This window comes from Bufo gargarizans, chromosome 2, assembly GCF_014858855.1.
Source record: "Bufo gargarizans isolate SCDJY-AF-19 chromosome 2, ASM1485885v1, whole genome shotgun sequence".
In the NCBI taxonomy this organism is placed as follows: domain Eukaryota; kingdom Metazoa; phylum Chordata; class Amphibia; order Anura; family Bufonidae; genus Bufo; species Bufo gargarizans.
This window is the reverse complement of record NC_058081.1, coordinates 113,125,757-113,269,935: the sequence shown is the minus strand read 5'-3', so window position 1 is coordinate 113,269,935 and position 144,179 is coordinate 113,125,757. Positions and strand designations below refer to the sequence as shown.

The window sequence follows — 144,179 nt, the reverse complement described above, 5'->3', positions numbered from 1 at the left end:
CATCAATATTAAAAGCCCTGAGAACTCTGTTAATTAAGACCTATTGCAAAGTAGCTTCATTTTCAATTTTAAATACTTGTAAATTAGGAAATAAGAAACAGTAGATTGGGAAGCGTATATAACATTTGTGTTCTAACCATTCTACTTCTTCATTGTGTGGAAAAGAACAGTGAACGTCTCATGGGCCTTGGTGCAAAAGTTCACCTGGGCTCCACAATGCTCCATCTTACACACCTGTAGATTCTCGACACCAGTCACATAAATCCCCTCATTCCTCTTCTTTCCCCAATCAGAGATAAAATAAAATAACTTATCTCTACTGCTCCACCGCCACTCTGCAGGTCCAGAAGTCACCCCTCCACTCACCACTCCCTGGCCTTCTCAATGCTTGCTGGTCTTTGGGGGGAAGGGGTGTCTTATAAAGCAGAAAATGCAGTAAGTAGTTGGCACCGAGTGACACCGGCTTTAGTGATGCGGCTGGAGGCCTGTGGGCAAAAGACTACTGCAACCCCTATAGATAAGTTGCTATTTTTTTGAGTTTACGTCAAATTAAAAGCCACTTTCCTCCCATCTTTTTTCAACATGTAAGTAAAGTCAGTGAGATTACTTTGACATGATCTAACCTCAGTAAATCAGCCATGCTCCTAAATGATCAGTAATCCTCTTTTTTCAGAAGGGATTAAATTCATTTTACTACTACAAATATAAAAGTCACTGGCCTGTACTTGCCAAATTCTTGTCTACTACCATTCTTGTGAAGTCAGGAACATCTCCAGTTAGATCAGTTATCAGGGCAGCAATCACACACTGGATTTCTCTTCGGGTGTATTTACACAGGGTGGCAGTGCTAAGCAGAATAAAATAGCAAATTACCATGGTTTGGCGATACATTTTGTTGCCACTTGCTTAATATTTTTCAACAGTAAAAAAAAACAATTATGAATCACAACACTATGGCAATCTATGGCAAGTGAACCTGCAGTAATACACCTCAAAGACTCTGGGATGAACACCACCTGGGCCCATTGCTTTATTTGCTCGAAGTTTAAAGTCTAAATCTAAAGACAGGCAGCAAAAATGGCAAAGGTTTCAGACATCAATGAAACCTTCAAAATGATCACTGTTAAAGAGGTCTACTATCCATATACTCTATTAGAGAATTTAGAAGTCAGGGGGAAGGTGTAGTGGAACGCTGATAAAAAAAAAAGCACCTCTTGCTCTGGCAGACTTGATGGCATCTATCCTGAGCTTAATCGAGTGTGTGCATATGTTCTCAATAGAGAGTGTACGGTAAGCAGCTACCAGACTTCTCTGGCAGCGGCTTATCTCCCTTGAGGGGATTGGGCATGTTGAAATCCAACAGATCAATCCTACTGTTGGGAGAGTGTCAGGAGATCCAATACACATCAGATGGTCAGCTGGGCCGGCAAAATAAACAGGCTCTCATGCAATACATAATGTGCATGGTCAGCTGAAGGCCGATAGCCTGATGTGTATCTTCATGGATAATGATTTAAACGAATAAAGAGTGAAACCATCAACCCACATGGGGGTAGACAGGATGACCGTCTTTCCGGCCATCACTATTTATGTTCCTATTATTGGTCTGTGTATTGGCAGACATGATTGCTATAATTAATCAGGTCATCTGAAATGTAAGAAACAGTATAACATGGATCTATCCATCCTAAATTGTTCTCACTCACCCATTTATGGTCTCCCTAAGTGCTCTAATGCCTGTGATTAAAAGGATCAGAATAAGAGATGGGTAAGACATTCTCCAGAGGCAATTTTGTGGCTTGTACCATCACATGTTCACTAATGTTTATCTACACAAACTGTATAGAAGAGCTCACGACTTAAAGCGGTTATCCAAGACTATAACACACCTCCCAGAGTGGCCATGTAGATCATACGTACCTGGTTCCTGCCACAGATGAGGCAAGGGGAGCAGGGCACCACTGAGGCCAGAGATTGGCTGCACCAGTCATATGCCACCCCTGGCAGCAGAAGATGAAGAGATGGAAGCTGAACCCAGTGGCGGGGACTAGGTAAGTATGATCAACATTGTGGTCCAGCCACTCTGAAAAGTCTGTTATAGTCTTGGATAACCCCTTTAACACCTGGACACAATGGAAAATTATTATTCTAAATTGTACAGCAATAAATAATGTGCTGCTATATCAGGTTGGCATTACATTTGCGCTGTCATTTTCAGTCTTCTGTTCAGTGCAAAGGAAAAAAAAGGATGAAGAGCTGAATCTATGATGCTAAAGGGAATCTATCAACTATAAAACTGATTTCATAGTAAGCATGCCACTAAGATACGTTCCTCCAACAAAAAAAACATACCTTCTTGAGAAAATTTGGTCCTCCAATCCTAAGAATTATGGGGGTCATTTACTTTGACCAGCGTTTTAGACACCAGTCTTAACAACCCTATATCTGGCTATGGATCTGCCGAAGTTATGAAGAGGCGCAGAGCTCTTCTGGCGTACCTAGCCAGCTTCCTTGCTGTCTTACATTTAGACCATTTTCTACACCTAAAATGAATGCGATGGGCCTACCGGCCCGTCCCCTTCCCCGCCACTATTTTTAGACCTGGCGTGAATGGGGAAACGTTGCAGATTACCCTTGCGTCGCAATCTCAAACAGAAATACGCCTAATATTGGTGTATTTCTGGATAATAAATGACCCCCATATCTTTTTATTTTTATGCAAACAAGGTTTTCAGTGCACCATGGGCAGGGCTGCTGCTCCATTAGGTGAACCATCGCTGTATCACTAGCGCTGCCCATCTCCCCATCTTGCTTGATTGATAGTCCTTGACATTTCAGAGCTGGTTTTGTTGACACAGGGGAAGCCAGGATTACCAAACAGAGTGTACACACCCACAGTGCACGAAAAACTTCATTTCATACAAAATGAAGCATTCCTCAGTATTAGCGTAAGAATACCATAAGAATGGTATGGTTATGTTTCAGGGCACCTACCCTACATGGCTGGATCTTTTTGGCCATGAGTGGTATGCATTACTTCCCACTCATACCACCTTGTTTAAGTTATAACTGTGTCCACCTGACTCCTTCCACCATCCGAAACAAGGTGACTTTTACTTGAGTATTGTTGTGGTATCTTGCTTCACAACACTGCGCACACTCTTGTCCGTCATGGCCTTGCAACACACAATATTGCACACAGTCTCTCACACACTACTACTTTAGTCTCTAATACCGGCCTGTCTCTTTTACAGAACTAGCTGCTTCCAGCACAGACTTGACTGCTTCTCAATACCTCTCAGCTCAAGCTTCAAACCCTCTGTGCCATTCATTCCCTTTCTGGGATCTCTCAGCGCTTACAAGGATTGTAAGGCTACTTTCACATCTCCGTTGTGAATTCTGGCAGACTGTTCCGGCAGAGAACAGCCTGCTGGAATCTTCCAGATCAGACAATCCGTACACTGCGGCCGGACACAAACCTCTGCGTTTTGTGTCCAGATGATTCTCCGTTTGTCTGCCAGAACAGTGTGTCGGAGTTTCACACTGGAGGTGTGAAACTATACTTACATGAAGACAGCTTAGTCTTAGACAAGTTTCTGATCGGCGGGGGTCCAACCATTGGGTCCCCTGCTGGTCCTGAGACAAGGTGTCCACACTCCACTGTATGAATGGAGTTGCAGTAATGCATGCACGCAGCCACTCCATTCAGCTCTATGGGGGCTTCGTTTCTTGTGATTGACAGATGCCATAGTGGTCAGACCCCCAACGATCAGCAAAGTTATCTTTATTGGTCAACCCCTTTAAAGGTACAATACATGGTAAATCACATATCAATCATAACATGGCATATCACCATGGGTGCAAGTAATGCATGCATAAACACAACATTATAGCAATGCTTTCCATATCCGTATGTCCTTTCTGCAAAAAGACAGAACATGTCTGCAAAATGTGGACCACGGCCCTTTGAAGTCATTGGGCCAGGAAAAAAAAATATGTGGACGGCACATGGACCGAACCAATATTTTTCGGATCAGTGGTTTGCGAACCGCAAAACATACACGGTCATGTGTATGAGGCCTAATCCAAAGCTTCTCTTTTGAAGAAGTGCCTGGTAGTTTTAGAAAATGGTCATATGCTTACAGCTGGTGACCCCTAGTGGTAATCATATGAAAAAAGAGATTTCTCCAAATTCGCAGTATTACACCACCTAAAGTAGAACACAGAGGTAAGAATTGCATGAAATTCTATAGCATATGGTCGTGATTTTACATGACACCACAAGGGGCTGGTCTTAACAGAAAACTGTCAATTTACTGAAAATAAAGTACGACAATACTAAATTGTGGATAGCGTGATCAGAGTCAATAATACTATAGAAAACACTCTGGAATTAACACTGCCTTGAGTCTGTATGTATAGCCAACAAAAGTAACCAAGATGTAACTTCTGTAACATATCCTTAGGAAAATCATTAAAGAGATGCAACTAATGAAAAACACAAATACTCAAGAGAAATTAAAAATACACCGTCTTAGTAACACGTATCTCTTGGGCTGATGAATTTCAAACCAACATTGGCACACCATACAGCAGGGTCAAGGAGGGACACTCATGGATCACTGTGCAATAGATGAACTTGTTCATGCAGGTCCATCCTTTACAGTAGTCTTCCATTTGCAAATTATAAAATATTAGATGAATTCAGAACTATTGTTATAAAATAACAGTAAATCGTGAAATAATGGAGAGGGTGCCAGCTAATGTGCAGTTACCAGATTGAAAGGACATCATTCTGATACAACCTAGAAAGGCTGACTGTATGATATCGTTTTGTGGGAGGAGGCAATCAAAGGATTATGATGACCGTTGGACGCAGTTTATAATGTAAACTGTTTGTGTTTCCATTGAGGTTTCCATTGGGAGTGTGATCAGAGCCTTAGATTACTGCTCTCCCTTCAAACGAATAATTATAACTACATGCATATATGTACACACTCACTGACAACAAAAATAACGCAGCCAGATAGAAATGTCAGTCTACTGCAAAACTTGGCATTCAGTTATTTCTCTGGCAGATATGTAAAAAAACACAAGTGTGGTCTGATTAGACATTGCATCTTGCCACAAGGGGGTATAAGCCCTCCCACGCTGCCCTATAAAAAGGTTCTCAGAGGCTACTTTTGGGTAGTGTACCTCTTGGTGACAGATCATTGACACTAGACATGCTTCTACAATGCATTCAAAGCCATATTCCCCAGTTGACCGACTTTGAGAGGAGGTGCATCAATGGATTGAGAGAAGCAGGATGGTCGTTTCAACAAATTGCCTACCATCCAGGCTGTTCTGACCTAGCTGTTAGGAGGTGTTGGGAGCAGCGGTTACATGAGAGCATGCACACATGGTGAACATGCTCTGGATGGCTCAGACAGATCACCAGAAGAGAGGATCAATTGATCTAACGACAAACAAAAGCAGCTCCCACAGTTTGTTGCCCACCACCCAGACATAGGTGCACGGGGGTAAATATAATTCATAGGGCCCCATAGAAAAATAAGATGGGGCCCCACCACCTAGTTTAAGAAAATTAAAACAGCAGCATAAGTAGCAATAATTAATTAAATAAATAGCACAATATATCAGAAAACCCACATAATAGCAAAAATACGCCATATTGTTACTCCCCACAAAAAAGTACAATGTTCTTGCAACTGACTGCATCCCCCCCAATCTCTGGGCCCCACGTTATGGCTGCTATGGCTATAGTCACGACCCTGCATAGGTGGCACCTTCATCATAAACCCCTGTTTCTGTCCAGACCATTTCCAGTCGCTTAGCAGAAGCAAATTTGGTGTTTTGGCAGATGTTACGTGTCCTGCCATTGACAGGCAGTCACTGTCACCTTTGTTAGGTGTTGTGGTAAATGAGAAACCTGGACTGCTATGGACTGGAACAGTACTGTCTTTACCGAAGAATCCAAATTTTGTTTGGGATACCACAATGGTTGTGCTCGAGTACGAAGGCCTCATGGTCAACACTTCACTCCTGTCTTTGCTGTGGAGAGACACACTGACCCAACTGCTGGTGTGATGATGTGGGGAGCCATCACATGTGACAGTCGGTGACTCCTAGTAGTGTCCTGTGTTGCCCTCATGGCAGGGCCTCCAACTGGCATCTTCCAGCAGGATAATTCTCAGCCACAAACAGCAAGTGTTTCACTGGAACGTCTCCACCAGACTGCAATATTTCCTTGGCCTGCCCGGTCACCAGATTTATCACCAGTCAAGCATTTATGGGACCAGCTGGGACACCAGCTTCAGCAACCTACAAGTGTGCAGGATCTACAGGCCCAGCAGCAACATCTGTGGGCAAATGTGCTGCGGTATACCATATGGAACCTGTATGCCCAACCATATCATATCTTGTATTCAGGCTAGAGGGGTTCCAACAGGTATTAGAGCCTCCTATCAACTGTACCGGTTTCCCCAATAAATGTATCCTTTCACTCTAATATTGTAATCCTCATTACATACACATATTGTAGGAAAGCGCAAGGGGCCGTCATTGACGGAAGATATGTGTCACCGAAGTTCCTGGACTCGGTGAGGTAAGAATCGGTAATTTTAAGTGTCAGCGGCAGCTAGTGCTGTCTGACACTATTGATTATTTAGTGTGGCTGTAAAGGCGATCCGGGCCGGCTCTTATTGGGAGCAGCCAAAGTGCAGGGTGAGTGGCTGTTCCCCACGTTCCAGGCCAGGTTTTGGTTAGGGAAAAAACCCAGCCAGCAGTCTCAGCTGTGTGGATTATCCTCAATCTGATAGTGGAGTTTTGCCAGTCTCAGTGTTGGAGCCTGAGGGTTTGGGCCGGGATTAAGGCCTGCTATATTGTTTGGGAAAAAGCACGTGGACTTCTGCTTCACCCAAGGACTTATGTGCTGCTGCCTGGTGTGAACAAACACCAGACTCAAGGTGACAGTTTTTCCTTGAAACTGCCTTTTTTTTGTCACTTTACTTATGTGTGAATAAAACACTGCACTGTTTAGTTAAAGACGTTGTCATTGCCTCTGTACTGTGTCCGCAAGCCTGTCTACCAGAACAAATCCCCACAATTGGTGTTGGATGCAGGCAAACGCAGTGAGGCAGGCCTGAAGGACGAAATGTTTTTGTTATGACCAGTGTCCCCTGACAAAATGGAGGCAGTCGTGAAGGCCCTTGTGGAGGCTAACTTGCAGCAGCGGGAGGCTAACAAGCAACAACAAGAAACTAACCAGCTGCTATTGCAACATGTATTGGCGTTGCAGGCGGCAGGAGCAACCCAGAATGTCCACGATGCCCGGAAAGCTGTCCGTGCAGCGATGCCGAAGATGACCCCCTCGGATGACGTTGAGACCTATCTGGCGGTCTTTCGAAAAGGCGGCCGTGAGGGAAAAATTACCCCGAGACCAGTGGGCTGAGGTTGTCGCTCTGTTCCTGGCGTCTGGTCCCCAGCAAGTTTGATCTCCCCGACTAGCCGACAGTGAAAGGTGAGATCCTGGCGAGACTTGGGGTGAATGTACTTGTCCGGGCCCAGCGGGTGCATCAGTGGGAATTTGACCCAGCTGAACCCGCCAGACCACAATATTATGATCTGCTGCACCGATTGCAAACATGGCTGCAGCCTGACATATTGACTCCCACTGCTATGTTGGATCGGCTGTTGGCGGATGTGTTTTGGAGGGCTAAGCCGTACCCTCTCCAGCACTAGATCGGCCAGGTGTCTCCGAATAATGCCTTGGAGATGGTCGACCTGGTGGAGCGCTATGAGGCCACCAGAAATTTGCAAGGGGGTTCTTTTGGGAGGGGGACAGCTAAACCTCGGAAATATCCACTCCAAACCCGCCTGGGACGTACCCCCTGCAGACACAGCCCAGGTGGTCTGCTGGCGGTTTCACGAACCTGGACATATAAGAGCCGACTTTCCCCATCAGGAAGAACCCATGGATACCAACTATGGCTACCACCACTCATTGTATGCCAGGAAGCTATGTGCCACAGGTACCTCCAAGACTGTAGACAATAGTCACCTGTGCCAGGTAGAAGTGGGGGACACTCTAGCAGTGGCACTGCTGGATTCAGGGAGCCTGGTGTCCCTGGTAAGAGCTGCCCTGGTGCGGCCCACCGAGTATACTGGATGAAAAGTCTGCATTGTCTGCATTCATGGGGACTTAAAGGACTATCCCACTGCCCTGGTCTCTCTGTCAACAGTGGCCGGCAAATGGATGCATGAGGTGACCGTCGCCACAAAGTTACTGTATGAGTTGATAACTGGTAGAGACTTCCCCAGGTTTCCCGGCAATATGGTTGGATACGAAAGTTACCGATACCCGGGAGACAGATGTAACCCTAGCAGAGTGGTCTGGCTCAGGGGGAGGCCAGAACTTTGGGAACCTGAGTCAGAAGAGCCAGCAGTAGGGGTGACCGCCACTTCGTGGAAGAGGGGGAAACAACCCCGCTAAGTGTGATGGTGGGAGACGTGGAGGACTTGCCGCCGGGTCCTAAGCTGGCAGACCTCAATGTCTCTGGGGATAAAAGATGGTGCTTCATCCACAGCTCCCCTCGGATGTCTTAATCTATTAGGGTGGCCATTCCTATCTGTTGGTGCAGTGGGATGTGAAGCAGAGGACGTGATTCTCTGATAGTTGGGTGTTCACAGACACCAATGTTGAGATAACGAGGGGTCCTGTGAGATGAAGGTCAGCCCAATCCCTTTCTCTACTCTTGGGTCAAAGGTATTGGTGCTGGTATTAGACAACTAATTGCACCGTGAGGGGAGAATTCCCCCAGGAGCGTATTGTACTGTCTTTTGTCCTAGGTATGGATCCAATGGAGCGGGAGAAAAGAACCCCAACTACGCCCAGCTAAGGTGGATATCTGACCAGATACCCTTTAGAGCAGTGAGAAAGAGCAGAGAGAAGCTGAGTCTCTGAGATGCCATGGAAAAAGACTCTGCTGTGTCCTGGCTGCTTTGGATACGATCTCAAAGGGACTTTGCTCTTCAACCTGCCTGTCCACCCACTGATCGTCCTTAGTACCCGGGTGGTCATACCTTGGACTGTCATTGAACTGTCATCAACAATGGGACGAGAGGACTGGCCAAGTAAATACAACAAGGCCAGTCAGAAAGTTCTATACTGATGAAGCCAGGAGTCAAGGACTTGACTCTGATTTCGTCCTGTGACCCCGAAAGTGTTACTTTTTATTTGTATGTCTGTCGATTGTATACCCATAGACACTCTAGGTGCAAATGTGTGACAGCCTATACTCAGGAAAACTCACCCAACGTATAGCGGTGAGTTACAATATGGGTGTGCACAGATTTGCATCCTATAGTTGTTTACCATTGACACGTGGGTCTGTGACCTACCTGTGTCTTTGGAGGTGTAGAGAGATATGCCTTGTGGCATGAGTCTCTATGGGTACACACTCTACCTGTATTTTGTGTGAATGGGGAAGAGAGTAGATCCCCTAGGGACAGGGCCCCTCCTCTACTAAGTTATTTGCCAATTTAACCCCAAGAACGGTGAAGTTCGAAAGGGAGGGACTGAATGTCAGTTAGTGCGGTGTTCTTTCCCGCCGTTAGAATTTGGGTACTAGGACATCACCTCTTATTCCAGAAATTCTGACCTGCCTTGTAAAGACCTACATATCTGTCCAGGGGAGAACCTCCTCAACGAGAGATGTTTCAATCAAGATGGAAGAAGCAGTGTCGGATGAACAGTCGTGCCGTTGCTAACAGGAGGCCATTCCACAGTTAACCGTACTCCAGAAAGAAGGTGCTACGTGAATCGACCTGGAGACCGCGAGGGTGAAGCTATCCCAGAGTCTGAATAATAAAAGAACAGTGGGAGCGGCGGGTACCTGAAGATCGACACTGACAGCAGAAATTAAAGGAGGCCAGTCCACGGTTGCTACGTGGATCGACCTAGAGACTGTGAGGGTGAAGCCATTCCAGAGTCAGGAAAATACTACATTGGGAGTGTCTGGTACCTGAAGATCGACACTGACAGACTGTAGACCAAGAAAGTTCCAGACCAAAATCAAAAGAGAAGAAGACGGTGTATTCTGTGGATGGAGACGTTTGGTTACGGTGAAGGACAGGGAAGAGGTCATAGCCACGACTGATTATACTTCAGTCCTTCCTGAAGTGTACTTCAGTCCTTCCACAGATGCCCCCATAACAGTGCCTCCCACAGACCCCCATAACGGTGTGTCATCCACAGACCCACATAACAGTGTGTCATCCACAGGTCCCCCATAATAGTGTCATCCACAGACCACCATGAGTTCAAAACCCAGCAAAAGCACACCATTTGGTTAAAAAAAAAATTGTTCTTATTTTCCTCCTTAAAAACCTAGGTGCGTCTTATGGGAAGGTGCGTCTTATAGGGCGAAAAATACGGTATATGTATATATATGCAGAGGGAAGTATATTAAATATTCCCTATCAACTCTTATACAGGCCCACATTTAGCCTGTAGGCCATGGCTTACATTGTTAGGTTTATAACAGCTGTTATAAGGCCAGCAGCCATGTTGAGGGTAATTGATTTAAGGCTGCATAGAGAGTCGAGCTGTCTGCCTAGTACCTGGCAGGTAGTTAGCAGAGAGATGCTAACGAGGATGGGCCTGTTTGCTGGTCACCTCAGGACAGGAGATTACAGACTATCTGGTACCTTTTGTCAGCAGGGGGCTTCCTAACCAGAGATCTAGTCAAACCCCAAACAAGACATGCTAAACCTGTTTTGTAGCATGGGTTATCCACACCTCTGCTCCATGGCCAAACACCTTCCCCCTACTTATGATAGATAAATAGTCCAGCATTTGGGACTAGAGGAGGAGGGCTTTCATGATCACAAACAGAGACACAGATGGAAGAGGAAGAGTGGACCTGAGATGAGCTGAGCAGCCCCTCCTGAAACAAAGACTATGAACATTGGGTGAGTATCATTAACCCCTGTACCTCTGCAATAGCCCACAGTTAACTATAATTAAACCATTAACCCCTACATTCATCAACCCTTTTACCCCTGCCACAGCCCACAGTATTAGTGCTATTTAGATAGTTTGTGGGGTGGAATTGTAATTGTGTAGGACATTGTGTATTGTATGTACTATAGTTAGGTTTGTATTGTAGTGTTGTTGGAGTATTACCGTGTGCGACTATAGGTATATATATTTATATGTTGTAGGAAGGCACAAGGGGCAGTTATTGATGGAAGGTATGTGTCACCAAGATTCCTGGCCTTGGTGAGGTAAGAGCCGGTAGTTTTAAGTGTCAGCGGCAGCTAGTGCTGACTGGCACTGTTTGTTGTTAGTATGGCTGTAAAGCCGATCCGGGCCAGCTCTTACTGGGAGAAGCCAAAGTACTGGGTGGGTGGGTGGCTTCTCCCCACGCTCCAGGCCGGGTCTTTTTTAGCCTATATAAAACCCAGCCAGCAGTCTCAGCTGTGTGCGAATTATCCTCCATCTGACAGAGAAGCTGGGGAGTCTCTGTGTTTTGGGACCTATGAATCTGTGCTGAGCTAAAAGGCTGAGAGCTGCATGCCGGGAAACAGGCCCCTAAAGCCTGATGTGGACTGCGGGTGGAAAACTGCTAACCAGGTGAAGATTTTGTTCTATGGACATTGCATGGTGTGAACAAACACCAAGACTGTGAACGGTCATTTTTGTTTTTCCTTATGTGTGAATAAACACCGAACTGTTTAAGGTAAAGACTTTGAGATTGCCTCTATACTGTGTCCGCTAGCCTGTCTACCAGAGGAAAACCCCACAATTGGTGTCAGATGCGGGCAAACGCAGTGAGGCAGGCCTGAAGGCCGAAAAGATTTTCTGTTCTTTACGGGCACAAGTGCATGCCTATATTAAGCCAGCAAGGTTACGACCCGTGTCCCCGGATAAAATGGAGGCGGTCGTGAAAGTCCTTGTGGAGGCTAACTTGCAGCAGGAGGCTAACAAGCAGCAGCAGGAAACTAACCAGCTGCTATTACAACATGTAATGGCGTTGCAAGCGGCCGGAGTGTCCCAGAATGTCCACAATGCCCGGAAAGCTGTCTGTGTGGCGTTCCCTAAGATGTCCCCCTCGGATGACGTAGAGACTTATCTGGCGATGTTCGAAAAGGTGGCCGTGAGGGAGAAACTACCCCGAGACCAGTGGGCTGAGGTCCTCGCTCCGTTCTTGGCATCTGGACCCCAGCAAGTGTTTTTTGATCTCCCCGATGATCAAGCGGCCAACTACCGACCGTAAAAGGTGAGATCCTGGCGAGACTGGGGGTGAATGTATTGGTCTGGGCTCAGCACCAGTGGCAATTTAACTCGGCTGAACCCACCAGACCACAATATTATGACCTGCTACACTGGTTGCAGAAATGGCTGCAGCCTGACATATTGACTCCCACTGCTATGCTGGACTGTCTGTTGGTGGATGTGTTTTTGAGGACTTGGCCGTACCCTTTCCAGCACTGGATCGGCCAAGTGTCTCCTGGTAATGCCTTAAAGATGGTTAACCTGGTGGAGCGCTACAAGGCCACCAGAAATCAGCAGGGTGGTTCTTTTGGGAGGGGGCCAGTCAAACCCTGGAAATCTCCACCCCAGACCTGGCGGTCGGTGCCAGCCAAACCCGCCCGGGACATATCCCCTGCAGACCCAGCCCCGGTGGTTCGCTGGTGGTGTCACAAGCCTGGACACATAAGGGCCGACTGTCCCCATTGGGGTGAACCCATGGATACCAACTATGGCTACCGCCACTCATTGTATGCCAGGAAGCTGTGTGCCACAGGTACCTCCGAGACTGTAGACAATAGCCACCTGTGCCAGGTGGAAGTGGGGGACACTCTGGCGGTGGCACTGCTGGATTCAGGGAGCCTGGTGTCCGTGGTAAGAGCTGCCGTGGTGTGGCCCGTCGAGTATACTAGCTGAAAGGTCGGTGTTGTCTGCATTCATGGGGACTTAAAGGACTATCCCTCTGCCCTAGTCTCTATATCAACGGTGGTCGGCAGGTGGACTCATGAGGCTGCCGTCGCCACAAAATTACCGTATGAACTAATAATTGAGAGAGACTACCCCGGTTTCACGGCACTATGGCTGGACACGAAAGTAACCGATACCCGTGAGACAGATGTGACCCTAGCAGAGTGGCCCGGGTCAGGGGGGGAGACCAGAACCCTGGGAACCTGAGTTCGAAGGGCCAGCGATAGGGGTGACCGCCACTTCGGTGGAAGAGGGGGAGACAACCCCGCTAAGTGTGATGGTGGGAGACATGGAGGACTTGCCGCCAGGTCCGGAGCTAGCCGACCTCAATGTCTCCGGGGATAATTTTGGTACTGCACAACATCGGGACCCAACCCTATCCCGAGCCTGGGAAAATGTATTAATAAAAGATGGGGAACCATAACAACCGGGGGCAGAGTCGGTGTTTCCCCATTTTGTGGTTCATCAAGAGATGTTGTATTGAGTAAACCAGTTGCGAGGTGAATCCATTGAACAGTTGGTGGTGCCCCAGGCTTATCACAAACTCGTGTTAGAGTTGGCCAACCAGCATGTTCTCGGGGGTCATCTGGGAATGCAAAAAATGCAGGAACGGATTCTACAGCGGTTTTACTGGCCCAGTGTGTTCAGAGAAGTAGATGAAAATTGTAAGTCTTGCCCAACCAGCCAGATAACGAGCCCCCAGTCACATTTCTGTAGTCCCCTGGTACCCCTTCCAATTATCGAGCTCCCGTTCGAGCAAATCGCTATGGATCTCGTAGGCCCGGTACCGAAGTCTGCTAGAGGACACCAACACATCTTGGTTGTCCTCGACTATGCCACTCGGTACCTGGAGGCGGTGCCACTGCGGCATACATCAGCCAAACTCATAGCTAAGGAGTTAATGGAGACATTTTCTCGCATGGGTCTGCTTAAGGAGGTTCTGACTGACCAAGGGACCCTGTTTATGTCCAAGGTTATGAGGGAACTCTGTAAGTTGCTCCACATAAAACAGCTACGGACGACCGTGTATCATCCACAACGGATGGCCTGGTAGAGAGGTTTAATCAAACATAAAAAAATATGCTAAAAAGAGTGATCTCTAAGGTTAGCAGGGACTGAGACCTTCTTCTGTCCTATCTCATGTTCGCAGTGCAAGAGGTGCCCCAGGCCTCTACTGGGTTCTCGCCCTTTGAACTGCTATACAGCAGACTCACTCGTGGTCTGTTGGACGTGGCCAAAGAGACATGGGAACAACAACCCACATCGCACAGAAGTGTTGTTGAGTACGTCACCCAGATGCAAGGACGGATGGAAACTGTTTTACCTCTGGTTACGGAGCATATGGAGGCAGTGCAGCGAGCCCAGAGTAGGATCAATAATCAGCAGGCTCGAGTCCAGACCTTTAACCCGTGTGATCGGGTATTGGTTCTGGGACCAACCATAGACAGTGAGTTCCTAGCTAGGTGGCAGGGGCCCTACAAGGTGCTAGATTACAAGGTACATCAGCCAGGGAGGCGAAAGCCAGAGCAGGTGTACCATGTGAATCTGCTCAAACCCTGGAAAGATAGGGAAACTTGTACGGAAGACAGCCCACGACCAGGGTTCCTAGGGAAAGCGGTTTTGGCCCCTCTGCCTGAAGCAAGTGAAGCGGCTGCCACAGTGAAAATTGCTGACAGCCTCTCCTCTAAACAGGCTCAGAAAGCCAGGGAGTTCATTAGTTGGAACACGGATGTGTTCTCGGACCTCCCTGGATGCACTTCCATAGTCCATTATCACTGAGCCTCAGGCAAAAGTCCGGTGAAAACTGTACCGGGTACCCGAAGCTTGGCGACAAGCTATCGCGGAGGAAGTGCAGCTAATGCAACAGCTAGGTTTCATCGAGGAGTAAAAAAGTGAATGGGCCAGTCCGATAGTCTTAATACCAAAGCCGGACGGGACATTGTGGTTCTGTAATGACTTCCGCAAACTCAATGAGGTGTCCAAGTTTGATTCATATCCTATGCCCCGAGTGGATGAGCTTATTGAGAAGTTGGGCCAAACCCGGTATTTTTCTGTGGTGGACCTCATCAGTACTGGCAGGTACCCTTGACAGAAGCTGCCAAAGAAAATACGGGTTTCATCACTCCAGAGGGGCTGTATCAGTACAAGGTATTACCCTTTGGTCTACATGGCGCTCCAGCCACGTTTCAAAAGCTAATGGACATTGTACTCCATCCACATCGTCGGTACGCTTCGGCGTACCTGGACGATATCGTTATCCACAGCACCGACTGGGAAAGTCACCTACGTAAAGTACAGGCTGTAGTGGACTCCCTTAGGAAGGCTGGCTTAACCGCTAACCCCAAAAAGTGCGCAATAGGGTTAGAAGAGACCAAGTGGGGTATGTAATTGGGCGCGGAATTATCAAACCTCAGGTTAACAAAATTAAGGCAATTGGTCACCAGGTGGTTCTTGTCATTACAAAACTTTAAATTTTCCGTGGCACATAGGGCAGGCAGGTTACAGGGAAACGCAGATGCCCTGTCCGGGTACACTGTCTGATGGGTGTTCACCCACTCAGGGTTGAATAAAGGGGGGAGTTATGTAGGAAGGCGCAAGGGGCCGTCATTGATGGAAGGTATGTGTTACCGAGATTCCTGGTCTCGGTGAGGTAAGAGCCAATAGTTTTAAGTGTCAGTGGCAGCTAGTGCTGACTGACACTGTTTATTGTTAGCATGGCAGTAAAGCCGATCCGGGCCGGCTCTTACTGGGAGTAGCCAAAGTGCTGGGTGGTTTGCGGCTTCCCACGGTCCAGGCTGGGTCTTTTTTAGCCTATATAAAACCCAGCCAGCAGTCTCAGCTGTGTGTGGTTTATCCTCCATCTCACAGAGAAGCTGGGGAGTCTCTGTGTTTTAGGACCTGTGAAATTTTGCTGTGCTAAAGAGCTGAGAGCCGCATGCCGGGAAACAGGCCCCTAAAGCCTGCTGTGGATTGTCGGCCATTTTTGTTTTTCCTTATGTGTGAATAAACACCAAACTGTTTAAGTTAAAGAGTTTTTGATTGCCTCTATACCGCGTCCGCTAGCCTGTCTACCAGAGTAAAACCCCACAATGTCCATTGATATAAATATATATAATTATAGCAATAATAGACTGTAGACGTGTAATTGTTTTAATAAATTCCTTTTATTATTCAAAGTACAGCGAGTAGTCATTTATTGTAGTAGTCCCTGCAGTAGTTGTATAATGCACGTAGTTCAGGGAAAAAGTGTAAGGCCCCTTTCACACGGGCAAGTATTCTGAGTAAGTGCAATGCTTGAGGTGAATACATTGCACCCGCATTGAATCCTAATCCATTCATTTCAATGGGGCTGTGTACATGAGCAATGTTTTTCACACATCACTTGTGCGCTGCGTAAAAATCGCAGCATGTTCTATATTCTGCGTTTTTCACGCAGCGCAGGCCCCATAGAAATGAATGGGGCTGCGTGAAAATCGCATCCACAAGCAAGTGTGGATGCAGTGCGATTTTCACGCATTGTTACTTAGGAGACGGGGGATGTATGACCCAGGACCCCATTTACTTTATTTTTTTCCCATTAAAACATGGGTATAATGGAAAATAATAGCATTCTGTAATACAGAATGCTAAGTGTAATGTCAATTGAGGGTTAAAAAATAATAAAAACATAACTCACCTCATCCACTTGATCGCGCAGCCGGGATCCTCTTCTTTGTTCTTCTTGAAAGGCCTGCAAAAGGACCTTCGCTGACATCATCGCGCTCACCACGTGGTGAGCGCGGTGACGTCAGTGCAGGTTTTGCTGAATGAAGATAGAAGATCCTAGGACCTGCGCTACTTTTTAGTGGAACGGAAATATGGAAATGGAATGCACACGTAGTCCCTTCCGTTGCTTTTGCGGACCCATTGAAGTGAATCGTTCCGCATATGGTCCACAAATAAAACGGAACAGAAGCGGAAGAAAATAAGTTCGTGTGCATGAGACCTTAGTATTTATACTATAAATAGGCGGTGTCATCAATAGACGATTCATGTCTATTTATGAATATTAATTATCGATATTAACCAAAATATTAATAATTAACATTGCCTTTAACACTGTCCACAAGAAACATTAAGTTGAAGGTACCTTCTTGGAAGTTGGGTCCAAGGTTTATTGGTCCATATAAGATCTCTGCCATTATTAACCCGGTAGCCTTTCGTCTTGAACTTCTGCAGGCTTTAAAAATTCATAATGTTTTCCACAAATCATTGCTGAAGAGATATGTCGAACCTGCTGAACCATCCTCCTTGCCTCCTGCTCCTGTCATGGTGGACGGTAATCTTGAATTTCAGATCGCAAGGACAGTGGACTCACAAATTCTCCGTAGATCCCTTCAGTATCTCATTCACTGGAACGGTTACAGTCCAGAGGAGAGAATGTGGGTTCCAGTGACTGATGTTAATGCTAGTCGCCTTGTGAAAGCCTTTCACAGGGCTCAGCCAGATTAGGTCGGTCCTGGGTGTCCGGAAGTCACCAGTAGAAGGGAGATACTGTCACAGTCCCTCCCATGACAGAGGTTAGAAGATCTGAGAGACTAGCTGCACGTGAGGTTATCTGACAGTCTCTGTTTTCACTTGTTGCAGTGTTGTTGTTGGTAATGACCACACCTCTTGTCTCAGGTGCAGTTTGTAGTCGTTACTGCTACTCTATTTAGTCTGGACTCACACTTCATACCATGCGGTTGATATTCTCTGCCTGGAGTTGAAAGAGCTGGTGTGTGGTCCTCATCTGAGTTCCTGCTCATCCATTTTCTATTGAAGATAAGTGTTCTTCTCTTTGTATTTTGTTGTTCCCATGTGCTCGTTGTTTACTAGGCTTTAGGGTGGTGCTGGTTTGTTCATCTGAGAAAGAACCAGTAGTCTCAGACCCTGTCACTACTCCTAGGGATATTCAGGGTTACTAGGGCCTAGGTTTCCAGTGTATGAATATTCCCACCTTCAGGGTGTATTCATACTGACAGGAGTCAGGGCTAGGTCTAGCGTTTTCATAGGTGGTCACTGTTTCCCTTTCCCTAGCCTTGAGGCCTAGTTCCAGGTAATTTTCCTCCTGTTATCATTCTGGTGTTCCTCCCCTCCCTTTACACCATGACAGCGCCAAACAGGTATGATTTTTTCATTAGGTACTACAGGCTACTAGGGCTAGATAAAAATGCTCATAAGGCTGCACACGTTGTGCATGCTCATGAATATGAATGATACATGAAAAATTTAACCTGACTCAATGGGACAGTAAAGCCTAAAAAACAAAAAAAAAGTTTAACCTGCTAAGGAAAGCTTGTCTTTACCCCGTTCTGCTAAAACTGCTATAGAAAGCAATTTTAGAAGATTTTCTGCAGTAAGACAAGTCCCTAATTCCTCCCTGCCTCGCCTCTCCATCTTTGGCTGGAGACCGGTTGTTATCAGTTTACTGTGAAAGCAATGAGAACTATTACATTTTGCAGTTTCTTACAAAACCTCCTCCTGTGTGTGTGGCACGCACAGCACTATGAAGTGCCTTTTTTTGCGCTGTGGCATTAGAAGAATTCTGATATCTCTGACTTTTAGTCTAACCAGACTGTCTGTTACTCTGTAATTCGTCTAGCGCCATTCTATGGAAACAGTAGGTTTAAAGAGCACACCAAATGCTTGAAATAACTTCTTTATTAACGTCCACTTCAACTTTTCTTCATATAACACTGCCGCCTCCGCAGCAGATAGTCCATGTACAAAACACGTGTTGCATAAAGATTCATAAAATGGAGTTATGCATAAGATGGTGGTTCAACTGTTCAATCTTGTCATTCAACATAAAATGGGTGATACATTTCTCTCTTGAGTGTCTATACTCTCACTTTAAGTTATTTAAGCACTTTATGATCTCTCTGAGAGGTATATCTGAGGTCTAACTAATAGTTCTACTTGCTGAATTTGGTCGCAATTTGCAGTATGCAGTTAGCAGTAACTATTGGTTGAGTATGATCTGGTATGGTTGTATGCAATTTGGATTGCAATATAGAATTTGAATTTGTATGAATTTGTACTTTGCAATTGGTGGAACTGTAGGCAAACACACATATAACTGGTTCAGTATACAGTTCTAATCACTATATTAACAGTAGGAACATTATATAACTGTTTTAAATACCTATTTTGGCCTCTCTGCTTCCATAAAATACAGCTATTAGTGGAGTGAATGTCTGTTCAGCTTCTCTCCTCTGGTGTAATGATTCTAGCAGCTCCTGCTAGGGGAATTTCCCACACAGGCTGTGTGTGAGGCTGGCTGTGATTGGCCAAGACTCCTGCCCAGCAACAACAGTTTAACACTATGCTTTCTGTTGTTTCTGCTGTGTCATTGAGCTTACCTTACATTATATAATGAATCTTAAAGGCATATTATCTTTTCTGCTTCTGTGAACACAATATATAACAGTTTTGCGACATCCAAACATGAAGTCACTTTAAATAACTCGGTGTTTGTCTTTAACACACAAACATAGGAACTGTATTAAGGTTATTGGCAGGTTTAGCTGTATAAAGACACAAGCTATATTAGCAACCTAGCACAGGTCTTAGCTGGCCAGCTACAGTGTGTGCAGAGACACTAGACAGTACACTAGTGCCCTAACACTACAGAAAGTGCTACCAAGTTTTCCTAGGTGCCTGAATGTCAAGTTTGCCTATATAGGAAGGAAGGATTTCTGAATGCCAGAAATCTGACATCCATCAGTGTGGAAGAGAGGATTACTAGGCTTATGGATCTGTACACACTATTTAGATATTACCTTTACATTACACAAATAACCTATCTTTCCAAGGACCCCGCAATGCAAATCTGCCAAGCTATGGCACTATTTAGAAGCGCCATTTGTCTTGGTGGATTTAGTATTCTGTTGTCTATTACAGTTGCACATAGTGGTAACCCAGCTTTCCCAGGACCCTGAAAAAGCAAATTTGCCTAGCTATGGCACTAATTAGGAATGGGAAGCAGGATCTGGTAGATTTGATACTCCATAGTCTAGTACAGTTCTACAAGGTGGTAACTTAGATTTCCCGAGACCCTGAAAAGCATATCTTCCTAGCTATAGCACTACATAGGAGTCAGGAGGGGGATTTATTTAGATAGATTTAGTATTTAGCAGTCGTTATTACAGCTTCATATGTTAACCAGGAGAAGTATTTTAAAATTTGAATAGTTCAGACATTTTCAGATGTGACTATATCTATTATGCTTATTTTTTATTAATTTTATATGTAAAATTGGCAAATGGGGTGATTTTTTTTTTTTTGTCCCATTATGTTACTGTATTTATTTTACTGAATTTAGAGTCCCTGAGTACTTTCTATGTTCCAAGCGTTGACTGCAGAGGGCTTTCCCAGCCTCTGATCAGATCGCTGGGACCCTATCAGAAGAGAAATTCCCCTTTGATTGCCACAGTCTGTGACCACAGCATGATCAAACGGTTAATATTTGGGACTGGAGCTACCTCTAATCCTGGCTGTAGAGCAAAAGGCTGCTCATGTACAAAATTGCACACTGTAAAATGGTCTTTATGGCATTATACACATCATGTCCTTAGCCAGGAGGGACCTATAACTGATGGACTGTACTGACATATACATGACTATAGGAAGAATATACCTTTTATGTCAAATTTACAAAAATTTTGCACACTGAATGCAAATCAAATAAGTCACAAATCTAATTTGGCTATTTTTCATTTCCTAATCTTTTTTGTTGTTTTTAAATTGTTTGCTGTCATTTATTTAATCGACTACAATAGACTTATTACCCATATACAATTTTATCGTCTAGTCCTTTCAATAGACATTACATAATATACAGTATTTGTGACATGCACCTGCTAGTAAACAGACTGTTCTTTTCTAGCAGTAACTACAACTTGACATCTTCATTTTTTATCATGAGCTCAGTTAATTTGCTTGTACTATGCACCCAGACGGGGCCAAGGCATCCTCCTGAAATGTAACATACAGACTGGCCATGCACTATGAACTCTGAAATCGCTGCTTGCCTTCATTAAATGGATGAGGACAGTAAAGCTCTAAGCTAATGAATAAAAGACAGGATAATAAAATAACAATAAAGACAGTACCTGGAGGTGGTGAAGAAAGATCAATGGGCGACTTTTGCTGTAGGGGCACTTTCTGAAGCTGATGGCATAAACAGTAAAGTGGAATTTGGAATGTAATTGCTTCCCCTTCAAACACATAAAATTGTTCATTTTCCATGACTACCAAGGTTCTGCAACATTTTGTTAAATCAGAAATATTGTACAACTTAATTAACTATTCATGCTATAAACTTCATATTGAAGGGATCAGCCAAAATATCCAACATGGGGAATTGGATGTTGCAATAAGCTGACACTGTCAGAAACAATAAATACTTTAAGGGTATGTTTCCATGGCTGACTTGGCTTTTTGGTCTACTGCAGACAGGGCAGAAAGGGAAGTCTTCTGTTCCATATGCAGGAGAGACGAGGGGGGGGGGACATGGAACACATAGAGATTACTTTATATATTACTCATTTTTAATCACAATATGAGATAAAATATAATCAAAGGAAAAGATAAACCTGTTCTGGACCGACTATAGGCAGTCCACATTCAGGAATATCCTTACTGAGATGGCCGCTGCAGGAGCGGGGGGTCCACTGTCAGTCAAGCTCCCAGAAGAGAAGTAGAGACATTTTTTACAGTGCCTGCTATCTCCATCCCTGTGTACACAGTGCTCAATGAGTGCTGTGTATACAGATCAGGCAGCATAAATGCCACGTCTTACTGATGATTGCTGGGTCCTGGGTAACTGCACATTCTGTTTTGTGTTAACAGATCCAGAACAGTTCTGTAGTGCATGTCAGGAGGCTGTATATAATATGTCAGCCTTAGTTGAAAAAAAGCTATGTGCTCCCTGCACCTTCTCCTATGATGGGCCACTGCACTCCCTCACTGTAAACATCCGGATTGAAGCCACCTGTAGCAATCACTGGCCACGGTAGTGACCGCCGGCTCTCCTTATAAGTCAAGACAAATAGTCACTTGATGCAAGGGGACCCGGAAATACAAAAATACCGCCTAATGAACAAAAACAACATTAGCAAAAAAAAATTTGTGTGTGCTGCATTTCATATTTTCCATAGACCTTCAGCTAACATCTGGAGTTGGCATTTTTACAGTAAAAACGGCAGTGTAAAAAACACAACACAAAGAAAACAAAAAAAAAACAGCAAAAGTGTAGAGGAACACCAAAAAAAAACTGTATGTGAAAGCATCCTAATACAATATAGTGATGAAGCGTGCTACATATCCTATAGAGAAAACCTCAGAAACATACTGTAGTAGTATGGTCCAGTAGCAGGCTATCCGCACCATATTACAGATTGTGCAAAGCCAGCTGGAGGTGCGTCAGTGCTAATAACATTGAAGCACTGATTCCTACTAAGAATGATGCCAGGCAGCAAACCGAATCTAACTGAACACTAACAGAAAAAAAATCATTAGACAGAACACTACCTAAGGAATAAATTATCCACATGTTAAATTTTTTACATTTTTCCTTTCATCCAGACTTTCGTCACCCAGCCAATCAGCTGTTTAAAGAGAAAGCAGGGCTCATAAGAGCGCTGCCTTCTCTTCACTGGTTAACCTGCTCGCCATTGCAACTGCAACAGTGAGCAGGTGTAATTAAAATTGCTCTGTCCCCATTCCCTTCTATGGGACAGCTCCCTCTTATTCACTTGAACATGAAGGAGCTGTCCCATTGCAGTGAATGGGATGGCTTAGTTGTAATTACACCTGTTCACCACTGCAGTTGCAACGCTGAACTTGAAGAGAAGGCAGAGCTTGTACGAGCGCTGCTTTCTCTTCAAACAGCTGATCGGCAGAGGTGCCAGGCGTCGGACCCCGGCCGATCTGACACTGATTACCTATCCTGGGAATAGGTCATCAATATAAAAAAGAGGACAACCCCTTTAAGCCAGAATTCTGGTGTATTTAGCTTAGCAAATTTCCTCCAATACATATTCAAACCCTTTCTTACTAGCTCGAAAGAAGTTTTACTACATTATTAGATAGAGTTTACAGTACAGACCAAAAGTTTGGACACACCTTCTCATTCAAAGAGTTTTCTTTATTTTCATGACTATAAAAATTGTAGATTCACACTGAAGGCATCAAAACTATGAATTAACACATGTGGAATTATATACATAACAAAAAAGTGTGAAACAACTGAAAATATGTCATATTCTAGGTTCTTCAAAGTAGCCACCTTTTGCTTTGATTACTGCTTTGCACACTCTTGGCATTCTCTTGATGAGCTTCAAGAGGTAGTCACCTGAAATGGTCTTCCAACAGTCTTGAAGGAGTTTCCAGAGATGTTTAGCACTTGTTGGCCCTTTTGCCTTCACTCTGCAGTCCAGCTCACCCCAAACCATCTCGATTGGGTTCAGGTCCGGTGACTGTGGAGGCCAGGTCATCTGGTGCAGCACCCCATCACTCTCCTTCATGGTCAAATAGCCCTTACACAGCCTGGAGGTGTGTTTGGGGTCATTGTCCTGTTGAAAAATAAATTATGGTCCAACTAAACGCAAACCGGATGGAATAGCATACCGCTGCAAGATGCTGTGGTAGCCATGCTGGTTCAGTATGCTTTCAATTTAGAATAAATCCCCAACAGTGTCACCAGCAAAGCACCCCCACACCATCACGCCTCCTCCTCCATGCTTCACGGTGGGAACCAGGCATGTAGAGTCCATCCGTTCACCTTTTCTGCGTCGCACAACGACACGGTGGTTGGAACCAAAGATATCAAATTTGGACTCATCAGACCAAAGCACAGATTTCCACTGGTCTAATGTCCATTCCTTGTGTTCTTTAGCCCAAGCAAGCCTCTTATGCTTGTTGCCTGTCCTTAGCAGTGGTTTCCTAGCAGATATTCTACCATGAAGGCCTGATTCACACAGCCAGTTTCTTTGTAGCGCTTGATGGTTTTTGTGACTGCACTTGGGGACACTTTCAAAGTTTTCCCAATTTTTCGGACTGACTGACCTTCATTTCTTAAAGTAATGATGGCCACTCGTTTTTCTTTACTTAGCTGTTTTTTTCTTGCCATAATACAAATTCTAACAGTCTATTCAGTAGGACTATCAGCTGTGTATCCACCTGACTTCTCCACAACGCAACTGATGGTCCCAACCCCATTTATAAGGCAAGAAATCCCACTTATTAAACCTGACAGGGCACACCTGGGAAGTGAAAACCATTTCAGGTGACTACCTCTTGAAGCTCATCAAGAGAATGCCAAGAGTGTGCAAAGCAGTAATCAAAGCAAAAGGTGGCTACTTTGAAGAACCTAGAATATGACATATTTTCAATTGTTTCACACTTTTTTGTTATGTATATAATTCCATATGTGTTAATTCATAGTTTTGATGCCTTCAGTGTGAATCTCCAATTTTCATAGTCATGAAAATAAAGAAAACTCTTTGAATGAGAAGGTGTGTCCAAACTTTTGGTCTGTACTGTATGTCCATTGTCTAGACTCAAAAGGTGATCCGTCGACACACAATGGCCTCAGGATACAATATTTTCAACATACAATGGTCTTGACTGGACTTGGACTATTGTGAGTTAAAACTAGACTCAAAACACAATGCCTCAGACTCAGATCCAACCAGTTGACATGGCCATTTCTCTGATAAAACACCTGTATCAGTTGTCTAGTACTGGTACTAGATGTCCTGAGCTGCCCTCAGACTGTGCCAAGATGAACTACTCAATTTGAGGGACCACTTGTATCTATAGCAGGGTTGCAATTTCATTAACCAGTTAATGAAAAATGGCAGCATTTTAATTCTGCACACAACAGTGCCAACTTAATATGTTGTAGGATACAGTTGCCTGGGAACATCACTCCCTGAGCAACTGGGCAAAAACCCCTTGATACATGTGACACGTTCAGCTCTATTAATGCGTTTTCCCTTTGGAGGATCCAGAATGTGGAAAAACAACTCTTCCTGGAAAAATGCTAAGGGCAATGTCATGCAGACACGGGGTTTATATTCCCAGTGGCAGAACACCCATGTGACATGGTTCTCAATGAGACATGGCAGTTATAACAATTTATTAAAGCATACAGCTAAGTGTTTCTCTGTTGACTTTACATTAGGAAGTCTGTTCAAGTATCAACATAAGGTCTTTCATGAAAAAAATAAAAATACCTTGCAAAGAACTGGAGAGAAGTAAGAGTGTGTTTTCTCACCTCTTGATCTCTGCTGTTCCCGGGGACTCACACATTTCCACCTTTCATCTAGGAGGCCTGCAAAAGAAAAGGAGGTAGCAATAAAATGATTTTCACATGAACATCACATTGCAACAAGGATGGTGTCAAGCATCACACACGTATGACCGCTCAGGAGCTGTCTCTCATTGCTAAAGAAAAGAAATAAAAAAAATATATATTGGTAACTTACTGTAAATGTCAAAGATCAAAAGATGATGCGCTGTGCGGAGAAAGGTTTAACTGAAGGGTTCTTCTTTTATAAAAACGATTATGGGTGCTCGTACACACCGCAGCCGAGCCGCTGTAACTGCATGTGGTCTTGTTGGACATACAGGTAAAATGCATAAAAACCATGTGCTTCACCTCCACTGGTAGTGAAAACAGGGGCGGACGTAGACACCTCAGGGCCCCTGTAAAGAACAATACGTGGTTCCCTTGCACTTTAGTGATAAAACATCCTCCTGATCACAGAGCACCCCCTTACGTCTCTCCAACAATTCACCAGTTATTGTGGGCTATAAAATCGCAATTAGCGGTGATCCACAAAGCAACACAGTGGCTCAGCCACAACGCGTCCATGCACCTTAAGGCTGGTTTCACACATTAGGCTACTTTCACTCTTCTATTTCTGATTTCATTGTTTATGGGGCTGTCTTATCAGTGAATGATAGCTATCTATGTATACACACTTACACAGAGAATGCTATCAATCACTGATAACACCTCCCCTGTGAACAAATATCAGTGACTGACAGCTATCTGTAATGGTCACGTACACACACAGGGGGGGAGTATAGTGACCACTGCGCTCCACCCTCACCCCTGGCCCTGCCTACTTGCCTCATGAGTCCTGATGACAGGGGACAACTGGATGGCAGTCCATAACTTAGGATACGTGCGGGAAGGATAGACAAGACAAATAACGGATAGTGAAAGGACCGGGTCAAAACCAAGAGGGCAACGCAGTACAGAGGGATAAGCAAAGAATGGTTAGGAGAAGCCGGGGTCATAAATACCAGGAGGGATGCACAGTACAGGAGGAGCAGGCAAAGGATCGTCAGGGAACAGGATCAGGTAAGTATACAGGTATCCAAAAAACGCCAGGAACCTAAATTAACAGGCAACCTGTGGCCAGCAGGCTGCCTGTATTTATAGTGGAGAGTGAGGGTCATGTGAAGTGGCCAGCGTCACATGACCAACAGACCGACCAGTCGAGCGCCGAGTGTTCAGCTCGGCGCTCAAGGAAGACCTAGGAGCAGGGAGCCTCCCAGCTAGCAAAGCCACCCTGGGAACGAGTTCAAACACAGATCCTCGCTCCCAAAGCTAAGCAGCAGGTCTGTGGCTTACACTATCTATGTATACACAGTTACACAGAGAATGCTATCAATCATTGATAACAACTCCCCATATAGAGCTATCAGTGACTGACAGTTATCTATGTATAAACACTTACACAGAAAATACTATCAATCACTGATAACACCTCCCCCCCTCTGTGTACAGCTGTCAGTGACTGTGACTGGCCTCTATCTCTGTATACACACTTACACAAAGAATGCTATCAATCACTGATAACCCCTCCCCCATGCATATCTATCAGTGAATGACATCTTTCTATGTATACATAGTTACACAGAGAATGCTATCAATCACTGATAACACCTCCCCTGTGTACAGCTATTAGTGACTGACACAGGGGAGTGACTTTCTATGTATACACACTTACAGAGAGAATTCTATCGATCACTGATAACACCTCCCCTGTGTACAGCTATCGGTGACTGACAGCTATGTATGTATACACGCTTACACAGAGAATGCTATCAATCACTGATAACACCACCTGTGTGTACAGGTATCAGTGACTGACAGTTATCTATGTATACACACTTACACAGAGAATGCTATCAATCACTGATAACACCTCCCCTGTGTACAGGTATCAATGACTGACAGTTATCTATGTATACACACTTACACAGAGAATGCTATCAATCACTGATAACACCTCCCCTGTGTACAGGTATCAATGACTGACAGCTATCTATGTATACACACTTATGCAGAGAATGCTATCAACCACTGATAACACCTCCCCTGTGTACAACTACCATTGACTGACAGCTATATATGTATACACACGTATGCAGAGAATGCTATCAATCACTGATAACACCTAGCTGTGTACAACTACCAGTGACTGACAGCTATATATGTATACACACACAAAGAATGCAGACATGCGGTTTATATTCCCAGTGGCAGAACACCCATGTGACATGGTTCTCAATGAGACATGGCAGTTATAACAATTTATTAAAGCATACAGCTAAGTGTTTCTCTGTTGACTTTACATTAGGAAGTCTGTTCAAGTATCAACATAAGGTCTTTCATGAAAAAAAAAAAATTAACACCTTGCAAGGAACTGGAGAGAAGTAAGAGTGTGTTTTCTCACCTCCTGATCTCTGCTGTTCCCGGGGACTCACACATTTCCACCTATCATCTAGGAGGCCTGCAAAAGAAAAGGAGGTAGCAATAAAATTATTTTCACAGGAACATCACAAGGATGGTGTCAAGCATCACACACATATGACCGCTCAGGAGCTGTCTCTCATTGCTAAAGAAAATAAATTAAAAATATATATATATTGGTAACTTACTGTAAATGTCAAAGAGCAAAAGATGGTGCGCTGTGCAGATACAGGTTTAACTGAAGGGTTCTTCTTTTATAAAAACGATTATAGGTGCTCGTACACACCACAGCCGAGCCGCTGTAACCGCATGTGGCCTTGTTGGACATACAGGTAAAATGCATAAAAACCATGTGCTTCACCTCCACTGGTAGTGAAAACAGGGGCGGACGTAGACACCTCAGGGCCCCTGTAAAGAACAATACGTGGTTCCCTTGCACTTCAATGATAAAACATCCTCCTGATCACAGAGCACCCCTTTACGTCTCTCCAACAATTCACCAGTTATTGTGGGCTATGAAATCCATTAATCCAGTCCATTATATTTCATCTAATAGATAGACAGTGGGATGTTACCTGCTGGGCCCCTGTGCAGCTGCACAGATTGCACATACGGTATATCTACCTCTGACCAAAGCAATTAGCGGTGATCCACAAAGCAACACAGTGGCTCAGCCACAACGCATCCATGCACCCTAAGGCTGGTTTCACACATTAGGCCACTTTCACATCAACATTTTTTATTCAGGTCTTGAGATCTGGCAAAGGATCATTTCAATTAATATACAGTTGCAAGAAAAAGTATGTGAACCCTTTGGAATGATCTGGATTTCTGCACAAATTGGTCATAAAATGTGATCTGAGCTTCATCTAAGTCACAACAATAGACAATCACAGTCTGCTTAAACTAATAACACACAAAGAATTCAATGTTACTATGTTTTTATTGAACCCACCATGTAAACATTCACAGTGCAGGTGGAAAAAGTATGTGAAGCCCTAGACTAATGACATCTTCAAGAGCTAATTGGAGTGAGGTTTCAGCCAACTGGAGTCCAATCAATGAGATGAGATTGGATGTGTTGGTTACAGCTGCCCTTCCCTACAAAAAAACACACACCAATTCTGGGTTTGCTTTTCACAAGAAGCATTGCCTGATGTGAATGATGCCTCACACAAAAGAGCTCTCAGAAGACCTACGATTAAGAATTGTTGACTTGCATAAAGCTGGAAAGGGTTATAAAAGTATCTCCAAAAGCCTTGCTGTTCATCAGTCCACGGTAAGACAAATTGTCTATAAGTGGAGAAAGTTCAGCACTGCTGCTACTCTCCCTAGGAGTGGCCGTCCTGTAAAGATGACTGCAAGAGCACAGCGCAGACTGCTCAATGAGGTGAAGAAGAATCCTAGCGTGTCAGCTAAAGACTTACAAAAGTCTCTGGCATATGCTAACATCCCTGTTAGCGAACCTACAATACGTAAAACACTAAACAAGAATGGATTTCATGGGAGGATACCACAGAGGAATTCACTGCTGTCCGAAAAAAACACTGCTGCATGTTTACAGTTTGCACAAGAGCACCTGGATGTTCCACAGCAGTACTGGCAAAATATTCTCTGGACAGATGAGGCCAAAGTTGAGTTGTTTGGAAGAAACACACAACACTATGTGTGGAGAAAAAGAGGCACTGCACACCAACATCAAAACCTCATCCCAACTGTGAAGTATGGTGGTGGGGCATCATGATTTGGGGCTGCTTTGCTGCGTCAGGGCCTGGACTGATTGCTATCATCGAAGGAAAAATGAATTCTCACGTTTATCAAGAAATTTGGCAGGAGAACTTAAGGCCATCTGTCCACCAGCGGAAGCTCAACAGAAGATGGGTGTTGCAACAGGACAACAACCGAAAGCATAGAAGTAAATCAACAACAGAATGGCTTAAACAGAAGAAAATACACATTCTGGAGTGGCCCAGTCAGAGTCCTGACCTCAACCCGATTGAGATGCTGTGGCATGACTTCAAGAAAGCGATTCACACCAGACATCCCAATAATATTTCTGAACTGAAACAGTTCTATAAAGAGGAATGGTCAAGAATTACTCCTGACCGTTGTGCACATCTGATCTGCAACTACAGGAAACGTTTAGTTGACGTTATTGCTGCCAAATAAGATTCAACCAGTTATTAAATCCAAGGGTTCACATACTTTTTCCACCTGCACTGTGGATGTTTACATGGTGTATTCAATAAAAACATGGTAACATTTAATTCTTTGTGTGTTATTAGTTTAAATAGACTGTGATTGTCTATTGTTGTGAATTAGATGAAGATCAGATCACATTTTATGACCCATTTGTGAAGAAATCCATATCATTCCAAAGGGTTCACATACTTTTTCTTGCAACTGTATCCGGATGTTTAGTCCGGATCCGACACCATTGACTTACATTGATTCTCATGCCGGATCCGGTTTGTTCAGCTTTGCCGACCGGACACAAAACCGCAGCTTGCATCAGATCACTTCAGTGGGGCTGAGCTGTGCCTAGGCCATGAGACCAATGAACATGAAGGGAAAACCTTTTAAACGGGAACCTGTCACCACAAAGTGCAGTACAATCTAAAAGCATATAACAGAGCAGGAGGTGCTGAGCAGATTAATAAATAGTTTAAGGAAAATGATTGTAAGTTATACGTTTATCTCTGCTATTTCTGATTTCATTGTTCACGGGGCTGTCTTATCAGTTAATGATAGCTATCTATGTATACACACTTACACAGAGAATGCTATCAATCACTGATAACTCCTTCCCCCTGTCCATCTATCAGTGACTGACAGCTATCTTTGTATACACACTTATACAGAGAATGCTATCAATAACTGATAACACCACCCTGTGTACAAATATCAGTGACCGTCCTCTATCTCTGTATACACATATACACAGAGAATGCTATCAATCACTGATAACTCCTTCCCCGTGTTCATCTATCAGTGACTGACAGCTATCTCTGTATACATACTTATACAGAGAATGCTATAAATAACTGGTAACACCACCCTGTGTACAGCTATAAGTGACCGTCCTCTATCTCTGTATATATACTTACACAGAGAATGCTATCAATCACTGATAACACCTCCCCTGTGTACAGGTATCAATGACTGTCATGGAACCATGAACCAGACGTACAACAAGAGATAAGTGGAAATAAGAAGGCTTTATTGAAAGTCAAGCTGTAAGCAAAAGTCCAAACGGATGGCTAAACCGAAGCAGGGTCTTGCGTAGACAGAGGTCAGGAACCAGAAGGGTAGTCAGACGAAGCCTGGATCAGGAACCAGCAGGGTAGTCAGACGAAGCCAGGATCAGGAACCAACGGGGTAGTCAGACGAGGCCAGGATCAGGAACCAGAAGCAGCAGCAGTCTTAGAAGCATGTGAACACAGGAGGACCAAGCAAGGAACTGAAGCCACAGACCTCCTATATATATGAGCTAGGCATCCAGCTCCTCCCAGTGGGAAGGAGAAGCCGCAGGGTGGGAGGCTACAAGAAACCCAGAAACCAAGATGGCCGCCAGCACATGTCAAACGAAGGAGAACAATAAGAAGGTAAGACCATGACAGTACCTCCCCCTCAAGGGCCCCTCCTCCGCGGAGTAAGGAACGGTTTCTGAGGGAAGCGTGCGTGGAAGGCTCGGAGCAAAGCAGGAGCATGGACATCTGCGGAGGGAACCCAGGAACGCTCCTCTGGACCATAACCACGCCAATGGACCAAAAACTGCAACCGACCGCGGACCAGGCGTGAGTCCAGGATATTGCTCACCTCATATTCCTCACGATTGCCCACTTGGACCGGACGGGGCCGAGGAACCGAGGAAGTGAAACGATTACACACCAATGGCTTCAACAGGGAGACATGAAACACGTTGGAGATCCGCATGCCAGGAGGAAGCGCAAGGGCATAGGCTACCGGGTTTACCCTGCGAAGCACTCGGAAGGGACCAACAAAGCGAGGCGCCAGCTTGGGAGTGGGCACTCGAAGGTTGAGGTTGCGGGTGGACAACCATACACGGTCTCCGACCTGGTAGGAAGGAGCGGGCGCTCGTCTGCGATCAGCCTGAAGTCTCTGGCGCTGCGCAGAGACCTCAAGGGACCTCTGGATCTGTACCCAAGAAGCACGTAGGATGGAAAGGTGATCCTCCACAGCCGGAATATCCTGGGGAGAGAATACCTCCGGTAACACGGCAGGTTGGAACCCATAATTGGCCATGAAGGGAGACGTCCCAGAGGAAGAGTTCACCGCCGTGTTCCTGGCAAACTCAGCCCAAGGCAGGAGGTCAACCCAATTGTCTTGGTGATCGGAGACATAGCAACGAAGGAATTGCTCCAAGGCCTGATTGGATCGTTCTGCGGCCCCATTGGACTGAGGGTGGTAGGCCGAGGAGAAAGAGAGATGAATCCCCAACTGGGAGCAAAAGGCGCGCCAGAACCTGGACACAAACTGACTCCCCCGATCCGACACAATCTCCTTGGGCAAACCGTGCAACCGAAAGACCTCCCTGGCGAAAATCGTGGCCAACTCTTGTGCAGAGGGTAACTTCTTGAGAGGAACACAGTGGCACATTTTGGAAAACCGATCCACAATCATGAGAATGACCGTATGGCCTCGGGATGCAGGGAGGTCCACAATGAAATCCATCCCCAGGTGTGACCATGGGCGCTCCCCGGTGGCTATGGGTTGCAAAAGACCCAACGGAAGGTGCCGAGGGGACTTACTCTGGGCACAAACGGAGCATGCCGCTACATATGCGGCGATGTCGGAACGTAGAGAAGGCCACCAGAACAGACGTGAAACAGCCCAGGACAGCTGATTCTTTCCAGGATGCCCCGCGGCCTTGGAGTTATGGTAGGTTCGCAACAACCGAGTGCGCAACTCCTCAGGCACAAAACACCTGCCGTTGGGTCTCCCAGAGGGAGCACCAGATTGAGCCGCCAAAATCTGCTCACCCAGGGGAGAGGTCAGGCTGGTGCGAATGGCGGCCAGGATCTGATTCGGAGGTATGACCGAAGTCGGAATCGACTCCTCCCCGGACAGCTCGGAGTACTGCCGTGATAAGGCATCCGCTCTGATGTTCTTGGAACCGGGTAGGTAGGAGACCACGTAATTAAAACGTGACAAGAACAGAGCCCATCTGGCCTGACGTGGTGTCAATCTCTTGGCCTCAGAAAGGTAGGTCAGATTCTTGTGGTCCGCCAGGATGAGAACCGGAACCACCGAACCCTCGAGCAAGTGCCTCCATTCTTTAAGGGCCTGCACGATGGCCAATAACTCCCTGTCACCAATCTGATAGTTGCACTCCGCGGAAGACAGTTTCCGGGAGTAAAACCCACAAGGAAGCAGAGGACCCTCTGGTGTTCTACGCTGAGACAGAAGGGCGCCTACTCCCGTCTCAGACGCGTCCACCTCGAGGACAAAGGGCAACCCAGGGTTGGGATGCGACAGAATCGGAGCCGACACAAAGGCGGACTTTAGAGCCTCAAAAGCTCGGATGGCCTCGAGCGGCCAGACCTGGAAATTACTACCCTTCCTGGTCAGATCCGTGAGAGGCTTGGCTAGCATAGAAAAGTCCCTGATGAACTTCCGATAATAATTGGCGAAGCCCAAAAAGCGCTGCAGGGCACGGAGACCACTGGGCTGGGGCCACTGTAAGACAGCCGAAACCTTCTCAGGATCCATGGAGAACCCCTCAGCGGAAATGATGTAACCTAAGAAGGTTACCTGGGATCGGTGAAATTCGCATTTCTCAAGCTTACCGAACAGCCTGTTCTCTCGTAACCGTTGCAACACTCGTCTGACATCCATAATGTGGGCCTCCATGGATTCAGAATATACCAAGATGTCATCCAAATAGACCACCACACACTGCTGCAACAGGTCACGGAAAACATCGTTGATGAATTCCTGGAAGACTGCGGGCGCATTGCACAACCCAAAGGGCATAACCAAGGATTCATAATGACCGGTCCTGGTGTTAAACGCGGTCTTCCACTCATCGCCCGCCTTGATCCTTACCAGGTTATATGCCGCCCTCAGGTCGAGTTTGGTAAAGACCGTGGCCCCTTTGAGGCGATCGAACAGCTCGGAAATCAAGGGTATCGGGTAAGCGTTCTTGATCGTGATGCGATTGAGACCCCTGTAATCGATGCAAGGCCTCAACTCACCGCCCTTCTTTTTCACAAAGAAAAATCCAGCCCCTGCCGGGGACGAGGATTTGCGAATGTGTCCGCGTGAAAGCGCCTCCCTCACGTACTCCTCCATGGCCTCATTCTCCGCTACCGACAGTGGATAGACTTTGCCACGAGGAGGAACGGCACCAGATTGTAACTCTATGGCACAATCGTGTGGGCGGTGCGGAGGTAGGGCAACCGCGCGCACCTTATCGAATACATCCCGGTACTCTTCGTATTCAGGAGGCAACAGAGAGTCCGAGGAAGTACACAGCAACTTGACAGGCCCATGGATGCAACTAGCCCCACACTGCGGTGACCACGAGAGGATCTCGGCCGCTCTCCAATCGAAAGTCGGATTATGCTTCTGGAGCCAGGGGTACCCCAAGACCACCGAGTAGTGTGGAGACGAAATCACCTGGAGACCGACTCTCTGTGAACGGCACCAATGGCTATCCCCACTGGAAGGGTCTCATGAGTCACGTGTGGCGGCAGAAGGGGTCTGCCGTCTATCGCCTCAAGAGCCAGTGGGGAACCTCGAGGCTGCAGAGGAATGGAATTGGCGGCAGCGAACACACTATCAATGAACAAACCACCAGCACCAGAGTCCACCAACGCCTGGGTCGTCACCGAGCCCCCGACCCAGGAGAGGACAACAGTGATCAGTGGTTTGTCAACACGGGAAACCGGGGACGAGGAGACTCCACCCAAGATCTGCCCCCGACAGGATCTCAGGTGCGAGCGTTTCCCGGACGGTTCGGACATGCCAACCGAAAATGCCCACCGAGACCACAGTACATGCATCGGCCCTCGCGTCTCCGGAGTACCCTCTCCCCCTCGGACAGGCGAGCAAACCCCAGCTGCATGGGTTCACCCCCAGACGAGTCATCCCCAGGAGGCGTGGGAGGAGAGGGAGGCACGGGTGGGACAGCAAACGTAGGCGCCAATCTGTTAGAAGACCTCCGCAGGCTCTCCTTAAAGGAAGGTCTCTCCCTGAGTCTGGTGTCAATAAAAATCAGGAAAGAAATAAGAGACTCGAGCTCCACTGGTAGGTCCTTAGCTGCAACCTCATCCTTCAAGGCATCCGAGAGACCATGAGAGAAAGCAGCGACCAGAGCCTCATTATTCCAGCCCACCTCTGCTGCCAGGGTACGAAACTCAATGGCGTATTCAGCTACGGATCGTGAACCCTGTCTGATGGACATAAGGAGCTTCGCAGCAGAGGCAGCACGAGCCGGCACATCGAATACCTTCCGAAGAGAAGCAACAAAACCGGAAAACTCGGCAACCACCGGATTGTTGTTCTCCCATAAAGGGCTGGCCCAGGCCAAGGCCTTGTCCGAGAGCAGCGAGATCAAGAAGCCCACCTTTGATCTCTCAGTAGGAAAGGCATGTGGCAGCAACTCGAAATAAATGCCCACCTGGTTAAGGAAACCTCGGCACTGAGTTGGCTCTCCCCCAAAGCGCTGTGGAAGGGGGGCAGAACCGGCCTTCCCCCGAGACACCGCAGGCGCAGCAACAGGTGTCGGGGTAGACTCTGGCGCAACGACCGGAGCGGCAGTAGGAGCGGGCCCAGGAGCGACAACCGACCCATCGGCAACGGAAGCGAAATGAGCCGTGCGTTCAAGCAGGGTTTGCAACGCCACAGCGAACCGACCCAACAGGTGATCCTGCTGATCAAGTCTGGCAACCAGCGTAGGTAGCGAGGATGGCCCTGTACCGTCAAAATTCATGGCTTGGTCCTAATGTCATGGAACCATGAACCAGACGTACAACAAGAGATAAGTGGAAATAAGAAGGCTTTATTGAAAGTCAAGCTGTAAGCAAAAGTCCAAATGGATGGCTAAACCGAAGCAGGGTCTTGCGTAGACAGAGGTCAGGAACCAGAAGGGTAGTCAGACGAAGCCTGGATCAGGAACCAGCAGGGTAGTCAGACGAAGCCAGGATCAGGAACCAACGGGGTAGTCAGACGAGGCCAGGATCAGGAACCAGAAGCAGCAGCAGTCTTAGAAGCATGTGAACACAGGAGGACCAAGCAAGGAACTGAAGCCACAGACCTCCTATATATATGAGCTAGGCATCCAGCTCCTCCCAGTGGGAAGGAGAAGCCGCAGGGTGGGAGGCTACAAGAAACCCAGAAACCAAGATGGCCGCCAGCACATGTCAAACGAAGGAGAACAATAAGAAGGTAAGACCATGACAATGACTATGTATACACACTTATACAGAGAATGCTATAAATAACTGGTAACACCACGTCGTGTACAGCTATCAGTGACCGTCCTCTATCTCTGTATACATACTTACACAGAGAATGCTATCAATCACTGATAACAACTCACCGTGTACAGCTGTCAGTGACTGACAGTTATCTATATATACACACTTACAGAGAGAATGCTATCAATCATTGATAACTCCTCCCCTGTATACAACTATCAGTGACTGACAGCTATCTATGTATACACACTTACACAGAGAATGCTATCAATCATTGATAACTCCTCCCCTGTATACAACTATCAGTGACTGACAGCTATCTATGTATACACACTTACACAGAGAATGCTATCAATCACTGATAACACCTCCCCTGTGTACAACTATCAGTGATTGGTAGCTATCTATGGCTACATTCACATCTGTGTTGTGCTGTCCAGTTTTGAGATCCGGCACAGGGTCGTAAAACTGCAGCACTACGCTTCAGTTTTGTCCCCATTCATTGTCAATGGAGACAAAACTGAACAAACTGGAACCGAGTGAACCAGAATGCATTCTGTTCCGGTTTGTTGTGTTCCCATGCTGGACACAAAAATGCTGCAAGCAACGTTTTTGTGTGTAGCAAGGGAAACCAAAGAAGCCCGATACAGCACCAAAAAACATGTAAGGCTACTTTCACACTTGCATTCAGGGTTCCGCTTGTGAGTTCCGTTTAAAGGCTCTCACAAGCGGCCCCGAACGGATCCGTACATCCCCAATGCATTGAGTGGATAAGGATCCGCTCAGAATGCATCAGTATGGCTCCGTTTCGCCTCCGTTCCGCTCAGGAGGCGGACACCTAAACGCTTATTGCAGACTTACAATCCGTCCAGACTTACAATGTAAGTCAATGGGGACGGATCCGTTTGACGTTGACACAATATGGTGCAATTTCAAACGGATCCGTCCCCCATTGACTTTCAAAGCAAAGTCAGGACGGATCCGTCTGACTAACAATTAGACTTAGATTTTTTTCAGAAATATAATGCAGACGGATCCATTCTGAACGGATACCATCGTTTGCATTATAGGTGCGGATCCGTCTGTGCAGACACCAGACGGATCCGCTCCGAACGCAAGTGTGAAAGTAGCCTAAGTCAGTGGGGATTGATCAGTTTTTTTTACGGATATGAAAAAAACGGCGCCCATTGACAATTCACAGAGAATGCTATCAATCATTGATAACACCTCCCCATGTACAATTATCAGTGACTGACAGCTATCTATATATACACACTTACAAACAGAATGCTAGCAATCAATGATAACACCACCCCTGTATACAACTATCAGTGACTGACAGCTATCTATGTATACACACTTAGGGCACATGCACATGACAGTATTTTGCGTTCAGTATACTGGCCCTTTTTTTTGTTCAATATGCGGTACATATACTGAACCATTCATTTCAATGGTTCAGCAAAAAAAACTGAAGTGTCTCCATGTGCATTCCGTTTCAGTATTTCCGTACCGTGAAAAGATAGAACTTGTCCTATTCTTGTCCGCAAATCACGGTGCTTGGCTCAGTTCAAGTCAATAGGTCTGCAAAAAAAACTGAACACATATGGAAATGCATCCGTATGCCTTCCGTATCCGTTCCGTTTTTGCTGAACCATCTATTGAAAATGTTATGCCCAGCCAATTTTTTCTATGTAATTACTGTATACTGTATATATGGCATACGGAAAAAACGGAAAGGAAACGGGAAAAAAAAAAACGGTACAATGGATCCGTACAAAACGGACCGCAAAACACTGAAAAAGCCATACGGTTGTGTGCATGAGCCCTTACACAGAGAATGCTATCAATCCCTGATAACACCTCTCCTGTGTACAGCTATCTATGTATACACACACAGAGAATGCTATCAATCCCTGATAACACCTCCCCTGTGTACAGCTATCTATGTATACACACACAGAGAATGCTATCAATCACTGATAACACCTCTCCTGTGTACAGCTATCTATGTATACACACACAGAGAATGCTATCAATCACTGATAACACCTCCCCTGTGTACAGCTATCAGTGACTGACAGTTATCTATGTATACACACTTACACAGAGAATACTATTAATCACTGATCTCTAAGCATGGTGACAGTCATAGAAAGTGATGTCATGTCACTATAATAGTCACCCATAAACCAAACACCTGTGTATTACTTCATGGCGTTGTAGTTCACTAGGCTCTCGAACTCATATCCATATAGTTCATATAAAATGCAAGAGGGCGCTTCTAAATACTGCCTCACCAATCTCACTGGGACTAACCGCCAGCTTACGGTGGTCGGGCTTACAGACACAGGCATGTCGGCCGACTTTCGATGTTTCTGTAACTCCCATTGTAGTGAATTGGAGCTACAAAAAAAAATATAGCAGAACAAGCTGCACTGCTTCTGTTACTGCATAATATTCCACAGCAACCTCTACAAGGATTACATATAACTGCTTACTCGGGGTAAACTTATTCTATCCTTACCCCTTCCAAAATACACTAAACATACCACACATACAGTACAGACCAAAAGTTTGGACACACCTTCTCATTCAAAGAGTTTTCTTTATTTTCATGACTATGAAAATTGTAGATGCACACTGAAGGCATCAAAACTATGAATTAACACATGTGGAATTATATACATAACAAAAAAGTGTGGAAACAACTGAAAATATGTCATATTCTAGGTTCTTCAAAGTAGCCACCTTTTGCTTTGATTACTGCTTTGCACACTCTTGGCATTCTCTTGATGGGCTTCAAGAGAGTCACCTGAAATGGTTTTCACTTTACAGGTGTGCCCTGTCAGGTTTAATAAGTGGGATTTCTTGCCTTATAAATGGGGTTGGGACCATCAGTTGCGTTGTGGAGAAGTCAGGTGGATACACAGCTGATCGTCCTACTGAATAGACTGTTAGAATTTGTATTATGGCAAGAAAAAAGCAGCTAAGTAAAAAAAACGAGTGGCCATCATTACTTTAAGAAATGAAGGTCAGTCAGTCCGAAAAATTGGAAAACTTTGAAAGTGTCCCCAAGTGCAGTCACAAAAACCATCGAGCGCTACAAAGAAACTGGCTCACATGCGGACCGCCCCAGGAAAGGAAGACCAAGAGTCACCTCTGCTGCGGAGGATAAGTTCATCCGAGTCACCAGCCTCAGAAATCGCAGGTTAACAGCAGCTCAGATTAGAGACCAGGTCAATGCCACACAGAGTTCTAGCAGCAGACACATCTCTAGAACAACTGTTAAGAGGAGACTGTGTGAATCAGGCCTTCATGGTAGAATATCTGCTAGGAAACCACTGCTAAGGTCAGGCAACAAGCAGAAGAGACTTGTTTGGGCTAAAGAACACAAGGAATGGACATTAGACCAGTGGAAATCTGTGCTTTGGTCTGATGAGTCCAAATTTGAGATCTTTGGTTCCAACCACCGTGTCTTTGTGCGACGCAGAAAAGGTGAACGGATGGACTCTACATGCCTGGTTCCCACCGTGAAGCATGGAGGAGGAGGTGTGATGGTGTGGGGGTGCTTTGCTGGTGACACTGTTGGGGATTTATTCTAAATTGAAGGCATACTGAACCAGCATGGCTACCACAGCATCTTGCAGCGGCATGCTATTCCATCCGGTTTGCGTTTAGTTGGACCATCGTTTATTTTTCAACAGGACAATGACCCCAAACACACCTCCAGGCTGTGTAAGGGCTATTTGACCATGAAGGAGAGTGATGGGGTGCTGCACCAGATGACCTGGCCTCCACAGTCACCGGACCTGAACCCAATCGAGATGGTTTGGGGTGAGCTGGACCGCAGAGTGAAGGCAAAAGGGCCAACAAGTGCTAAGCATCTCTGGGAACTCCTTCAAGACTGTTGGAAGACCATTTCAGGTGACTACCTCTTGAAGCTCAACAAGAGAATGCCAAGAGTGTGCAAAGCAGTAATCAAAGCAAAAGGTGGCTACTTTGAAGAACCTAGAATATGACATATTTTCAGTTGTTTCACACTTTTTTGTTATGTATATAATTCCACATGTGTTAATTCATAGTTTTGATGCCTTCAGTGTGAATCTACAATTTTCATAGTCATGAAAATAAAGAAAACTCTTTAAATGAGAAGATGTGTCCAAACTTTTGGTCTGTACTGTATATTATACATGCAAAAGAAAAGCAAATGTCTATAAATAATGAGGAATACTAATAATTGCAGTTTCCTGTCCTACAACACTTTACCCATGGCTGTTGTGCAGCGCCACCTACTGGTGGCATTTGGCTTCTCTGAGAGACTGGAAATGATTTTGGCATTAGGATTTGGCAGTAGTTATGGAAGAGGCAAGATTAACTGGGACCCCAAAACCTGTGTCTAATAGGTCATCCAACCCATAAGGCCCAAACCATAGGCAAACACAATATCCTTCTTTCAGAAGAGTATGAAGGTTTATTATCAATAGCTCATCAATATCCGATCAGTGGGGTTCCGAAAACCAGGACCCCCGCTTATCAGCTGTATAAGGAGACAGTGCGCGCAGTGCACAAGTGCCATCCCCCGTCTCTACCTGTTCACCGCCGCTGGCTATGGCAAAAACCATAGACAGCAGCAGCTGACAGGAAGAGAGAAGGGAAACAGCACATGCACACTGCGTGCGCCGTCTCCTCATGCAGCTGATCGGCGGGGGGGCCGGGTGTTGGACCTCTGCCGATCTGATATTGATTACCTATTCTGGGGATAGGTCAACAATATTAATAGCCCAGAGAACCCCTTTAATACCAGTACGCCATCTGAGCAGTGCGCCAGTCTAATGCACAAATGTAGTGTACCCATATTCTTTTACCCCTTAGGCCCCATTCACATGACCGTATTTTTGGTTGGTATTTTTTGCGGATAGGATGTGGACCCATTCATCTCAATTGGTCCGCATCCGTATGTCCGTTCGGTAGCCCCGCAAAAAATATAAAACATGCAAAATGGACAATAGGCATTTTTACGCGGACATCATACGGATGTCATCATCCTTATTTTTTCCAGACTGCAAATTACACAAGGTCGTGTGAATGCACCCTTAAGAGGGTTTCCTGGAATACTGATGTCTAGTCCTCCGGATAGGTCATCAATATCTGATTGATGGAGGTCCGATACCTGACACCCCCTGCTGCAGTACCAAGCACAGCCACTCGCACTCACAGGAGCACCGCGGCCTCCTCAAACAGCTGACTGGTGCCAGTCCCCCACAATCAGATATTTTACTCTTGGAGAGCACGAAGAGTCAAAAAACCAGGCACAGTACCGGTGGGGCCAGCTCAGCATACCTTTTGTTTAGCATTTGCTTTTAATTTATATGCAAATGAGCAGTTAAGTGCAACAAGGGTGGGCCCAAGCTAAGGGTGCACCCTAGATCTGCGTCTTCCTCTGCCATCCTCTCTCTATACTTCTTTACTGACAGAACCAGGCCCCGAAATCTGGTGCCTATGCCTTCCATCACAACATCGGGGCAGGCTCAAAGTGTTTTACTGCATATGCGTTGATGTGCTAACGGGCGGCACATGCTAAAAAGAAGAAGAAAAAAAAACTTCAGAAAAAAACAATAACATAAAACATCATTCCTGGTCTATGTTAACAAGCAGCCAGCACATGACCACTGCAGCCAATCAGTGGCCTCAGCAGCCACGTGCTGAATTACTGCCATCACCAACAGGCTTATAGGGGGAGCGGAGCCCCTAATCTGTACAACAGGCTTATAGGGGGAGCGGAGCCCCCTAATCTGTACAACAGGCTTATAGGGGGAGCGGAGCCCCCTAATCTGTACAACAGGCTTATAGGGGGAGCGGAGCTCCCTAATCTGTACAACCACTCTGATGCTGTGGATGCTATTGCCCTGTATAATGGCAGCAGGAGTGGAGCTCTATATAATGATGTAGGGTGTCCAGACAAAAACACATTGCCCAGAGCCAGCCAGGCATTGCCTTACAGCTGCCACTTACTGCAAACAGGGCACAGGTAGTATATATGGTGCCAATTTACTGCTATACATTTATCACCTAATGCCCACATAATGCCTATATGCGGCATATGTGCCAATGTATTGTTCCCTCTCAGAATAGTGCATTCAGTGCCCGGAGGGTCTACGCTGCCCACCTAGTGCCAACAGTTTCTGTCACAGAACGGCGCTCTCCCTCCTCCCTTCACTGCGCCGCAGAGCTGTGCTGCCCCCTAGTGGTGGATGACGTCACATACGCCTTCCGGATGGATCGTTGTTTTCTGAATTTCTCCATGATCTCTTTGCTAACAAACCTCATCACAAAAGGGGAACTGGGACTGATCCGCCGGCGCCCACCCCTTCAAAAGATAGTTTAACCCGCTTAATGGCCGTATCGGATCATACCATTCGCCTGCAGGGACAGCAAGACCCGCAAATCTCCTCATAAAATAGGACAGCGTCACTCCACGTACTGCAACCAGCTGAGAAAGAAAAAGAAATTGCGACTCCTCAAAAGACAGACTGGTACATTCCTAGTATTAAATAACAAAAGCAGCGTTCTGCTCGCAGCTGTGTTTCCGTAGTGTAGTGGTTATCACGTTCGCCTCACACGCGAAAGGTCCCCGGTTCGATCCCGGGCGGAAACACTTGTTTTTAATCTTTATTTTCCATCACGTTTGTCAGGTATTTTATATCAGTATTAGCAGGAGTATTTTCATTTTTATTTTATCCAACATGAAGTAAAAATGTCAAACATTAGGCTAAAGCTGCAGCTCCTATTGTTGTACAGTAGATGGCGCCCTCCAGGGGGCGGGTTTGCCTCCTATTTTTCATTTGTGCACCGAAAATCTGCAGCACAATCTAGTATTAGGCAAATGGATGACATTTTAGATGGGGCAAAAATTTTCCTGCAAAGAAATCGACCCATGGGGCTGTCTTTTAACCCTTTACCTTGAGATTTTACTTCTTTTTTTTTCCGCGGTCTTCCTGGAGCTATAACGTTTTTTAGTTTTCTGTTCACAAACCTGAATAAGGGCTGTTTTTTTGTGGGAAATGTTGTACTTTTTAATAGCACCATTAAAGGGGTTGTCTGGGTTCAGAGCTGAACCCGGACATTTGCCCATTTTCACCCCGGCAGCCCCCCTGACAGGAGCAAAGGCATTTTCAGGCGATCCAGTGGCGTACCGGGGCTCTCCTTAGGGCTGCCAAGCGGAGGCTTCCGCCCAGCAGTGAGCCCTGTGACGTCACTGGCACTGATGAGCGGGCTTTAGCGCTTCCCTAGCCTGTCCATCAGAGCCGGTGACGTCACCGAACACACTGCTGGGCAAGGGAGAGCATCGGAGCTAACATCAGGGGGGCTGCCTGGGTGAAAATATGGGTATGTCCGAGGTCAGCTCTGAACCCGGACAACCCCTTTAACTATTGCATACAGTGTAGTGGGAAGCTGGAAAAAAATTAAAATGAGGTAGAATTGGAAACAGATTCAATTCTGCCACAGTTTTATGTGTTTTGTTTTTATGGCGTTCCCTATGTGGTAAATCAGACTCGTGCCCTTCATTCTACGGCTCAGTATAATTATATTATTTTTCTACTGAAAAAAAAATAATTTTGAAAAAATTCTAGGGAAAGGGGGTGATTTGAACTTTTATATATATTTTTTATATTTTTAACCCCTTTAGGACACAGCCTTATTTCACCTTAAAGGGGTTGTCCCACTTCATTAAATAGGGTTACATTAAATCATTGCCCCCCACTGAACATTTCTTCTAATACATGTAATTAAAAAAAACATAGCATTCAGCCTAAAAACGCTCCTTTCACTCCCCTTTGTTTGTGCTGGTATCCCATGGATACGGCCGCATCTCGCCGGCCGCATCCATGCCGCACCTGCGCACTGGTAACTATTGCGATCCTACAGTCGGCCTCTCACTCACACTGTGAGCGCGCACGTCGCATAGTTTTGCGCATGCGCCGGCGCCCGATCATATCAATGTATTACTGTTTTCTTGTAGCAGGAGGGAGCGCACGGCGTCATAGCAACCGAGGACGCCGTGCTCTCTGGTGCCCAGAAGGAGTCCAGGCGGCAACACATACACGCTCGGCCAAAGCAAATGTGTGTGGTGGAGTCAGTAGTGATCGGTGTCGGACAATAGCTATCAAAGTTGTGTGTGCTATCCTGGCGATTACATCATCAGTCACATGACCAGTGGGACCAATACAGGCAGCGGACCTGTATATATGAAAACAGAGAAGACAGAAGCAGTGAAAGCATCTTCTGTTTTCTCTCCAGGGTCCTGACTCGGTTACTGATCGCTGGTAAATCCCGTATACCTCTGTGCGTCTATAATACATCTCCTCTCTCTCCCATTCCTCTCAGATATCCTTCTGTATTTTGTTACTGTTATGTTTGAAACTGTTTTGCTTTGGTGCGTTTCTGTTCTCACCCGTTTTGTATGGTGTGTTGAAAAGTGCTATGCCCCAGCAGGGGGATGGGCTTTACATACTCTGCAGGCTCCATGTGGATGACTCATCCACATGAACGAGCGCGCAAGGACTGAGCTCTCAGGGTGAGTCATGAGGAGGCGTGGCCGGCCTTCACTCAACTGGAGCCAAACCAGGAAGTTATCAGGACATCTACTGCTGGTAAGATTGAAAAAGCAAAGTGGGACAACCCCTTTAAGGACCAGGCCATTTTTTGCAAATCTGACCAGTGTCACTTTAAGTGGTGATAACTTTAAAACGCTTTGACTTATCCAGGCCATTCTGAGATTGTTTTTTCGTCACATATTGTACTTCATGACACTGGTAAAATTAAGTAAAAAAAATGAATTTTTATTTATAAAAAAATACCAAATTTACCCAAAATTTGTAAAATTCTCTACGTCTATAATACATAGTCATACCTCCAAAAATAGTTATTACTTTACATTCCTCATATGTCTACTTCATGTTTGGATCATTTTGGGAATGATATTTTATTTTTGGGGGATGTTACAAGGCTTAGAAGTTTAGAAGCAAAAACCCAATTTTTAGGGACCAGTTCAGGTCTGAAGTCCCTTTGCGAGGCTTACATAATAGAAACCACCCAAAAATGACCCCATTCTAGAAACTACACCCCTCAAGGTATTCAAAACTGATTTTACAAACGTTGTTAACCCTTTAGGTGTTCCACAAGAATTAATGGAAAATAGAGATACAATTTCACTTTTTTGGCAGATTTTCCATTTTAATAATTTTTTTTCCAGTTAAAAAGCAAGGGTTAACAGCCAAACCAAACTCAATATTTATGGCTCTGATTCTGTAGTTTACAGAAACACCCCATATCTGGTCGTAAACCGCTGTACGGGCACACGGCAGGGTGCAGAAGGAAAGGAATGCCATACGGTTTTTGGAAGGCAGGTTTTGCTGGACAGTTTTTTTTTACACCATGTCCCAATTGAAGGCCCCCTGATGCACCCCTAGAGTAGAAACTCCATAAATGTGACCCCATCTAAGAAACTACACCCCTCAAGGTATTCAAAACTGATTTTACAAACTTTGTTAACCCTTTAGGTGTTCCACAAAAATTAATGGAAAAGAGATACAATTTCAATTTTTTTTATTTTTTTTTACTGTATTTAATCTGAGGGGTTAGGTCATGTGATATTTTTATAGAGCAAGTTATTACGGACCCGGCGATACCTAATATGTATACTTTTTTATTTATTTATGTAAGTTTTACACAATGATTTCATTTTTGAAGAAAAAAAAATCATGTTTTAGTGTTTCCATAGTCTGAGAGCCATAATTTTTTCAGTTTTTGAGCGATTTCCTTGGGTAGGGTATGATTTTTGCGGGATAAGATGACGGTTTTATTGGCACTATTTTGCCTTGTGGATTACGCCAAATGCAAACCAAGCATAATTGAAGCACAAATGACATTCAAATGCAATAATCCAAATACAAATCAATAATGGTCTTAAAATCTCATATATAAGTGTGATGTATACAGTCTATATCGCTAAGAACACAAAATTATAAACAAGGGGAGTGGATCATGCAGTGGTACATAGGATATCGAAATAACAAAATAGTGAATGAATAAATGAAATGAAAACAATTTTTCTTGGATATAACCCATGTGTAGATGAATAGTGGTATTATATGCTTCTAAGTGAAGGACAGGGAATGGATGTGAAAATGCATGTGAGATATAAAAAGGTGACTATAGATAGCATACACCGCATATCGATGTATGCGTGTATATAGACTGGGAAGGGGATAGTGAGTGGCTATCGGGCGGGAAGGGGAGATCAAGGTGCTTGATACACAACCTGACACTCGATGTCCCATTGCCGCCCGACATACACTCCAAACAATTAAAGAAAGCCGAATAATTCAAATTCGGCGTTTAAACCGAATGGGTTAATGGTGTTGAATTCAAAGATCCTCCTTGATTCAGTTCGAGACATTTTAGCGATATGGTGGCCACCTCTCCATGGTTTCTTGACCCTCTCAAAGGCCACAAACTTTAACAATGATGGATCACGGTTATGGAAATCTTTGAAATGTAGTGATACTTTTTTAATATTAGCTATGTGCTCTATTTTTTTCCGGAGCTGCGGATGCGGAGACCACATAGTGTGCTCTGCGCATCCATTCCTGCCCCATTGAGAATGAATGGGTCCACACCCATTCCGGATATTGCGGAACGGATGCGGACCCATTCCACGGAGGTGTAAATGGACTCTCATAGAAGAGAATGGAGCATGCTGGGAGTTGTAGTTTCACAGCAGTTGGAGTGCCAGAGGTTGCTGAACCCTGCTTATAGAATACATGATATTTTCCAATACAGTACTGCCACCTGCTTTGGAATATACTAGTAATTGGCCTGGAAGCCTTGTGCAGGCTCAGGCCTATTATTATTAGGGCTCATGCCCACGGCCGTTGCCCAGCCGTTTGCCATATTGAGGCCCGCATACAGCGGGTCCGCGATACACGGACACCGGCTGTGTGCACCCCGCATCACAGATGTGGACCCATTCACTTGAATGGGTTCGCAATCTGGGAGATGCGGTGTGGAACGGAGGCACGGATCAGAAGCACTACGGAGTGCTTTGGTGGGTTTTCTGTCCGTGCATCCGCACCGCAAAAAAGTTGTGCATGCACTACTTTTTTGCGGTGCGGATCGCAGACCCCATTCAAGTGAATGGGTCCGCGATTCTCATGCGGCGGTCCCACTGTCAGTGCCTGTGCATTGCGGACCGCGATTTGCGGTCCGCAGCACGGGCCTGGCAAGCACACGGCCGTGTACATGAGCCCTAACTCTCACCCTTGGGAAGGTAGCCCGGGCCAGGAAGCCTCTCAGATGCCATCGTCACATTTCATCATCTGAGGGGTTAAATTACTGCCGATTGCAAACATTAGCCCTGGACCTCTGCTGTTTAAAACAGCAGAAACCCGACGCGTAAGGGGCCTGCTGCGCTCGTGAGCGGGCACCATCTTTAAAGACTTCCTCAGTATATGTACAGCAGAGGTCAGGAAAGGGTTAGATTTATGATTCCCCCCACTGAATCTGTAATGAAATGTAGATTTTTTTTTTCTAACTTCCAGAATCCACCAGAAAATCATCAGTGGTAAATCTGCAAAACAATCTGCTTCAAAACCCACAAGATGTAGCGCAGATTTGCCAATGTGAGTTTCCCTGCAGACTTGCTGCAGAGATTTGCCTAAATCCACATGACATACAAGTATATTCAGCGTCACATTTTTCTGTGGATTCAGCGCAGGTTTTTTTCTGTGGATTTTAAGTGGATTTAAGTGGATTTTAAGTGCACGAACACGACCACTACTGATGGATTGCAGAGTGGACGTAAACAAAGGAAAAAAGCAGTGTATGATGTGATGGAAAAATGAATCCAGCCAGCAAAGGAGGCAATATGGACAATCACAATACATTAGTAAGTGGCGGTGCTTTTCTTGAAATACCATGGGGGTTGCTGCAAAGACTTGAAGACTTGGACTTGATCCAGTTTGTGGTAATATTAGAGGGGGCAGTGTTGAGATTAGAATTAGAATAGTTATATGAATCGGGTTCTCCTGCACCCAATAAGCTCAATACGGAGGTCACTTTCACAGGGTTTTATAGAAATTGACAGGCTTTTGCTTTTATTTTTTCAATTTTTTGGGCTTTAGGTGCATAGAAACCTTTTTTAATCTTAGGGCTTTGAACCATATCCTTAAATATTTAGATTCAGAAATATGGAAACCATGTCCATTCTTCCTAAACCGCGTCCAATGTACCTAAACCGTGTCCAAAGAAAAGTAGCAGATGTTTGCGTATATATAGCTGTGGCATGCCCCAAAGCATTGGAGTAAGGGTCCATTCACACGTCCGTTTTTTCTTTCCTGATCTGTTCCGTTTTTTCAGGAACAGATCAGGACCAGATCTGGACCCATTCATTTTCAATGGGTCCTGGAAAAAATCGGACAGCACAATGTGTGCTGTCCGTTTCCGTTGTTCCGTTCCGCATGTCCGTTTAAATATAAAACATGTCCTATTCTTGTCCTGAAAAATCGGATCCTGGTACAATACAAAGTCAATGGATCCGCAAAAAACGGATGACATTCGGATGTCATTCCGTATGTCATCCGTTTTTTGCGGATTCCGTTCCTGGAAACACATAACAAATTATTATTATTTTTTTTTTTTTTCAATTTTTTTTCAAAGAAATCCAAACAACTTTTTTTGATTATTGAAATGTATACATGTTTCCGTTTTTTGCGGATCCGCAAAAAACGGATGACATACGGATGACATACGGAAACATTTTCAGGAACAACGGATCCGCAAAAAACGGACCGTTTTTCAGGATGAAAAAAAACAGGACGTGTGAATGGACCCTAAATTGAATGATAAATCCCCCCAGTGCGTCAGATTTATACTAGAGCTATACCGCTATTTGTGACCATGCGACATAAGATTGCAATGCCGTGCTGCTACATTATAATTCATAATAAGGAATGCAGTCTTGTTGCAACCAGCAAGTTACCACAGCATGATCGATAAAAATCCAAATTTCCAAATTTCTGAGTAAACATTATAAAGTATTGTTTGGGCAGTGTCTGCTGGTAATATTTCAGTAGTGTATGTTTGTATTATTTATGCTGTATGATATTTTTGCAGTGACAGAGAGAGAGATAACATTGCGGCTCTGTAAGATAGGGACAAACAGCATTGAAAAAATAGTATAATAGGAGTTAATGAAGAATCCAGTGACTTAAGGACTGTCAAGTCCCTAAAACTTTTTAAAACCGGCTCAGACTGAGATAAAAAATAATATGCCACAAAACATATCCATATGGTTTCCGTACATGATACATTTTTTGCGGATCGCAAACGGAAACAGGAAGTTCGTTGACATTACTGTAACCGGCTTACGTCTGTATATGCAATAACCATTTCATCTTAGGCTACTTTCACACTAGCGTTAAAGTTTTCCGGTTTTGAGTTCCGTCACAGGGGCTCAATACCGGAAGAAAACGCTTCAGTTTTATCCTAATGCATTCAGAATGGAAAGCATTCCGTTCAGTATGCATCAGGATGCCTTCAGTTCAGTCGCTTTTACAGTATTTGGCCGAAGAAAATACCGCAGCATGCTGTGGTATTTTCTCCGGCCTAAATTCCAGAACACTTGCTGAAATGCCGGATCCGGCATTAATTTCTATTGAAATGTATAAATGCCGGAGCCGGTATCAAGTGTTTTGGAAAAACGGATCCGGTTTCCCGGTCTGCGCAGACCTTAAAAAATATGAAGAAAATAAATACCGGATCCGATTTTCCGTATGACACCGGAGAGACGGATCCGGTATTTCAATGCATTTGTCAGACGGATCCGCATCCGGAAACAAATGCTATCCGTTTGCATACGGATTTCCGGATCCAGCAGGCAGTTCCGGCAATGGAACTGCCTTCCGGAATCCTCTAACGCAAGTGTGAAAGTACCCTTATGCCTTTATTCCAGGTCCCCCATGTAGTGTGCATTTCTTCTTATGCATTTGTATTGTTCATGTAATAACCTGGTTCCCCAGTGGGTGGCAGCAGATTTGGAAGTGCTACTTTGCAGAGGGTGGAACCTGGCTTTCCAGCTCTCTTAGACACTCTCCTCCAAGGAGACAGTACGGTCTAGTGAGAACCAGTTGGTTCCTGTATGCCATGCTGTAGGGAGAGACAGCAGACGCTCATCCCTGAGGGACTGAGCTCTCCCTAAAATCCAGCTAGGACAAGAAGTTTCTGGAATTACAGTGAGAGACAGACTTAGAACAACAGCAACAATCAGAAAGGAAAGCACTTCTATTTAATATTGCTGATATAGCAGAGCTGAGAGAGCACACTACAGATTCAGCAGAGAGAAGTTTGTTTTGCAGAAGTATTTGCCTGCCAAAGTCCTGCTTAAACCTTTTGGGAACCAAGACCAGTTCTGTGGATTGTTTGGTTTATTGTTTATGCAAAGTAAAACAACTGTTGAACTTCCATACAACCAAGTCTGGACTCAACTTTATTTCTACACTATCCAAGTTAACTACCCTTTTGCACTGCTTCAGACCACATCACATCTGGGATCCAAGGATATCCAGGTAGGAACACCATGACACATGTCTATAATATCTACAGACATTGTAGGCCACCCTGCACCACTCTGGCAATCCTACCTCTGGGTACCAACATTACCATCTACAAAGGGAGCCATGAGCTTCTGCTGCCTAACCGCAGCTGGCGTCACGTTTACTTGCTCTATAAGAGGGACATATTACGTAGAAACCTCCTAAGGGGCGAGGGATACCCCAGACGCTCAACTGGGCCGTTGCATCATACACAGATCTCATAGGGCCTCATAGCAAACGTTAGTGTGTACATCTCGCCCAAACCAATTTCCCAGTATGCATATATATTACTGTATCAAGCACAGCAAGGGCTGTTTGTTTATATTTTTATTCTGCTAGGCGGAGGCTTTATTCTGCTAGGCGGAGGCAACCATTAAGTTTGGACTCTTGAGATCAAAGACTATTAAACCCCTTTGGGATGATGTAAAAACCCTGATTTCACACCATGCCTAAATGTCCAACATGAGCCATCAAGCCCCAGTTACTATGTTCCAAAATCTAATGATAGCATATGACATGAGTATATTATTATTATTATTAGCATTTTTTATTATTAAAGCGCCATTCATTCCATAGCGCTGTACATATTGCACTAATCATAAACAATCATGTACATATTGCACTAATTATAAACAAGACGAGTTATAAACTGGTACATTTTAGATTCATTACATACCAACTGAAGTAGTTCAAGCCTTTTATTGTTTTAATATTGATGATTTTGGCATACAGCTCATGAAAACCCAAATTTCCTATCTCAAAAAATTTGCATATTTCATCCGACCAATAAAAGAAAAGTGTTTTTAATACAAAAAAAGTCAACCTTCAAATAATTATGTTCAGTTCTGCACTCAATACTTGGTCGGGAATCCTTTTGCAGAAATGACTGCTTCAATGCGGCGTGGCATGGAGGCAATCAGCCTGTGGCACTGCTGAGGTGTTATGGAGGCCCAGGATGCTTAGCGGCCTTAAGCTCATCCAGAGTGTTGGGTCTTGCGTCTCTCAACTTTCTCTTCCCAATATCCCACAGATTCTCTATGGGGTTCAGGTCAGGAGAGTTGGCAGGCCAATTGAGCACAGTAATACCATGGTCAGTAAACCATTTACCAGTGGTTTTGGCACTGTGAGCAGGTGCCAGGTCGTGCTGAAAAATGAAATCTTCATCTCCATAAAGCTTTTCAGCAGATGGAAGCATGAAGTGCTCCAGAATCTCCTGATAGCTAGCTACATTGACCCTGCCCTTGATAAAACACAGTGGACCAACACCAGCAGCTGACATGGCACCCCAGACCATCACTGACTGTGGGTACTTGACACTGGACTTCAGGCATTTTGGCATTTCCCTCTCCCCAGTCTTCCTCCAGACTCTGGCACCTTGATTTCCGAATGACATGCAAAATTTGCTTTCATCCCAAAAAAGTACTTTGGACCACTGAGCAACAGTCCAGTGCTGCTTCTCTGTAGCCCAGGTCAGGCGCTTCTGCCGCTGTTTCTGGTTCAAAAGTGGCTTGACCTGGGGAATGCGGCACCTGTAGCCCATTTCCTGCACACGCCTGTACATGGTGGCTCTGGATGTTTCTACTCCAGACTCAGTCCACTGCTTCCGTAGGTCCCCCAAGGTCTAAAATCGGTCCTTCTCCACAATCTTCCTCAGGGTCCGGTCACCTCTTCTCGTTGTGCAGCGTTTTCTGCCACACTTTTTCCTTCCCACAGTCTTTCCACTGAGGTGCCTTGATACAGCACTCTGGGAACAGCCTATTCGTTCAGAAATTTCTTTCTGTGTCTTACCCTCTTGCTTGAGGGTGTCAATGATGGCCTTCTGGACAGCAGTCAGGTCGGCAGTCTTACCCATGATTGCGGTTTTGAGTAATGAACCAGGCTGGGAGTTTTTAAAAGCCTCAGGAATCTTTTGCAGGTGTTTAGAGTTAATTAGTTGATTCAGATGATTAGGTTAATAGCTCGTTTAGAGAACCTTTTCATGATATGCTAATTTTTTTAGATAGGAATTTGGGGTTTTCATGAGCTGTATGCCAAAATCATCAATATTAAAACAATAAAAGGCTTGAACTACTTCAGTTGGTGTGTAATGAATCTAAAATATATGAAAGTCTAATGTTTATCAGTACATTACAGAAAATAATGAACTTTATCACAATATGCTAATTTTTTTAGAAGGACCTGTACACTGTGTTAAAGGGGTTGTTCCACAAAATAAGTCTTTATTTTTTAAACCAGTGTCTGGATCTAAATACTTTTGAAATTGCATGTAATTAAATTTTTTATATAACCTGAGTTCCTCAATAAAAATATATCTGTATAGCGCCACCTGCTGTTTGTTCTTATCTTTATTTCTTGACCATCTCACTGAGGTGGACACACGTGCTCAGTTTAAATCTTTAACTGTCACCTGCCATATCTACCACTAGAAGCTGTGGCAGTTACAGGGAAAGAGCTACAGCAGAAAGGACACCCCCCTTGCCCCTGAGAAAGGACACTCCCCCGAGCTGCCAGCTTAAAATAAGTCTAGCAGAAGAATTGGAGCAATGAATGGTCATGTACTATATGATGCCTGATTTTCGTTTTTTACATCAATCATAGCATAACCCCTTTTAATTATTACGATTATTATTATGGAGATTGTGGCCAGCTGCTGTTTTGGTCCAGGAACTCTTTAGTGTCTTCTGCTATCTTCAAGATTCACAGAGCACTGTCTCTGCTTATGGAGAGCACCTAGTACGTATAAGGAGTCTTATAGGTCATGCAATGCTCTTTCCGGAAATTAGGTATGCAAATTAGCTCTTTTTCCAAAAAGAAAAGAAAGCAGAACCTCTGATGCCACCAGATGTAAGGTATAAGTCAATGATCATATGAAACTAAAGGGGGCAGCAACGTGTTTAAAACGTAACATTTGATGTTATTAATTAAGATCCCAAGAACGGGAATATGGACCCATTACAAACATACAACACAGACACAACGACAGAGGACCTGGAGTACATGTGACCTACCAGGTCACCTTTGATCAAGTCTACAGTACCACCCCTAAGATAGGTTGGAGTGGGTCTGAAAAAACAAACCAAAGGTGAGTAAATATAAGACCACAGATGTGTACTTGAAGTTACTCGTGGTACACTGTTAGGTCTATAAACATGCCAGACAGGCAGAAAAAAAGGGTTAAACAGAAGGCTTCTCACCCTGTTAAGCCAATTTCTCTCTGCTCTGTACTGATGAGGGGCAATTACGCCAAAACAGTTGTCTGCAGATATGGTACTGGCTTAGCTTTCATCCAAGGTAAGCTTCAAGGCTGGTTTAAATGGTCAAGCTTTGACTCTTAGGATAGCTATCTTACATCTGGTGGCATCAGAGGCTTGGCTTTCTATTCTTTTTGGAAATGGAGCTATTCTACTATCATCATTTTCAGTAAGGAGTACACTATCTCACATATGAAGTTGGCACTTTCATTTCCACCATTGTCCCAGCAGATGGCACTATCATGCTTTATGCAATGCAAAGCTCTCGTCCTTTTTAAAGTACTTCACAGAAGTTTTTAGCCCATCTGTGAACGCCTCCTTCTTAAATTGTCACTCCCTATAGCTCTGAAGGCTGTGTCACTGCAGTCAGAGTTTCAGATCTCTGTGGGCAGTGTGAGGAAAAGGAGACCCGAACCATAGGACACTGTGTAGGGATCAAGATTGGCATTAAACATGTTGTATGTAAGGAGAGGGTTTGGGGATGAGAAAAGCCAACTAAATGAATTAAATAAACGTTTGGACCAGTACCTCTCTAGAGTGAGGCAGCTTGAAGCAGAGAACCAGGTACTGGTGGAAGAAATCCACAGACTTCGCCAGGAAAGAGGTGAGGAGTGGACGCAGGTTTACTACAATGAATTTTGCCAGCTGAGGAGACAAGTGGAGGACCTGAGCGTACAGAAATGTGAAGCAGAACTACAGAAGGACAACCTTTGCCAAGAAATTCAGGACCTGCAAGAATTATGGGAGCAAGTGAGGACCATGAGACTCAAAATTGACCAGCAGATACAACTTTACAAGCAAGATCTGCAGCAAGCAAAAAGTAACCAGGCAGCATTGGAAGGACTGTATTTTCGTCTCCAGCAAGAATGTCATATCCTTCAAACTTCTCAAAAAGAGGAAATATTTGCCTTGAGAGATCAGGCTCTTCAGTCTCCTTTGCAGATTACTATGCAGGAGGTTGTACGACCCAGGCTGAGCATAACGGATGTACAGACCTTGTCCTTGGAGCTTTCAGAATCCTGGAAGGAGACTTACATGGTCTACCAGAAGAAGATTGAGGAATTAGAGAACACGCTAAGGTTGGATGTAGAAGACCGTCTTGGGGTGGAGGAGGAGGTCAGAGTACAGAAACTACAGTTAGAGGAATTGCGCAGAGAATACGATGAGCTCCTGGGAATCCAGAAGATACTGTCAAAGGAGCTGTTGAGGATGAAAGAGAAGTACAGGCTGGAGGTGGAGGAGTACCAGGTAGGTAGACCTACAGCATAACAAACAATGTCTATGAGTTATAATATTAACTAACTGCTATTTATACAGTGGCAGCATCACAGGCAAGCATGACCACTTAAAATCACCTGTAAATATGTTGTCTTCTCTAGTATGTAATAGTTTAAAGAGGACCTGTCACCTTTCCTGACATGTCTGTTTTATTAACTACTAGCATTCTACATGTGATAACAATTCTGGAGCAACTTTTCTTATAACTCTAGGTGATACTGTTCCTCTGTTATTCCTCCTAGAAATGTATGAATAACTTGACAACTGGGTGTCACCATTCCTCTATACAAAGTGAAGCTTCCCTACTTAGTGTGACACTGTAACCTCTGATTGGACAATGTCAGGCTGTGAAGGGACACTACCCAACTGGTAACACCCTGTTGTCAATTTACAACAGAACATAGTGGTCTAATAAAAGTAATAAAAGATGAATTGTTATGTCATGGGGAATACAAATATTTACTAAGGCTAATTTCACACATGCGTCAAACAAGTTCTCTGGATCCAGCATAGCCGGATAGTGCCTCGTTCCTGCCAGACCCCATTGACTATAATGGGGTGCAGCAGGGATCCCCCACTCCCCGGCATATATTTCGGGATTTGCCAGGACATAAACCATTGCGTACAGCAATATACACGCAGCGATATGCTGGGGAGTGGCCGGATCCCCACTGCATCCGATTATAGTCAGTGGGGTCTGGCAGGCATATGGCACTATTCGGCTATATCAGATCCAGAGAACTCTGCCTGCCTGTTCTCTGCCGTTTCTTTGACACAGGTGTGAAAGTAGCCTAAAACAGACCTGTCAGGAAAGGTTTCAGGTCCCACCTGTGCTAAGAAAAGATGCACAAGAATTTCTCTGGAAAAAGTATTTAGTAACATAGACGTTTCAGAAAAGATGACAGGTCCTCTTTACTACCCTCATCCTATTTTTTTATTTATTTTTTAAACACTTGTATTCCACCTGAAATAACAATTCAGGGTAATTTTTTTAGAACTCTGAATTGTGCTATTCTGTTATTCCCACTAGCAATGTCTGAATAAATTGACAACGGGTGTTACCATTCCTATTGTCAAAGGTTGTGTCCCTACACAGTTTGACACTGGCAGCACTGATTAAACTGCATCACATCACACTGTGTAGCGACACCCCGCTCCTCAGCTGGTAACACCCAGGTGTCAATTAGTTTAGAAAATTCTAGCAGGAATAAAGCCTCATGCACACGGCAAATTGCGGTCCCCAATTCACAGGCAACATCCGTGGGGCCGGGACGGATCGAGACCCATTCAACTTGAATGGGTCCGTGATCCGTCCGCACCGTAAAAAAATAGAACATGTTCTATATTTTTTTTTTGCGGTGCGGAGGCACAGACAGAAACACCACTGAAGCACTCCGTAGTGCTTCCGTGGGCTTCCGATCCGTGCTTCCATTCTGCACTGAACCGCATCTCCCGGATTGCAGACCCATTCAAGTGAGTAGGTCCGCATCCGTGATGCGGGGTGCACACGGCCAGTGCCTGTGTATTGCGGACCTGCGGTATGCGGGCCGTAATACGGCCACGGCTGGGCAACGGCCGTGTGCATGAGGCCTAAGAAAGGAAAGGTACAAAGCCGAGTTCTAAGAAAAGATGCACAAGAAGTTCTCTGGAAAAAGTATTTAGTAACATAGACGTTTCAGAAAAGATGACAGGTCCTCTTTACTACCCTCATCCTATTCCGGTCTAAATGCAAATCTGCCTGGTATGTTAGTGATACTGTGATTGAGGTAATATATCTGCACCCTAGGCAAACCTGCCATTCAGTAGAGTGGCAACCCTTTGCGGCCATGTCACTTGTCACCGTTTCTCTCAAAATAAGGTAAAGCTGTAATGTCTGGAGACTTGGCGGAATAGTACAATTTAAGGAATTAAAGGGGTTCTGCAGTTTTTTAAACTCCTCTGGATAGATCATCAGCATCTGATCTGTGAGGGTGCGACACCCGGGACCCCCGCCGATCAGCTGTTTGAGAAGGCAGTGGCGCTAGCAGTAGTGCCGCGGCCTTCTCGCTGTTTACTGCAGGCCCAGTGACGTCACGACTAGTATCAATGGTCTGAGCGGGGCTAAGCTCCATTTAAGTGAACAGAGCTTAGCCCCGCCCAGGCTATTGATACTAGTGGTGATGTCACTGGGCCTGCGGTAAATGGTGAGAAGGCCGCTGCGCTACTGCCAGCGCCACTGCCTTCTCAAACAGCTGATTGGCAGGGGTCCTGGGTGTCGGACCCCCGCCGATCAGATGCTGATGATCTATCCAGGGGATAGATCATCAGTTTAAACAAACTGCAGAACCCCTTTAAGAATAAACTTTTTAATCCTTACCTCTTCTCATTTTTCCGTTTGCGTTTTCATAGCTGAACACCCGAAGATTTCACACAAGCTATCGCAATAATCCAAACTGTATTGTATTTCCAGGCATGGTATATAGTTATGTGCCCTATTAAAAGGTCTCCATAAACTTTAATCCCTCCAAGATGTGTAGTGACATTATTCAAAATCTGCTTGCTGCTCGTGCACCTGCCATAGAGACAGCCAGGCTGCGCCTGTGTAACAGTAGATGTAATGGGCGTACAGAAATAGCCACACTTGCTCCAGATCTATCTTCTTTGTAGTGTTTAAAGGGGTCATCGATGTGTGATCTGCAGGACCTCCGAGGATAAACAGAGTACAGGGGCTGCAATGCTGCAGTGCCCACTGTATGCGGCTGCTCACTGCACTGCAGCTGGTGCTGTCTGGCAAAACTGACTGTGATCTGACTGTACATAGCTAATCTAGCTATCATAGCCCTTTAAAAGCTGCAAACAGCTCTTCTATACCAGTACATGCTGCTTATACGGAATAGCATGGCAGCATTATTCACGTTTCTGTAGCCCGTTATAGTGCTGCACCATACACAGCACGCAGCATGTCTATAGAGTTCTGCATGCCTACATGCTTCATGGAGCTGCAGCAGGACCTACTGTTAGGCTACATGCATACAACATTTAAAAAAAAACTCAGTTTTTCATGTGTGATGCCCATGGACTGGGTCCCACCAGGGGTCCCTTAAAGTGGAAGGGGTCCCTGGCCTGTCGTGATGCCACTTGCTTTGCAGTGGGCGGTTGACAGCTTCTGGGGTATTCCTTGCCCCTTATGAGGTTTCTACGAAATATGTCCCTCTTATAGCGCAAGTAAACGTGACGCCAGCTGTGGTTAAGCAGCGGAAGCACAAGCCTCCTTTTTGTAGATGGCAATGTTGGTACCCAGGGTAGGATTGCCAGAGTGGTGCAGGGTGGCCTACAATCTATGTACATGTTGTTTACACGTGTCATGGTGTTCCTACCTGGATATGCTTGGATCCCAGACGTGGTGTGGTCCGAGGCAGTGCAAAAAGGGGAGGTGAACTTGGATGGCGGATGAGTAGAATGAATAGAGTCCAGACTTTGCAGTAACGTTGAACAGTTGCTTTTACTTGACATAAATTGGTAATCAAAACAGTTTCCAAACGGTATCTTGGTCATTAGCAGGTATTGTCTTAACTTTGGCTGGCAAATACTTCCCTGCAACAATCTCAGCTCTGCTATGCTAGCTGGAGTAAATAGGAACTTTCGTCTTCTGCTGGAACTTAGGTTAGCTGTAGTCTGTCTCTTACTTTAAACCTAGGAACTATTGAGGGGCAAATGTTGGCCAAAAGAGTATAGCGGAAATGTGGGACAAAGTATTGAAGCGCAAATGTGGTACAACTTGTTTCAGTTTAAGCATTGAATCAAAGTAGGTGGCGCTCATCAATTAAAGAAGCATTTCAGAAATTGTATTACCTGTCACCTATGCAGAGCAGGTGTTTATTCACGTCTAAAATTGTATAATGTCAACCCAAGAATGTAACAGAAAAATTACTGAAATTTATTAACCTGTCTACTTGGTAGAGCAGGGGTCTATGACAGAAAACAATTGTTTATTGTCACCCGAAAATGTAAAATAAAAATTATTGAAATGTATTAAGCTGTCAACTAGGTAGAGGAGGGGTATATTACACCCCAAAATTTGTAAATTGGACCCTAAAATGTAACTGACAAATATATATATATTTTTTTTTTTACCGGTCTAATAGGTTTAGCAGTGGTACTTGGTAAATTTCACCCGAAAATGTTAATGACAATTTTTTATTTTTTTTAACCGGCATACTAGGTATTAGCAGTGGTACTATACACCCAAAAATTGGTTAATTTCACCAGAAAATGTTAATGACAATTTTTTTTTTTTAACGGCCTACTAGGTATAGCAGTGGTACTATACACCCAAAAATTTGTGAATTTCACCCGAAAAAGTAAATGACAAAGTAGTGAAATGACATGTACAAAAAAAAATATTTGATTAACTAATTAAAATAAATAACTAATTACCTAACTCGAGTGCCGCGGTTCTATTTTATTATACACTGATTGACGCTACCGCTAAGCACCGGATCATTGTTAAGGAGTGCCGTCCAAACAACCTTTACATGGTTCATTTTAATGAACGTGAGCTTGTCCACATTGGCTGTGGACAGGCGGCTGCGCTTGTCTGTGATGACACCCCTGCCGTGCTAAACACACGTTCAGATAATACACTGGCTGCAGGGCAGGCCAGCACCTCCAAGGCGTAAAGGGCAAGCTCAGGCCATGTGCCCAATTTGGAGACCCAGAAGTTGAAGGTGGCAGACCCGTCATTCAGAACGTGTAGGCGTTTCCACACATACTGCTCCACCATGTTGGTGAAATGCTGCCTCCTGCTAAGACGTTCCATATCAGCTGGTGGTGCTGGTTGTTGTGGCGTGCTGACAAAGCTGTTCCACATTTCGGGCCATGATAACCCTGCCTTCTGAGGTACTGGCAGTGCCCCAGCTGCGTTGGCGACCTCTTCCTCCTCCTCTGCCTTCGCCTTGTGCTTCCACTGTGCCCCCGCTGTCAGGTGGGAATGCCACCAGCAGCGTGTCTTCCAGCGTGCGCTTGTACTCGCGCATCTTACAATCACGTTCCAGTGAGGGAATTAAGGACAGTACGTTGTCCTTGTAACGGGGATCCAGCAGCGTGGCCACCTAGTAATCAGCACAAGTTAAAATGTGGGCAACTCGGCGGTCGTTGCGGAGACACTGCAGCATGTAATCGCTCATGTGTGCCAGGCTGCCCAGAGGCAACGAAAAGCTGTCCTCTGTGGGAGGTGTATCGTCTGTGTCCTCTGTATCCCCCCATCCATGCACCAGTGATGGCCATGAGCTGGTCTGGGTGCCACCCTGCTGTGAACATGGTTCCTCCTCCTCCTCCATCTCCTCATCCTCCACCTCGTCATCCTCCAGAACTGTACCCTGGCTGGACAATTGTGTACCTTGGGTTTGTGGGTGCAGGAACCCACCCTCGGAGCCACTTGGGAATGACTGGCTGGAAACCCTACGAAATGATCCCTCTTCCTCCTCCTGTGCCACATCCTCTTCCATCATCGCCAGGAGCATTTTTTCAAGGAGGCATAGAAGTGGGATAGTAACGCTGAGAACGGCGTTATCGGCACTGGCCATGTTTGTGGAGTACTCAAAACAGCACAACAAGGAACACAGGTCTCGCATGGAGGCCCAGTCATTGCTGGTAAAGTGGTGCTGTTCCGCCGAGCGACTCACCCGTGCGTGCTGCAGCTAAGACTCCACTATCGCCTGCTGCTGATCGCGCAGTCTGGCCAGCATGTGCAAGGTGGAGTTCCACCTTGTGAGCACGTCGCATATAAGGCGGTGAGCAGGAAGGCCGAAGTTACGCTGCATCGCTGACAGGCGATCAGCAGCAGGGTGAGAACGCCGAAAGCACGCACAGACGGCCCGCACTTTATGCAGCAGCTCTGACATATCGGGGTAAGTTTTAAGGAATCTCTGCACCACCAAATTCAGCACATGCGCCAGGCAAGGGATGTGCGTCAAACCGGCTAGTCCAAGAGCTGCTACGAGATTTCGCCCATTATCGCACACCACCAGGCCGGGCTTGAGGCTGACTGGCACCAACCACTCGTCGGTCTGTTGTTCAAGGCCTGTCCACAGCTCCTGCGCGGTGTGGGGTTTGTCCCCCAAACAGATACGTTTTAAAACTGCCTGCTGTCCTTTACCCCTGGCTGTGCTGAAGTTGGTGGTGAAGGTGTTACACTGACCGGATGAGGAGGTGGTAGAGGATGAGAAAGCAGAGTAGGAGGAGGAAGCAACAGGAGGCAAACTGAAGTGCCCTGCAATCCTCGGTGGTGGAAGGACATGCGCCAAACTGCTGCCTCAGGCCCAGCCGCCAAAGCATTTACCCAGTTTGCTTTTATGGAGATACAATGGCCCTGACAGTGCTTACTGGTCCACGTATCCGTAGTCAGGTGCACCTTGCCACAGATGGCGTTGCGCAGTGCACACCTGATTTTGTCCCCTACTTGGTTGTGCAGGGAACGGATGGCTCGCCTTGAAAAGTAGTGGCGGCTGGGCGCGACGTACTGTGGGACAGCCACCGCCATAAGGCCTTTAAAACTATCCGTCTCCACCAGACGGAATGACAGCATTTCAAAGGCCAGTCATTTAGAAATGCTGGCATTCAGGGCTAGGGATCGCGGGTGGGTAGGGAGGTACTTCCTCTTCCTCTCCAGCGTTTGGGAGATGGAGAGCTGAACGCTTCCGTGGGACATTGTAGAGATGCTTGGTGACCCAGGTGTTGGTGTTGCTGGCAGATCCTCTGTTTGCGGGGTGGCAGGTGGCACTGTCACTCTAGAGGTGGATGAAGAGGCCGAGACTGCAGCAGAAGAGGAAACAGGAGGAGCCAGAGACCTTTCTTGGTTTTTGAGGTGTCTACTCCACTGCAGCTCGTGCTTTGCACTTAAATGCCTGGTCATGCAGGTGGTGCTCAGGTTGAGAACGTTTATGCCTCGCTTCAAGCTCTGATTGCACAGCGTGCAAACCACTCGTATCTTGTCGTTAGCACATTGTCTGAAGAACTGCCACGCCAGGGAACTCCTTGGAGCTGGCTTTGGTGTGCTCGTTCCCTTGCTGCGGTGGGCAGTAGCAGGTGTACTGTCTAGAGGACAGCCGCTCCGCTTTTGCACTCTGCTCCCACTTCTGCTGTGCTGGTGGCACTGTGCGACCTCCGCCTGTTCCTCCGAACTACATAGGCCACTCGCATGACCTTGATTCCATGTGCTGTGCCTTCCTTGTCGGTCTGCACACTTTCGAAAGCCCCAGCAGTTGGCACCTGTGTGTCGTCATCATCCGAGACGTGCTGCGATGGTCCTCCCATGTACTCATCTTGAAAGATAAGTGGTTAGGCAGGGCTAGGTGGATGGCCCTGGGAAACCCTGCTAACAGAGTCATCAAAAAGCACAAGAGACTGCTGCATGACTTGGGGCTCAGACTGCTTGGCTGATTTGCAAGGGGGTGAGGTGAAAGACTGATGGACATCGGCTGCAGGTGCCAACTGTGGTCTTTCAGCAGGAGACTGGGTGGGAGACAATGTGAAGGAACTGGATCCACTGTCAGCAACCCAATCTACTATCACCTGTACTTGTTCAGGCCTCACCATTCGTAGAGCAGCATTAGGCCCGAACAAATACCGCTGCAGGTTTTGTTGCCTACTCGCACCTAAGGGAGGGGTTTCACGTGTGCGAGTAGCTGGCACAGATCGACCACGTCCTCTCCCTGCAACAGGAGCTCCACCAGAAGCACCACGACCTGGGCCACGTCCCTTATTTGACGCTCTCCTCATATTTTTCAAATTTAGGATCTTGCCCTAAATAGGTGTATAATTAATAGTAGAATAGAACGACAGTATGTAAAGGGTGTTTCTCACAAGGCCTGAACCAGACTAGGTCTAAATTAAAGATTTCTTTGCCCAAAGTGGCTGTATTTCAAATGCCTGAATCAAACCCCTGTATGTAGAGGGTGTATCTCACATGGCCTGAACCAGTGTAGGCCTAAATTAAATATTTCTTATTTCTTTGCCCAACAAGGCTGTATTTCAAATGGCTGTATTTCAAATGCCTGAATCAAACCCCTGTATGTGGAGGGTGTTTCTCACATGGACTGAACCAGTGTAGGCCTAAATTAAATATTTCTTTGCACAAAATGGCTGCATTTCAAATGGCTGTATTTCGAATGCCTGAATCCAACCCCTGTATGTAGAGGGTGCATCTCACAGGGCCTGAACCAGTGTAGGCCTAAATTAAATATTTATTTGCACAAAATGGCTGCATTTCAAATGGCTGTATTTCAAATGCCCGAATAAAACCCCTGTATGTAGAGGGTGTATCTCACAGGGCCTGAACCAGTGAAGGCCTAAATTAAATATTTCTTTGCACAAAATGTATTTCAAATGGCTGTATTTCAAATGCCTGAATCAAACCCCTGTATGTAGATGGTGTATCTCACACAGACTGAACCAGTGTAGGCCTGAATTAAATATTGGTGCACCAAATGGCGGTATTTAAAATCTCTGAATGTAACCCAAATGTATTAAGGGTGTATCTCACAATGACATCTGCATCAAAGGCTGCCAACTACATTTTTTGTGCCCAAACGAGTGTTTGTTTAACAACTGAATTTGACAGCAGTATATAAGCCTGTATTTTCACACTTGCTGATGCTGCAAGGCCTTTAAATAGTGTTTTTTGTAAAAAAAACGTGTGATTTTAAAACCCCAGAAAATGATGGGTATATTTTTAGCTTAAATTGCACACTGACTAATACAGATGTTGCAGATTACCCAAAAAGTGTTTTTTTGGTAACAGAATATGAAATCTGTATATATTAAACTTGTATTTAACACTTGCAGTTCAGAAAAATACTGTTTTTTGAAAAAAAATGTGTGTTTTTCAAACCCCAGAAAACGATGGGTGTATTTCTAGCTTAAATTGCACACTGACTAATCAAGATGTTGTAGATTGCCAAAAAAGTGTTTTTTTGGTAACAGAATATGAAAGCTGTATATCTTAAACTTCAGATCAGGAAAATACAGTTTTTTTTTAAAAGTGTGTTTTTCAAACCCCAGAAAATGATGGGTGTATTTCTAGCTTAAATTGCACACTGACTAATCAAGATGTTGTAGTTTGCCAAACAAATGGTGATTTGCAATGTCCCAAAAGCCCAGATGCAGTGCTGGTGCACTGAGCATGCATAAAATGGCCGCCGCCCACCTAACTAACAGAATTATAAAAGTTTTTTTTTTTTGGTCAATGGTCTCAGGACAGGGTAAAACGATTGTGCCCTGCACCCACACAACTATTTCTCTGTAGATCGCTGAGTTAGATTCTCTCCTATTCTCTCCCTGAAATCACGCAGCATCCTCTCCCTACACTTGTAACAGCAGAGTGACGTGCAGCGCTACGTGACTCAAGCTTATATAGAGGCTGGGTCACATGCTGCTCTGGCCAATCACAGCCATGCCATTAGTAGGCATGCTGTGATGGCTTCTAAGGTCAGAACTTTTACTGAAATGTTGGGGTTCGGGTCCGGGGTCCAAAAATCCTAAAGTTCGGTACGAACCCGAACTTTACAGTTCGGGTTCGCTCAACCCTAATCCTTATGCATACTGAATGGATTGCTTTCCTGCATTGGGACAAAATGGAAGCTTTTTTTTCCGGTATTGAGACCCTTTACCGGATTTCAATACCGGAAAAGAATAACACTAGTGTGAAAGTACCCTTAGTAATTTGTTTCTGTATAACTGGAGGTACACTTTAACCTTTCATCCAGGCTGACAGAATGCAGACACCGTGTACCCTACAAGTAGCTCTGGTTATGTGATGACAACAAGGTATTATTAGCAGATCTGCATTACTGACACGATCTTTTTAGATTATGTTATTTACCACCATAACCTTGTAGTACAAACCCAGTAACCTTTTTCCTATCAAATTAAAAAAATTAAGGTCACTATCTATCTATCTATCTATCATCTATCTAATTATCTATCTATATCAAATATCGATAGATAGATCCTGTGTCAGGGCCGGCTCCAGGTTCATGTGGGCCTTTGGGCAATAAATCCCAGGGGGCCCCCTTAAGGCATTTTTTTACATTTATATGTCCCCCTGTGGCTCCCACACGGTATAATGACCCCCACTGGCCCCTATACAGTATAATGACCACTAGTAGCCCTTCACACAGTATAATGACCCCTAGTGGCCCCACACACAGTATAATGACCCCACAGTCACCCCCCATTCAGAATAATGACCACCAGTGGCTCCCACACTGGGGGTTATACTGTATGGAGGGAGCACTGGGGTTCATTATGGTGGTCACTGGGGGTCATTATATTGAATGGGGGCTCTGGGGGTCATTATACTGAATGGAGGGTCATTCGGGATCATTATACTAAATGAAGGGCACTGGGAGTCATTATACTGTGTAAGGGGCCTTCACAGTGTAATGACCTCCCAGTGGCCCCCTCACATACCTATCATTGCTGGAGTGCATGGGGAGCCGGCGGTCCTGTCATTCACTAACCGCAGCTCATTTCCCTGTGCTCCTTCTCTCCTCCGGCCCGCTGTAGCAGTGAGACACACGTCATGACGTCATTGCTGGGCCGGGCCTGGAGCAGAGAAGGAGATGTGCAGTGATGTAGCTAGAACTGACTGGGCCCCACAGCAAATTTTTGTATGTCCCCCGCCCTCCTCCCCAGTGGGTTCACATCACGTTTTTCCTATCGGTTTGATGTATACAAATGTGCAGCACTCCACATTTTTGTATCCTGAAGAGTACAGTAAAAAATGCATACGTTAACATATGTTTTTTATACAACGGAACTGTATGGTAATAGGACGCCACTGTACGGCATCAGTCTGAGGCATCTGTTATTAACCCTTTCATTACCAAGGCTCATTGATGCCCTAGTGTCCAGGTCAAAATGTACAAATCTGACATGCGTCACTTTATGTGGTAATATCTTTGGAACACTTTTACTTATCCAAGCCATTCTGAGATAGTTTTCTCGTGACACATTGTACTTCATGATAGTCATATATTTGAGTCAATATATTTCACCTTTATTTATGAAAAAATCCAAAATGTACCCAAAATTTGGAAAAATTCACAATTTTCCAAATTTCTATTTCTCTGCTTCTAAAACAGAAAGCCATACCTAATAAAATTATTTACCTAATTTATTACTTAACATTCCCCATGTGTCTACTTTATGTTGGCATCATTTTGTAAATGTCATTTAATTTTTTTAGGACGTTAGAAGGCTTAGAAGTTTAATAGCAATTCTTAAAAATTTTAAGAAAATTTCCAAAAGCCACTTTTTAAGAACCAGTTCAGGTCTGAAGTCACTTTGTGGGGCCTACATAGTGGATACCCCCATAAATGACCCCATTGTAGAAACTACACCCCTCACGTTACTCAAAACTGATTTTACAAACTTTGTTAACCCATTAGGTGTTCCACAAGAAGTAAAGGAAAATGGAGATGACTTTGGACTTTTTTGGCAGATTTTCCATTTTATTAATTTTTTTTTCTTTAACACATTGAGGGTTAACAGCCAAACAAAACTCAATATTTATTACCCTGATTCTGCGGTTTACAGAAACACCCCACATGTGGTCGTAAACTGCTGTATGGGTGCACGGCAGGGCGCAGAAGGAAAGGAATGCCATACGGTTTTTGGAAGGCAGATTTTGCTGGATTGGTTTTCTGAACGCCATATGTTTTTTTTTCTTCTGCTGATCGTCTTGTGTAGGGGCTCGATTTTTGCAGAAAGTGTTGAGGTTTTTATTGGTACCGTTTTTGGGTCCATAGGATTTATTGATCATTCATTATTACACTTTATGGGGCAAGGTGACCCAAAAATTGGCTGTTTTAGAACAGTTTTCATTTATTTATTACAGCGTTCATCTGAGGAGTTAGGTCATGTGATAGTTTTATAGAGCAGATTGTTACGGACGTGGCAATACCTAATATGCACACTTTTTTTTATTTAAGTTTTACACAATAATAGCATTTCTGAAACCAAAAAAATGATGTTTTAGTGTCTCCGTAGTCTGAGAGACATAGCTTTTTAATTTTTTTGGCGATTGTCTTAAATAGGGTATCATTTTTTGCAGGATGACATGACGGTTTGATTGGTATTTTGGGGGTCATAAGCCTTTTTGATCGCTCGCTGTTGCACTTTTTGTGATGTAAGGTGACAAAAATAACTGTTTTGGCACAGTTTTTTTTTATTTTATGGTGTTTATCGGACGGGGTCGATCATGTGATATATTTATAGAGACGGTCGTTACGGAGGCGGTGACACCTAATATGTGTATTTTATTTTTTCATTTTTTCTATAGGAAAAGGCAATTTCTTTTTTTTTATTAACATTTTTATTTATTTTTTTATTTTTCATTTTTATTATTTTCACTTTCTTTTTTTATCAAGTCCCTCTTGGATCATGAAGATCCAGTGGGGCTGATGGTTGTACTATACTTTTCAATGCTCTTGCATTGCAAAGTATAATACTATTAGATGCCCTGTAAGTGGCAACAGCGGACGCTTTTGCAAAGCGTCCGGTTGCCATGGCAACCATCGGGTGCTGCTATCACAGCGCGGCAGCCCCGATGGTTGAGAGAGGGAGCTCCCTCCCTCTATTAACACCCATGGATGCCGCAACCGCGGCATCTATGGGGTTACAGCAGAGTGTCAGCATAGAGCTGACACTCTCTGCTGATGGCGGCGGCTCAAGAATGGAGCCGCCACCATCACACACAGCAGGGGGACCGGGGGCAGCGCTGGAAAGGGGGAGCGGGGGGGATGTACGGCCGATCTGGCAGCAACATTGACGGAGGCTGGGGCAGGAGGGGCGGGGAGAATAAATGGGGCGGGGAGGGGGCGGAGGACCGCATCAGGAGCAGGAGAGCAGGAGATGAGCTGCAGGTGGCAGGTGGACACAAGGGGGGCTTGCCGCACAGATCGGGGGGCACAGATGGGGGGGGGCACGAGGACACTATCTACACTATCTGATTTCAGGCTCTGATCTGCAGAGCGCAGATCAGAGCCTGAAACCAGCATTTTTGCACAGACTAACCAATCGGATCGATTGTTGGCAAGGGGCCACTCTGATTGGTCCCTTGTCGGCATTACTGCACAGTATGCTGTCCGTGACAGCACTAGGGCAGGGGCAGAAGCTTTAATCTAAGCCCTTTGCAGCGCTTGGATTAAAGAGCTGCCAGAACGTTTATATATGTGGTAGCTGCACAGGGCATGTGCAAATATCACGTATATAAACGTATCGCAGTCGTGAAGGGGTTAATATATAAATTTTTGGTATACATTAAACAGATGGCAAAAATGTGATGTGAACCCAGCCCTAGTGTCAGAATAAGCACCAGTACACAGCAGCGCAGCGTGGCGGAGAGGGGAGGCCGACATGTACTGCCAGAGCGCTACCTGGTCCTGGTGGTCAGGGATGAGGACTGTGTTTCCCAAGGATCATTTATCTATTGGGAATTACAGAGCACAGTATAATACACTAGAATCTACATCATATAAAGATATTAGCCCTACCCTGGAATAATAATACAATGAAGGGGTCATTTATTGAATAGAAATACGTCTATGTTAGGTATATTTCTGACACAGATTGTGGCGCAAAGGTCTTTAGCACCAAAATCTGCAACTTTTACCCACTCATGCCAGGTCTAAAAGAGGTGGCGTGGGCAGGGAAGGCGATACATTTATGGCTATACAGTTATTGGATACCACTGCCATACATTGACCGGATAACACCTCTGTATAGTGACCGGATAACACCGCCATACAGTGACCGGATAACCTCTGTACTGTGACCCACCAGACATCTGAGAAGCTCTGACAGACGTCCTTCAGAACCTCCTCCTTGAGGTTCCTTTTGTTTTGCTTTCATTTTCTCATCTCGTTATCCTCTCTCAGCTGTCATGTAGTTGCACTGATTGCATCCCTTTAAATCCCTCCCCATACTGCATCACTTTGCGGTTTATATTCCTTACTGGAGTGTGTGCATGCTGATCCTACTTCTTAGTCTTCTACAAATAAGTTTTGTTCGTTCATTTGTGTTTTTCTGTTTGCTGGATCCCAGGTGACCCTGACTCCCTCCGTATCAAGTGTAGGGAGCCGGTGGTCGTGTCCCCTCACTATTATAGGGTGTTCAGGTGTTATACAGTCGAGGTACGAGGATATGCGATCATCTACCATTGGGATTTTTGCATAGGCTGAGCAGTTAGGGAGAGAGTCAGGTCTGATGCAGAGCTCTCCCTTTTGTTCCTTAGTTTTGGATCCAGTCAGTCGAATATTCATTTTGTGTCTTCTAGTTTCCTGTACACCTTCCGTGACAGTGAGGCTATCTGACAGGTCTCTCTGTTTTCCTCTATGTATGTTGTTGTTTGGTAGGATCTCACCACTCCTCAGGTGATGCTCTATTTAGATCCGCCTCACACAGCTGACCATGCGGTTGATAGTTTCTGCTTCATGGTTTGTCTTGGATCTCCTGCTTCTCCATACATCTCCTAAGCTAAGTACTTGTTGCCTTTGCTGTTTCTTATTATCTGGTGTGTGTTGTTTCTAGGCCTTCATTCTGGAAAGAACCAGCTGTCTCATCCCCTGCTACCTATCCTAGGGCTCGTCAGTTTTAGCAGGGCTTTAGGTATCCGTTGTATGAGTATTTCCACCATCAGGATCTGCTCATACTGGCAGGAGTTAGGGAAAGGCCTGGGGATTACTAGGAGGTCACCATCCCTCTTCCTTAGCTTTTGAGGCCTTGATTGTTGTCTATTCGTTGTGGTGTGTATTTGGTGTTTTCCTTTACCTTTAACCTGTGACATGTACACTATCAGACGTGCATCTCCTGGGCCAAGGCTACAAAATCTTGCGCAATGTAGAATCCAGCTATATTATACTCTGATTAAAAGCCCTGGACAGATGGGCGAGAGTGCACAGTCAAAATAGAGGAAGCCACTTCCCCAAATGCAAAAAGTACAATGCAAAAAGCAAAGTTAGATCAGCACCTCCACACAATATGAAATAAAGTACAGGTGCACGCTACTATGGCTGCAATGCAAAAGCAAACAAACTATATTCAACAGTACACTGTGCAGAGACATTGATACATCTGAATTGTATTACTGCTTATACTTACTATATGAAAATTACAAGTAATTTTTGTGCAAATTTTTGATCAAAGGTTTGTTGGGTCCATCTACCAACAGCAAGATGGCTTCCAACAGATGGGACCTAGACTATCAGACATGAGTCTCCTGGGCCTAAGCCTACAGATTTCAGGGCAATGTAGATTCCAGCTATATTATACTTTGATTAAAAGCCCTGGACAGATGGGCGAGAGTGCATGGTCAAAATAGAGGGAGCCACTCCCCCAAATATACAATGCAAAAAACTTAGTTAGACCAGCACCTCCACACAAATTGAAATAAAGTACAGGCTGCAATGTAAAAGCAAACTATATGCAGTGTGCTCCATGTGCAGAGAGACATGGATAAATCTGAATGAAATTACTGCTATACTAACTATATGAAAATTACAAGCTCTGTGCACACATTTTTGATCAAAACTGTTTGGCCAATCTACCAACGACAAGGTGGCTTCCAACAGATGGGACCTACACTATCAGACTTTCAAAACCTACTTTATATGTTACCGTATTTTTTGCCCCATAAGACGCACTTTTCCCCCCAAAAAATACTGACAGTTTAACATCGCAGTCTGCAATGTACGAGCGAGCGGGGGAGGGACTGGGAGGAGGCGCTGGGGCAATTGTGGCGGGGCGGTGCAGTCACTGTACTATAGCCCCGCCCCACCGCTGAAGTGCTGCACAAATATACACTTCATATATACACTATATATACATATACAGCTCCAGTAGAATGCCGGCAGGCAGGCCGGGCGGGTGGCAGCGTAACTCCCTGATGTCACGTGCCTGCGCCGCCTACTTTCTGAATGAAGCAGGCGGCACAGGCAAGTGACGTCAGTGAGTGACTCGCCGGCCGTCCGGCCTGCCGGCATTCCACTAAAGCTGTTAGGATGTACAGTACTAATAGGAGTGAGGGGTGTGTAATCACTTTTAATTGAATATGACATTTTATATTTGTATACTGGAGCGGCGGGGGATCTGTGGATAACATCCGTGGATGGCACAGTTAAGGGGTGGGGGTCGGTGGATGGCACTGTTATGGGCTGGGGGGGGGGTCTGTGGATGGCACTGTTATGTGGTGGGGGTCTGTGGATGGCACATATATAACAGTGCCATCCACAGATCCCCCCTGTAACAGTGCCAGCCACAGATCCCCCCTGTAACAGTGTCCGTCATCCACAGATCCCCCCATAACAGTGTCCGTCATCCACAGATCCCCCCATAACAGTGTCCGTCATCCACAGATCCCCCCATAACAGTGTCCGTCATCCACAGATCCCCCCATAACAGTGTCCATCATCCACAGATCCCCCCTGTAACAGTGTCCGTCATCCACAGATCCCCCGATAACAGTGTCCGTCATCCACAGATCCCCCCATAACAGTGTCCGTCATCCACAGATCCCCCCATAACAGTGTCCGTCATCCACAGATCCCCCCATAACAGTGTCCGTCATCCACAGATCCCCCCATAACAGTGTCCGTCATCCACAGTTCCCCCCCATAACAGTGTCTGTCATCCACAGATCCCCCCATAACAGTGTCCGTCATCCACAGATCCCCAGTAATAGTGCCATCCACAGACCACCATTAGTTCCAAACAGTGGCGTCTCTAGCTTTCAAATTTTGGGGGGGCACACTGGGGGCCAGGACAAAAGTAGGGGGGGCAGCTATAACAACGATACATTTAGACAAGTACACTTAGAAATGCTGCGATACTTTACCCAATACCTAAAACCGCAACAGGGAAGAAAAGTCCAGCTGTCTGTGGATGACACTGCTATGGGGGGGATCTGTGGATGCCACATACCGTGTAATGTATAGCATCTTATGCTATATGTGTCATCCACAGATCCACCCCATGACAGTGTCATCCCCATTTCCCCCTCCATAACAGTGTCATCCACAGATCCCCCTCCCTATAACAGTGTCATCCACAGATCCCCCTCCCCGCCACTCACAGGAGTGTACATTTGACATTTCTAAACCGTAATCCATATCCTGCAGTAACTTTAACTTTAAATCAGGATTAAGCGGCCGCTCATCTCTACTAGTACCTTAACCTTACACCACTCGGCTAGCTTCGGAAACAGGGCCAGGCTACAGCCTACAGGTACTGCCTGTTAGTTCTTATCGAGCGAGTGCTGATTTCTGCAGGTCAGAGGATACGGATTACAGTTTAGAAGAAATGTACACTCCTGTGAGCGTTCCAGACCAGTGGCGGATCCAGAACCTGGTCTCGGGAGGGGCACTTCCAGATTATTTTCTGTCCACCGCCACAGAACAAGGGTGCTTATAGAACAGACTGCACAGTGTACCGGTATACTATATATTGTGGGGCACAGCGTGGCGGTATACTGTATATTGTGGGGCACAGTGTAGGCTATACGTGTATAACAAACATATTTGACATGAAGACTTACAGTTACTTGGCTTGGCCCTTGGGGGTCTCGGACGCCACTTCCACACTTTGGCTGGGGGCTCGGCGGAGCTGATGTGTTTTATCCTAATGAGAAAGATTTCATAATAAGGATTTGGAGAAGAGGCAGAGGAATAGCAGAGCAGGGAGAGGCTGGTGCTGCTACTAGGGGTCATACCATGTGGGAGTAATAAAGCCCACCATAATGCCCCCCAGTAGAAATAATTCTCCTTTTAATGTGACAATGCAAAAAATACCCCCTTATGCCCCCAGTTGAGCTAATGTCCCCCATAATGTGCCAGTATAAAATACCCCTATATAGTGCCCCCAGTAAATGCCCCATAGTGCTCCTCTCCCCCTTCCTCCTAGTGCCCCCTTAATGTACCAGTATAAAATGCCCCAGTAGATGCCCTCAATGTCCCCCATAATTTTGCAACTATAAATTACCCCTTCTTAGTGCCCCCGTAGATGACTCCACGTACCAGTAATAAGACCCACATTACGTGCCAGTAATAAGCCCCCCATCATGTGCCAGTAATAAGCCCCCCATCATGTGCCAGTATTAGGTCCCCCCATCATGTGCCAGTATTAGGTCCCCCCCATCATGTGCCAGTATTAAGCCCCCCCATCATGTGCCAGTATTAAGGCCCCCCATCATGTGCCATTATTAAGTAAGTACCCCCCCCCCCTTCATGTGCCATTATTAAGTAAGTCCCCCCCAATGTGCCATTATTAAGTAAGCCCCCCCATCATGTGCCATTATTAGGTAAGTCGTTCCCCCCCCCCCCCCAAGTATCACTATTGTAAAAAAAAAATAAAAAATTATACTTACCTCAGTGTCAGCGATGCGATGCAGGCCTCTTCTGGCCTGTGTCCCACGCTGTATGGCTCAGGCGGCGCGATGACGTCATCGCGCGCCTGCGCCGGCCTCTGATAGGCTGCCGGTCTAGTGCCTGCAGCCTATCAGAGCAAGGGGAAGGGACACGCCTCTCCCTCCCCTGCACCGCCGCTTAGTGATGGGAAGTTCGGATCTTTTAGGTGAATCGGTTCATTTGAATCAGCTCATTCAAATGAACCAATTCATGAATCGGATATTCGGTTCACTTGGTGAGTCAGACTGCTGAGCTGACTCGCAAGTGAACCGAAGACTCTAGGTGCCGGTGCGCATGCGCAGATGCTTGATACATTCGATTCACTCACTACTTTCTGCGCTGCTGACTCAGTGCAGTCGGCTCGTCTTCTTCAGCTCTCTCTGAACTCTGATTACTAGTATTGAGTGATTTATTATAGTAAAGGGAAGCTGAGGCTGACGCCGGACAGGAGGAGTCAGGAGTCAGACAGGAGTCAGGAGCTGTCACTGTGGTGTGCAATGTGAATTGTTGTCTGTTGTGCATTGTTACCCACAGTGACAACAGTCTGACACTGACAGTACAATCCATAAAGGTGATGTGAACCCACCCTTAGGCCCCTTTCACACTTGCGTTGTCCGGATCCGGCATAGAGTTCCGTCGTCGGGGCTCTATGCCGGAAGAATCCTGATCAGGATTATCCCCATGCATTCTGAATGGAGTGAAATCCGTTCAGGATGCATCAGGATGTCTTCAGTTCCGGAACGGAACGTTTTTTGGCTGGAGAAAATACCGCAGCATGCAGTACTTTTTGCTCCGGCCAAAAATCCTGAAGACTTGCCGCAAGGCCGGATCCGGAATTAATGCCCATTGAAAGGCATTGATCCGGATCCGGCCTTAAGCTAAACGTCGTTTCGGCGCATTGCCGGATACGACGTTTAGCTTTTTCTGAATGGTTACCATGGATGCCGGGACGCTAAAGTCCTGGCAGCCATGGTAAAGTGCAGCGGGGAGAGGCATACTTACCGTCCGTGCGGCTCCCGGGGCGCTCCAGAGTGACGTCAGGGCGCCCCAGGCGCATGGATGACGTGATCGCATGTACACATCATCCATGCGCATGGGGCGCTCTGACGTCATTCTGGAGCGCCCCGGGAGCCGCACGGACTGTAAGTATACCGCTCCCCCGCTCCCCACTACTACTATGGCAACCAGGACTTTAATAGCGTCCTGGCTGCCATAGTAACACTGAAAGCATTTTGAAGACGGATCCGTCTTCAAATGCTTTCAGTACACTTGCGTTTTTCCGGATCCGGCGTGTACCTCCGGCAAGTGGAGTACACGCCGGATCCGGACAACGCAAGTGTGAAAGGGCCCTTAGTTATATAGCTACTGAATGAGATGCCTTTAACATATATATCTCCTGAGAAGCCAATTTGATTCTAAACGGTTAATTTAATTCAACCTGTAATCTAAACTCTTGTGTCATCTGTCACTTCTCCTGTCCCTTAATCTTATCACTGCTGCAACAAAAGCAGCCTCAGCCTCAGTGTAAGGCTACTTTCACACTAGCGTTCGTCGGTCCGCTCGTGAGCTCCGTTTGAAGGAGCTCACGAGCGGACCCAAACGCCTCCGTCCAGCCCTGATGCAGTCTGAATGGAGCGGATCCGCTCAGACTGCATCAGTCTGGCGGCGTTCAGCCTCCGCTCCGCTCGCCTCCGCACGGACAGGCGGACAGCTGAACGCTGCTTGCAGCGCTCAGCTGTCCGCCTGGCCGTGCGGATCCGTTCAGACTTACAATGTAAGGCCCCATGCACACGGCCGTGTTTCACGGCCGTGTGCGGGCCGTGGAACCGCTGCCTGGATCCCTCCTGAGAGCAGGAGCGCACGGCGTCACTGGTTGCTATGACGCCGTGCGCTCCCTGCTGCCGGCACAATACAGTAATACACTGGTATGATCTATACCAGTGTATTACTGTATTGCGGCGGCAGCAGGGAGCGCACGGCGTCATAGCAACCAGTGACGCCGTGCGCTCCTGCTCTCAGGAGGGATCCAGGCCGCGGTTCCACGGCCCGCACACGGCCGTGAAACACGGCCGTGTGCATGGGGCCTAAGTCGATGGGAACGGATCCGCTTGAAGAGGTCACCATATGGCTCAATCTTCAAGCGGATCGGTCCCCCATTGACTTTACATTGAAAGTCTGAACGGATCCGCTCAGGCTGCTTTCACACTTAGAATTTTTTGTAAGTTATTAATGCAGACGGATCCGTACTGAACGGAGCCTCCGTCTGCATTAATATGATCGGATCCGTTCAGAACGGATCCGATCAAGCGCAAGTGTGAAAGTAGCCAACCTGTTCTACCCTCTGACTCACTGAATCGAATGAGTCACAAACTAAGTCGGATCTTTAGATTCTTTTAACTTGTGACTCATTCGATTCCTTTCTATTCTTAGACTCCCTGCACTTGTGTGACTCAGACGACTCGATTCAGAGAGCTGCTGGTGTGCTGTGCTTGCCTTGCCCCCTCAGCTCTGGTCGGTGATTGGTTGGTGGGCGGGGAGGGGTGGGGCTGGCAGAAGCAGCCTCCACTCTGAGATCATATTACGCTCCTCCCCGTCCCTCCCTCAGGCTTCGGCTCCCTGCGTCCCTGCTGCCAGCAGCGTGAGGTGAGAGAGACTGTGACTGAGCTGAGCTGAACTCGGATCAGTCAAGTGAATGCTGCTGGCAGCAGGGGGGGGGGCGCATTTTAGTTGGGGGGGGGCACATGGGGGGGCCCAGCATGATGTTGGGGGGGCCGTGGCCCCCTCTGGCCCCCCCCTGGCGACGCCACTGGTTCCAAACCCACCAAAAGCACACCTTTTGGTTAAAAATATTTTTTTTCCTTATTTTCCTCCCCAAAAACCTAGGTGCGTCTTATGGGCCGGAGCGTCTTTTTGGGGCGAAAAATACGGTACTTGCTTTTTAATGACAGATTCTCTAAGTATTTTTGTCAGCAAGACTAAACAGGTGTCAAATGACAGGAGACGTGACCCATGCAGGGCTTTTACAGTAATCAGACAATTCCTCAGCTATTTTTAACTTCCATTCCCCATTTAAAAGCTAGTGACCGATGACAGCTTGTGTGGTTAGTATATACAATTAGCAGCACCACTGACTTAAAGGCATTTGCTTACATTAACCTCCATCAGAAAATGTCATTACGCTAAACCTACTGTGTGATGCCCAGGGCACTGATGGCAGATATTTACATTGTGAGTGGCAGGTGCTAAGTAGAGTCCCTATATGTAATATGAACTGTAAAGTGGTATGAGTGTTAAGTAGTTCTTGATGTTTTTATGTTAGTAGGAGCATGATAATTCATTCTGGGAGTAGAAGATTGATGGTCTATCCTCAGGTCTGGTCATCAATATGTGATTGGTGGGAATCGAGCTCCCAGCACCTCCACTCATCAGCTGTTTAAAGAGTCCTTAGTGCTATAGTGAGCGCACTGGCCTTCCCTCAAGCACAGCGCTGTACAATGTATAGTGATTGTGCTTCGTACTGCAACCCAGGCCCATTCACTAGAATGAGACTGAGCTGCTCATAGGCCACGTGATCAATGAACGTGATGTCACTGCCCTAATCATTGGGGGTGCTGGGAGTGGGACCTAACCGATCAGGTAGTGATACCCAATTCTGAAAGATAGGTCATCAATATTCTTCTCCTGGAAATCCCCTTTAAAGCACTTAAAAATAATTTGTTTTTGTGTTTCTATTTCCTGAAAGGCAATTTTTTTTCAGCCAATGGAGCTGTATGAGGTATTGTTTTTAGCAACATGAGCTGCAGTTTTTATTTGTACCATTTTTGCGTATATGGTACATTGGTCACTTTTTAGGCAAGGGCTACACAGCGACTATAGTATCACTGCTGCTCAGCCATCCTGGCCGCGACAGGTGTTGTGCGACTACTGTCGCTGTGTAGCCCTTGCCTTATTCAGTTTTTTGAGAGATGGGGACTATAAAAACATCAATCTTTCTATTTTTGGGGGGTTTATTTATTTATTTATTTTTTTACAACATGCAGGTTAGATAACTGGATCCTTTTAAAATTTGGGTCGTGACAGACCAATTATGCATAGTTTCTTATTGTTTTAATTTTTAAACCATGATAAAGCATTTTGTAGGGGAAAAGGCAGTTTTTTGCACTATTTTAAAATTGTATTTTTTATTTCCTAAACCTTTATTAAACTCATGTTTAGAAATGTATTAAACCTTGGATCTCACTGAAGAAGATAAGGTGGTTTGTGTCTCTGAATTCATATTACTCACTGCACAATGAAACACTTTAAAAATAAAAAATAATAAATAATTTATTGAGAATGTAATAAAACCCCTTCTTGTAAAGCTAGGCAGAAATTAGGTGGAGAAGGTGAGACACATTGGTTCCCTCAAATGCCTCCCAGGAGACAATAAACATATAGGCGGTTATTTATTATCTGATTTACACCTGCGCCTCTACATACCTTCGGTGCATCCACCTGCTGCGTAGTAGGATTAAGATCGCCGTAAAATTCGGAAATCTTAATAAATGTCCCCCCACAGTGTCCACCTGGGGAATCCTGAATAGGGTATTATTACAGCTATATACCACTCAAGTTCCACTACTGAAAATAGTCCTCCTGTGTTTGCGTTTATGCTCTGATGGAGTGTGTACGGTGTGTAGGAGAGCTCCAATTCCCTGATGCATGGGCTTGGCACCACATTGTATAGCGGCTGTGCTTGGTATTGCAGATTTACTTCTATGGGTCTGAGCTGCTCCTAGGCCACATGAACAATGAACATGATGGCACTGGCCTAAGGAAAGCAAGATGACCACGACACGGTCAGGAGCATTCTCGAACAACCTGACACCCGGGACCCCTACCGATCAGATACTGATGACCTATCCATTGGACAGGTCATCAGTTATAAAGCCTTGGAAAACCCCTTTAAGAGTATTCATGAGGCTTAAATTCCCCAAGCCCTTTCAGCATCTCTTAATGGTCCTCCTGATCATATATAGCTGATACATAGGACAAGATTGTAGCGAGAGAGGGAAATTTGCTCTTTACCGCATATCTAATGTAATATGCAGCTGTTATAGTGCCCTTAGAGAGAATAGGGCTGGGCCCTAACCCTGGGTTCACACCTGAGCGTTCCGAAAGGAGCGCTCTGTATGCGCGATTGTACGGGCGTTTGCAATCGCGCATACAGAGACAAGCGAACGCCCATTGTCGTGTGTTCCCGAAAGTCTATGTACAGGAACGCGCGACAAAACGCCCCAAAGAAGCTCAAGAACTTTTTGGAGCGTCGGGCGTTTTACAGCGCGATCGTACGCGCTGTAAAACGCCCAGGTGAGAACCATTCCCATAGGGAAGCATTGGTTTCTCCTTGTTGAGCGTTTTACAGCGCGTAGGAACGCGCTGTAAAACGCTCAGGTGTGAACTTAGGGTAAAGGATAACACAAACCTGTAAAGAACTTCCACTATTTACTTGTACATCTATCTATCTAGCCTCATGCAGACATATCCGAGTTCCATTCCCACATCCATATGTAATCTGCAACAGATGGGATTATTGGAGAGGTTGGAAGAACAAAACTCTTCATAAAAACATAAGGAATTAGATTTTCTCCATCTTACTCCTCTTATCCTCTTTCTACTTCAGACTGTCACGAGGGTGTCACGACCTATCGCTGACCTTGTTGTGCCTGGGGTCAGAAGGTTGCAGCAAGTGGCTACGCGCTCAATTTCTCAATGGATCACTCCATGACCTCCATGGTGAGAATAGATTCCGGTCCAGGTTTTCCTGCTTAGGTTTGCGATCCTTTTTGTCCCAGTTAGGAATCTGTAGCTTTTCCTTTCAGTTGTTCTCTGTCAGCCACTTCCAGCTACTATATATTCTCCCTTTCTGTTTCCCTTGTTGCCAGATATAGACCTTCTTTCCAGATCTTCTGTTCTGACCTCTAGTGGAGTTGGAGTTGTTGTGGAGCTGTTGGAACTGGTGCTGTCGGCTCTCCGGTTCACTCCTGTTGTTGTCTCCTGTTTGTTGTCTCCCTTCGGGATTGTAGATTGTATTTGTGTTGTTTGTCCTTTCCCTGTTCTTACTCTAGGTGTCAGTGGTGAGGACTAGTGCTCCCACCGCCCTACTCACTACCTAGAGCTTATTTCATTGTAAACCTTGGACTTGGCACGTGATCGGCGTACGGATTAGCAGCCCATCTAGGGACGTCAGGGCAGCCAGGTGCCTGTGCCAGATGAGCTTGGGGTCACTACTCCTCTATCTCCCTAGTGGAAGGGTACTCCTCTTCCCTCCCCTCTGCGCCGCACCTCTGTTACCTGCCATCTCAGATGTGATACAGACATTACTGTAGATGTTCCATGCCAACCTTTGTTCTATAGATCACTTTTTGTTCTCTTCTACCTCCTGGATGTTGGCCGCATTTTCAGATCAGATTTTTTTACCAGCTGACTCACTGCTCTTGGAACCTGTGAGTCAGCACAATTGCCTCGATCCAGAGACAAGTCGATGGGATGGCATGGCAGTGGCTATGTTGGCGGCAGCAGTACTCACAATTCACAGTGGCAATCTCTCCCTCTGGCAATCCCTGGGGCAATGCAGTGACTGGAGGGAACACCGTTTCTTCACTGGGCACACCCTGGTATTTTGGCTCTTCCTTGTTGGTAGTTGGGGTGCCCTTGATGTTAGGTGTTGGTATGGGTGCAAGGCAGGAGGGCAGGTGCAATAGCCAGCGAATTGTGGAGACAATAACCAGCTGGTATTAATAAATAACTCTCTCTTTACTAAAATGCAGGATAGGAGTAGTAGTGCCTCAGACAATGAGAAGGCACAGTTCCATGGCATATAACACTGCAGTGCAATCCTTCCGCAATACAGGCATTTGGACACCAGGTTGTAGTGCTCCTTCTCTGTGTCTCTCTAAAGTCTTTCTTCAGAGCCTTTGGCATGCAATGTGGTACTTGATAAGCTTCTGCCGTTCTTGGGCTTAGGGATGTAAAGTTCACGTACAGCTGGCCAAACCGTCTCCAAGTTTGGAAGGGTATGATAGTAATGTTTCCTCTCACAACAGTAAAGTGTCTCTCTGTCCTCTCTGCCATAAAGGGTACTAGAAAGAACCGGATCACTGGTTAAAACTGTTATAATCACCAAACCTCTGCCTGAACCATATTTATATGATAGTATAAAGTATTTGGTGCCTGGAATTTCCACTACTATCTCCTCCAGTTCTGAGTCCAGGCTGGCATGCTGGCGCTTCATTATACACTTATGTCTGCGGCACAGAGAATTGTCTTACATAAACTGGTACAGAACACAATTAGTGTTCAAAGCATTTGAAGTGGAATTTGATGCAAAGTTTAGGAAAAATTTGATTTGCCACAAAGCCAAATTTCCTCACACTTTGTGGTAATGAATCAGTGGCTGCTGCACATGTCATAAAGTGTAAGTATTGCTGTGCAGCTATCCAATCAGCAGATAGCTATCCCCTGTGATGCCACTGCCCTCATCCTGCGCGGTCTCCATCATTGTCCTGTGAGCTGAGCATCGGGAGAGACATGGGAAGCGCTCATGCTATAGGGACAGTGTTGCTGAAAACTGGTTTAAAGGAGAAAATTTGAAGAGGGAGACGGTGTTGAGACGATAGGCAAACTGCACATTGAGTGTATTGCCACGTGCATGACATTCTACTGCACCCAAATTAAGAGTTAATCCGTTATGTTACTCATACAGTAAGTGGGGGAGATTTATCTAAACTAGTGTAAAAGAAAAACAGCTTAGTTGCCCATAGCAACCAATCAGATTCCAATTTTCATTTTGCATAGCTCCTCTGGAAAAAGAAAGGTGTAATCTGATTGGTTGCTATGGGCAACTAAGCCAGTTTTCCTTTACACTAGTTTTGATAAATCTCCCCCAGTGTGCCTCAGTATATAAGGCAGGTGTAATATATCGCTGTGTGCAGCACGTTCTACCCACATTCAGAGTTAATCCGTTATATTAGCAAAACTGTTACGTTGCGTCTATATTCCTGGACGGTGTAATATTTCTCCATGTTCAACTGGGCAGTGGAGCCAAATTTATCACAGCGAGTGCATTCTGTTAGCTGTTGCATTACATAGCGTCAGTATTAGGCCACAGATAAATATTTCACCCTGTTCAAATGAGCAGTAGAGCCAAATTTATCATAGGGTATTGGTGTCTGTTAATTGTTGCGTTACATAGCATCAGTATTAGGCCATGTTTAAAGATCCAACTACGAGTTTCTTAACTTCATGACTTTTTAATACATGCTGGAGTTTAATTACTGCGGCTGCAGGTGTAATATCTCATCATGTACATCACGGTCTACTGCTCTGACATTCAGAGTTAGGCCTCATGCACATGACCGTTGTGTGCATCCGTGGCCGTTGTGCCGTTTTCGGGTTTTTTTCGTGGACCCATTGAATTTCAATGGGTCCGTGGAAAAATCGGAAAATGCACCGTTTGGCAGCCGCATCCGTGATCCGTTTTTCCTGGCCGTGAAAAAAATCTGACCTGTCCTATTTTTTTCACGGCCAACGGTTCACGGACCCATTCAAGTCAATGGGTCCGTGAAAAAACACGGATGCACACAAGATTGTCATCCGCGTCCGTGATCCGTGTCCGTTATTTCCTATCATTTCAATGGCAAACTTGACTCACGGACCTACGGACCCCGTTTTTGCAGACCTTAAAAAAAACGGTCGTGTGCATGAGGACTTAGTCCATTATTTGAATGATATAGTTAGTTAAATATTTTGCCTTGCACAAGTGCCTTGCACAGATTGTATTAGCGATATAGAGTTTGGGTCCCAAACTCTATATCGCTAATACAATCTGTATTGCAATCCCCAATCCCTATGACAAACAGCGTTGAGAGGGTTATCCGTTTTCATTGAAGGGTAGACACACGGCGATCCCTTCAGTGTAGCGCACATGCAGCCCCGGACATCTAAGGGCATCACAAACCTGTTATTGTTGACTGCCACTTGTCCTTCGAAGATGTTGGACATGGACCACCTGTGGTCAAATAGTTATTTAGCACTGAGGCGTCTCGTTGGTTATTGGAATAAGCCACAAAAAAATCTCTCCATCAACTGAACCCAAATTCATTGTACTTAATTCTTTTTAGCAAAAAAATTAGTCTGCGTCGTTATTGCAGTCATTTATGGTATTACCAGACAAATCGCTACACCCTCTGGACCCTACACAGATCATTCCTAGCTAACACGTTCTTTTAGTGAAAATTTTATTCTGCGTCACGCTGACAGCCATGACAATTTTTAAACAAATTCTACGTCACTGTGCAGTGCAACCAACATTTTTAACCATGTGGATCCCCCCATAAGGTCTGGGATCCCTCCATACTATGAAACTAATGGTATTTTGCTTTCAAAATGTATTAGGGTTAACATGGTGGATGGATCAAACATGGCCGCTGCATTATTGCCATAAGGGACAGGAGCCTGAAAACTAGCTGCCATATAATATGGTGACCAAACAGGGGGTGTTGCTGGTATGGGGTAGCAGCATATAAAGGGTTAAAAGTAAGTAATGACTTTAATGCTGAGTTTCTGCTCTTTAAAACAGCAGACATCCGGCAGCCATGGCGCCCAATGCATGTGCCAGCGGGCACCATTTTTGAAATGCCCAGCCGCCAATGTAGATATACTGTGGGCGGTCAGGAAACGGTTGACTTCCAACCCTTCACACTGAGAGGCCTGGGTATACATGATTTATAGTGATTCGTGGAACAAATTGAATTTCTTGTTGAGGTTCGGTGAATGGGCCAAATCAAATTTTTCAAACTTCGTTCATCTCTAATGACACTGTTCAATTACCCATCAGAATATACCCAGGACCCCCCTCTACTTCCATCATCTCAAAGTACAAACCGGATTCCAAAAAAGTTGGGGTACTATACAAATCGTGAATAAAAACTGAATGCAATGATGTGGAGGTGCCAACTTCTAATATTTTATTCAGAATAGAACATAAATCACGGAACAAAAGTTTAAACTGAGAAAATGTACCATTTTAAGGGAAAAATATGTTGAATCAGAATTTCATGGTGTCAACAAATCCCCAAAAAGTTGGGACAAGGCCATTTTCACCACTGTGTGGCATCTCCCCTTCTTCTTACAACACTCAACAGACATCTGGGGACCGAGGAGACCAGTTTCTCAAGTTTAGAAATAGGAATGCTCTCCCATTCTTGTCTAATACAGGCCTCTAACTGTTCAATTGTCTTGGGCCTTCTTTGTTGCACCTTCCTCTTTATGATGCGCCAAATGTTCTCTATAGGTGAAAGATCTGGACTGCAGACTGGCCATTTCAGTACCCGGATCCTTCTCCTACTCAGCCATGATGTTGTGATTGATGCAGAATGTGGTCTGGCATTATCTTGTTGAAAAATGCAGGGTCTTCCCTGAAAGAGATGACGTCTGGATGGGAGCATATGTTGTTCTAGAACCTGAATATATTTTTCTGCATTGATGCTGCCTTTCCAGACATGCAAGCTGCCCATGCCACACGCACTCATGCAACCCCATACCATCAGAGATGCAGGCTTCTGAACTGAGCGTTGATAACAACTTGGGTTGTCCTTGTCCTCTTTGGTCCGGATGACATGGCGTCCCAGATTTCCCAAAAGAACTTTGAATCGTGACTCGTCTGACCACAGAACAGTCTTCCATTTTGCCACATTCCATTTTAAATGATCCCTGGCCCAGTGAAAACGCCTGAGCTTGTGGATCTTGCTTAGAAATGGCTTCTTTGCACTGTAGAGTTTCAGCTGGCAACGGCGGATGGCACGGTGGATTGTGTTCACTGACAATGGTTTCTGGAAGTATTCCTGAGCCCATTCTGTGATTTCCTTTACAGTAGCATTCCTGTTTGTGGTGCAGTGTCGTTTAAGGTCCCGGAGATCACGAGCATCCAGTATGGTTTTACGGCCTTGACCCTTACACACAGAGATTGTTCCACATTCTCTGAATCTTCGGATGATGTTATGCACAGTTGATGATGATAGATGCAAAGTCTTTGCAATTTTTCGCTGGGTAACAACTTTCTGATATTGCTCCACTATCTTTCTGCGCAACATTGTGGGAATTGGTGATCCTCTACCCATCTTGGCTTCTGAGAGACACTGCCACTCTGAGAAGCTCTTTTTATACCCAATCATGTTGCCAATTGACCTAATTAGTGTTAATTGGTCTTCCAGCTCTTCGTCATGCTCAAATTTTCTTTTTCCAGCCTCTTATTGCTACTTGTCCCAACTTTTTGGGGATTTGTTGAATCAACATATTTTTCCTTTAAAATGATACATTTACTTGGATTAAACGTTTAATCTGTCATCTACGTTCTATTACAAATAAAATATTTACATTTGCCATCTCCACGTCATTGCATTCAGTTTTTATTCACAATTTGTTTAGTGTCCCAACTTTTTTGGAATCCGGTTTGTACTAATCCTCAAAAGACTCCAGGGTACCCTCAACACATAAGATGCTGGACATTAAATGGTGATGTCATATAGCATGAGAGCTGTACTGTTTGGAGGCAAAGCTGCTTCTACTGATGAATTCATCAGAAACCTGACCTTATGCTGGATAGTGTATATGATAATATTTAAAGTGAGATTCCACCTCTGGTTAACATTCACATATATAGTATGCACAGAACTCTAAGGGGTTGTCTGAAATGTAAAAGGCTAAGCATGAGTTGAGAATGAAAAAACACTACCCACCTTGTCAGGGCCTTTCACTTCCAGTGCTGCACCTCTGGTCTTCAAAGCTTGTGAGCCCTGCTGGATCAGAGTAGTGATATACCATCTATATGCATGTCACTGCTGCCAACCAATCAGTGGCTTCAAGAAGGAACTTGACCGCTGAGGCTCATTGGTCATGGGCCATTACTAATACATCACCACCAAGGCCATTGATTGCCCTCATTAGTTGTATTGGGGTTGCATTCGAAGTCAAAGGAAGCAGCACTACAGCAACAAGCTCAGTCCACCAAAAAATAGTAGTGGCTCTAATGATATGATGTATCTCGGTGATCTCCCTCAGGCTGTTGCTTCCTAGGACCAGTGCGACTAATGGAGGGTACATCTGTTCTTCCCTTGGGGCATACCCTGATGCTGGAGTTCCCTGCCTGATGGTAGTTGGGGGTCCCCGTGAAGTTAACTGTCCATGTGGATGTAATGGCTAGCATGTGGTGAAGTAGGAGTCAGAAAACTGGGCCAAAGGTAGAAGAATAAACATCTCTTTTTACTGAGTGCAAAATAGGGGTTGTAGTACATCCAATAATAATTTGGACACAGTCCAAATTCTTTCCCGAGATATCAAGGTATGGAGGCTGGTAGAGTGGCAAATTAAGGGCACTCTTGGTATGCTTTTTTGCTAAAGTCTCTTTCACTATAATCTCTGTCTGATAACTATAATCTGGCAATTAGGGCTGTAGTGTCCACTGCGGGATACAAGTCTTTAGAGGCACATCTGACCAGGAGGTGGTTACGTGTGACAGGTGTATTAACTGCAATCCCTCAAAAGCAGCAAAGTCTAGTTATCTGTAGTCACAGGTTACCTTACTGACTCCTGTGCTTGGCCATGCAGATTCCAAGTTCTTCTTTCTTTATCTCTTTCTTGCTGTAGCAGAAGCAGTAACTTTCACAGAGATTGGTTAGTCTCTGGATCTTGAGGCCTAAGGAGTAGGACCACATGGACTTGCTTCCTCCCTCCTTACTTGACTACAAGAACTCTCCCTCCAGAGAGGAAGCAGGACCAGCCATCTCCTGCTCCTCCTACGAGAGGTGGAAAAGGGTGATGAACCCTGTCCCTGCCAGCCCTATCAGGCCATGCTGGGTGTACATAACATTAAATAACATCACATTACAAAGCATTTGCAGATACCCCATGTACTGGGGTTCAGCACAGATTTAAGAAATAATTGTTTACATGGACTTGACAAAAGAGGAAACATCTAGAATTTATATTTGTATTATATTTACTTTAGCAAATGCCATTCATGAGTTTGGATAAGCTCGGTAACAATCTCTGTTGAAGCTGTCATGGCAGCCATGTTAGAAGTCCTTAGGCTGACAGAGATAGAACTAAGGTTAGGTTCAGTATATCGTATGTCTAAACAGGCCATACATTAGCTTTAGTCAAACACTTACCAAAAGCATATCCTTTGGGCACAGGTTTGGCCAAAATATGTCAGTATAGCTTTGCCACAACTGTATTGAAGAAGAGTAGTCAGTCACACTTTTCTATACAGCTGTACAGGAGTCAATGGCCAACATGTGCAACTAGACAGGCATAATATACACCTCAAATACATTCAGCTGAAAGCTTCAAACAGTCCCTTTGACCTTAAAGGGGTTGTCCCAAAATATAAATGTATCCACTATTGACAGAATAGGGAATAAGTACCTGTTTAAGGGGGAATCAACAATTGGGACCCACAACGATCACAAGAATAGCTGCCGTGCTATTCATTCCCTATGGGACTGCTGGAGATTGCCGGGGAGGTACTCGCCTATTTCTGGCAGTCCTATACAGATTGACGAGTGCAGCAGTATCCATGCTGGATCTCTGCTCTATTGATTCAGGGGGCTCAGGAAACCCAATTTTTATGATCAGTGGTTCTCCAATTGCTGCGATCCATTTATATCTTAGGTCATCCCAATTAAAGGGGTTGTCCCGAGGATAGACCATGACTTAGTAAAGGCTGGACAACCCCTTTAATATCTAAACACAGTGTGAAGCTTGCCCGAGCAATTGCTGTAGCAAATTGCTTCTACTCTTAGGAGATTTTTTTTGCTCAGTAAGGGGGGGGGGGGGGTACTTTTAACTCGTCTTCATTTAATCTTTAGTACATGGCCTCATATATTTCCAGCTCTTCTGACTTTAAGTCTTTGAGAACTTCAGGCCGGGCTTAGAGCCTTTTTGGCTTTTAACTGTTAAGAGATTGCAAGCGCTCACAAGCTTCTAAAGTAGTAACCTGACATAATTTCCACCGGGGATTACATCATCTGGATAAGTAATTGATGTTGTAATTTCCTGCGACATACAATTTTAGATTTTTTTTTCCATATATTTTTTTTTTTTTTATAGAAGCATGGAAATGTACAAAACAGACTGTGCACAGGTTTCAACTGTTCTTTGATAGACATATGCAATACGAGGCCATGTAGAAGTATTAATGCATAGAAGAAACCACAGCGTTACCATGGAAACTATTCAAATGTTTTTTTCATGTAACTGATATTCACTTTCAAAATATTGGAAGCTGATTGGCTGTTATTTATACTTATTGCATGCTGTCATACATACAGTGCTTAGTAACCTTGTAGTTGGTAAGTTCTCTGCTTGTAAGCCCCACTCCCAGGAACGCCCCCAATCCATCCGGAACCACGTATTTATGGGCGGGACTTACATAAGGGACAGCCCAAATTTGCCTGGCTGGTCTATGAAAATTAACAGCCCCTACAAACACTAAGGCCCCTTTCACACGGGCGAGTTTTCCGTGCGGGTGCGATGCGTGAGGTGAATGCATTGCACCCGCACTGAATCCGGACCCATTCATTTCTATGGGACTGTGCACATGAGCGTTGATTTTCACGCATCACTTGTGCGTTGAGTGAAAATCGCAGCATGCTCTATATTGTGCGATTTTCACGTGACGCAGGCCCCATAGACGTGAATAGGGTGCGTGAAAATCGCATAGCATCCGCAAGCAAGTGCGGATGCGGTGCGATTTTCACGCATGGTTGCTAGGTGACAGTCTATTCACTGTATTATTTTCCCTTATAACATGGTTATAAGGGAAAATAATAGCATTCTGAATACAGAATGCAGAGTATAATAGTGCTGGAGGGGTTAAAAATAAATAAAAAAAGTTAACTCACCTTCTCCTCTTGATCGCGTAGTTCCCGGTCTCTTTACTTCTTGAATGATGAGCTGTGGGCTAAAGGACCTGTGGTGACGTCAGATCACATGCTCCATCACCCCGGTGATGGACCATGTGATTGGAGCATGTGATCTGACGCCACCAAAGGTCATTTAGCCCACAGCTCATCATTCAAGAAGTAAAGAGACCGGGAACTACGCGATCAAGAGGAGAAGGTGAGTTAACTTTCTTTTTTTTAACCCCTCCAGCACTATTATACTATGCATTCTGTATTCAGAATGCTATTATTTTCCCTTATAACCATGTTATAAGGGAAAATAATACAATCTTCAGAACATCAATCCCAAGCCCGAACTTCTGTGAAGAAGTTCAGGTTTGGGTACCAAACATGCGCGATTTTTCTCACGTGAGTGAAAAACGCATGACAATGCAACGCATTTTCCCGCAACGCACCCGCCTCTTAGGCCTCTTTCACACGGGCGTCATGTTTTTTGCCCGGATAAGAGGCGGGTGCGTTGCGGGAAAATGCGCGATTTTTCCGCGCGAGTGCAAAACATTGTCATGCGTTTTGCACTTGCGTGAGAAAAATCGCGCATGTTTGGTACCCAGACCCGAACTTCTTCACAGAAGTTCGGGCTTGGGATTGATGTTCTGAAGATTGTATTATTTTCCCTTATAACATGGTTATAAGGGAAAATAATAGCATTCTGACTACAGAATGCTTAGTATAATAGTGCTGGAGGGGTTAAAAATAATAAAAAAGTTAACTCACCTTCTCCTCTTGTTCGCGCAGATTCCACTCTGTTCTTTAGCTGTGGACTGAATGACCTGAGGTGACGTCAGATCACATGCTCCAATCACATGGTCCATCACCATGGTGATGGAGCATGTGATCTGACGTCATCAAAGGTCCTTTAGCCCACAGATAAAGAACAGACCGGCATCTGCGCTAACAAGAGGAGAAGGTGAGTTAACTTTTTTATTATTTTTAACCCCTCCAGCACTATTATACAAAGCATTCTGTATTCAGAATGCTATTATTTTCCCTTATAACCATGTTATAAGGGAAAATAATACAGTGAATAGACTGTCACCTAGAACCCATGCGTGAAAATCACACCGCATCCGCACTTGCTTGCGGATGCATGCGATTTTCACGCAACCCCATTCATTTCTATAGGGCCTGCGTTACGTGAAAAACGCACAAAGAGGAGCATGCTGCGATTTTCACGCAACGCACAAGTGATGCGTGAAAATCACCGCTCGTGTGCACAGCCCCATAGAAATGAATGGGTCAGGATTCAGTGCGGGTGCAATGCGTTCACCGCACGCATCGCACCCGCACGGAAAACTCGCCCGTGTGAAAGGGGCCTTATCCGGGCCAAAAATAAGACGCCCGCGTGACGGATTAGGTCCGGATGCGTTCAGGGTGCGTTCAGTGAAGCTCGCACTATTTTGCAAGCGAGTTCAGTCAGTTTTGTCTGCGATTGCGTTCAGTTGTTCAGTTTTTTCTACGTGGGTGCAATGCGTTTTGATGCGTTTTTCACGTGCGTGATAAAAAACAGAAGGTTTACAAACAATATCTCTTAGCAACCATCAGTGAAAAACGCATCGCACCCGCACTTGCTTGCGGATGCAATGCGTTTTTCACGCAGCCCCATTAACTTCTATGGGGCCAGGGCTGCGTGAAAAAGGCAAAATATAGAACATGCTGCGATTTTCACGCAACGCAGAACTGATGCGTGAAAAACAACGCTCATGTACACAGACCCATTGAAATGAATGGGTCAGGATTCAGTGCGGATTGCACCCGCGCGGAAAAATCGCTCGTGTGAAAGGGGCCTAAGACTTCACGCACACGACTGTATATACTTTGCGGTCCGCAAAACGCGTTTCCACAAAAAACAGATGACGTTCGTGTGACGTCCGTGCTGCATCCAGGCCAAGTTAAGTTCATGTCCTATCTTTTTGCGGAACGGGCATACAGATGCGGACAACACATGGTTGATCTGCTTGCTTTCTGCATCCATACGTCCATTCCACAACAGATAGATCATGTCCTATTCTTGGCTGCAAAATGCGGACCAAGATCTTATTGAAGTCAATAGGTTCGCATAAAAACAGGAATGCAACCCATACGTTGCATGTATGTTGCGGATCATCATTTTGTGGAGCTCGAAATACAGTTGTGTGCATGAAGTATTAAATAGGGCCTGTCACCATTCTTAGTAAAAAATGGAATTCCACATTGAATAACTATTCGGCATATAAATCTATGTATTGTATGAATGTATTATTCCTACTAGAAGTTTGCATATCAATTGCCAACTCGGTGTTAACAGTTGTTGGGGTGTGTCCTTGAACAGTCTGACACTGTCTAGTCTGTGCTACTAGTGTGAGACAATGCAGGGACGTACTCCCAACTAGTAACAGTTGGCAATTTCATCATGTACTTCTAATAGGAATAAAAGAGGAGTGGTACAACATAGCGTTATATAAAAAGATGCCCCAGAGTTGTTATTACATAGGGAATACAGGTAGTTACTAAAACACATGTCAACAGTGTGGGTGGTAAAGCTGGCCACTTCATCGGAGCTAAGCTGCAGTACCACATACAACCCACAAACATGTGTGGCACTTAAATGGTGCTAAGCTACAATGCCAGCCACAACTCATTTACAGGTGCATCTCCAGTTTGCCAGTATGTGTGTGTCAGACAGCCCCAGGCAATACAGAATGCGAAGTGCGAGGACCCAGATTTCTGCTAAATTTACGTTATTGTTTTTATTGAACTGAAGAAATTTTAATAAAACAATTGTAATAAAAAGTAGTTGCCCTTAGGCCCCACCCACTTTATCCAACTTCTATATAAAAAAATGTGGAACAGGTGCTTCACAAAATATGGCTTTCATTCTGAACATCATATTTCTCAATGTATTCACACCAGACAACTACCATAAATACACTAATCACTCTCCACCATGCAGCTGTATATTACTTCTTCCCTATATATTAGAAAGCTGTCTGCTTGACACCACCACTAGGGGGAGCTCAGTGCATAGTAAGTTATACAGTTACTGTAATAATCTATTGGCAGTGAGCTTTGCAGTGCTTTTATGTCGGGAAAAGAGGAAGTTCAGCACTGGGCACTTCCTTCCCACAGGCCCCGTAGTAGTCATGTGGTCTGGCTCCATTGAAAGTACACCACTGGAGACATTGCTCACCTCACTGATCCCCTAACGCTCCTATTCTGTCACTGGGTCCCTGTTGGTCTCTACTTCCTATTACCGCTCCACACAGAGGAAATGGCAGGATATGCCCACTCAGCCAATCACTTGCCACAGCGATGACCAGACTCAGACTCTGATTGGCTGAGCAGCCATTTAGTGCCATTATCTGTTTGTCCAGCTTGTACCATGAAGTGGAGACCAGCAGGGACCCGGAAAGTGGGAGCAGCAGGGGTTCAGTAAGGTGAGTAAAGCTTCTTTTAGTTTCTTGTATCCTATTCTTCCCCTTATCTCAAAAAATACATTCCTCTAGACAGCCCCTTTAAAGGAACACACCAGGTTACATAGGTGGTACATGGCACAGAGATTTAAAGAACACAAAAGAGATAGTTCATGTGTGAAACAAGGAACCCTCCGGGATTCATTAGGTATAACACAACAGGGCTAATTGATCATCTCATTAGTACCAGAATTTTGGAGGAAAAGTTGCAAATTTGGGCCCTTGACATTTTTGTTTGAAAACTTTCGACTTTTTGTGATTTTACACTTCTCTCGCCACTTTTGAAATGTAAACGGAAAGGTGGGTGCGATCAGATTTGTCAACTGAAACCTGTAAAAAAGTTGCACAAAAGCGCAAACTTACTCCAGTATGGGGGTGGCATACACAAACTGGGTATCATCGCTAGAGAAATAGAGTCAGGTTTAACGATGATCAAATTAATTAAACAACGTGCAACTTTTGATACATTTACAGCAAGTTACAGGAAGAAAAGCTGACTTCAAGAATTCCCCTGACGATAAATTCCCCCGACGTACGGTATTATACCGTCCTTCTTTCCAAGTTTGTTTCATTTAATAAAATCAAATGACTGTAAAAGAGCAGCATTCTACCAGACAACATCTACTGAGTCTCTTATCATGCAGCTCCAGCCGGTCATGTGTCTGCGCCAGTAATAGATAGTTTTTACTTGATAAATATGAAGGGCTATACCAAAATATTTAACCATATCAGAACCAAACTGGTTGCTGTTAAAATATATTATGCAATAGGCAACATTTTTATGCTGAAAGGGGATTATGGGATTTAAAGGGGGTTGCCAGTCTAAACTATAGTCATTCATTCATTTGATTATAAATAAAGAAATATAGACATGTCAGTTTGTAATATCGAGATCAGAACTCGGGTCACATGATCCAACATTGATGTCACATCCATTTCTTCTCTTCCTTTGTCTTCTGTTAAAGAGTGTCACACCACCATTAGTGATGGACGAACATCTGCCGGGGCGGTTCGCGAACGCGATCAAATATTCGCGAACCGCAAGTTAGCGGCGGGTCCCATTCATTTTAATGGCAGGCAAACCTGAAAAACCTTCAGCTCATATTTGCAGCCAATAAATAATTACTAGAAGTGCACAAATAGTCCTACAACATGGACAGTGACATACCAGATGTATTATTTGAATTTGCGATCTCCATTCATTATTTTTTTCAATGAGACATATCGGCAATATAATTTTTGCGTACGCGCATGCGCAAATGCACTATACAGTACCCAAAATGCACTATAAAGAAAGTATATTGGTATATAGCACCCCGCATCAATCAGTTTTTTTTGGGGGGGACTGGTATATCACACCAGCAGAAATGATTTGTTCCAATAACGCTTGTCCCTCTGTATACCTGCAGTATCGCAGCAGAACCGCACACAACTGCCGTACAATACAAATGCACTATAATATACTTTCTAACATAGAAAGTATATTATAACATTGTACAAGGAAGGCAATTCATTACAATATACATAAATATAAAATGTAACCTAATGTTACTATGAGGGTCCAGTCACACGTCTGTAAGTGTTTTGCGGATCCGCAAAACACGGACACCGGCAATGTGCATTCCGGAATTTGCGGACAGCACAGCGCCGGCACTATAATAGAAAATGTCTAATCTTGTCTGCAATTGCGGACAAGAATAGGGCATGTTCTTTTTTTTTTGCGGAAACAGAAGCACGGGTGTGGAAGTGCAGATCCGCAAATGCAGATAGCACATTCCGGCCCAATTGAAAATGAATGGGTCTGCACCTGTTCCGCAAAATTGCGGAACGGATGCAGACCCATTTTGCGAACATGTAAATGGAAAAGATATCCCTCAAAATGAAAATTAATTAAATTATTAAAGTTAAGCAAAAAGCATAGATGTGGTAGGAAATAACAAGTGCTCGGCGGCACTAAATCAGAAACCATATGTCCTACCACAATCCAGGGGGTTCCAGTGCACATCCATAATTCCTGGAGGGAAAGCAAAATAACATCTATCCCTGGGCTAGATGATGATGTGGTATTGAAGGACAGGGTGGGCAAAGAACTGTCCCTGATATTGCCCTACAGGGGGGTGCTATTCTGGCCCTAATAAGACCGACCCCGTCCGGAACCTTACCCTATATAAAGATGGCCCGAGTAAGCCCCTAGCCCCCTGACTTCCAGGTGATCACTATATGGATCTATGTGTTTTTGACTCATTATAAAAGTATATTATAAGTATATCGCACCCCACCCCCTATATCGATAGCACACCTATACTAGTGCTTAAAAGGACTTTTGTGGCCCTATTAGCTAGCGTTTGGTGTCCCTAACAGCCCTGTCCCTGCTCCACACAGCAACCTCTCCCTACACTGGCAAAACACTGAATGTAAAATGACGGCCAGATCAGGTCTATTTATAAGGTAGGGGGTATGTCCATGTGCTGAAATGTCTCAATTGGCTGTCCTGTAACACCTGATGGATGTGTCATGGGTCAAAGTTCTTCACAATGTATAAGAATATGGCGGGCGGGAATATCTCCATATGTTCAGCGAATCGCGAACACGCAAAGTTCGCCAAGAAACAACTGCGGGGCGAACCGCAAGACCATCTCTAACCACCATCCTTTCCCCGGTCATGCTCAAGTGCAATATATGAGCGTGGTAGGGGGCATATGACTTTTATTGTCAGATCCCTCTTAGTCCACACTATACTAGTCTATAACAGTAAAATCATTATTAGTATTGTTATTATTCACATTAAAGGGGTTGTCTCATGAAAAATATTCAACCTTTTTCAAACCAGCTCCTGGATCTGAATACTATTGTAACTACAGGTAATTTAGTATAGTCTGTGAACTATTCAATAAACTGTAACCGTATAGCACCACCTGCTGTTTGTTCTTTCCCTCATTTCTCTGTCCACCTCGCTGAGGTGGTCGCATATGTTCAGTTCCATCCTTCAACTACCACCAGCTATATCTTCTGTTAAAAGCTGTGGCAGTTAGGGGACATGCCCCCTGTACAAGGACACACCCCCTGAGCTGTCAGCTTGAAATAAATCTAGCACAACAATTGAAGCAATGAATGGGGAGATCTCTGGATCCATGTGAGGTCCAGGGCTGGTTCTAGCTTTGTTAGAAATAGATTGTTATGTACCATATGATGTCTGATTTTAATTTTTTGCAATAATCATGGGATAACCCCTTTAAGTTATAAATAATTTACAGCTGTAGCTGTTACTAGTCTATAAAAGGAGTAAAATATTAAGGAAAAGTCTGGGCAGCCACTACTAACGTTATAACCTATAACTTTACAGATTGTGTTGTTCACCTCAATTTCAAACTTATAGGAAGTGTCCAAAAGGACCTGCTATCTTAAAAGCATTATTAAAACCTGACAAGAATTTTATTAGGAAAAATTAGGAAAATGTAAATGGTTCATCAAGATTTTTCTTTTTATTCCCCACCCACCCAGTGGTACCTACCTGTAAAGAATACATACATCTACTGGTTCCCAAGCTGTCTTCACTATACTTCCAGTCCCTATCTGTCGACTTCCTCACAGACGGGGTCACGTGTGACTGGCCTAAATTGTGACGTGTCCCCAAGCTGTATAAGACCCAGCTGTGACCGCTGAGGCCAGTCATTGGTTGCATCTGTGCATGTGATGAAGCTCATAGACGGGGACCGGAAATCCATTGATATGGATTTCTGGACAAATTGGTCAAAAAAAGTCACAACAATAGACAATCACAGTCTGCTTAAACTAATAACATTCAAATAATTAAATGTTACCATGTTTTTATTGAACCCACCATGTAAACATTCACAGTGCAGGTGGAAAAAGTATGTGAACCCCTAGACTAATGACATCTCCAAGAGCTAATTGGAGTGAGGTGTCAGCCAACTGGAGTGCAATCAATGAGATGAGATTGGAGGTGTTGGTTACAGCTGCTGCCCTGCCCTATAAAAAACACACACCAGTTCTGGGTTTGCTTTTTACAAGAAGCATTGCCTGATGTTAATGATGCCTCACACAAAAGAGCTCTCAGAAGACCTACGATTAAGAATTGTTGACTAAAGCTGGAAAGGGTTATAAAAGTATCTCCAAAAGCCTTGCTGTTCATCAGTCCACGGTAAGACAAATTATCTATAAATAGAGAAAGTTCAGCACTGCTGCTACTCTCCCTAGGAGTGGCCGTCCTGTAAAGGTGACTGCAAGAGCACAGAGCAGACTGCTCAATGAGGTGAAGAAGAATCCTAGAGTGTCAGCTAAAGACTTACAAAAGTCTCTGGCATATGCTAACATCCCTGTTAGCGAATCTACGATACGTAAAACACTAAACAAGAATGGATTTCATGGGAGGATACCACAGAGGAAGCCATTGCTGTCCAAAAAAACCATTGCTGCATGTTTACAGTTTGCACAAGAGCACCTGGATGTTCCACAGCAGTACTGGCAAAATACTCTGTGGACAGATGAAACCAAAGTTGAGTTGTTTGGAAGAAACACACAACACTATGTGTGGAGAAAAAGAGGCACAGCACACCAACATCAAAACCTCATGCCAACTGTAAAGTATGGTCGTGGGGACATCATGGTTTGGGGCTGCTTTGCTGCGTAAGGGCCTGGACGGATTGCTATCATCGAAGGAAAAATGAATTCCCAAGTTTATCAAGACATTTTGCAGGAGAACTAAAGGCCATCTGTCCACCAGCTGAACCTCAACACAAGATGGGTGTTGCAACAGGACAACGACCCAAAGCATAGAAGTAAATCAGCAACAGAATGGCTTAAACAGAAGAAAATACACCTTCTGGAGTGGCCCAGTCAGAGTCCTGACCTCAACCCGATTGAGATGTTGTGGCATGACCCAAGAAAGCGATTCACACCAGACATCCCAAGAATATTGCTGAACTGAAACAGTTCTGTAAAGAGGAATGGTCAAGAATTACTCCTGACCGTTGTGCACGTCTGATCTGCAACTACAGGAAACGTTTGGTTGAAGTTATTGCTGCCAAAGGAAGTTCAACCAGCTATTAAATCCAAGGGTTCACATACTTTTTCCACCTGCACTGTGAATGTTTACATGGTGTGTTCAATAAAAACATGGTAACATTGAATTCTTTGTGTGTTATTAATTTAAGCAGACTGTGATTGTCTATTGTTGTGACTTAGATGAAGATCAGATCACATTTTATGACCAATTTGTGCAGAAATCCATATCATTCCAAAGGGTTCACATACTTTTTCTTGCAACTGTAACTGACCCGAACAGAGCTGGAAAAGATTTCATTGACTACAATGGAGTCCGTGTAGTTCCCGTTCGAAATCTAGTTTTTTTTAAACGGATGCAGTCTTTTTACTGTCCAGTCTTTTTAAGGAATCTGTGACAAACGGAGCCTTCAACACAGATGTAAACTCGCCCTTACTTATCAGTCTTCTCCAGCTCGTCATGTAACTGCTTCCGTGATAAGCATTTTATGACAGGACATTTTGTCCAAGTGAAATTCGGCTCTTGTTTATATATTTGACATTGTGCAAAGTGCAATTAGTTGCAATTATTATAGACTGCGCTACAGTGCATTGGTTTTCTGCGGTCTAAAATTTAAGTCTGACAAATTATACATATTCCATTAAAGCTTTAAAAATGCATCTGAGCCACTATATACAGTATGTAAGCTAAAATCTGATGCAGTACAAGAAGCCGCAGCAAGGTCAGCCAGAGGAACGCCGAAAAAGTCAAGATTGGTTGTGTTGTTACCAGCGGTCCGGGAGCAATCTCATGACTGAAAATGCAGAACACAAGATTATTTACTGCAAGTTATGATTCATGGCTGCCCAGAACCCCATAGACTATGACTGCAGTATGATGGATAAATAGTCCCACTATAAAGCCTCATTCACACGTCGGACATGTGCTGTACATGTTCTTCACGGACAGCACACGTCACCATTTATTTTATTGTGTGTAATCAGACATCAATGTTTTAGCATGGGCTGTGGGTCTGTGTTTTTACCACGGAGGCATGCTCTATTTTGTCCAAGCTCACGGGTCCATCATGCCCATTATAGTCTATGGGTCCATGAAAACCACGGATTCAACACAGATGCCATCCATGTTTCACGGATCATTAGGAAGATATGCTTTGAAAATTATCTTTCAGCTGTGCAGTGTCAGTGAAACACGGACAGCAAAAAACGGACACACAAACCAAACACGGTTCCTTCACGGACAGTTTTACGGATGAATCACTGACCACCTTTTCATGGATTTGAGCACAGACACGGACGTGTGAATGAGGTTTTACAAGTAGATCCTTGCATGCTGAATCTTGTAGTTCACTGAACAGTACAGCGCCTTTTAGTGCTGTTTAACAAGTTAACAAAATTATCATTTCAGATTTTTCTGATAGAATGAAGATGGATGAATTATATCAGTATTTTTGTGGGTGTCTGTGGTGACAGTTTGCCAATGGTTGGTTGTTGTAAAATCTTATCATCCTCATACTGTTCCAGGAGTCTGTAGGTCTCAGATTCTGCCACCAGGTAGACCAAAGTATAACTTAAAAGTTTGCCTGCTCTTATAAAGTAACAAAAACAGAATAAGCACAGTCATTAGAAGGTAGGTTGTGGGTATTCATCAAAATGAGTGGATAAAAAAATAAAAGAAGGGATACTCACCATCACCACTCCAGTTACAACACTTTTAGGTCCCCACTGATCTCTGTTTTCTCTGGTCTAGTCTTGGTGCGCAGACAATGCCTGGAGATGCCTGCTCAGCCAACCATAGGCCACCATTTGTAGATAATTTGTCTAACCGAGGACTTATAGTCACCCAGACCTTTAACAATTCTTTTTTTAGCCTTTTCCGGGTTCATGCATCTCTATAACATGTTGTTTGAGTTCTTCACACTAACCAGTCTTTCTTGAGAGGAACAGTTTTTTCAGTAACCAGGCATTATGTGCCTTTATTTAATGGCGAAAGCCCCTGTGAAGGTTCAATCTTCATTTATTTTCTGACAACTACAAATGTTGTGGCGTTATGTGATTAATATAGTGAGGGAGAGCAGAATGGCCTTCCTTATAGTGCAGTTATAACCAAAAACAGGGAGAAGTATCACCCAGCATCCACTGCAGCCTTCAAAGTGTTTGAGATTTTTGATATTGATGGCCTATCCTTCAGGCAAGGCCATCAATAGTGTTGAGCAAAGTTCTTGAAAATTCAATTTGGATGATTTGCTTCGCTTCGTGATGAATTACTTTGTCACGAAGCGCATTTCTTTGTCAGTAGCGGGTGCAATGACAGGGAACGGTGATTGAGCTGCTCCCCGTCATTGTACCCCTCAGATGCCTTGTTCATCGCTGATTGAGGCATCTGACATTAATATTAAGGTCTATAATAAAAATTAAAATAAATCATACTTACCTAATCCATTTCATCGTGAAGAGCCCAACGCCACCATCGTGATTAAAGATCCAGCGTGAAATGTCGCACACACGTGATGACATCATTACTTTGGCCGGCGTGGTAACGTCATAAATCACCGTTCACAAGATTTTGCAATGAAGATGGTGGCAGCGGGCTCTTTGTGCTCCAACGGATGAGGTAAGTATGATTTTTTTCATTTTTTAGCCCATTTCAGGAAAAATAGATTTGTTACCATTAGACATGAGGAAATTTGGCTTAGCAGCAAATTACCTCCCCTCTGTACCCTTACTACAGACTGCTAGCAATTCATTCATAACTTCTAGTAGAAATAATAAAGGAATGGCACAACATAGAGCCATAAGAATAGAGGCTCCAGAATTGTTATTACATGGGGAAGGCATGACGATATTAAAACAAGCAGGTGAGGAGCGGTGACGGGTCCTCTTTAACCTGTGAGACAGACTGGTATTTGTAGAGATGTGAGACCGCTGACATTATACAGCATTCATCTTTGAAGAACGCTAAATAAGGAAAGTATATTAATTATTGTGTTCTTTGGAAAGAATATGTCTCACTGACGTTAGTTTAGGTGTGACGGTTTGGCAATCCACACATTTGGGAAACCTGATACAGAACGGCTAATGCATGAACGTAACGACTATACAAGCTGTACAAGACTAATGTCTCAGGCTGATATTACAGTATGGAATATAGAGAAACTGGAGCAGGTTTTGGAGCTGTATTATCTCTTATTCTATGTGTTACTGGACTGGACTGTAGCTGCCTGCCGTACAAGAATTATTGCAGTTTTGGAATTTTTTAGAGGGAATGATATGGTAAGGCCATTACAGTTACATTTCGCAAGTGTCCCACAGTGGACTTTATATTTTTTATTTCACATTCTAGTTTTTATTTTGTTGTGTTTCCACCTATTATTGTTCTGTATTGAATCGATGCATTCATTGTCATAACAGTTTTGCCATATATTTTTGGCACTGGTAATACTAAGCATTAAATGGTATTGTTTTAACAGATAAGCAGAATTTAGCAGTCTGCAGTGGTGGTCTTTAGTTACCAGATTATTATCACAATTTTGTTCTGCATTTGACCCCCTCACCATTCTCCGTCATTGCTGAACTACCCTATTTATGTACAGGTGAAACTCGAAAAATTTGAATATCGTCTATTTATTTCAGTAATGCAAACTAAAAGGAATGTAGCTTGAAATTAGATTTTTTTTTTTTAAAAGGTTCAATATTCTAGGCTCAAAGTGTCACACTCTAGTCAGCTAATTAATCCATACCCCCTGAGCAAAGGAGACCTCAAAATTGTGACTTTGGGGTTTCATAAGCTGTAAGCCATAATCATCCAAATTATAACAAATAAAGGCTTGGAATATCTCGCTTTGCATGTAATGAGTCTCATATGTTAGTTTCACCTTTTAAGTTGCATTACTAAAATAAATGAACTTTGAACGATATTCATATTTTTGGAGTTTCACCTGTATTATCTTAATAATGACACAATGCTGAGTTCAAAAAAAATTGTCATTATGGAGAATACAAGTGGACATGTCAGGAGGGCTGATAGGTCCTATATAAGTAGATCTGGTTGTTCTCAGTGGTTTCAGTAAATAGCTTGTTGACACTCAACAGGCAACAGTGTCTAAGGTGATTTCATCAAAGCTGAGAGGGAAATAACATTAGCAAAGGGCAGCAGTGGGCGAGATGCTTACTAAATCTGAAAACAGCCAAGCCGCTGTGCACATAGGTCTGACAGTAAATACTCAGCACCTTCTTTAAACTCCCTGCTCTCCTTTCACAATGGCCACAGGGTGGGGGTCAAAAGAGATAGTTGCGGTAAGATATGGGATAGGTGGGACATGCATCTAGTTATGGTATAACCTGTGGATATGTCACAAATGTCTAAAATAGGAAACCCCTTTTAAAAGAAGCCAGTCTAAGATCTAGACTGTGAGTGGTGTGTATGGCATGTTAGAGATGGTTCAGCACTGATGATGGTTGTTCCTGAGCAGCCACTTCACTCTCGTATGTTGATGGTTGGATTGTTCATAAGAACACAATGATCCTTTTATCAGGGGGTTCTCCAAGACTGAGAAAGAATGGCCCGGGGGCCAGGCATGGTGTCACAGGAGCCAAGATCCTGCATCTTCTGTTTCCGGTCCAGCAGTAACCCGAAGCTGTGGCGATGCAAGCTCGCTCCGGACCTGAATTTTTATTTTTTATTTTTTATTTTTTTTATGTTTTGCACCATGCCTACCCCAGAAAACATTGGTTCCCAGACTCGGAGAACCCTTTTAAAAGGCATCTGTCAGCAGATTGAAACTAACTGACCTGTTGCATGTGCACTGGGCATCTGAGTTGGCCCCATGTTCATATGTGTGAAAAAAATGATGTTTTAATATGCAAATGAGCCTCAAAGAGCAACAGGGGAGTTGCCTTTACTCCTAGAGGCTCTGCTCTCTCTGCAATTGCTGCCCTCTCTGCACTTTGATTGACAGGGCCAGGCAGTGTAAACGTGATCATGCCTGTCTGTCCCTGTCAATTAAAGCAGAGAGCAGAACATTTAGGTGTAACGGCGACGCCCCCATTGCTCCTAGAGGCTCATTTGCATTTATTAAAACATTATTTTTCTCAGTATCGGGACCAACACAGATGCCTTCAGCTGTCAAGTGCACATGTAACAGGTCAGCCAGTGTCATAGGTACAAACCTGCTGACAGATGCCCTTTAATTCTTCTTTTAGAAGGCTCTATGGGCACCTGACCAGTACCCTTTTCTATGCTATTAGTGTACTGTACACTGTATATATAGTGCTCCTTTTATGCTGTTTGCATGATTTAGTTTCATCATGTGCTATATAGAACATTTTAAAAATTAATAACTTCTTCACAATTTGCTTCTACAGATCATAATAGAAGAGTTGGAGAATGAAAAACAGACTATTACTATAATCATCACTGAGCGTCTCAAGGATTATCACGATCTGGCGCAAGTGAAGACAGGACTCAGCCTGGAAGTGGCTGCTTATAGGTAATGTGAAGTATCACTGGTCTGCTATTGCTCGAGGAATAAATCACATTTTCTTATTCTTTTTTATATTTTTTTTTGCATGAAACAAATTTCAATTAAATAAAGACGTCTTTGAATTAAGAGGAAAGTCTTGTACAACATATTGTATGTTAGAGATTGATTCTCAACCTATACTTTTAGGTCAGATAACTTATACAGCCTGGGATTGGGTATGGTGAGATTGCCACAGTATTGTCATAGTCTGAACTGTGTAGATATGAGAAAAACTGGCCTCGTATTTACCATATTTTTCCAACAATAAATGTAGGGGTTCTCTGGGATTTACATATCAATAACCTATCCTCAGGATAGCTCATCAATATGAGATCGTCAGGAGTTAGACTTCCGACAACCCTGGTAATCAGCTGTTTTAGAAGGCCACAGTGTTTCCATCAGTGCCGCAACCTCCTCGCAGCTCACCAACCACAGCGTCTTACATTGTATGGTGGCTGTGTTTGGTGTTGCAACTTATTCCTATTCACTTGAATGGGGCTGAGCTGCGCCTGTGACCACTATGGCTGATCAGTGGGGGTCCTGGGAGTTGGACCACTCCTGATCTCATATTGATGACCTATCCCGAGTGCCTAACAAAAACTACCTATGAAAAAGTAGACCTTTAAAACTAAATTTTATTTATATCATTAAAATAAGGGAAGGCTGATTAGGCCTGATCACCTAAGGATATATAACAAGGAAAGTGTAATCCTAATAAACGTAAAGGAATTTTGAAAACAATTGAATAGCTAAATGATCAATATGAAAGGAACACTGGGAATCACCAGAAACTGTGGAGGGAGGATGAACAGAGGTAGTGGTGATAGGGAGGGACTAACGTTTTCCTAACTAATACCTCTGCCCGGGGAAGTCTCCTGATGCCTGTACTTCATCTGAAGTTTGTTTGGGAGTAAGAAAAGCTGTTCTATCCAGTGTCAGTGATTGATTGAGGCAGTCCGCAAAATTCTCTGCGGGTATCCCCTTTCAGTCAATCTGTTTTGTAGCTTCCTGGCTTCCACAAAAAACTCTTGGTGGCTAGAGCAGTTTCTACAGGTTTTCAGATTGTCCCCGCGGGATTATCCCAGGTGAATGAATCATCTCCTTATCATAGGAGTCACATGTGATGCCTTCTCTGCACATCCATGCTACAAGCCTATGCCAAGTAACGTAATATATCATTCTTTTGGGTATCTTTTTATTTGTTTGAGGGGCCCAGTATAATCGTTTGTATTTCCCTAAGCAACCCCCTGATGAACTCAGGTGGGAGAAACGCGTTGGGGTACGGAGGAAACCCAGTCTGTCTGAGGGTCTACTAGGGTAAGCCAGGGGAGGCACGAGGACGGGGAGATTTCACCTTCAGGAGTCGTCCCCAGGCAGAGGTATTAGTTAGGAAAACGTTAGGGATAATAGTCCCTCCCTTTACCACTACCTCTGTTCATCCTCCCTCCACAGTTTCTGTTGATCCCCAGTGTTCTTTTCATAATGATCCTTTAGCTACTCGTTTGTTATCGAAATTCCTTTACGTTTATTAGGATTACAGTTTCCTTGCTATATATCCTTATGTAATCAGGCCTAATCAGCCTTCCCTTATTTTAATAATATATATAGCTATAAATAAGATTTAGTTTTAAAGGTCTAATTTTTCATAGGTAGTTTTTCTTATGCACGCTTGACCTTCCACAATTTGAGAATATTCAACCTATCCTGAGTGCCACCTCATGGGAACTAAGTACTAAAAAATATATCCATGCAGAATGGATAGCTTCTGCGGCGGGCTGGGGCAGAAATGTCAGGAGTCCCTTTTGTAGTGTTATTGTCGTGACGCCAGTTGCAGTGAAGCAACAAGGGCACAGTAGTGATACGGTGGTACCCAGATGTAGGAATGCCAGAGTGGTGTAGGGTGGCCTAAATGTCCCTTAATGTTGTTGTGCACGTGTCAGGGTGCTCCTACATGCATATGCTGGACCCCAAGGCGTTGTCGTCCAACGCAGAGCAAATAGGGGGACTAGTTGAGGTATTTGAAGAAATTATTGAGTCCAGACCTTTTATACAGTTGAACAGCAACTTTACTATGGAAAACGTTCTTCCAAATAGTTTACAAGCTTTATCTTTGTTCCCAGCAGGCGTTGGCATTAACGGGGGCAGACAAACTCCTCTCTGCTACGTCAGTTGCTCTCTGGCTCTGCTGTGCTAACAGGCTGGCTATAGAAATCAGCTTCTGCTTTTAGGCTGTACTTCACTTTGTAATCTGGTCTCTCTCTTTGTCCAGGGAACACTTTACTCCTGGTTTCTGAGGCTTCAGGCTTCTGCCTCCATGTCCAGCAAAGCTGAAGGTGCTCCAGCTGGTCCAGACAGGGGGTACACTGAACTGCTCTCTAAGTAGCTAAACTCCTCCCTAGAGGGAGAGAATAGAATAGAAAGAAGGTTCCATTCTATGTAAGATAGCTCTGCCATTTATGCTGCCACCTGCTGGTGAACCAGGCATATTAAACTTAAACCGTTACAAAATAGGATTATGAATACACATTTTGCAAGACCTAGAAATTAATACATATGATGACACGTGGTTAACCATAGGAGATAGTAGAGGGGTGCAAAAGTGGTAATGCATTGCATTTTTTTCTCACTCTTATCAACAGAAATGGCTATTCTGGTCCACAGAAGTGGAACAGGGTAGAACCTGCTGTTGGTTTCTCAAATTGGGCACACAGATTCGTGAAAACAATGTCTGAATAACCCCACTGTCTTGCATGAGTCCATCTGCAGTACTATATAAACACAGATAGCATGAAAAATGTGGTTGTGTGAATAAGCCCCTACACAGTGCCTATTTGAATCAATGGGTTGCCTGTGCAAAGAAGGACAAGTCCACCACAGTGAGAAATGCTTATTTATAACTGCTCCCTGTCCTAGCTAATAGATGCAGAATCCTGCAGCAAAAAGGTATTCCATTGGAATAAAAAAAACCTTGGCCATTGGTGGCAAATGCTTTAAAAAAACATTATATAGTACTCATTTCACTAATCCCCTGCCGCTATTAGGAATGTTAGAAACAGCATTGTATTACATAGATGTCTTACCTTGAAGCGATAGGGGGGAATAATGCTACAATGTAATACAGCACTGAGGCATCATAAAGCAGGACATATGGTCCCATACTGCGGTGCTTGGTGCCATAAAAGCTCCATGAGCCCAAACTAAGGGTTGTTTGTATTAACATACTGAATTTTCTCAAGGTAAACCCCAAGGAGCCTGTCAACATGAAAATGCAGTGCAATCTGCAGGCAGCATGTTATAGAGCAGGAGGAGCTGAGCAGATTGATACAGTATATAGTTGAAAAAGATTCAATTAAACTTTTAATCTATTTGATTTATGCTCTTTCTATGCCTAGGACAGTGATGGGCAAACTGCGGCTCTCCAGCCGCAAATCCCATCATGCCCTGCTGTAGGCTGATAGCTGTAGGCAGACTGGGCATACTGGGAGTTGTAGTTTTACAACAGCTGGAGAGCCGCAGTTTGCCCATCCCTGGCCTAGGAGTATACAGCAACATATCTAGGAAAGGAGTAGGGTGGATGACAAGAGTGGTGGTAGTGGCACTAATGGTGGGAGTAGTAGTACTCACGGTGGCAGTCCTTGCCCTGGCGCTCCCTTGGCCATGTAGTGATGGAAGGGCACACCATTTCTTCCCCCCTGGGGCACACCCTGGTCTGGAGATCTCCTGTCTGATGGTGGTTTGAGGGAGGGCCCTTGGTGTTAGTGGGTCTTGGGGGTTGAAGGCAGAGTTCTCATGAAGGTGGCAAAGTATAATAACTGTCACGACCGCTATCCCAGCAGCAGTCGTGTCGCACCAGACGAAGGGGAAGGGGGACCCTTATCTATGGATGGGAAATAGAACGGCCACCCCTGACTAACCCTAAGCTGGCACCTGTCTGCCCTGATACCCTAGACGGGGTGTGAACCCGTGCGGCGAGCAGGATGCCTAAACCCTCAGTCACCCTAACAAGACTAGACTGGGGAAAGGCAGATGGGAGCACTAGTCACCATCACTCATGTCTAGGAGAACAACAGGGGAAGACAGCAACAAACAAACAATCAACAGCAGAGATAGACTTATCCAGTCACGAGCAGAGAAGGTGATCCCAATAACGACAGTCCACGCCAGACAAGAGCTCCACAGCAATACCGTCAAACGATCTCCTTCAAAGGTCAGAATAGCACTGGAAGTAAGGACTATATCTGGCAATGACTGCAAGTGAAACTGAAACTAATATAGTAGCTGGGAGTGGCAGACAGGACTCACCTGAGAAGGATGCCTACAAACTCCCAGTCAGGACAAAAAGGTTCACAAGGCAAAACCCGGATGACATACCCTGAACCACGGAGCAAACTCACAAGCTATCGCGAGTAGCAAGTCGCTGCGACCTTCTCCTCCCAGACCTGTCTGGATCAGTCACAGTCATGACAATAACATAGCGATTCAGGTTGTGGTTCCTGCAATGATGAGGCCAGTACAGAGATAACAGATGGACTGTTTTACTAGCAACTCCAGGAATTCACAAATACACGTGCTGGCAGAGGTAGGCAAAATAATTATTACACGCATAGGCAACTTTCCCAAGATTGTGTATTGGGGGTTCAAGCAGCATAAACTTCCCCCCTCAGTTCCTCAGCCAAGAGGTGCATTTTCTCTCTCACTCTCTCTATTTCTGTATTTGCGCAGTACCCTCGGGGGGGTACTTTCTTTCAAGCAGATGGCCAGTCTGTACATTCAAATTGATGGGGGACATGTGGTTTATTGTCCCATCCTCAATGCAGGGAAGTCTATAGCCAAAGTATAGGTGTTATCTTTTCTTACAGATACTCATTCTACCTTCTGTTAAATTAATTAGTTCTTTCTCTCAGGGGCTCGCACATAAGCTGTCTGTATCTCAGACTGATTCTGTTCCTCTCCAGCAGCAGCTTCTCCTAACTTCCCTGGCAGCTCCAAATTAGATGTACCCTACAGGTGTAGGACCAGCCCACATCAAGCAACTGTTACTAGGGGGTGCCAGTTAACTGTTTCCTCCCTTTATACAGTTTTTGAGAAGGCAGTACATACGCAAAGCAGATTAACCCCTTATGCCATGGGCCACTGGCACACTGCGCTACCAGTGATTAAGTTTAGTTATGCAGTGTAAGGGTGGGTTCACATCAGCGGTATGTATTCCGTTATGGCTTTCTGTTATAACATGGTTGACAGAAGTCAAAACGGAAGCCTTTAAGAGGCATTCCGTTTTGATCGTTCATAATACAAGTCTATGGGCAGCATAACAGATCCGTCCTGGTTTCCATTATGCAGGAGTCCAGTCCTGCATAACGGAAACCAGGACGGATCCGTTATGCTCCCCATAGAATTGTATTATGAATGAATGCAAAACGGAAACCTTTAAAAGGCATTCTGTTTTGCTTTCCGTCATAATAGAAGTCTTTGGGAAATCATAACAGATCCGTCTGGTTCCCGTTATGCAGAACGGACAAAAAAGTCCTGTCGACAGGACTTTGTTTTCTGTCTTGCATAGCGGGAACCAGACGGATCTGTTATGATTCCCATAGACTTCTATTATGACGGAAAGCAAAACAGAATGCCTTTTAAAGGTACCCGTTCCATGCCTCTTAAAAGCTTCCGTTTTGACTTCCGTCTTATGAATTCCGTTATTTTCCATTACAACCATGTTATAATGGAAATCCATAACGGCATACATAACGCTGATGTGAACCCACCCTTAGCTGTCAATCAATGGGTAGGACCAGCTACATGACATCTACACTCAGAATGAGCAGAAGTTTAAATGAATAAATTACAAGTTTTGCTGAATCTTCTCCCATAAAACTGTTCAGCCTGCTCAGCTCCTCCTGCCCTATAAGTGCTTCCTGCAGACTGTACTGCATTTTTATGGTGACATGTTCTCTTTAAAATATAGGGTCTGATGTGAATGGCAATATCATGGCTTGTTTCTTCACATCAGTAGGATGTAACTACGGTACAATAGAAGAATAAACAAGGAATGTATGTAGGTGAAGAGAATTTCTTACACATAAAATGGCCTCTGGACCTTACAAACCCTTTTAAGTATAGGAAAATATTTCTTATATACATGATGGCAATGCATAAACTTGCCTTTATATGTATAGGAAGCTCCATGATATCTGGGGATGTCATGCAATGGCCACTTTATTCCATTAATAGAATAAAATATATGCACATTTTATTTTTAGGTTATTTGTGGTCTATCTCTTGTGATCAGCTGACAAGAAGACATTCCTGCATCACCAGTAGACAGTTAACAGTCCCCCATAATCCCTCCAGAGAAAATCTCACCTTCACCAGACTCATCTCTGTACATGGAAAAGGAACCAAATATCACAATATATACAAAGGACAGACACAGACAGCTGTTAAAGGGGTTCTCCGGGAATTAAGAAAATGAAAATACTTAAATATTATTTTATTATAGGCATATTCTCACATACCTTTCATTATTTATAATGGCTCGTTTTGTCTGGGGAGAAATCATCAGGGGAAACAAAATGGCCACTGTCCCATTAGTTCACACAAAACCTGTCCTAATCACACATGAGGACAAGTTACTTTGCAACACTGAGGTAAAGAGCTGCCTCATCCTCCTCCTCTCTACTTGTCAGGGAATATAATCGTGAATACAGATGATAAGTAGTGATGAGCGGCAGGGGCTGTATTCAAATTTTTCACAAATATTTGGGCGAATATTGGACATATATTTGCTAATTCGAGATTATTTTCTTGATTGTGAAAAATCGGCAATGTAATATTTGCATAATGTGCGCGAAATACAGGCGTGGGTCACTTTTGCTAAATTTTCCAAGCTGCTAGAAGTTTCCTGAGATTGGAGAAAATGGTTGGCACGGCAAAACATTAAAATTGGCTTTATATGCAGTTAGAAGGCTCCAATATATTTGCGATTGCGCTAATCGTCACTAATGATGCAAATATTTTGGCGCAATACGTGAAACTTCACATTTTAGCAGGTCTGCATGTATGTATGGACAGCAGAACCTATCACACTACCTAACACACTGCACTGCAACAGCTACACTATATCAAGAAATAACCTACACTGACTATCTCCCACTAACTATCTGTATTATATACAGTACAGACCAAACGTTTAGACACACCTTCTCATTCAAAGAGTTTTCTTTATTTTCATGACTATGAAAATTGTAGATTCACACTGAAGGCATCAAAACTATGAATTGACATGTGGAATTATATACATAACAAAAAAAGTGGAAAACAACTGAAAATATGTCATATTCTAGGTTCTTCAAAGTAGCCACCTTTTGCTTTGATTACTGCTTTGCACACTCTTGCCATTCTCTTGATGAGCTTTAAGAGGTAGTCACCTGAAATGGTTTTCACTTCACAGGTGTGCCCTGTCAGGTTTAATAAGTGGGATTTATTGCCTTATAAATGGGGTTGGGACCATCAGTTGCGTTGTGGAGAAGTCAGGTGGATACACAGTTGATAGTCCTACTGAATAGACTGTTAGAATTTGTATTATGGCAAGAAAAAAGCAGCTAAGTAAAGAAAAACGAGTGGCCATCATTACTTTAAGAAATTAAGGTCAGTCAGTCCGAAAAATTGGGGAAACTTTGTGTCCCCAAGTGCAGTCACAAAAACCATTAAGCGCTACAAAGAAACTGGCTCACATACAAACCGCCCCAGGGAAGGAAGACCAAGAGTCACCTCTGCTGCGGAGGATAAGTTCATCCGAGTCACCAGCCTCAGAAATCGCAGGTTAACAGCAGCTCAGATTAGAGACCAGGTCAATGCCACACAGAGTTCTAGCAGCAGACACATCTCAAGAACAACTGTTAAGAGGAGACTGTGTGAATCAGGCCTTCATGGTAGAATATCTGCTAGGAAACCACTGCTAAGGACAGGCAACAAGCAGAAGAGACTTGTTTCGGCTAAAGAACACAAGGAATGGACATTAGACCAGTGGAAATCTGTGCTTTGGTCTGATGAGTCCAAATTTGAGATCTTTGGTTCCAACCACCGTGACAATGATCCAAAACACACCTCCAGGCTGTGTAAGGGCTATTTTTTTTTTTTAAACATTAGATGTTTATTGTATTTTGTAGTAGATTCTTGAAAAGTAACAAGGTAGTTACAAATAGTACAAAAATACAAATTTCCATAGTTAGTCATGTAAACAACGTAACAAGAACAGATATATGTAACAGATCTCGGGATCACTAATGACAGGTGCATAACCGTCGTTTATACATCAATGTATGTCAGATTGTGGTAATGGAAACAATGTTAGCCAGGGTCCCCAGTGCCGCGTGAAAGAGGTCAAATTGTTTTTACGGTAAGCAATGAGCCTTTCATAAACACAATGTGTAGAAATCATGTCAGTGACATTCTCAATGGATGGGATTAGGGTAGATTTCCAATTTCTAGCTAGCAGGAGTTTAGCAGACAATAATATATGGCATATCATCTTTCGGTAAGAATGAGGGAACCTATCTATTCCTAAGGAGAGTAAAGTTAATTCTGGAGATAACTTGACTTTTAACGTTGTCACTGAAAGGAGGAGTTTTTCTATGTCTAGCCAGAAGGAGTTAAGGGTAGAACAACTCCAGAATATATGGAGTAAATTACCAGGGACTCTGCCACATCTCCAACATTCATTGGATGCGTTCGGAAAGAATTGGTTTAGTCTGGTTGGGGTAAAATACCATCTAGTCAACAATTTATGATATCCCTCCAGAAGGTTTGAGCAAGCCGTAGACCTAAGAGAATGTTTTATCGCTATCTGCCAATCTGAGTTTGAATAGGTCTGCCGGAGATCTCGTTCCCAATTGAGTATGTGAGTTTTTTTGGTGAAAGATATATCACCCAAAATGCTTCTATATATCCTTCTAGTAGGTATTTTCAGGTCACCATCTGGCAAATAGAGAAAGGTATACAGGGGTAGAGGGATAGAAACTGTTCTTGAAGGTAAGCTACTCAATGCATGGGAAATACGGAGATAATCAAATTGTTTATTTCCAGGGATATCATAAATGGTTTGTAGAGAGGAAAAGGATCTCATCCCACTTCCATTATAGAAGTCCTCAAGGATACGTATCCCCTTATTCCTCCATACTGCCGTAGACAGGTCTGGTATAATGTATTCTAATACTTCTAGAGGTAGGGGAATCTCTTTTTTAGCCTCTATATGCTTTGTTTTTTGAAGTACTGATAACCTGATTTGGATCGAGGCCTTTAGAGGGAGGGTTAGAGGCACAGGGCGTTTCGGGTCAATAGCATGAGTTAAAAGAAGTGCTTCAAGGGACTTGCCTGAATTAAGGTCACTTTCTATTCCAATCCACCCCAGGCTATGCTCCCTTCTACACCAATGCCTTAACTGTTTAAAGAGGATTGTCTCATAGTATGCCTGGAGATTTGGTACTCCCAGACCCCCATTTTCCTTATGTGAATATAAGATAGAGGCAGCTACTCTGTGACTACCATTCCCCCAAATATACAAGAGCATTTGCCTTTTAAATTTCTGTAGCAATGTGTGTGGGGTAGGGAGCGCTAGAGTGCGGAAATAATATAAAAGTTTCGGAAGCACCATCATTTTATAAATCATTATACGACCTAGCCATGATAGCTCTATTTTTGAGTAATTGTCAAGTTCCGACTGGAGGGACTTAAGCAGGACGTCATAGTTGCATGACAGAAGCTTTGAAAGTGGGAAACATAGCTGAACTCCCAGGTAGGTCACAGAGGATGCAGCCCATTGGAATGGGAATTCTACTCTAAGCACTTCCCTTAGCGATGACGGGATCTTAATGGCTAAAATCTGAGATTTGTTTTCGTTTATTTTATAATAGGAGACTTCTCCAAATGCTCGGATAATGCTCATAGCTGTTCTCAGGGACGTTAGAGGATCTGAGAGAGTCAAAATCACGTCATCCGTAAAGAGACCTAATTTATGCTGTCTGTGACCAGTCGAGATTCCTCTAACGCCACTTGACATTCTAATCATCTCTCCAAAAGGTTCCATCACTAGCAGAAACAAAAAGGGTGAAAGAGGACATCCCTGACGTGTCCCATTAGTGATTGGGAATGGCTTAGACAGGGTCCCATTTACTAAGACTCGGGCTGAGGGCTGGGAATATAGCGCTTGGATAGCACTTAAGATAGGGCCTCTAAATCCAAATTTACTTAAGACTGTAAATGCAAAGTCCCAATGAATTCGGTCAAACGCCTTCTCTGCATCCAGGGTAAGGAGCAGAGAAGGCGTCTGAAGGCTCGCTGCCTTCGGCATTATCCCTAAAATGCGTCTAGTGCCATCTGAGGCTTGTCTTCCCTTCGTAAATCCCACCTGGTCACTATGAATTATCAATGGAAGAACCTGTAGGAGTCTGTGAGAAATGATCTTGGCATATAATTTGACATCGCTGTTAAGTAGTGATATAGGACGAAAATTAGCAGGGGAATCCGCTGGTTTACCTGGTTTTGGGATGGTGACTATTGTAGCTTGAAGCATATCTGCTGGAAATTGTTGGCCATTTAGGACAGCATTAAACATGTCTACTAAATGGAGGAGCAGTGTTGGGGCATGAATTTGATAATATTCATTTGAGAACCCATCGGGTCCTGGAGCTTTATTTGGTTTAAGAGATTTTATGGCGGCCTGAATTTCCACTTGAGTGATGGGAGAATTAAGGTCAGCAAGTTGATCTTCATTTAAAGAGGGAAGGTGAATTGTATCTAAAAAGGATGATATTTTCTCAGACGTTGGTTGTGGTGTCAAAGGATCTAATTTTAAATTATACAGCTTGGTATAATACGTGCTGAAAGCGTCAGCTATGTCTTTGGGGTGATATAGTTTGGTGGTGCCATCCGCATCTACAATGAATGGTATGTTAGACTTTTGTATCAAAGGTTTCACCTTTCTCGCCATTAGTTTGCTAGGTTTATTATAAGAACGGTAGTATAACATACGTAGGGAGGTAATTTGGCGGTCATAATCCATTTGTAGAATTGAATGGAGTTCATGTCGGAGAGACATCAACGACCTGTGTAAATCTAATGAGGGGTTAACCTGTAACAAACCTTCTGCCTTAGTGATTTCTGACAGTATTGAAGATAGTTTGGCTTCCTTACATTTTTTATAATATGAACTTTGTTTTAGCAGAAATCCTCTTATAGTAGCCTTATGAGCCTGCCATAAAAGGAAAGGGCTAATATTTTCTGTCTTGTTGAATTCAAAGTACTCTCTTAGATTAGACTCTGTTTGACCTTTATAGTTAGAATGTCTAAGCAAGTATACATTATTCTTCCAAGACCTTTGAGGAGGGGAGGTTTGAGATATGGAAACTGAGCAGAGTATTGGGGCGTGGTCAGACCAGGAAGTTGTTCCTATTTTAGCCGAGCATACTCTAGTAAGTAAGGATCTGTCTACAACAGCTAAATCAATACGAGAGAAAGTTCTATGTCGTGGGGAATAATAGGTGTATTCTCGTGAGCAAGCATTCAGACAGCGAAAGGTATCGTATAAGCCGGAGTTTCCCAGCCACTTACCAATGGTAGGGGAAGGGGTCTTACCTCTACCTGTAGAATCAATCCCTCTATCAGGTATAATATTAAAGTCTCCACATAGAAATAAATGGCCTTTTTGAACGCTCCTGATTTTTTTAAATATTTTGTTCAGAAACCGTATCTGGGATTTATTTGGAGCATATAAAGTAGCTAGTGTCAAAGTAGTTGTTCCAATCATGCCTATCAGAATGATATATCTGCCATTCTCATCTACAATTACTTCGTCTATTTGAATGCTCAGAGAATCTTTCACCAAGATAGCCACCCCAGCCTTCTTTTTGTCTGAATTAGCTAGGAATATCTTAGAAAAGCCCTTTTGTGAAAATGTTGGAAGCTTTAGTTTGGCAAAATGAGTTTCCTGAACGCAAATTATGTCGGCCTGGTTACGGCGGACTTCCCTCCACAATGAAGCTCTCTTATAAGGGGAATTTAGACCTTTAGCATTAATGGACATAATTTTAACCGCCATCCCAAATCTGACTTAAGAATGCTCTAATAATTGGAAAGGCACCTAATATTGCATCCTGACAATAATGATAATGCATATCGGGAGATCTGAAGAAATATAGAGGGTAAAAGAGAACAATGTAAAAGAACATTGTAGAAATAATGTAGAACAATATTTTCTAACAGGGACCCAGATGTTGTGGATCCTAAAACCTTACGGGGAACAATTAGTTCACTGAGGAGCTTCCCCCTGTAATTGAAATAAGAGTCCGTGGGACTATCCTGGTTCATCTGAACATGGAGTAATCAGTCCCCTACAGTAGACCAATCCGGATGCAGACGAGAGGGATTTTTCGCGGTATGATGGTCCTCAGCAGAGGAAACCGGGATGTTCCACTCTTTCAGGAGGGCTGTCCCTTCTTCCACTCTTTTGATAACATGGATTTTACCATCTTTGTTAATCAGGAGCTTGAGCGGGAAACCCCATCTGTACACAATTTTCTTCTCTCTGAGAATATTGGTAACAGGAGAAAGGTTCTTTCTGGCTTGAAGTGTAGCATAAGAAAGGTCAGAATAGATCTGGATTTTTTGGTATGGGTGTGGTAGGCCCTTATTTTTTCTGACCGCAGAGATCAAGTCCTCCTTAATATGATAGAAATGGATTCTAGCAATCACATCTTTTGGGAGAGCTTCAGCCACGTGTTTCGGTTTAGGAAGACGATGCGCACGATCAATGAGAAAGAACTGAGGATCAGCATCTGGTAGGGCAGCCTGAAGAAGATCTTGCAGGTATTTATAGAGGTCTGAAGGAGGCACAGAATCTGGAATACCTCTGAATTTCAGATTATTGCGTCTATTCCTGTCCTCCAGGTCCGACAATTTGGTTTTTAGGGAATTCACTTCTTCTTCCAGAGAGTAATGAGCATCAATTAACTCATTGTGGGAGCTGGTGAGCTCGCTCATCTTACTTTCTACATGTTCCACTCTCTTGCCCACGTCATCTATTGACGAGGTGATGGTTGATGCTACTCGGTGAAGCTGAGATGTCAGGGAGCGGTGCAGGGCCGTCATCATAGCTTTTAAAATACCCTCTGATGCCGCTTCATCTGAGGCAGGAAAATCCTGCATTGGGTCATCTGCTGAAGCTAGATCAGCAACAAGGGGGTTGAGTGGAAGCACAAATACTGATGGCGTTTTGTATGAGGGGTCACCTGGGGAGTTGTGTACTGAGACACTCACCGCTGATTCAGGCGCCATTTTTTCCCCTCCGTCCACCTCTGCTGCACCTCGCTGATTATTCCTGCTGCTCCAGTGAATCAGGCGGGCTTCTACACCACTCTCTCCGTCTGAAGAGGAGGTAGGCTTCGGTGAATGATGTGGAGGTGAGTGAGCCTCCGTCGCTGGGGCCATACTCCGATTGTCAGCTTGCAGCTGCTGGGGAGAGGATCGTGCAGGGAGCGCGCCATTATTGTGATCTTGCGCCGGATAAAAATCTGTCAAACGGCGGACCCCCATGCGGTTAGACTTCTTGCGAGTCATCATGACGATCGATGCAGGTATCGGTCCTGGTTTCTGAGTGGATGTCCCTCAGGACAAGCTTATAAGTCGCTTTATGGGGGAAAGTTAGCGGAGCTCCTTCACAGTGCGGCCATCCACCTCGCTCAGCAGGCCACGCCCCGTGTAAGGGCTATTTGACCATGAAGGAGAGTGATGGGGTGCTGCGCCAGATGACCTGGCCTCCACAGTCACCGGACTTGAACCCAATCGAGATGGTTTGGGGTGAGCTGGAGCGCAGAGTGAAGGCAAAAGGGCCAACAAGTGCTAAGCATCTCTGGGAACTCCTTCAAGACTGTTGGAAGACCATTTCAGGTGACTACCTCTTGAAGCTCATTAATAGAATGCCAGGAGTGTGCAAAGCAGTAATCAAAGCAAAAGGTGGCTACTTTGAAGAACCTAGAATATGACATATTTTCAGTTGTTTCCCACTTTTTTGTTATGTATATAATTCCACATGTGTTAATTCATAGTTTTGATGCCTTCAGTGTGAATCTACAATTGTCATAGTCATGAAAATAAAGAAAACTCTTTGAATGAGAAGATGTGTCCAAACTTTTGGTCTGTACTGTATATAAGCTATCTAACTATTTAATGTAATGAGCGGAAAGCACAGAGCACAGCAATGACACTGCTGTCTCTCTCAAAACTTTAAAAAACTGTAGAAAATGGCTGCTGGGGAGGTTCTTCTATAGTAAGGGGTAGGCAACTTTCCTATTGGTTGCTAGGGATGTTGCTAAGCTCAGACAAAGACATAGTAGCCTTCTCATTGGCCCACAAGAAAGAAGGGAGGTTACTGATTAAAAAAAATCTAGAATATTCAAAATTGCGAAAATATATATCACTATATTCTAAATATTCGCAAATCTCGAAGTGCCGATATTCGCGATTAATATTCGTGATTCGAATATTCATGCCCAACACTAATGATAAGAACTTCAGCTGAATCTCTGGGGAATTTAGTTCATGAGGAGACATGAAGTACAGAGAGGACGGACAGGACAGGCTGTGGTAATGTGTTGCTATGGTAATGGAGTCTGTAAACAAGTGCTGCTGCTCATTAGCCACACCTCACCCTCCTCTCATGTCTCCTCATCATCTCTATTACCTCAGAGATTCACTTGTATTCAGGAGCATGATTCCTGAGAGCAGAGAGGAGGATGAGGCAGCACTATGGCTCATTGTGGTGAAGTAACTTTTCCTGCTGTGTGATTAGGACAGGTTAAAATAATATTTGAGTATTTTATTTTTTTTACTTCCTGGAAAACCCCTTTAAGTGAGCGTATTTTAGGATCTGTATTACAGACACAATTCCCAGCCAAAACCCCAGGTTTATTTGCACAAACTTACAACATCATACAGTCAGGTCCATAAATATTGGGACATCGACAATTCTAACATTTTTGGCTCTATACACCACCACAATGGATTTGAAATGAAACGAACAAGATGTGCTTTAACTGCCGACTGTCAGTTTTAATTTGAGGGGATTTACATCCAAATCAGGTGAACGGTGTAGGAATTACAACAGTTTGCATATGTGCCTCCCACTTGTTAAGGGACCAAAAGTAATGGGACAATTGGCTTCTCAGCTGTTCCATGGCCACGTGTGTGTTATTCCCTCATTATCCCAATTACACTCAGCAGATAAAAGGTCCAGAGTTCATTTCAAGTGTGCTATTTGCATTTGGAATCTGTTGCTGTCAACTCTCAAGATGAGATCCAAAGAGCTGTCACTATCAGTGAAGCAAGCCATCATTAGGTGGAAAAAACAAAACAAACCCATCAGAGAGTGTTTTTATTTATTTTTTTATACTTTTTATCTTGTATAAGGACTATAAGCTCATAGATTGTCTCCATCTACTGACATTCCAACAATTAATACGTAATATTGATGCTATAAAATCACTATACTTATCTTTAGGAGTTATATATAGCATTGGCTTTTAATTATTGATATCTGAGGTTATGTATCCAATGCTATGAAATCTCATTTGTTATACAGCACGCCACGTACTACTTAGTACAAAGTTAAATAGCATTAAATGCATCCATTGTATGTCGACCTATATGTATTTTACAGTTGTCTTTTAATAAACTTGAGCTCTTTTCACAGTGATTCCAGGTGTAAGACTGCCTTTTTCCTTTCTTTCATGTCCTATTCTTGTCCGTATTGCAGACAAGAATAGTCCTTGCAAGTGAAAAAAAAATGCAGAGTGTACACAGACATTTGTATTTTGCAGGTCCCTGCTTTGTGGACCAAAATACAGTTGTGTGCATGAAGCCTAATATTGAGCCTAATATTGAGGGTGGAGAAAGCGACTTACCAAAACATCTACTCCAAAAATTGACTTTTGTGAGCATAGCCAGAAATGGAATAAAAAGTGTAGTCTGTTATTGGAGAAGTTTTCTGAATCCTCAGCGCTATTTTCACAATCCTAATCCTGGACCATGATGACTAGTACTAAATATAAGCATTGAAGTTAATAGAGAGGTGAGAGGCCCTAGGATCCTGCCATACTTTGTTACTCTTCTTGTTTATTGCTATCTTGTTGCTGTTATCCACTTTCTGATTCTGTTTTAAATCATCTTGATTAGGCAGCTTTATTTATATGCCATGTCAGCGGTAGAGGTGCATGGGACTAATGGAAATGGAATCTGCCCACTTCTACAACCACCTGTCTTCAAGTTCATGTTACATTGCCAACCGCTCCCTTTCCCACTTGGTGTGGTTGGTATTTTGGCCATCATTTTTTATTCACACCTCACATACTGAAAAAACATTATCTCTAGTCAGAGCAGTGAGTCAGTTTCCGAATCCCAGCAGGATGGTGTCAACTATGAGTCTGCTTTTATTTTGGGTCTGCAATCTCGGGAGCTTATGCTTTAGCTTACTTCTGAGCCCCTGTTGTCACATATGATGTCCTGCTGTGTGGCTGCACAAACTACTGACAGCAGCCAGATCTTCCAAGCCATCTGCCCAGTCACTTAGCAGCTAGGCCCTGTTCTCCATTACACAATGCTTTATACATTCTATGGGAGGCAACATAATGTAAATTGATTCTAATATTGACATTTACATTTCATACAGGCATAGCTAGGTGGGGAGGGGGAAGTGGACCCTCATCACGTACATGATGGGACTCACAAGGGGATTGGCAGTGTACTCTATTGGGAGCATCCATGGTGGGCCACCCCTTTTGGTCAACAGCGGGACACTCCTGACTTGCCCTTAAGTCTAACGAGTCTTACATACTGCATTTCTCTTCCTGATCAAAAAGTTCCTGGCAAAGCTAACGTTGTAATGTTGGCTATGCATCCCTCTCACTCTCTTGCCACGTGCCTTTGTCTTCCTCTTGCAAGAAGCCATCTTCTGTAGGCCGAGACCTGGTAAGTCCAGGCATGAGTACTGTTGGCACTGCTGTCACCTATGTATGTATCAGTAAAGCAGTCAGTTATCACCCACATAACTGAATAGTTTTATTTATTTTACTCATTTATATAGCACTGACATATTCCACAGCCTTTTACAGACATTATAATCAATCACTGTCCCCAGTTGGGCTCACAATCTAGATTCCCAGTGGGTAAGTATGGCGAGTGCCCAATGTAAGAGGATACTGTTCCTGTGAGCTCCTGCAATTGTACACCTACTCACTGCAGTACCCGCTTGTGGAAACATGACTAAAGGGTCCGGAGGGGAAAATTCAAGATAACACAATTTTTGCCACTCGTTCCCATTGTGTACGCTCCACAGACAAGCAGAAAAGTGCTGTGGCCCACCTCATTAAGTCTGCAAGATCCAATCTTGCAGATAAGGCTCCGGAGAACGATCTACTGCCCCATGATGGTCTGGAAGACAGTGAGCTGCCCACTTTAAGTGATATAATGGTTAATGGGACGTGTGACCTACAGCCAGAGCATTTTCAACCAGTCTCATTTACAGCCTTAAACTGTGACTCCCACTGATCCGACTCTCCTGGATGTTATACAGACTATAGGATAGTGCAATAGCTCACTAAGAACTCTGTGTATACAAGTTAAAGAAGACATAAGCATACTCCATCAAGACTTAAAAAAAATTATGATCGCATCACGTTAGAGGAAAGGGTGGGCAAAATGGAGGATGTATTGAAGCCCACAAGGAGAGATATTCAACGACATAGCAGATTCTTAGAGGCAATGGCTGCAAAGCAAGAAAGTTATCTCAGGAGAAATAATGTATGAATAGTAGGGGTCCCTTAGAAGGTTGAAGGGTCAAATCCAACAGAATTATTTGAGTCATGGCTGCCGAATGTTTTTGGGAAGAACTTCCTTAACCCACTATTAGCAGCGAAGCGTGCACATCAATCCTCGATGCGACCATTGCTGCCTGGAAGTCCTCCATGCACTGTACATCCTACTGCCGAGGCTCACATCAGAGCTACTCTAGAATGCCGACTCTTAGACTAGAGCAGTGCGGCTTAGGCAGGCTTCAGCGTTTGGTGCTTACTAGTCTAATGGCTCCTGATGAAGTGTGCATGTCCTGTGCATAGAAACGCGTTGAGCCTTATACTTACCACGTGTTTGCCAGTTCATGCTGATATTTGGCTGTCTATGAACCATATCAGCAGTCTTTTTACAGGCTATTACTGTGGCACCTCTTTTTCATTGTCCTCAGTGGATGGTAAAGTGCACGGCCATCCTCTGAGTGAATACTAAATATCCAGCCGTTAACCTTTTTTTACCATTGAGCCCAGCATTGGATAGGATTTCAGAGGTTTGACCTGTGCAGGCATCTATGATACAGTGGCACTATACATACCACATATTACTCATTAGTGAATACGTTTTGGATGCCTGCCTCTCATCCTCTGCCTTGGTGGTCTGAACTTTTGAGTGTGTCCACCTGACCTACATGTAAAAAATAGGCTCTGAACGTATAGACAGCGTTCAACCTACGTAGCCATCATGAACCAAGTTTTGACCTCTGAGTCAGCCTATCACATATTACGTTTTCTAGGTCATACCCAAGTGTGTATTTTTAATGCAGACTATTAATAAACTTTTTTTGTTTTAGTTTTAACGTCCTAAATTATATCTGCTTTATCTAACACATCTGGAAAAGCTGAATTACTTCAGAAATTCTGTTTCAATCTATATACATTGTGCTGTCCCAGCAATTATTTCTTCATTTAGATAAATGGCTGTTTGTGTTATCATATCAGTACCATGTTATGTAATGCTGCCATCCTGTGGTCACTCTTGTTATAGGTTTTCTGAAATGTATTATGTAAATCCCATTGCCTTTGCTCTCTGTCCTAGTCCTCCCTTTCTGTGACATCACATACTGTGCTCTGTTCCTGTGTCTTCCTTTCCTTCAGCAGACTCAGAGCTGGTGAGAGCATTTCATTTTGACCTCTAATTTCCTCTATGTTTTGCTCAAGGTAAACTCAATAAATTACCAAAGTATCTCCATTGTATTCTACTCTTTGGATTATCACATGCAACTGGTACCACGATCTAGGGATATTAGTGAGTTCAGCTATCTACCATTGCTTGTACAGAGATTACCACTCACAACCTGTCAGAGACTTCTCTAACGTACATCTGTGGCAGAATATACATCCAATGTTAGCTCCTCTGATCTGGAGCTATCTACATTCTTAGAGCCTTTGTCCTTGCCTGGACTATCTGAAGAAGATGCTTACATGCTAGTTTTACCATTGACTGTAGAAGAAATGGAGCAAGTCCTAAATTATATATCCAACCATAAAACCACGGTGTTGATGAGTTACCTGCTGGGGTCTATAAACAATATAAGGAGGTTTTACTTCCCCAATTGCTATCAGTCTAGCAAGCACCACTAGTGGAGGGTTGCCTGCTGTCTTCCATGAACAAAGGTATTATAGTTGTGATCCCAAAACCTGATAAAGACCCCCAACTACCTGAGTCATATCGATCAATTACACTTTTAACAGTGGATGTGAAGATTATTACCAAAATATTGGCGAATAGGCATAATAAGGTGATCACATCCGTAATACACTAAGACCAGACCAGTTTTATGCTGAATATGCCAACTGCGTTTAATATTGGGAGACTGTTCCTGAATATTTAGGTCCCTACTGATAAGAAGGGTCTTCAAGCAGTAGCGTCTTTTGATGCAGCTAAAGCTTTTAATACAATTGAATGGACATATCTTTGGGCTTCTCTGCGACACCTAGGTTTTACAGAACACTTTGCTGTACTCGGCTGCTAAGGCAAGGGTTAGAGCAAACAGGATTCTCTGTGACTCCTTCTCCCTATGTAGAGGGATACAGCAGGGGTGCCATTTGTCACCACTCATTAGCTATTGTGATTTAGCCCTTAGAGGCGGTGATAAGAGCATCTCTGGATATTGTAGGGCTTCATTATGGGCATCAACAGGAAAAAGTGGCGTTATACGCTGATGACATGCTGTTGTTTCTGGGCAATTGGACATATTCTTTAGAAAAGGGAATGGGGATAATTGATCACTTTGGACTTTTGTCAGTTTTAAATAAGAGCATACTTGTGGGCCCACAGTGCAGTGATGGGAGGGCTCTAGATTATATCACGTTTCAAATACCTGGGCATACAAATTAGTGCACAGCTCAGAGATTATGAAGCCCTTAATGTAGTACCTTTGTTTTCACGTCTACAACATAAAACAGCTGCATGGTGTAAGCTCCTTCTCAGTATGACTGGCAAGGCTAACGTAGTCAAAATGATTGTAATGTCACAGATCTTACAGTATATCTGTTGCATAATGCACTCGTCTGGTTGCCACTTCGTCTGTTCCATATGATCAATGGTGTCTTCCGAGACCTGGTGTGGAAAAAAACCATGCTGTGAATACAGCTGGAGATGTTACAACAACCACAGAAGGGGGTGAAGTGGGACTGCCAAACCTTATTTATCTGACCAATTGCAACATCTGAGAGGATGGGCATTGAGTGAGCCTTCATTGAGTGAGAGATATTGCCCATGGATTACGTGTAAGTACTATATTGAAAACAATAGCGGGTAATAGGCTAGGTGGAGCGAACTACCAATTTCCTACTTTCAAGAGATTCATAAAATATGGGTAAAGGTCGAACAGCTCATGGGAGTGAACGGGTACATGAGATGCTCTCTTATATAAGATAAAGAAGCTTGTTCAGAATTTGCTAAACTGGAGGAGTTTGAGGACTGGTGGGCAGGAGGGTAATGACTCAGGATGGATACTTTAGGGAGTTTTCGAGCTTTAGCAAGGGTTTGAATTGCAGCATAGTAGGTTATATCATAACATAAGGCAATGTCTATTGTGCCAACCACCAAAACAGCTTTTATTGAAGTGGTGGCGATGGAAGGCAATTTCAGGGAAATAAAGGAATTAGTTCTTTACAGGGCAGGTCAGACATTACAAAATGTAATCAGTAGTCCTATAAAAACTCACTATTCATATAAATAAAGTACCTTCATCAAGCGTACAGTGAATGTGTAAAAGCTAATTTTTAGACTAAGAGGGACATTTATTTAGACTGCTGGTCTTAATGCCTTTGCATTGCCGGTGGATGCGCCAAAGTTATGTTGAGGGTAGGCCTCTAAATAACTTTGCCGCTTGAAACCAGCGGCCGTGCTGCATGCTTTAATTTCGTTTAAGGTAATTCTCCACTCCAAAAACTGGTGTGGAAGATGATCAATGAAACGGGCCTGCCTCCCCGCCCACACTGCTCCCCCTTTTTTGTCACTAGGCAAAAGTGGTGTGAACAGGGAAAAATCGCAGATTTTGATGCAAAACACCTTTGCAAAAAATCTGTGACATAAATACACCAGAAAGTGGAGTAAAAACATTAATAAATGACCTCTTAGATCTGTGTTCACATGTAGCAGATTAAAGGGGTTCTTCGAGACAATTAAAATCTCAGATGAGCCCTAAAATGGCTTAAAATTAAAAACCATCATGCTCTCCGGTGCCGTTTTCTGCAGTGCTGGTCTAGTCCTCCTGCCACTGTTTGTTTACAAACTGCAGCGGTGAGGTTCCAGGACACAGCTCGTGACCACTACAGCCAATCATTGGCCTTAGCAGACCACCATCACCGCCACTGTTTGCAAAAGAAACAGCAGGATAAAGTTTATTTTTTTTACTTTTATATAGGCCATTTTAGGGCTTGTCTGAGATTTTTAAATATCTCGGACAACTCCAATCCCATAACAGTACAATTCAAGCAGAGGTATATCTTGAAGCTCATGGCCCCATTGCAAAATCTGCAAATGGGCCCCCCACCCACCCATTACCATGTGTCATTTATAATACTGGGCCTTGAAGGCATCATGGACACCTTCAGTTGTTACCTGTGTGCCTCTTGTAACTAAGACCCTGAAAACATGTAAATATTGTTTAACCCCTGTACACATAATGCAGGAAAAATCCATGCAAGTTTCAGGGGACGTGGCAGTTTTTCACATCTCCCTAGCAAATCTGTTGCTATGCAATGATTAGTATAATTCACTGTTACTCGCAGGTTATGCTATAGCATTAAAGCCACTTCTCAATGGTTGAAACTTGCTGCATGTGAAGTATTTTAATTTGTTATACATAGTGCACAGTTTTATATTTTATATTACACCAATTGAATGACTTATTCTGTGTCTTTTCCATCACAGGGCACTGCTGGAGGCAGAAAGCAAAAAGGGTACAGTGATCTGGACAGAACATTCAGTGAGGGACAGACCTGCAGGTAACATTAATCCTAAGGCTGCTTTCACAGAGTAAGGGTCCATTCACACGTCTGTAAGTGCTTTGCATGCTGTTTTGTATGCTGTCCGCATCTTTTCAGAATGGAACGGATCCGGACCATTCATACGGATGTCTGAATGGAGCCTAAACACTGTCACAAAACTTGTCTGGAAAATACTCCAAATTATATTGGCATGAAAGTTTAAGAGGTTTTCTGACTTATTTCAAAAGTTACACAAATTCCCTAAATGTGTTAAAATAATGTAAAACTAATTGCTCACCACTTAATCTCTCGCCATTTCCAGTTTTGCCGCTTCAGTCCCTGCTTATATGTTAATGTGGCTGTAGTGGTGACTTAGTCATATACACAACTTGATTGCTGCAGTCTATAACTGGCATGAGCTGTATATGTCATGAGACCTCTGAGGCCAGTGATTGGATGCAGCAGTCACATGCCATTTATGATCACATCACCACTGCACATACAGGCTGCAGTTGAGGACTGGAGTAGCGGCTCTGTAAACAGCAGCGGTTAAGTGGTGAATATGTGATTGATTATTATTTTAATATATTTAGGGGCTTGAAGGAACACCTTTAAATATTAGGTTCCTTCAAGACCCTAAATGAGCTATGTATTTCCATCGCGAGAGCTACACTAAAACAGCTGGGTGCTGGATGTTGGACCCCAGCCTATTCGATTTTGATGGCCTGTCCTGAGAATCAATAACAAAATCCTGGAATACCCCTTTAATATAATGTTATTTTTAGAAATTATTTCTTAAAATGCTGTATTTTATACTAAGAACATCCAGATGACTTGCAGTAGAATTTCACACTGCCCCAGTATCCCCCCAGTCCCAGTAGCAGATTATAGACATCTTTATGACAATAATCCTATTTGTATACTAGAGATTACCATAAACTTATAACAGTATATAATAATAACATCGTGTTTTAGTGTCTGATTACTGAAGGGCCCAAAAGAAAAAAAAAGTATAACTTAACTAATTATAAATCTAAAACCATATTTTGAAAACACGAGACACAGCAAGCTAAAATATATTTATTGAATGATGTATTATTTTCCATATAACATATGGCATATTTTTTTCTAGGATACGTAACATCAGCCTTTGAGGAATCAACAAAATACTCTCACAGAGGAACTGAATACCCAATTACAAGACGTAAAGAAGAAATAAGAAGAAAAATAGACACCACAAATGTAGACAGATTCCTAACCCGTACTGTACCACAACAACAACAAATTAGGTCAAAATATTCAAACCTGGCTAATGCAAGTAGAGATTATGTATCACATGTATATGAAAATACAACTCAAGACAAAAGTAGAAGATGGGATACAGGTTTTCCTTCCAGATATGACATATCAAACAAGAGCGAATTCCTACAGTCTTCATATCGCCCAGTGCAACCTACAGTTAGAACAACATTTTCACCAACCCAGTCTACATTCATTAGTGAAACATGGAAAGATGAGAAAGTTGAAGATCTTAAACCAGTGGCTCGCCCAAGAACTCATTCCAAAGAGGCCAGAAAAGTAGATTTACATAATAGGATAGGAGACAGAAAACAGGAATCAATCCAAAAGACTTTAGAAACAAAAGTAACGGAAGAAAGTGAAGTAACATCAAAGCCTTTCAAAGAAATACAACAAACCTTGGAAACTAATTTCCAGTATACAAAAAAAGATAAAGTGATCAGTGAAGAAGCAGCAAGTGTAACAGAATCAGTGAAGGAAGAGATGATTCAGGAGCCTAAACCACAAGAGCTTCCTGTGAAAAAAGAAAGGAAGAAAAGGGAACAAGCTAAAAAAAGAAAGGAGGAGCTAGAAAAAGTAGATGACAATGTTGCAGCAGAGTCTAAAGTTGACATACATGAGACCACTCATGTGAGGAAAACAGCAGAAACAGATCAACAAATTGTATTAGAGATACCAATAAAACTGGAAACAAGAAAAGCTGAAAACAGTGCACAAAAAAGTTACATGGAGGATAAAGCACAAGGAAATATTAGCCATACATATCGGAATGACAAAAATACTTTTCTAGGAAATATAGATATCCCTTATTCGGTCGAGAAGAAACAACAGGACTCTGAATTCAAAACAACTATATTTGGAGAAAGTATTCAGGGAGAACAAGTAGTCCTGGATATTCCAATACAGTATGAAGACAAGAAAAGAGAAGTTAGATTAGAAATAGAGAATGGGGGTCATGCAGAACACACAAGGCTTTCAGGAACTAAAACTAATATAAATGAAGACGATACTTTTCCAAAAAACGAAGAGACAATCAAAGTGAATGAAAAGTATGAAGGTGATGCAAAGTGCACAGTGGAATCTGAATCGTCAGGCAGTTCATCAGAACACAGTGGAAAGAAAGCTATGGTTGCAGATATTCTAAGACAGTTTGGTCAACCCACTGCTCTAGATGATTCTAACGTAACCTACATGGAAAAGGAGGAGCAATGTGGTGATGGCTTTGTAAAAACACACATCTTTGTGGAGTCTAAAACAAAAGAAGAACTTGATTTGTTTGATGAACCTGATCTAAGAGATATATGGAACACAACTACCCAGTCACCATCAAAAACTGTACCAGGATCAACTGATAGCTTGCCTGAGGAAATAGAAGGGAAAACAACAAAGAAAACAATCTTGAAAGATGTTACCGGAGCACAAGCAGAAGAATGGATAGGAAATGTAATACACTCTGGACTAAAGACAGGGACAGGGAAGTCAATTAATGTTGAGATAGTTGAGGAATCATTTGGAACATTTGAATATGAGAAGGGAGAATTACCAACCCCATTTCATGTGGAAGAAGCAGATACCTACAATATTGAAGAATCAGCCACTTCTGAACAACATTCCTCAATACCACTAGAAAAGCTACAGGAGGACACTCAGCTCAGGGAAGGTCCATCTAAAGTTGAAGAAGTAACAGAGGGTGAGCATGCTGATGAGGAAATAGATTACTTTGTTTATGATCCTGAAGATAATCCATACCTAGGAGATGAGGAGGAGGAAGAGGAGCTTTTACGAGGACAGATTCACACTGAAGAAGAATCTCAACTTAAGTATTCCTGGCAAGATGAGTTCCTACAAGGATCCCAGGGTCGTAAGAGTTTGAGTGAGCTTCTTAAAAATGCCATGGCTGCTGAGCAAAGCACATCTGATAAAGATACTTCTGATGAAAGTGGAAAAAGTTTGAGTAATGAAGACAGAAAAGATCAGTCACACACTGAAAGTGTTACAATTGAGAGAAAGATTGAAGTGCCACAAGAAATGAAGTCATCAATCATTGATCTTTTGTCAAGAGATGTTAAAGATCCACATGAAAAACTGAAAGGGGCATTGGACTGCCTACAAGGAAAACTTCCACAAGACCTTGTTGATGAACTGTCAGCACTAGCTGGAGAGGAACAAACACAAAGCAGCAGTTTGGCAGTGGATATAAAAAAAGTTGGACAAACTGGAGAAAGTGGTATGGTTACAATTGTAGCAGAAATTAATGTATCACAAACAGTAGACACTGATGATATAGATATGTTAGAGCTGGTTAAGGATGTCCAGAGTGAGGAGGCAACCATACACTTAAAATCAACTGATGACTTAAAATCTTTCCTGCAAACACAAAATGAAAACTTTACATTAGCAAAAGAGTCTGATAACTACCAGGAATTGGATCACTCTGTCGCCATAGGAGCAAATAATGGTGAGGAACAATACAGTGAAGAGATTAGTATTAAAGGGCCAACTACCACAAGTATCCATATCAGTCCTACTATAGAACTATCTACAGGACAAATCTCCACTGATAGAAGCAAGTTCATAAAACACATCGAACTTAGCACTCATGAGCAAGTCACACATGAGGAAACAGGATCTGAACATGGCTCAGCTAGTGAACTGTCTCCAACAGAAATAAACAGGTCTGAGCATCACTTTAAAATTGGGCCCAGGGAAATGCTCTCTAAGAAGCAGATAATCTTTGAGGGCCCTGTTTCAGATACACTTAAATTGGACATAGTGCAAAATACAGAAGACACCTCAGATCAAAACAAATCTATTAGACATATCAAAATAAGTCCAACAGAAAATTTCCCAGCAGAACAGATTATATTTCATGGACCTATTTTTAAAACAGCGGGTATTGGCCATAATATCACAGAAGGATTATCCATTAAAGATGACAATTTAAGCCAAGTTCATCAGAAATTGGTTTTTAAGGAAAACCAGAGTGGAGATCAAGAGAAATGTAATGATAATATTGCTGGCGCAAGTAAAACTGTTTCAACTTTTAAGATCAACTCTAGTGACACAAGTAAGGAAATTTTCTTGGAAGGATCAATTCCAAGACCTAATGATCTTAATATCACTTTAGACACCAATGATAATGATAATCCTATTGAATTTAACTTTGCCACTCAAAAAGTCCAAGTAGCAAAACAAGTTAAATACCAGGGTTATCTTTCTGGACCACAGTCACCTGAAGAAACTGAGAGCTTTGTTCAGTCGAAAGATCAGTCCAGCATCAATACATCTGTTCACCACATTAAATTAAGTCCAAGCAGAGAGCAAATTGTTTTTGAAGGCCCCATTTCACCAAATTTTCAAAGCAGAGGTGAAGATGGTTCCCACATGGAAGATAAAAACAGATATATTAGGCATATCCAGCTAGGATCTCCTAATAGTCAAACCATAGAACATATTACTTTAGAAGGACCAACTAGAGAATCCTATGAATCATCAGAGTATGTTGTTTCATCTCCATCTGGGGATTCCACCGAGAGTGAGAGGTCAATTAGACACATTAAATTGGGTCCAACAGAGAAGTCATTCACATTTCAAATGGATATAACAAAAATTGCCACAAAACATACAGGAGAAGTAGGAGCCCAAGAAAGTAGTATGGTGATTACATCTAGTAAGACAGAAGGAAAGCAAGAACTGAGCCAGTCATACAGTGAATCAAAGGATGGTTCAGAGGTGGCAGAGAGTGGATATGGCGAGGAAGAAATTGCTGGTATCTCTCAGCTTCCTTATAATATCACATCCCAGCACTTCATTGGTGATATGTCAGAAATTGACAAAAGTGTGCAGCTGCAAAGAATGGTCCATCAGGGTCACATGGTCTCCGATGATAAAAAAGTGGCGGTCGTTTACCTTGATGATGACGAAGAGGAGCCTGATTATTTACGTCGTTCGTTTTAAAAAATCAATATATGCAAGGATAATGAATGCTAAGAACTAAATATATATTTGTTGATATGTGCATTGCAAAATCCACTGACAAGAGTATTTGGGGGCCCTTTATACGATCAGACAGTCTTAATGCATTGTCTTCAGTTCTGTATTTAATGTGCTAGTCATTCTATAGCTGGATCAGTCGCATGTTTATCCAAGTCATTTTAGTAATCAAATGAATCAGAGCTATAGGGGAGAAAACTACCAATTTATACAAATAATAGCCTATAAAGAGATGGGCCGTCAAGTTCAAGTTTTCTCATGAAATGAAATGGGTCAAGTGTGTGGACCTAGGTGGATTTTAAGGAACTAAGAAGGAAAGTTCGGCACTGGTCTGCCGCCTATTCAGCTGTTATTGGAGGAGTTAAAGGAGGATTTCCATGTAGAACTGATGCGCTGTTTGATTGCTATACACCAGGACACTACATGCAGGCACTACATTTATTGTACCGTACCTCATAATTGTCCCCCTCATTTGCTTATTAGTTCCTCATTGAATTTGACAGATTTAGTCAACACAAGCCATTATCATGGTGAATATGAATAAAACATGGCAACAGACCCAAGATCAGTTTGCACATTTCAAAATCACTATGATCTTCGATTAGAAGATATGGCTTCTGGACTGGGGTAGCTGGCGTGAATCACCATTTTATTGAAGGCATGTCAGGTAGAAATTCCACATTTACGGCACAGCCTATGAGAAATGTTTCCACATTTTCCATTGGACAGACTAGAGGAGAGTATTGACTGTGATTGTTTTGCCCAATAAGATGATTAGCCTGATAATAAAGTTAGATGACCTTATTATAACTACCGAAAAAGCCAGATATTACTCAAAAGAAACTTTACAATATGTTGTATAATGTCTAAAGGTCCCTTTACACTGGACAACATAGCAGCAGCGAAGCGTTCCTTCCTGACAATCGCCTGCTCATCAGCAGAGGAGAAAGCTGCATTGAAATGTAGTGATCTCCTCCACAGCATGAGGAGGAATGATCGCTTGTTCATCGGCGGTAAATTAACAACCCCAGATAATCGCTAACAAGCGTTCTTATGAATGCTCGCTAGCAATTATCTTTGGGATTCTTGGCTTGTGTAAAGGTCCCTTAAGGATCAGAACCTGAATTAAAAGATAAGCAGATACTTTTCTGTCTCTCCTAGAGCTGAAGATCTCGAGCTCCACAACAATTGCTGAGAAGACAGCACTGATTACAATACAGTGTAGGTTTCTTGATCTCTCCAAATGAAGATTTCCCCCCAAAGTGAGGACATTCAGATTCAGGGCTATAGTATCCACTAACTAGACTTTTTAAAAAAAAATTCCAACCCCAGCCTTCTGTGCCTGTGGAAAAAGCCATATTCACCAGCACTCCGCCATTCTGTTTCAGCTCCCTGGCTCCTCATTTCTCTTCACTAGTTTTCTGATTCTGTAAATTTTCAGATGGAAGAGATGACATGCACCAATGTAGTGCTCAATTGACCACTTTATTCAGCGAAAAGTCCTACATGCAAGCTTTTAGCTTAGCGAAGCAGGTACAGGCAGGAGCCGCTCTGTTCAGCTAATCCTGGCACAGCATGTTTTTACATGGTAACCATGTGTCAGCCTTTAGCCAACCTCAGGGGGCACAGGCAGGAGCAACAATGTGTGCTCCTGCCCATATACTATTCACTGCGTCCCCATTACTACAGGGCAAGGAGATGTGTCAGAGATGTGTGAATATAGTGAATACAGTTGAAAGTAGAGTACTGTATATTAGGAAAATTACCGGTATTTAAATGGCATTTGGGGCATTTAAAAAAAGTTTAATAAAAGTTTAGTTACTCTTTAAAGCCAGGAGCACTAAGAGGTCCTCTATTTCTTTTGGAGCATCTTAAAGGGAGTCTGTCACCACATTTGATCATATTAGACTGATCAAATAGCGTTATATGTGCCACCGAGAACTTAAAAACGGTACCTTAGTTGTATCTAATGGAGTTTTCTTTCAGCCAAAAATGAACTTTTAAGATTCTGTAAATGCGCCCTCTCAAGTGCCCATGGTGGCGTCTCAATCGTCCGAGCCCCAGGCAGCACCTTCTCAACGGCTCATAACCCCGCCCTCCGTGTGCCTCTGCCCGCCCGTTTACTCTCCTCCTCTCTCCTTTTCCACTGTGCCCGCTACGAACTTGACCGCGCAGCCGCAGTGGAAAAGGAGAGAGGAGGAGAGTAAACGGGCGGGCAGAGGCACACGGGGGGCGGGGTTATGAGCCGTTGAGGAGGTGCTGCCTGGGGCTCGGACGATTGAGACGCCGCCATGGGCACTTGAGAGGGCGCATTTACAGAATCTTAAAAGTTCATTTTTGGCTGAAAGAAAACTCCATTAGATACAACTAAGGTACCGTTTTAAGTTCTCGGTGGCACATATAACGCTATTTGACCAGTCTAATATGCTCAAATGTGGTGACAGACTCCCTTTGAAGATATCCTAATTTGAAGAACACTGTCTCATAGCGTCTTTCTTCCTTGAAACCACTTTTCACACAGCAGTGTCAATGGGCCTTCACTTGAGATTTTTTCCCCCCAGATATCAGTGGATATTTATGTTATATTTATAAGTGATGTGAAGTAAATTATTAAATCAGGCCAAGTAGCAGACACTTGTGCAAAAAGAACTGAACGTCATGCATCCTACAATGTGCTATCAAATACTGCCAATAATAACAACCCAAGGAAGGAAATGAGATATCCAGTTATTATTAGTACATATAAAATGCGTGTATACTGCTTATGTTTGACTCATCTGAGACATTTGTTGCATATTGCTAGAATAGGTGCAGAACCCACCTCTAGGACACGAACCTATCTCCAGAATAGGACCCCCATAGTGAGCGGAGAGCAGCCTCACATGCGCAACCGCACTCTATTCATTTCTATTGCTAGTGTTTCCATAGAGAAGAGAGGTGGCTGCGTTGCGCTGCACACTCTTCATTAATTTCTATGGGACTGCTAAAAAATAGCTGAGTGCTCTCGCTTTGCTATTTTCAGAACTCCCATAGAAATAAATGGAAAGTGCGCTGCGCATTCACGGTGCGCTCTCCTTTGCTTATGGGGGCCGGTTTTGAAGGGGTTTCCTGATACTTTTATACTCACAATAGTGCTGCAGCCATCTCTCAGCTCAGCGTCGTAAAGTGTCTGTGCTTGGTATCACAGCTCAGCCCCATTCATCTCACTGGGGCTGAGCTACACCTAGGCCACGTGACCGATGAACCTGACGTCACATGGCGTAGGCAAAGCTGCGATAAGGCCGCGGCACTACTGCGAGCACCGGTGCCTTCTCAAACAGCTATCGGATAGGATAGGTCATCAGTTAAAATATCTCGGAAAACCGGTCTCAGAAGTGGGACACGTACCTAACTGACTAGCGATATGCCATAAAAGTCCCAGATAAAACAACCCTTTTAATAAGTACCTTAAATGTTGGACAGCGGGCCTTTCCTGCACAAGATCTGGCAGTACACGTTAAAGATGTGCCATTTAAAACCAGAATAATATTTACCGATGATACAGTGACCCAAGATGGCTGCTTGCTTTCTCATACATATTTGAAGTTGACAGATAAGGGCTCATTCACATCAGCACTAGGCTTAACCATTAACCATTTCTGGTGTTTTGCTCTGTTACAGGAGCAGAACCCAGAAAATGACAGCAGCGTCAGATGCATCACATGATGGACAGCAATGGTACCCAACTGACTATGACGGAGTCCGTCCGGTTTCCATTATGATGTCCATCATTTTACTGGCTAAAATACCGCAATATGCTGCGCTATTTTGTCTGGCTATTTTAGCAGAATCTGCAACAGGGGCTCATAACTGACATGGTAACAGCCATGATGTTTTATCTGTTTTATACTAAATATTAGATCCTGCTGTTTTCCATTTTGTGCATTTAAGTTCTTATCCTCGCCATTCGGGGGCCTCTATCGCAGATTCCGTCAAAAAAGTTTGCGAGAATGCAGGACTTTTTTTTCCGTAAAAAAGTGAAATTCTGAACGGACCCCAGAATAGTCAATGGGCTATGTCTGGCTCTGAATCCAGCACTTCCGTTATTTTTGTTGTTCTGCTCCTCTAGCAGAGGATAACAATGGGAATACATAGCGAAGGGTGAACTGACCTTAAAGGGCTTGTCTCACTTCAGTAAGTGGCATTTATTATGTAGAGACACTTACTAATGTATTGTGATTCTCCATTTCGCTTCCTTTGCTGGCTGGAATCATTTTTCCATCACATTATACACTGCTCGTTTCCATGGTTACAGACCACCCTGCAATCCATCAGTGGTGGTCATGCTTGCACAATATAGGAAAAAGCACTAGCCCTATGTGCACTACCATGGTGCCGGCCACCAGACAGACTAACTCTTCTTCCTATAGTGTGCAAGCACGACCACCACTGATGGATTGCAGGGTGGTCTGTAACCATGGAAACGAGCAGTGTAAAATGTGATGGAAAAATGAATCCAGCCAGCAAAGGAAGCAATTTGGAGAATCACGATACATTAGTAAGTGCATTGTATTAACTTTCTCTACATGATAAATGACACTTACTGGAGTGAGACAACCCCTTTAAATGTTTAACGTCTGATCAAGCTATAGCATTTGCTGATACCAGATAGAATTATTTTTTTCAATCCTATAGATTAGTCAAACCCAAAAGGCCCTACAGCTAATAATGAAACTTGGCTAATAAGTATATTTAGCAGAATATATATATATATATTCATATTATTTTTTCTTTTATGATTTGCATCCCTGAATGTTAAGCAGTTCTCAGTCTTCTTGGCCACATGTTTAACTTGCCTCTTGTTTCAGATGGGTGAGCTTTGCATATTACACAATGTTTGAAAAAGCTTGTTTTTTTCTTGCAGTATAACGCTAAAAATAATGCACAAGGCACCTAAGCCCAAAGGGATTCATTATACTTTCCAGCACGGACTGTACGTTCACCACTTCTAGTACACGTTAGACCTCATGTCATGTAGAAAGGGTAGTCTTATGACCATAGGAACCAGGCCATGTTACCATTTTATAGTGTTAGAAAATAGAACTTCTATGGGCCAAATGGTCACATTTTGATCGAAGAGACCCATTTATACTTGGTGGAAGTTGTGGTTAGCTCCCCTAGCCTACAAAACCAGCAAATCCCTAATTTTTGTTCAACGCTTTTCAAGACATGTAAGGGAAAGTGAAGCTTTTTATCTAGATTGTAATTATGGACCCATGCACGTGTCAGAGCCCTGAGCCTGCATGGTAGTACATGGGTGCTGGACGAGTCCTTAAAGGTGTTATCCAAGACTATTAAATGCCCCCCATATGCCCGGGCTCCTCACAATGAATATACTTACCTGGCTCCCCGCACCGCCGCTGCTGCTTCTCCCCATGCATGGATGAAAACATCCAGTGTCGGGGGGAGGGGGGGCAGCCAATGGTAGGTGGTGACAGGGAACGAGCCTCCCTAGCGTCACCCGTGAGACTATCCTCATGCATATGGCGTCAGATGGGCATGCCACAATTTCAAATCAGGGGCATAGTGCTGAATATATTTTCTTCTAAAAATAATATCATATATAGGTAAATAAGATTTATTTTTGTAATGTGAATGGATTTGAAGCACACAAGCATACATAACAGAGTGAATATATCCAACTAACATCTATTTGATGCACACATATAGTAGAAGCAACAATCTTCAGTGCTGAACTAATATAAAGCCTGTCAGTTGCTGTGTATCTAGTTTTAAAGGGACACTGACAGGCCCAATAACCATAATTAGCTGTACATATCCATGCACAGGTCTTCTAATGTGCATTTAAAACATATAAGTATCCCCCCTGTCCACATTATGAATACTGCAAACTCGTGTTTTATAACCTGAAGTAATCCCTGTTCTTTCTGCCCAAGGGGCGGGGTTTCAGCTTCTCTGGGCACAAGAGAAGCTGAAACCCCGCCCCTTGGGCAGAAAGAACAGGGATTAGTTCAGGTTATAAAACACGAGTTTGCAGTATTCATAATGTGGACAGGGGGGATACTTATATGTTTTAAATGCACATTAGAAGACCTGTGCATGGATATGTACAGCTAATTATGGTTATTGGGCCTGTCAGTGTCCCTTTAAGCAACTTGTACACCGACATGTAATCATGGGGACAGTGAATATGTCACTTTTATATTGATCGATACTAATTAAGCTTAAAGGGGGTCTCTGAATTCAAGAAATGAGGTTTATTTTCCGCAGATTTACTAACACTAAGGGCCCAATTACCCCGGCTGATATACTGAGCAATAATTGGGACTGAACGTTCATAGAACATTGGTTACCGGCTCCTTGGCAGCATTAACATACAGCAACCATCACTGCTGAATAGGGATGAACGATCCCCATATAGATTCAGAATTATGTGCTAATGAGAAAAAGATCTTTTTCTTTGTTCGTCGGCTGATCGGCAGTGCTTTTGCACAGACCAGTTAATGGAAAGGAGCATTTGTACGAACGATCACTCCCAATAATTAGTTCTATCATCTGCCCATGGAAACAGGCCCTAAGATAAACATCATCTTAAGCATGCAGAATGGCTTCTTTTACTGTGTCACTTTATACATTGCTATTAGACATGTTTGGCTTTCCCGTGGTATTTTTATCCAGTGAATCAATAACCTATGTTTGCACTTATTTCCGTTTGACTATTAAAGTTGTTAAAAATCAAAACTTGGTGTCCTGTCCTTAAATGTTATGGCTCGCACTTCCCCAAGCCTGAGTAACACACATAGCTGAGTATGACCCTATAGGCCATCAATATTGGCACCTCCATCAATCTGCTGTTTGAAAGGAACGTGGCGCAGCGGCGAGTGGTGCAGCATTTTCATTGTTTATGTCAGTCCATACACCAGAATGCCGAACACATAGTACTGCAGCTGGTGGTAGCAAGAGTCAAACCCTCAGGATTTGATATTGATGGCCTATCCTAAGTATAGACCATCAATATTGCAATCTCGGTTAACCCATCAGGACTTTTATGCATATCCACACTACATGCTATATATGTCCAACAGTTGAAGGTTCCACCTTAAGGACCCACTCCTAAATCGAGAATGGACCCATGTTTCATGTCACCGGGAAAGGAGAGGTGTCTCTCAACATTCACTTCTGTGGTACCTCTAAAAATAGTTGAGTGCACTTACATATATATTTTCAAAAGTCCTCTGGAAGTGAATGGAGAAAGCTGCACAAGGATGGCCACATCTCTGTTCTCGGCAGTGTGAGATGGGGACCCAATATCGAGATAGAAGTGGTTCATGTGGGTAAACCATAAATGTCTGGATGTGACGTCTGCTTTAAAGGCTATGTACACCTTTGGAGGTGATTCTTTTTTATGATTGCATTTTACTCATTTTTGGTGAAAAATCATATTTTGGCTTGGTCTTTATAAAAATTTTGAGTCTGTCACAAAGGGTTAACTGTACTTTCACTTTGTGTTGTCATCTAATAACCCTTATCTCTAAACTACTAAGGCTAGTTTCACACTAGCGTTCGGCTGTCCGCTCGTGAGCTCCGTTTGAAGGGGCTCACGAGCGGACCCGAACGCTTCCGTCCAGCCCTGATGCAGTCTGAATGGATGCGGATCCGCTCAGACTGCATCAGTCTGGCGGCGTTCAGCCTCCGCTCAGCAGGCGGACACCTGAACGCTGCTTGCAGCGTTCGGGTGTCCGCCTGGCCGTGCGGAGGCGTGCGGATCCGTCCAGACTTACAATGTAAGTCAATGGGGACGGATCCGTTTGAAGATGCCACAATATGGCTCAATCTTCAAGCGGATCCGTCCCCCATTGACTTTACATTGAAAGTCTGGACGGATCCGTCTGAGGCTATTTTCACACTTAGCTTTTATATGCCAATATAATGCAGACGGATCCGTTCTGAACGGAGCCTCCGTCTGCATTATTATGATCGGATCCGTTCAGAACGGATCCGATCGAACGCTAGTGTGAAAGTAGCCTAAGAGGTCATAAACACTTATTTAAGCCACATTCTTATCAGTAAGATAAGAACTGAGCTGTAATGATTCCTTATAATGTCAGAGAGCAGAGATAAGGAGCCCCCTCAACTCCCCAGATGACTGAAAAGACCCCAAAAAATCCACAGGCAGCTACTACAGCATCTCAGCTATGTACACAAAAAAGGATTCCATCAGTTTAATAAAGACCGGTTGAAAAAATGATTTAGCTCAAAATAAATACAATGCAATAATAAAAAAAATGCCCCAAAGGTGTACATAGCCTTTAAGCTTATATGACTCAAAAATTCTGATTTTCCTTTATGTTCTGGTTACGAGCTTGTTAGAATTTTATTGTAGCCAAGATTAATAATATACTCTTATTAACATAATTAGGCCTATTTGCCATGTTGAACCGTCCTATCAGTTTACCTGGTTTCAGTGTTGATCTGCAACTATGGGAGAACAGCAGAGATTCAAATGCAGTCATCTCTGAGTCTACCAATAGTTTACCATGCACATGATCCATTAAGGGGGTGTTACCAAGGAATCCCAATCTGACACTGTGGTGGACTATAGCTTGCCTATAGAGCGCAGCTAATATACGTTAGTTACCCTGATTATTAGTTGTGGGAATGTTTTAAAGAACATGATTGTCTACAATCTTCCCTGTTCTTGAGAAGGAAACGGAAAGAACAAGGGAGGTAGAAGTTTAACTTTAATTTTATAGCAGATGGGTAACCAGTACAATCACTGGCACAGGGTGGAGGCAATGGTGTAGGACATGGGTCAGCAACCTCCAGCACTCCAGCTGGTGTAAAACTATTACTCCCAGCATACACACTTGCTCAGCTGTTCTCGGAACTGAAGTGATTGGAAGACGCTGGTAGTTGTAGTTTCACAACAGCTGGAGTGACAGAGGTTGCTTATGCCTGGTGCAGTATTTGGCCTTAATGCTGCATTCATGATGGACTGAAGAGTACAAGACCTATTAGTAGTGAATGACATTAAAGGAGTTGTCCCATGAAAATGATTCTACATTTTTCAAACCAGCACCTGGATCGGAATACTTTAGTAATTGCATGCAATTAAAAATGTTGTATAGCCCCTGAGTTATTCACAGAAAGCTATCTCGATAGTGCCACCTGCTGTTTGCCCTGTTTGAATCATTTACTGTCCATCCCACTGAGGTGGATGTGCTTGCTCAGTTCCATCCTTCAACTTTCATCAGCTGCAGCAAAAAGGTCACACCCCCTGATAAAGGTCACACCCCCAAGCTGCCAGCTTGAAATCAATTGCAGCAATAAATTGGGAGATCTCTGGATCCCTGTGAGGTACAGGGCTGGTTCTAAATTTGTTAGAAAGAGACTGTCATGTAGTATATGGTATCCTTTTTTTACATTACTCGTGAGATAACCCCTTTAGTAAAGACAAGAATGGAGCACAGCAGCAATATGAGTACTAGCTGCTTCCATGGTAAGATAAAAAGCAGATGACATGAGCGTGCAAATGATTCAATATAAGAACTAACCCCAAGACAGCGAGTGTGCTGCCTAGGAGCATGGCAACATTGGATATGCGAATTGGAGGAGGATTGTCCATACAACCCATTTAATGCAAACAGAGGTTTGGTTTTAGGGCATATCACTGAGGCACATTGTTAATTTAGTATCTCTAATACTATAATACTTGACTCCCAGAGTATGTCTGGTGGGTGCCAGCTAGTGCACAGCAAACCTTATCTCTTTGTCCCCTCAGAACTAGTTAAAAAATGGTAACAAATGACATCTTCCCAGCAGCACAGGACACCACATGGGAATAGCTCTTCGGGAAGGAATGCTTCCACTGACAGCTTGAAAGGTCAGGATTATTTTAAAAGGCAACAGCTTCAGTTCTTGTTTAAATTTTAGCACCCGTTCATTTAAATCACAGCAAGTAAGGCCGTCCGGATGCGTTTCCACCAAGCATAACACAAACATAAGAATTCTACATAAAGTTACAAATAATCTCTTACAAGATGTCCCAGTCTTCATCCAGAAGCAAAATCCAGAATCACCTCCTGTAGTGCCAATTACCATAAGCCGCCCATGTATGCACTACCAGTGCAGCAGGGCTCTGACGCAGATATCTTACTAATGCAACTACATGTAGTTCCCTTTTCTAGGTTGTAGATTAGACTGTAATATCTGTCTTCTGTCTCCACTGAAAAGCGATCCTAGGTGGTGATCTGATGCATTACATTCTGATGTACAAATCCTACTGTACCAAACAGGTTTGTATGTAGTGCCCTGGAGCAAGAGTTCTTTGGACTATGAACATTTCTGGACATTTGCCTTTATTGCTACTATGCAAAGCCATCAACTCTCTACATTATTGCACTTTGAAGGGTTAACTTGCACTGTGATTTATGGTGTTGTGTGCACTTACATTGTTTCATAATGTTGAACTGCATTTTTATGTTTATTGCAATATATCCTGTTCACTTGTGCTGCTATTACACTATAGCTGCACAGCACTGTGGAAAGGGTTAATGCACAGCTAGCTAACACTGACAGACTTTGTACCTTTCTACCTATGCAAAGTTTTGGAGGGAAAACAACAGACACACTGACCTTCTACTGTCTGGTTTAGCTCTGTTGTTTATGTCTGAGGACTAGTTTTTGGTTAGTTTGCTTAACCATTTCCATATACTTGCATTGAAACTCTATGCAAGTCTATGACAAACTGAAATTGTAACAATGTTTCTGTTTAGGCTGTGCTTCTCCACTCCATCCCTCCCACTAGAAGGTTCTATAGTTCAGTTAGACACTGTATAAAAGGAGAATAGTCAGAGCCCTTAGTTGTATGCACATAGGGACCAGTGTTTAGCAGGAGAGACTCTGCCAGACTGTAAGAGTGATCAGAGGAAGATGCTGAGCCAGAGACCCTAGGTTACCAGCCCGTTGACCAGGGCTCCAGCTGGACAACTGAGCCACAGTTACTGGGCCACCAGCCTTTTGCCAGGGTATGAGTCTTCTGAGAAAGAGGAACAGCTAGCTCAGGCTTATCCTCAGAATGAAACCTTCTTCTGCCAGGGAGGAAACTGGAGAAGCCAGCTCAGTGCCTCGCCTGTGTTGTTTTGCACTTTGAGTTCCTCCAGTAAAGAAGCACACTGGTTTACTGCAGATCCCTGACTCTCTGGACTTATTTCCCATTGGGGTGCACCATGCATTACCATCCCTTCCGGAGAGCAGCAACACGTCTTGACAGTAGCATTGAGGCCACCCCAGATCCCGGCCATTGAAGCTATAAACCTGCATGCAGACACGGCTAAACTTTGTCAGTCCCATGTGAAGTCACACTTCAGGTACGGAGAACTATAGAGACCATACTTTTACTTCATACACGTTTCAGAATAATGCCTTCCTTAGGCAATACGATCCTTCAGAAACATTTGAGTGTGAATGCAGGTATAGCATATAGTCATTTTCTTTACAGGAATTGCTAGGAATTGGCAGGTTTCTGGCACACTTGTAGCCGGACCACTGTATGGTATAAGGCAGGGGCGTCGTTAGGTCAAAACATTCGGGGCTGGAGCCCTGGATGTTTTGTCCAGTGCCCCAAATGTTTATGCTGGTGGGATTTTTTTTATTTTTTATTAGGCTCTTCCTAACCGTCTGGGCAATCCCACAGATCATCCCCCAACCCCCCTTGTACTTGTTCCGCTACTTGCAGGCAGCATGGGCATGAGTTCATAACTTCAGTCACTTTAGTCCGCAATTCTGTTCTGCAGCGCGTGATTCCGCAGCGGGAGGTTCCGCATCTCGCGGGATCACGCACCGCAGAACAGTATTGCGGACCGAAGTGACTGAAGTTCTGAACTCATGCCCATGCTGCCTGCAAGTAGCGGAACAAGTACAAGGGGGGTTGATGAGTTCCAACTTCCTACACTTGTTGATGGGTTCCTTCACAGATTACAACTGATTTTGGCATCCCAGCAGCACAATCTGTGATTAGTTTATAGTTGGGGGGTTTGCTTAATTTTAAATTAGGCTGACCATAGTTTAGGATGATCTGTGGGGTTGCCAGGACGGCTAAGCCCTTTACTGTAGTTATTAACCCCTTTCAGCAGACCCCCATTCACTGAAGTGGGGACTGCTGAAAGGGGTCAATAACTACTGAAAAGCCCCCCTCCCCCCCCCCAGTGGCGATGAGGGCGTGGCTTCATGGGGTGGAGGAGTGGCTTCACGGGGGCTCGTGCCCCGGATGTCTTCAGACCCTACAACCCCCCTGGTATAAGGTAGTGATAGCGCTTGAGCCATTTTACTGTTTGAAGAGGATTCTGTGCATTAAATAACGAGGTACAGCAAAGTTTTTTGTGTTGTTAAAGGGAATTTTTCATCAGAAAATGAGCTATTGTTTCAATCAAGTTTTTATGCTCCACAAATCTTTTAGAATTTTTGGTATTTTTTTCACATTGTCAATGTCACTATCTATAGTAAAAAAAAATAAAAAATACTAAAATCTTACAATTTTCACACTAGTTACTAAGCCTAATAATATTTCAAGACTTGTGCAGATCACTCAGCAGTCATCTCATTATCATCATAGGCAGGATTATAATGACAGATATCAGCTCTCTATAGATTACACATGATCCACAATTCATAATAGATGATATCACATCTACTACCTTTTGACCTCTGCATAGGTCACAGAACATGCCTAGAAAACAGTCCCTTAGAAATCATTGAGGTCCCGTCTTTCAATTGTGTCTGTGATCAATGGTGGCTGCTGTAAGTGCTATTAACAACAGCTCAGGTAAGATGACCGATCCCATAATTATGTTCAGGAAATAAAATGTAAAAATCTGCAATTGGAAAATAAAAACTAATTAGAAAAAAATGATGTGCGTTGCTATCATGTTTTAAGTAGCAGAAAAAATGATAAGTTACACATCCCCTTTACATGTCAATTTAAAGGGGTTATCCAGGAAAAGATATTAATGACTTATCCTCAGGATAGGTCATCAGTATCAGATCTGATACCCCCGCCGATCAGCTGTTAGAAGAGGCCGTGGACACCGTAACCTCTTCCGAGGCCAGTGACCTCACTGTACATCGGTCACATGACCTTTCAAGTGAATAGAGCTGAGGTGCTATACCAAGCACTGCCACTAAACGATGTACAGCGCTGCTCTTGGAAAGCTGCCGGGGGCCTGCATTGCTCACCAGAACCCCGGTGAGCGCAGCGGCTTCCGGAAACAGCTGATCAGTGGTGATGCTGGGACTTGGACCTCCGCTGATGTGATAATGATGGCGTCATCATTATCTTTTCCAGGAAAATCCATTTAAGGTTTGTTGCAGATGTTTATTTTATGTGTTGTGGCAAGGTGAAGATTGCTGCATCTGTACCTGCTTGATAGGGATTTTAATTTTCATGGGGATGGACAGCACAGGCAAAGCAATGCCCAATGAGTCTCATCCATGTGAACAAGTCATGTTATCAGTCATTGCCAAGCCGCACTGCATGCTGAAATAGTTAACCTTTCAGACCTGATCATATATGGCTTTGTAATATATGTTTCATCTTTCTTTGAGGCTCAATATATTTTAATAACATATTTCTTAAAAGAGATGCAGTGAATGTGATGTTCACACAGAACAGACTCGATGGGGGGGGGGTAGGTTTGTGA

General features: G+C 43.9%; 1 protein-coding gene, 1 long non-coding RNA gene and 2 other non-coding genes across 4 annotated transcripts; 2 read left to right on the top strand and 2 right to left on the bottom strand.

Annotated features, from left to right (window-relative positions):
• Nucleotides 1–21,170: 21,170 nt before the first annotated feature.
• LOC122929568 lies at nucleotides 21,171–25,723 on the bottom strand. The gene is made up of 3 exons (XR_006387980.1): nucleotides 25,519–25,723; nucleotides 25,308–25,364; nucleotides 21,171–21,243 (listed from the first exon to the last, which is right to left on the bottom strand). It is a non-coding gene; the product is annotated as an uncharacterized LOC122929568 (long non-coding RNA).
• A 17,106-nt stretch (nucleotides 25,724–42,829) lies between these two features.
• On the top strand, nucleotides 42,830–42,902 carry TRNAV-CAC. The gene has a single exon. It is a non-coding gene; the product is annotated as a tRNA-Val (tRNA).
• An 11,613-nt stretch (nucleotides 42,903–54,515) lies between these two features.
• On the top strand, nucleotides 54,516–132,390 carry SYNM (synemin). Its single transcript, XM_044279433.1, has 4 exons — nucleotides 54,516–55,397; nucleotides 102,705–102,829; nucleotides 125,135–125,208; nucleotides 126,323–132,390. The coding sequence occupies exons 1-4, from the start codon at nucleotides 54,603–54,605 to the stop codon at nucleotides 130,444–130,446; spliced, it is 5,118 nt and encodes a 1,705-aa protein (XP_044135368.1). The 5' UTR covers nucleotides 54,516–54,602; the 3' UTR covers nucleotides 130,447–132,390.
• LOC122929861 lies at nucleotides 68,079–68,164 on the bottom strand. The gene has a single exon (XR_006388076.1). It is a non-coding gene; the product is annotated as a small nucleolar RNA SNORD71 (small nucleolar RNA).
• Nucleotides 132,391–144,179: the final 11,789 nt, after the last annotated feature.

Bases quoted from the DNA above. Each gene is read 5' to 3' on its own strand.
- SYNM (XM_044279433.1), top strand. From the start codon at position 54,603: ATGTTGTATGTAAGGAGAGGGTTTGGGGATGAGAAAAGCCAACTAAAT. The intron at 102,830-125,134 runs GTAATGTGAAGT...TTTCCATCACAG, and splicing joins CTGGAAGTGGCTGCTTATAG to GGCACTGCTGGAGGCAGAAA. The intron at 125,209-126,322 runs GTAACATTAATC...ATTTTTTTCTAG, and splicing joins AGTGAGGGACAGACCTGCAG to GATACGTAACATCAGCCTTT.